This window comes from Narcine bancroftii, chromosome 10 (assembly GCF_036971445.1).
Source record: "Narcine bancroftii isolate sNarBan1 chromosome 10, sNarBan1.hap1, whole genome shotgun sequence".
NCBI classification, from domain to species: Eukaryota; Metazoa; Chordata; class Chondrichthyes; order Torpediniformes; family Narcinidae; genus Narcine; species Narcine bancroftii.
The window spans coordinates 38,787,545-38,931,723 of record NC_091478.1 but is presented as its reverse complement, the minus strand read 5'-3'; positions in this window follow the sequence as shown (position 1 = coordinate 38,931,723).

Here is a 144,179-nt window from a genome sequence, read left to right as displayed (position 1 = left end):
CATCTGTGGTTGCTCTGAGTAGGAGGCATCGAGGCGAATGGCCTGGAAGGTACAGGCATCCACCAGGTGCCTACCTTGAATGTCCACCAGAAGCCTGTGTGCAAGTAGGAAGTCTGCACCCAGGATGGCAGTCGGGAGGGATGACCAATTGAAAGTGGACTGTCTTGTCTCCATATGTCCGGATTGCCATTGTATTGGCCGCATGGAGGGGAAGTCCACAAGGTCGGTTCCTGGATTTGATGGCCTTGGCCGGGATGACACTGATCTGGGCTCCAGTGTCAACAAGGAACTGCCGCCGCTGACTGAGTACCCCAGGTAGAGAAGGCTGTGTCCTTGGCCATTAACAGCAGCCAGCCCAGTCATTTCCCTGGAATGAGCAGGGCTGATGACACTTCCGAGCCTTGGCTCCCCAGCGCTGGTGGTAGAAGCAGAGGCCTGAAGCGGATGCTGTGGCCCTGGTTATGCTCTTGGGGGCCCCTTGTAGGGCCAGGTGCTCTACTGCAGTGCTAGGGGCAGGCTTGGCGTGGTCGTGCCTGTGCCTCGTGACCTGATGGACCACTGAGCCTTCCGAGAATCGTGCGAGCCATAGCTCTTTGCCCTTCTGGACGACCTTCCTTGGGTCAGCAAAGCTCTCCTGGACTAGTAGCAGCTGGATGTCCCTGGGCATATGGTCGAAGAAGATGCGATCAAAGAGTGGGCAGTTGGTGTGCTCACCCATGATCTCGTCCATCAATTCCATCAGGGACCTGTCCCCCAGGGTGTCGTGGTGCAGCACCTGAGCGGTACGCTAGGGTCTGGATAGTCCGAGGGACCTGGTAAGCACTCGCTTGATGGTCTTGTACTTGTCCTCAGCGGGTGGGTGCTGAACAAGGTGCAGCACACGTCTGGCGGTGGCCTGGTCCAGGGCAGCGACCACATGGTAGAATTTGGTCGTGTCGGACGAAATCTGGCGGAGGTGAAACTGGGGCTCTGCGTGGATGAACCAAGTCTTCGGCTCCTGAACCCAGAATTCAGGCGGTTTCACAGCTATAGCGCTGATCCCAGGTTCGCTCATGATGGGTTCAAAGACATTTGAACTAGTCGGGGTCACCAATTGTAGCGGCGGCTACACTACTCCTGCAATAACACACGCAATCAGATAGGTTGAGTTCAGTGAGCAGACTGGTTTATTGGAGGCAGCTGGGCTGCACTTATACTCACAGCCTGGACCTGGCTGAGAACCGCACTGGACGGCGCTGATGAAATTTGGGCATCACCTGGTCCCCAAGCGAGGGTTTCTGAGCCCCGAGCTGGAAGGAAGGGAAACCCCCCGATGGCGCCATTTTGGCCGGCTGCCCCGCCGCGTGGCTTACAAGCGGGGCCGGTTCGCCTGCCTTGTGGTGAGCCGTGACAGGTGAAAGATTTTTTTAGGAAGGTGTTATATCCCTCCCTGAGATTGTATGTGATCTTTTCAAGTGGGATGCAGCTATTCATCTCCGAAGACCACCTATCCATGAGTATATGGGAGTCAGACTTCCATGTAACTGCTATGCATTTCCTGGCCACACACAAGGCAGTTTCTGTGAATTTAATTTGAGCATTAGTTAGTTATCTATCAACCATGGGAAAGTTCCCCAGGAGCCAAAGCTCTGGCCCTGATGGGAAGGTGATCTTAGCGCATCACAGAGGTAAGAAAGAGTCTTCTATCATCAAGGACACTCATCACCAAGGCCATGCCCATTACTCACTGCTACCCTCAGGAAGGAGGTACAGGAGCTTGAAGGCACACACCCAATGATACAAAAACAGCGACTTCCCCTTTGCCATCAGATTTCTGAACGAACAATGAACCTATGGACACTACCACACTAATTATCTACTTTTTTTTAAAAAACATCTTGTATTTAGGAATTGCAATTTATAGCAATTTTGCACCTGTAAATCACAATACTGCTTCCATGCAAGAACACATGTTGTGACACCTGCTCATAACAATAAACCTGATCCTGACTCTGAGGGAAGTGCAGCAGACCAATTGGAGCGATGATGGAAACAGTGAAACAGGACGTGGGTGCTCTGATCAGCGTGCTACCATTCTTACCCCACTGATAGCTATTGCAGATGGACACGTCCAGGCTCCAAGACACAATGGATGTGGCCAAGCATCCACTGGGCAACTGAGTCTACTTCCACTGAAGATACAGCATGGCATATCTTACAGGTTAGCATGTGCATTTGGGTGTACAAATGTTTTTTTTTTTACACAACGTGAGTGATGCCTTTATTGTTCAGATTTTTAGAAAACTAATTTTTCAACTACTTTCCAGTCTGTGGCTTCCTCAGAATCTCTAAAGATATCAGGAAGCATTTCCAGAGGGGTTAATGGATCATAAAAACACTCTCTTCATTGTAAATAATCAAAGTTAGCCTCATTGGCTCTTGCTCACCCGAGCTCGATTCTTCCTTCCTCAGTTCTGCTGTAATAACAATACCTGCTCCATACACTGATGGGCTGGTCACGTAGCATCCACAGGAAGTAACAAGTAACCGATGTTTTGGGCTTGGGCCCTGGATCAGCTATAAGCAGAAACAGACAGGTGTCTGAGTAAAAAGATGGAGGGAGAGGGGAGGAGGAGTGGAGAGGGTTATTTATTGCAATCTGCAGGCTTTCTTATTTAACTCTTCCACCTGCGCTGAGTTGGCAAATTTGCTGATCCCAGACAGTAATCAGCAATCCTCTGATTCCTGGTGTTCAGTGTCTGTATTAAAAACACAGAAATGCTGGAGGAACTCTGGCAGATCTCGCAGCGCCCACAGGAGGTAAATATGTTCTGTTTTACAGACGTTTCGGGCCTCTTCAGGACATGAGAATAAGTAGGGAGAACTTCAGGGTTGGCATCCTTCCAAGAGATTTTGCAGTGGATCAAATCAATGGAGTGAAGCAGAAAAGTTTGCAGACTTCAGTGTCGAGTTGAGTTTACTGCAGTGGATTGCAACAAATACCTTTCACGAATGTCCCTGTTGCCAATGTTAGCTCATGTGCATTTGTCCGTTGCTCAGCTTTCATTTTTGGCTGCGATTGAGGACTTCCTCTTTTTATTACTATTTGACAAAATGGGATCCTTTCAGACGACTGACAAAATAAAGAGATTGATCTGTAAAGTGCAACTCATTTTAAGTCTTTAAAATGAACAGTGATATATTAGTTCAGGCTTTGTCTTAATTAATTCTTCAACAGGTTCTTCATTTTTTTTTCCCTGCAATCATTCACCCCATCCTAATTTCCTGCTATTCTCCCAACCTTTGTCCCCTCTGTTTCACTGGAAAATGAGATGACATGATGAGATTCAATTTTTTGTCATTATCCAGTACAACTCAGAAACGAGACATCACAGATCTCAGTATATCATTAGAAAGCTGCGTAACAATACAGCGCGACCCAACTCGTTATGAGAGTTATATATGATTCAGCAAGTCAGGATGTAACAGATGTTAAGATGTCTGCCATTCATATGCCAAAGAACACTTCCCCTAATCTTGGAAGCCACCGCTGATTACACGCCCCTCTATTACAAGTCAGGTTCAATGACTCCCCACTGAGTTTCCCGAACTTCAGTATAGGCCACCCCAAAGCCCAGACAAAGCAACCACTGGATGTCTATAGTTACCACATGGCCCAGTGTAAAGCCAAGAGTCTTCTATCATTAAGGACATTCATCACCAAGGCCATGCCCATTACTCACTGCTACCATCAGGAAGGAGGTACAGGAGCTTGAAGGCACACACCCAATGTTACAAAAACAGCGACTTCCCCTTTGCAGCTCCCGGTCACACTGGACACCTCACCAGCTCTACTCCTCCACCTTCGGTCCTTGTCCTTCAATTCCAGGAACCCCAGCAATGACCCGAAGAAGTCAGAAATCTGCCAGATGGCCACGTCACAAGTGACCTGACCCCTTCACTAGGCTACATCCAGAGCTCCGTTTTCTCCAGTGATCGAGTCCTTCGTGAATCTGCAGCATCCACACGAATTGGCTCCTGTCTGGCATAGAACTAACGGTAAGTACGGCTGCATGGTTATGTTACATTGCAGCGACTGTAACTGCGAGAGAAGCTGCAGCAGACCTAGTCCGTACCGCTATCTACTTCCTGATCAGTCATCTACCTGAGCATTTTGAAACCCACGTGCTACATTATTGAAGATTTTTGTTAAAAATTTAAATGTTAACGAATAATACAGCCCCAGTAGAAGGCCCTTCCAGCCCAATTACACCCAATTAACCTAACAACCCTGTACATTTCTGGAAGGTGGGAGGAAACTGGAGCATCTGGAGAAAACCCAGACAGGTCACAGGGAAAGCACTGTCCATCAGACAGTGCTGGATTCAAACCAGAGTCGTTGGTATTGTGATAGCATTGTGCTACTGGTAAATGAAGATTTCTGCATAGTTAATTCAAGCTCTTGCCGTAAGTTATCAAGACAACAAACTGCAGAGAAAGTGTTGCAGTGGTCAATAAATGAGTCCATCCTCGTCGTTCCCTGGGAAATCAACAGCAGGGAAGACAGTTACAATGGGTCTGGGGAGATTGAGTATGATTTAGTACTGACAATAATGCCTCTCAGTATAATTGGTCAACATTACTCACTTTTGTTTTGAAGTCTTCAACATAATTATGTATTGTATAAGTTCAAGGGTCGGGAATATTTAATTACTCTGTCTGATTGCCACACTTTTGCCTCTGTTCATCACAACTTCAGAGTCTGCGGAGGAAACCTTTCCTTTGTACTGTATTCACTATGAAGAATTGATTTCTAATGCTGGGGACAGTAAACCATCTTCACACTCTTCACCGTCCTCAAAGAGTGGATGAAAGAGGAATCTGCTTGGGAATTTAATAGAGCAGGCCTGCAGAGCCTGCAGTAAAAGAATGGGGAACAATACTCTCATATCTTTACTAGATCCCCTGCCAAGAATGGTGAGCATGGTGCGGGGGTGGGGGGGGGGAGTAATTCCATTCAGTGCATTGGAAGTCCTCATGACCGCCTCTCTTTACCTCGCCTGTTGGTTTAGCATTAGCGCAAGCGCTGCAGGACATACACAGCAGGCCATCATAGTCTTTGACACTGACTTGTGCCACAAACTGGGCTTGTAAATCAAAACCAGTTTAACAGAAAATCTTTGGATGTGTCTTCTGTTAATTAAAATACAAAACATTTACAGGGCAAGTTTTTAATGAGGAAATAAAATGCTGAATTCTAATTACATCAACAACATTGCATATTTTAAGACCAAATTTTCTTATCAGTATATCTAATATATTTTTGTGCATTTATGTCTGTTTGTTTGTCTGTTCTCCATGCAAATCCATGGGGCACTATCCAAGGAGGTTCAGTAGGGGTAACATTTGATGCTGAATGTTATGACCACATTGAATTTTAACCTTTAAGGTCACATGAAGTTCAAAAGTGTCTTTTGACCAGCTTTCACTGACTTGCATGACTGTTTACTATAATTGTGGTAACATTTGATACTGAATGTCATGACCACATTGAATTTAACCTGAAAGATCATACGAAGGTCAAAAGTTCAAAAAAATTGTAGTCAATTAGTTACATGTACTTTCAGAGAGAAAAAAAAAACAAGTGGCCAAACCCAGTTCAATATGGGGCCAAAAAAGTGAAGCAACATTGGCGGAAGCTCTATGGGTGATGGGAAACCCATAGAGTTAGACAAAGGGGAAGGCAAGAGATTGGAGAGGAACATCAGTCTCGATGCTTCCAGACAGGCAAGGAGAAGGCACCGGGAATCAGAACAGCAACATGCCCCATGTTATTGAGGCGACAATACTTTCTGGATGTGGCAAGGGAGCAAATGTACTCATTCCAAGAATTCCCATCATTCCCACTGATATACCATTTGAGATCAATTGAGACTTCAATTTTCTGTATACATGAGCTTCACCATGTCCATTAATAAATCCCAAGGTCAGATGTTGAAGGTAGCTGGACTGCAATTGGACTGCTTTTCCCATGGGCAGCTCTATGTTGGAGGTTTATATGTTGGAAGCCTAAACAGTCTTTATGCAAATACTCCAGGTGGAAAAACTAAGAACATTGTTTATTATGAAGATCTTAGCTGACAATTGTTTGTCTATGTTTTGCCAGAAGTCAACTTTGTTTGAAACATGTTTCTGTTACAAAGAATATAATTGTTGTGTTTTAAAAAATATATATTTATGTAGAATTATCATGAAGTTGTTTGGGTATTTTGTTTCAACCATGTAGTTAACAACTGAGTGTTTTATTTCCTGGACAAGGCCAGGTATCCTGCTAGTATTTAATATTTGGCAAATTATGCTTCACTTTTTTGGTTTTTAGTTTTCCATTAGAACCACTGATAGTATGGGCGTGCCTATGCAGATGCCTATATTTGTAGTATGTCTTTCTAAGTTCATTGAATATATGTTAAAGCAATACAACACTGGTATCTTATTATTATTGCCTCTATTTTTTCCCATCACCCATCCACCTCTCTTCCTGACATTGAGATTCAAGTTTAAGTCCAAGTTTATTATCACTTGACTGGGAAATAACTTTTTCCCACAGGCTATGAGATTATATCCTATAACCTAGTAATTCATCCCAAAATATTTACTGTGTATTTGATATATTAACTGTTCTTTGTTACAAACTAACAACCCTCTTAATTTTGTTAGGGATTAAAGAGACTTTGTTAACATTAACAAAGGAACAGCAATGGCAAAGATACACCAGACAATGGTAAATTCAGTAACAGGATATTTCTTATTTACTTCTAACTTACCCTTTAATTTAAACTCTAAATTTACATCCCCTCTATGCACAAATGCAAGTATGTGTATGTGTGTGTTAAAGTCCCAAACTTAGAAAAGTCCATTTTAAAACTTCAGCATTATTTTGGTTTTGCTTGATGGTCTTAAATTTTCACTTCAGAAATAATTATAAAGTGCTTTTAAACATCATATCTTCAGGCCTCTTTAAACTCACAATTCTTTCGATGCGTTGTCTTTCCGAGAGATTTTCCTTCATATGAGTCATTTCACAAACTCCCTCTTAACTTGCCCAATAGTTCTGGAGTCTGTTTATTTCTCTTGAATTAAGACTTTTGGAATTTATGTTCCAAATGTTAATACTGCCCTATTTATCTAAAAAAGACAGTAAGAGGTGGGGTTATTTATTTCAAAGCCACTTATTCCCCTATTTCAGGAGTAACATAGGAAGCTTTCTTCCTCTTCTGCAAGAAATATTGCTGCTGGTTAGACCTGCATCTTAAGAGGATGGCAAGTTTCCTTAAACTGACCTTTGTCTCATATTTCAATAATATATTTCTGGAAAATCTTTCATATATATGATATCATTTCTGTCTTTGAAGTTCATAATATCTTTTCACACTGATGTGCTAAAAGCGTATAAGTCCACTTATTTACAGAATCAATGTAATTAACTTTGTTCGATGGTTCTTTCCTAGTTCTGAGCTGTCTGGAATTTACTAACAAAACGGCTTCTCAAGTAAACAATCCATTGTCCCACTTATCTCAAGAACTGTCATAAAAATCTTTAATCTCTTCTCCTTGCAATGCAACATCAGGCTCTTTGGCTTTCAAAATGGGGTCTGCACCCAAGATGGCGGCACCTATGTTCGGCAGCAGGCATGAAGGGTTGCAGACTTCGGGGATGCAGAGGACTGGTGCAGGACACCAGAAAACAGGGATACCAACCCCCGTTTGAGAAGAAGAAGCAGAGATGGTGATGGCAGGCCAGTGAGGGGTTCTGCAGCTGAGGAGAGGAACCCATGCAGGCTGTGGGCTACTGGAGACTGCAGGGAACTCACATCAGGTGGGGGACTGAAAGGGTAAAAGGTATCAGAGCTGGGATGTGAGAGGGTGCTGGGGGTGCTGATGGGTTCCTAATCATATTGGGGGGGTTTGAAACTGGCACTCAGGCTGTGGATGGTTTGGACTGGACTCTGCGTGGCTGTGGAGGCTGCGGAAGGACTAGAGGTGTGTGTATGGACACTCGGTGACTCGGGACGGGGGATTTCAATTTATTATCATGTGATAACAGTGCAATATTACAAAAAACTCCCTTTAGTTTGCCTTAAGGCAGACAGATTTGCCATTGGCAGAAATTGCCTGAAGAGCCTCTTGCAGTCAGAAAAAGAGAAGCAAAAGCTCAGTTTTGGACTTGCATAGATCTAGGGAGAGATGGGAGTCGGACTTAGATGGAAAAATTAATGAAGAGTGGGGGTGAGACCTAGGTATGAACAGTATGACCGGAATCATTAATACCAATGTAATGATATAACCTCCAGCCTACTGCAGGGGGCGATCACTGTACCTGCAGGAAGACCACCTAAGGGGCTGACTCCACCTGGCCAATGGCCAATCAGCGAACCTGAATATAAATCTGAGCTGGCCCCTTCTGAGCTAATCAAATGGGGAGCCACCAAGGCTTGAACTGGTGTCAGACTTTTTTAATGGAATAAAGTGTGTTGTACAGTCTTTTGAGTTTTGTGCCTACTTGCTGCTACCTCAGTGCACCACAACAAGATATAAATTGGTGCAATATCATCTTATATCAGTTATACCTCACACCACAAAAATTACATGAATCAAAATCTAATTTTTCAGAAATGTGGTGTAGAGGTTGGACCTTTCGTCCACTCCACCTGGCTATGCAGAAAGGTAAGGCCTTTTTGGCTGAATTTGGGGGACATTCTTAAGAAAATTACAAGTGTGGATTTTCCACAAAATCCAGAATGTATCTTTTGTGAGACATTGGCAACTTGAGTTTTACATTATCAAAACACTTTTGTGAAGGTCGCCTTAGATGTAGCCAGGGAGTGTATAGTGATTTCATGGAAGTCCGACTCCCAGTTAACCATCTCACGATGGAATATGGGAATGCAGAGCTGCATTTCCTGGAGGAGATCACTCACTAAATATAAGGAAGAATTATGATACATATGTTAAAATATGGAAACCTTATTTGAGTTATATTGGCACTCAGTTTGATTAATTCCCCCTACATGCAAAGAAGATGGTACAGACATCGTGGGTGTGTTTTTTTTTAATGAAGAAGGGTAGTTAATTGATTGTTTCATCATTTGTATAGGGGAGAGGGGTAGGGAAGGAAGTTTGTGGTGTGACAGAATATAGATTTTATTTGAGAGATTAATTGGGGCAAGGTTTGTTAGTGTAGATCACATACAAACACTTTAAAACAGATCTTATTTAAAATACTGGAGCTCTGATCATGCTAGACATGTCAGGGCCCCAGAGCATTTGCTGAAACTTTGGAGAGTGCCAAAGAGACTTCACTAATGGATTGTTGTTTACAAAAAGGCAGCAGATGTAAGAACTTGTCAGAGCTGCTTCTGTTTGGAGTGAAACTTGCTGTTCTAAGAGGGTCAAGTGGTTTTGCAAGCAGAGAGAGTCAAACAGGTTTTTCTCTCAGAGAGAGAGAGAGAGAGAGAGAGAGAGAGAGAGAGAGAGATCAGTTCTACAGTGATACAGTCAGAAGTGGCAACTGGAACTGGAACAGGACAAGCTGGCAAGCTTGTGCAAAACCCCTTTTGGAAGATGGGTTGTAAATGCTTAGTTCAGCCTGGTCAAAGCCCTTGTGGTTCATGCAAGAGGAGAGGAATGGCTGTCTAATGCTTCTCTTGGAATAAGAAAAACAAAAAGGCACTCTGTGGTGACCTGAAAGAAAGAGGTTATCATCTGGAGAACCCTGAGGGGGCAAGTTTCATCAGCTAGAGACTGAAGTGGCTAATGGAAGTAAATCAGTTGTGGGTGTCCAGCATACAAAAAATCTCTCTCTAAAACCAACACGAACCTTCCTGAGCGGTAACCATTTACCTTTCAAGCACCAAAGCTTGGTGAACTGTATAAATGTTAAATTCTGTGCACAGTATAAGAATTGCCTGCAACCAGTGAACTTGGAGGAATGAGAAGTGAGATTGGACTGTGAATCAAAGAACTTTTCTAAACTGACACACACATTACAAACACATGCGCTTAGAGTTAGAAGGGGGTTAAGTTAGGTTCGTTAAGTTAATAGTGATAAGTTAAAGTGTGATTCTGTTTGCATGTTTAAAGATAATCAAAAGTAACTTTTGTTTAAGTGACCATTTGTCTTGGTGAATATCTATTGCTGTTGGGTTTTGGGGACCTCTGGGCTCATAACAGTGGTTTGTTGAGTCTGTAAAAATCAAAAATAAAATATATAAAAAAAAGAGAAGCAAAAGCAAGACGCCCAGAGTCACCAAGTGCCTGCAGATTCCCATCCAGAGCTTCCTCACCCCCTGCAGGCACAATGAGTCCAGTCCAAACCATCAGCAGCCTGAGCTCCAGATCTGAACCGCCAACATACTTCAATGCCCTTGGCACCCTCTCGCATCCTAGTTCTGATACCTAGTGCCCCTTCAGCTGTGTCTTGAGCCAGTCTCTAGCTGCCTGGTGTAAATCCCCTGGCTGCTGTCACCAGCAGCTTGCAGGCTAGTGTGTTTCTTCAATCGCAGAGCTCCTCACTGGTCCGCTGATGTTGGTAACCATGGGTTGCCTCCCCTGCTTCTCCTTCTCGGTGGGGGGGTGTGGTGTTCTGCCCATTTTCTGATACCCTGCACCAGTCCTCTGCTTTCCTAGAGTCTGCAACCCCTCATGGCTGCTGCCAATCACAGACGCTGCCATCTTGCGTGCACACCCCACGGCTGGAATATTCTTAAATAAAACCACCGTCGGCTCCACTTACAGGCCATTTAAAGCCTGTGCGGAGCTGATGATAGTTGACTGGGAGGATGGGCTGTTTTTCCACATCCCCCTCTCACCAGAGGCAACGCTCTGGTGACGTCCCCATCTTGGGATGAGCTTCATATTCATATTCTCAAATAAATAAATAAATGATTTTAAAAATCAATAACTATGAGAGTCTCAGATGATTAGTCTGAGCAGTTCCTTTGGATGTTCACCATTCTCTCAGCCCTTGGGAAAAACTCTCCCCACTGTCGAGAAAAGCGACAAGGAACCCTGCCGTTGGAGAGCAGCTGCAATCATCAAGGATCCACACCACCCAGGACATGCTCTGTTCTTGCTGCTGCCATCAAGAAAGAGGTACAGGTGCCACAAGACTCGCACCTCCAGTTTCAGCAATACCTGCTACCCCTCCACTATCAGATTCCTGAACAACAGACTAACTCAGAGAATCACTCAAAGCTTCTTTATTAGAGTTTCTTTAAAGCTCTGATCATTATTTATTACTGAACACTGTACATTTTTGCGGCATTTGCTCAATCAACTTGTTTACATTTCTTTTTCTTCTTTGGCTTGGCTTCGCGGACGAAGATTTATGGAGGGGGTAAAAAGTCCACGTCAGCTGCAGGCTCGTTTGTGGCTGACCAGTCCGATGCGGGACAGGCAGACACGATTGCAGCGGTTGCAAGGGAAAATTGGTTGGTTGGGGTTGGGTGTTGGGTTTTTCCTCCTTTGCCTTTTGTCAGTGAGGTGGGCTCTGCGGTCTTCTTCAAAGGAGGCTGCTGCCCGCCAAACTGTGAGGCGCCAAGATGCACGGTTTGAGGCGTTATCAGCCCACTGGCGGTGGTCAATGTGGCAGGCACCAAGAGATTTCTTTAGGCAGTCCTTGTACCTTTTCTTTGGTGCACCTCTGTCACGGTGGCCAGTGGAGAGCTCGCCATATAATACGATCTTGGGAAGGCGATGGTCCTCCATTCTGGAGACGTGACCCATCCAGCGCAGCTGGATCTTCAGCAGCGTGGACTCGATGCTGTCGACCTCTGCCATCTCGAGTACCTCGACGTTAGGGGTGTGAGCGCTCCAATGGATGTTGAGGATGGAGCGGAGACAACGCTGGTGGAAGCGTTCTAGGAGCCGTAGGTGGTGCCGGTAGAGGACCCATGATTCGGAGCCGAACAGGAGTGTGGGTATGACAACGGCTCTGTATACGCTTATCTTTGTGAGGTTTTTCAGTTGGTTGTTTTTCCAGACTCTTTTGTGTAGTCTTCCAAAGGCGCTATTTGCCTTGGCGAGTCTGTTGTCTATCTCATTGTCGATCCTTGCATCTGATGAAATGGTGCAGCCGAGATAGGTAAACTGGTTGACCGTTTTGAGTTTTGTGTGCCCGATGGAGATGTGGGGGGGCTGGTAGTCATGGTGGGGAGCTGGCTGATGGAGGACCTCAGTTTTCTTCAGGCTGACTTCCAGGCCAAACATTTTGGCAGTTTCCGCAAAGCAGGACGTCAAGCGCTGAAGAGCTGGCTCTGAATGGGCAACTAAAGCGGCATCATCTGCAAAGAGTAGTTCACGGACAAGTTTCTCTTGTGTCTTGGTGTGAGCTTGCAGGCGCCTCAGATTGAAGAGACTGCCATCCGTGCGGTACCGGATGTAAACAGCGTCTTCATTGTTGCATTTCTTTATTTTGTATATATATATATATATATATATATATATATATAATATTTATATGTTACCTTGAGAGCCTCTACTTCCTCAGGAGTTTGCGGAGGAGCTAGTGGAATTGTTCAAGTGAACCGGTACGGACTTGAAAGGCCGACATGGCCTGTTTCCGTGCTGTAAACGGTTATATGGTTATATGGTTATGGTTAACTGTCTTTGCACTACCGATAAGTAGAAAACTTTCCTGGCCTACAGGAAAAAGAGTCTCAGGGTTGTACATGATGCCATGTATGTAGTCTGACTGTAAACCTGAATAAATCAGAAATCTGAATTATAACTTGATAACTGCTCGTTAGAGGTGTTGCATGTAGCAAAGCGATTGCTGTGTCATTTAGCCCCACTTGTCCAGCTGAACATAGAAACACAAATCATAGTGTTTGCACTCTTGCTCCTTTTGAAAGGATTTTTTAGCTGGATATTTATAGGAAACATATTAATGTTTATGCTACACTAAATTATTTAGCTAACGTACTTCAGCATAAACAAAGCCAGTCTGCTTTTTGTTAGATCGCCCATTTCAGTAAGAGGTTCATTCTTGACAATGTGCAACATTGCCTGTGCTTTGTCACCGTTATATGATAAAGCTTGGTATCAAGTATCAAGTTGATGAGATTTGGCCACATGTAACATCGGTTCCATGCAGTTCCTTCTGGCAAGGCAATCCAAATCCCTCTGGGCAATATGTGAGGCTGCTCAAGAAGTATTTGTCCTTCACATCCATTCATTCACATAACTTTTTCCAAATGATGTCTGGATCCAAACCCTGGACAGCTAGTTGTTCCAACAGAGGACCCCTCATTGGGATGCCCGCAAAGAAGAAATGACCAAGTTTAAATTCAAACACGGATTGGCAAGTCTTGGTCCATTGTTTTTCTGGCGTTCTTCTGAAGGGTTTAACCTCAAATTAATCTTTTATTTCAACCATGATTTCTGAAGTCAGACCTTCATTTTTCACCAAAATGATGGGGGGGGAACGGAAGGGTGAGGGGAGAGGGTATTGTACTCCAAGAAGATGGTCTGTATTGCAATTTTCCGTAACGTGATGCCATGACATCTGTCCATGCATCAAGAAATGCAAGTTGTAAAGAAGTACATTTTGCATTTATTTATTTAGTTTTATTCCCCACATAAGTTCTCTGAGGGGGAATCTTTATTCCAGAGATCAAGGGCAAATTTCTACTACTGGAATGGCTACAATATGAAGGTTCTGGGGAGAGTTAATTGAGGAGAGTGTCATTGAATGTAGACCTGATGTCATTTGGCACCCCAGACAGCGATTCAAGCTAAATGAACATTTTACTTCACACCACTGAATTGTATCTCTATTGACTACTTTATTAAGATTTTGTATTTCATTGCTGAACAAACCAGTCTTAATGATAAAGTAGGTAAAGAATAACTCAAGAGCTCTAAAGGATATTGATATTTAACAGAGGATATGGAATCAATAGTGTTTTTTAGACAGCAATGATGGAAAAATCTGTGAAAAACTTAACATAATTACTCACCTTGTGGTCATTTACACTGCAAGCCTTAAGTTCCTGTGTGTGCTAGTCCTGGTGCTTTTACGTGGAGCGGCGTGGCCTGAGTCATCAGCTGGGACGTCGAACTCATGAGGTGAATTTTTTAAAAAATATTTTTAATTTTTCACACTATGAACCATACTGACCAAAATACACACAAATATTTTCCTCTTGAATATACACAGTGTCATTTTCTCCCCTTTTCCCCCCTCCCTTCCTTCCCTCCTTCACCCCCCTCCCCACCCACTCAACTTTCAACATATATGATATATTAAACCCATGAAACAATGTCATCACACAATGAAAATAAACAAGAAATTTGCGTCTTCGACTTTTACCTACTGGGTCGGTTCATTTCGTCTTCTTCTCCTTCTGTCATTTTAGGGGGTAGAGGTCCGCGGTAGGGCTTCTCTGTTGTGTTCCATGTACGGTTCCCAAATTTGTTTGAATACTGTGATGCTATTTCTTAAATTATATGTTATTTTTTGTTCAATGGAATAAATTTATTCATTTCTATGTACCATTGCTGTATTCTCAGGTTATCTTCTAATTTCCAGGTTGGCATAATACATTTTTTTGCTTAGCTGAATTTTGAGATGTGATTTAGACTGCAGGCTTCCCCTGAAAAGTAGTTGGGTGGGGGGGGGGGGGGGTATGGTCCTGCAGGATAGGTCGTGGTGCAGGAATTGACTCAAAATTCCTGCACTCTTCTTTTAAGACTGCCCGTGTAGCGGCAAATTTCGTTGATTGTGCGGATACGTGCCTGCAGTCTAAAAACCCTAATAGATTGAAATTTCAGCACAGAAACAGGACATTCATCACATTAAACCAGTGATGGCTTTGCAAAAGAAATGTCAAATTATGCCAGTAATATTTTTTTCCTTATTTTGAAATACCTATCCAAATCTCTTCTGAAAATTGTTGGTGAATCTGCTTCTATCAGTGCTTCAGAAAATGTATTGCAGATCATAACAACTTGTGTAAATTCTTTGACTCATAGCACCTCTGGTTCTTTTTGCCCAATTATCTTAAATATACGACCTCTTGTTATTGCTTTGAGTTCTTTCCATTTTGTAGTAGCCTAAAGCAGAACGTTATGTTAATATTATGTGAAATGGATCAAAATGATAATGCGGGATTATCCTCGAGATGCTTCATAGTTTAATGAATAATAAGTTGACTATCATAAATGCCATCATTGATTTTTGATAATTTAACAGAAACTACACTGAGAAAGAGAGAGAGAGAGAGAGAGAGAGAGAGAGAGAGAGAGAGAGGGAGAGAGAATTGGAATGAGTCATGAAATATATCATTGGAAATTGTATTTGAAAATACATTTTGTGCAGAAAGCTTCAGTTCCCAGATTTTAGGAATTAAATTGGCTGGCAACGATAAGGTTTAAACAATCCCAATCCATATAGATTACAGAAAAAAACTCTCATCTGCCACACAGATTTTGATTGGTGTGCAATCAAATGTACTTAGCAAATCATGGACAAAAGCATCCTCAAAATGTAATCTTAAAAGATAAAATCAGAATGTTTTGCTCCCTGAGGCCTGCGAGGGGAAGAAGAACCTTTGGTTCTACTCTGGAAACACATCTGGTTGTGAGATAAGTGACTTTTTTTTCTACCTAAGGTAGGCTGTGTAATATTTTTTTTAAATATCATTTCATGTGGGAGGAAGCATTTGATACCAAGAAAGCAGTGGAAGAAAAAGATATAATTAAGATAGAAACAAAATTAATACCAATTGAGTAAAACATCTGATGTCTGCAGACATCATGACTGAAGTAAAACACAATGCCGGAGAAACTCAGCAGGTCAAATAGTGTATTTATATAGCAAAGGTAAAGATACATAACCAACCTTTCGGGCTTGAGGCTTTCATCAGGTGTCCCAGCAAAATGGTGAGGGGGATGGGCAGGAGGAGGAGCACAGGCCCACAGACAGGAGGTAAGGGAGGGAGGGCACAGGGGGAGGAGGGACGGCTTTGTGAATGGTGAGGGAAAGGGATGGAGAGCTGGACAATGGGGAAGGGAGGGAGGATGGGGTGTAGACTTGCAGAAACCAGAGAAGTCGATGTTAATGTCATCTGGTTGGAGTGTGCCCAGACTGAAAATTAGGACAATTGATATATAAGATAAGAAAGGATCCTCACTGATTGTGGTCTGGAGGTGAGGAAATCCAGGATCCAATTACACAGTAGGATATTGAGTCCCAGATTTTGGAGTTTTGTAATCACTTTTGAGGGGATGATAGTGTTGAATGTTGAACCGTAGTCGATAAAGATATATGTGTCTTTGCTGTCCAGGTGATCCAAGCCTATGTGTAGAGCCAGTGAGATGGCATCCGCCATAGACCTTTTGCTACGACAGGGTAATTGGAGTAGATCCATGTCATTGCTCAGACAGGAGCTAATATGCTTCAACACCAGCCTCTAAGAACTCATTATCACTGTGGATATGAATGGCACTCGCTGGTAAGTTACTATTATTATCTAACTACCCTCTGCGTTTCTGCAAGATAGTATTGAACATAGAAATTATTTATCACTGGGGGTGGGGGTGGGGGTGGGGGGGGGGGGAGGATGAATGAGTATTTTTACAAAAATATCTTCCAGCATTGTCATTATCCTGTGAGAGAGTGTCTTAGAATGGAAGATTTTTTTTATTGTATCAAGCTCCTAATTTGGATATCAGCTTTAGTTAATGATGAGGTTCCTTTTTATTGTTTCATCACAGAAAGCAGAAAGGATTTGGGGTGGGAAGAGAGAAAGAGGAAGGGAGAGAGAGAGAAAGTGAGCAAAGAAAGAATGAAAAAGGATGTAGGAAGGGAGGGATGTGTGGAGATAAAATAGGAGGGATTTGGAAACAGGGAAAGGAAGAGAGAAAAATACAGCAAAGCTTTTGGTTTTTCCGATGAAAACATACGCTTCATCTTGGGATTTATTACATCTGTCGCACCAGAAGTCTGCAAATGGCTTCCCACCATCAAGAGACCCCTCGTTTGCTATGTGTGGGAAGGGGTCATTTCATCATCCTACGTGTGAAATTATCAATGTGGAAGGGATGTACAGTCATAGCTCCCTCTCATTCTCTCAAGAGAAATTGTTGCTCTTTCCTGCCTGTATGGTGGCAAACTTCCCTTCTGATATCCATGGGCGCACACCAAGGACCGGCCCTTCAGCCAGCTTGGCGAGAGGTCTGGGAGCCTATCTCACTCGGTGACACATCAGTTAAATATCCTGACTGTGGGAGGAGGCTATAAAATATCAAGGAACAGATCAACATCAAGAAACTTACACTGGATAGAGAGTCTGCTGTTCTGTGTCATGAAGTCAGGCAGCATGGATGCAGGTTATTTGTTCCACTATGTCCACACCCACCTGTTTGGGTCCTCAGGAACCCTGGTGAGACAATAGCTTGCTCATTACTGTCAAGTGTTTCAACAGCGAAAAGATCTATAACTGCAAATAACGGAAGTAGCATCAGCTCAGCCACACGTGAGAAGCAGTTCAAATTCTGCAACGAAAGGTTAGTGAGTTAACTGAACCTATCGAGAGACCCGTGAGCTCACGCTGCCAAGACCATGGTTTCTGGCTCTAGCGTTTCCAGTCGGGGTAAATAGTTATTATCTACCTGTCAGTGCTCCATCATATTTTCAAAACTTTGAAATCGCCCTTAACATTCAATTTGTGTGTTGTCTCCTGTGACCTGCTAAACCCACGCTGTTCTCCCTCCAATGCCGATGTGGGTGGCAGGACTGATGTATGAAGAAAGACTGGGGAGACTCAGGTTGTACACACTAGGATTTAGAAGAATGAAAGGGGCTCTCATTGAAATATGCAACATTTTGGCAGGACGAGACAGGCTTCAAACCTTTTCTTCCCACTCACATCCCACCTTAAGCAATCCTCTACTAATCATGGAGCACCGATGACATAGGGATTACTTAAGGTGGGATGTGAGTGGGAAGAAAAAGGTTGAGAACTGGGTTAGGTGAAGAAAAAATGATCCCGATGTTAAGGAACATCAGAACAAGGGGGGAGAGGGAGATCAGATTTCAGATTTATCGTTAGAGAAGATACATGACATCACATAAAACACTGAGATTCCTTTTTTCCCGTGGGCGTGGCAGAATTACCATTAATTGGTAGTGCAAAAAATAAACTGTTTACAGAATAAACATGTAAACAAATAAAAGAAATGCAAATAGATAGTGAATGTAAACAAACTGACTGTGCAATACAGAGATAACAAAGAAAATCAGTAAAGTGCACAAGTAAGAATCCTTAAATGAGTCTCTGATTAAGTTTGTCATTGAGGGGTCTGATGGTGGAGGGGTAGCAGCTATTCCTGAACCTGATGGTGGGAGTCTTGTGGCACCCATACCTCTTTCCTGATGGCAGCAACGAGAACAGAACTTTGATGATTCCTGCTGCCCTCTGATGGCAGTGTTCCCTATAGATATACTCAATAATGGGGTGGGTTTTGCCTGGGATGTCCTGGGCTGTGTCCACTACCTTTTGGAAGGCTTTACGCTCAGGGATATTGATGTTCGCATACCAGGCTGTGATGCAGCCAGTCAGCACATTTTCCACTACATCTCTGTAGTAATGTGCCAAGGTTTTTGGTGTCATACCAAACTTCCACAAACTCCTGTGGAAGTAGAGGCGCTGATATGCTTTCTTCATGATGCCATTAGTGTGTTGGGTCCAGGAAGATCCTCCGATATAGTGATTCACAAGAACTGAAATTTGCTCACCCTCTTCACCTCTGATCCCCCAATGATCACTGCATTGTATACCTCCAGGTTTCCCTTCCTGAAGTCAACAATCAGCTCTTTAGTTTTGGTGACATTGAGTGCAAGGTTGTTGTTGGTGCACCATTCAGGCAAGTTTTCACTCTCACTCCTGTAGGTTGACTTGTCACCTTCCTGTGTGTTATTACAACATATTACATTATAGTCACTATGGTAACACTACAAACAATAGTTCTCTTCAAGACACAGGCACAAAATTAGCTAAGAATCAAAACCACAAGGTTTTATCCTTTACAAATGGGAGCCAGACCTAATTATGGTGTTCCGATGTCACAGTGGGAGAGCCTCTACCCTTTCTTTTAAACTCTCATTTATCAGCTTCAATCCATCCATTTGCATTTTGCATCCCTTTCTTTAATGGTCGAGCATCACCTCATGGAAGATGATCAGGGATCCAGAATGGAACTATGGAAGAAATGTGTCTCCCAGATTTCCTGCTTCCTCCACTGACCACTAAAGCCAGTTTTATGCCATTGCTGACCTCCTCCTTCTGGTTTCCAAAACTCACCTCCTCATTTATTTTTGTTTGAAATTCAGCTCCTCTTTAATGGACCCTAGAGTTGCCTCTGTCCCTTCTACTGTTGGTGCTGGATCTCTCAGCCTGGTTACTGCCTTGATGCTTTCAGCATTGAAAGTCTGATCAGGTCAGGTGTCGCCCTCCTTCTGTTGGTCACTGAAGACCTCCCCATCTCCCAGTGATTTAAGGGACTTTAGCGAACCTTGTTGTGAATGGTTACCCAAATGGAACTTTGCACCATCTATTTGGGTGGCATGGTTAATGAAGTGGTTAGTGCAACCCTATTACAGCACCAGTGACCCAGGTTCGAATCTGGCACTATCTCTAAGGAGTTTGTATGTTATCCCTATGTCTGTGTGGGTTTCCTCTGGGTGTTCCATTTTCATCCCTCCTTTCAAAATGTATGGGGGTTGTAGGTTATTTGTGCAGCAAGGGATTGTGGGGGCTGGAGGGGCCTGTTACCATGCTGTATATCTAAGTTTAAATATAACAGTTGTATAAAGATTGTCCCTGAATAAGCACAGACAGCATTTCTTTTTCTTTCTTTCTTGCTCTCTTTCCACATTGGACAGAAACCATTAGAGACATAGCTGGGCAGTTTTGGGGATGGGAGGATTGGCAAGAGCATGGTTAACACAGACAGACAAATGATGGGGAGTTCAGCCTTACCATGTGGTGATGTCGATAGAATGCTGATGCTTTGTTTGAAAGAGCCAGGAGTTCTGCCTTGAGGAGAAATTCCCATTTGCTCTGGGGCTTGGTATCTCTAAGTCACATGGTATTAGCCCCCAAAGTTGGCGGCAGTTTGGGATTACTGGTCAGGGCACCTATGATATGAGTGATGGCTGTGTGATGCTTCATCGTGAGAGAGGACAGCATTCCCACATCTCTATACTTCCGTAAGGTACAGGAGGCCATTCGATGCAGTGCATTCATGTTGGCTCAAAGATTAATCCTATGCCCCAACTAGTTTTCCATGTAATACATTCTCATCACACTCATATCAATTCCCATCTGAATCAATCAACTACCTACATTTTAGTCAATTTATAGCAGCTAATTGACTATTAGTCAATTAGTCAGGACTAACCCAAGGTCACTGCAAATAGTTAACAGATTGACCAACTGGACTATTGTGGTGCCCTAATTTTAGCTTGACAGACTCTCTGACATTGCCTCGGCTAAGGGACTAGACGATTATAGGAACAATTTGCTTTCTTTTAACATTTGTTTACTGGTTTTCACAAATAAGAGAGGCCAAGCAGAGAGTACAATATTTAATTGGAGTTAAAAGAATATCATCTTCTCCAGTTGCACCAAGAAGATCAACCAAAGGATTAGGCTCTAAATTTACATTAAGAATTAAAGATAAAGTTTAAAATACCTCCCTCCAAAATTTTTCAAGACTAGAATATATGAATTAAAGAAACCTCTCCTCTGTTAAATTTATCACAAGAATTTACATCTGGGAATAGATACAAGATACTTTGACTTTAGACATGTGAGCCCTTTGTACAACTGTAAATTGTAACAAGCAATGATGGGCACAGAAGGGTGTAGTATTAACCAGCTTAAGAATTAGATTCCAGACTTCGTCCATTATTGAGAGATTTAAATCCTGTTCCCAGGCATTTTTAATTTTAACTTGAGGGGCATTTCTCAAACCCACCAACTTATAAATAATGCGAGAATGGTGTAGACTGAATAATGCATCGACAGTGTTTGCATCAGGTGCTCAAGGAAAATCAGGTATCAGAGATCAAAGAAAATATCTGATTTGCAGATACCCGAATAAAATGAGTATTTGGTAAATTGAACTTTCCAGAAAGCTGTTCAAATGATGAAAAAACTGTTATCAATAAAAAGATCTTTGAAATGTTCAATACCTAATCTAATCCATTCATGAGAAAGAAGATCTTGCAAAGAAGGTTGAAAAAGACGATTGGTTAAAATAGGGCTTGAAAGAGAAAAACCATGAAATTCGAAATGTTTTCTAAACTGCACCCATAATCTCACAACAGGAGAGAAAACAGGATCATCAATTGATTTTTTTTTAACATAAAGGGAAGTGAAGATCCAAGAAGTGCTGGAATGGAAAGGTTTTTAGCAGAATTCAGCTCCAGTGATACCCATATTGGGCGGACCAATCGATTATGAAAATAACCAAAACAGAAGGGCGCATAATAATAAAATTTGAAATTAGGTCGAGCCATGCCTCCATTCCTTTTAGGTTTTTGTAGATGAACTTTGTTTAGACGACGTTGCTGACCCTTTCATATATATGAGATGATAAAATCGAATCAAGGGAATCAAAAAATGATTTGGAAATGAAAATTGGTATAGACTGATAAAGGTATAAAAATTTAGGTAAGATATTCATTTTAATAGAAATAATATGACCGACCAGAGATATAGAAAGGGGTGACCATTGTATTAAAGATTGTATCACATGCTTTAATAATGTAAGAATTTTTTCTTTTAAAATGTACTTATGATTCTTTGTATCTGTAATACTGAGATAGTTAAATTGATTTTCCACACTCTTAAAAGGGAAATTGGTCTAAAGCAATGGTTCTCAAACTTTTTATTTCCACTCACAGACCTCTTTAAGTAATCCCTATGCCATAAGTGCTCTATGATTAGTAAGGGATTGCTTAAGGTGGCTTGTGAGTGGGAAGGGAAGGTTGAGAATCACTGCTCTCGACCCAATTGTTATTGAAATATTTTGCTTGAGAAAAATTCTCATTGGCCATTTCCTTTGGAGTTATGAAACCATGCACATAACGAGTCAATTAGGGACGATTAAAACAATGGTTGAAAATCACTGGTGTACACTGATGCAGGTATATTCAAAGGGAAAAATTCACTTCTATGCAAATTTAATCTATATCCTGAAAACTTTACTAAATTGAGAACATATTGACAGCATGGATGGTAAAGAAGTATCAGAATTTGATAAGTAAAGCAGAAAATCATCCACATAAAGGGAAACTTTATATTTAATTCCCTTCCTACAATTCCCTGAAATATCCCCACATTCTCAAAATGCAATTGCTAATGGCTCTGAGGTCAAATCAGAGTAATGGACTTAGAGGACAGCCTTGACGGGCTCCCCTTTGGAGATTGAAAGGTTGTGATTTTAAAGTCGCGCTTCCTATCAAGGTACAAAATACACAGAAGAACCACAAAGTACAAAACACAGATTTTATTGAGTCACGCCAGCAAGAATGTGCAGTATTAGAGGCAGGTAGTTAAGGTCACCTCACTAATACTATTGAACTTCATTCAAAGAATCCAGTCGAGGGGTGCAATATTTAAGGACCATTCTTGCATATAAATCAGAGAGTTATCTCTTTGTAGGTATTGTTATAAGCTAAGGCATTACAGTCAGTACTTGCACATTTCTAAAGTCAGGAAAATGGTTGACATCAATTGTACATGTTATAATTAGAAGATATGAATTTGTAGCATATACAATGGAAGCAGTCTGGAAAGCTGCTTGCAATATACAGTGATTTCCATGCTCTGTGTGCCTTAGTTTCAGTCATTCATTAACATTTGCAAATGCCAGTTCCACCCTAAGCAGAAAGTCGTCGAAACTTACAATAGCAAGGAGAGTTGCTAGTTTGAAGGTCTGTGAAGCCTAGGTCTCGTTGGCGCCTTCAGTGTGACTATGCGTATCCTGCAGCATCTGGCAGCTAGTTTGCTTCTGACAAGTAATGGAGTCAATCAGCCATATTTGGGCAGGAAGCCAATTTATAAATGGGAGCCCATTTGACAAATTGTGGAATTGGTCCATATGGTGAAACACTGTATTACAGGAATGGTACTGATTGGCCAGCCCCTGATACTGTAACTCCTCCCCCTCCAGGATTCCTAATAAAGGCAGCATCGCCCAATCCCCTCCCTCAGTTTTGCCTTGGAATCGGGCCAACAGCATGTAAAATATGATTGTGTTGATAGCGATTAAAGCCTATTAATCTTGACTTCTGCTCTGTCGGGTCTAATTGATAGCGCTACAATTGGCAAGGTATTTAGTGTCTTTGTGTAAAAGACATTATGTATTCTAGACCCTGGGGTATTGTGATTACTTTGAGATGATCAGGGCAGAAGAGATAATCAATTCTAATTTTCTTGTTCCTTAACTTAAAACTTGTTTCTCCCTCCCAGCCTGTTTGCTGGAAGCCTATGGCTTTATTTCTGTTCTGGTTTTCTTATAATTGATATTTCGAGATAGCCTATAAACACAAATTTCTACAGAGATTGTTGAAAATTAATGAGGATTGAAGCCATAAGGCATGAGCACAATAATTTAATCCATGTCATAAAACCTGATCCAAAATTGAATTTTTCTAAAATCATAAATCAATACATCCATTCAACTCAATTGACCACTTACTCTGCATCAATGAAGAGAACACACTCGGGAACCGCACTAGAAGGTAAGAACAAAATAGCCAATAAGTGACGTATATTAAAATAAGAGTAGTGGTTTTCAATAAAAACCAGTCTGGTTTTCAGCGTCAATCTACTGAAGGACAAGTTACACAACTAACATCATTGCTGTCATCAGTGCCATAATGGCGCCTGCCTATTCCAGACTGGCAAAACTCTGTGGCACACTCAAGGCCAGCACACCGAGCTGGCAGCAACCTCTGCTCTCTGGCTGTAGTCTGAGCTTCCACTGTGGCTTTGAGTGTAGGATGGCCTTTGCCTGCATTGCAATGGAACGGTGACCTTAGCTGTCACCTGCTTCCTCCTAACTGGGTCCACATCCACCAACCTGGTGTCCTCCCCTCCTGTAAAGAAGGGGTCCAGGTTCCAAGCTCAAGAAAGCGAGGGATTGGATTCCATGATATTCATCGCAGGCTTTCTGTTGAGGTGGACAACAGAGCAAGCTTATTCACAAGGAAATTCAACTGTCGGCCTCATCATCTTCCCCTAGAGCAGAACCACAATGCAATCTCTCCCACTGGGGAATGGGGACATCAGCTTCCCTTTTCTCTCAGCCTGACTTCATTCTGTTCATGCCACCACATGCAGATTGAGCTTCTAAACTACCAACATTACATCTACATTTTACAAGGTACTAAAGTGGAAGAAAGTGACAAATGCAGGAAAAGTATATGACATTTCTTTTCTGCTGTTATATGTTTGAATGGACCTTTCATTTGGTTGAAGTTGAGACCCATGCACTCTACCTTTCTCTATGTACTGAACTTTGTCCAGGTTAGGGTGACCCGGTTATTGCAGTGCTTAGCTCAACACTTGACAGCACCAGCGACCTGGGTGGAAATCCAGCACTGTCTGTAAGGAGTTTGTACGTTCTCCCCGTGTCTATCTGGGTTTCCTCCGAGTGCTCCAGTTTACTCCCACCACTGTTCCCTTTAAGCTGCACCTGTGTACGGGTGCGCACACACGTTTTGTAACCAGCACACAAAGGAAATTAATGTGCGCACAAACAGTTAGTTAGCTAAAATTATGTAGTGATTAATAATTAGACTTATTGAAAATAATCTCTCAGCTAACTGTTAACTAGCTAGTCAGATTTTCAAATGCCACATTTGCACATCACTAATCCTGGAGGGGGAGGAGTTACATCACCTTACCTTTCTTGGTACGGTTTGTACAGTTTCAGCCATGTTTGGGGGACAGTGTTCATATTGTAAAGTTCAAAGTATAGAATAAAATCTTAATTAAATACACTACTTTGTAGAATGTAATCATACTTGTATTACATTAAAACATGCCAATACAGTTTTATTGACCATGAGAGGTGGGCTGTGCCAAAATGATCTTGAAACAATTTCAAGTTTACATTTGCACAAGCATTCAGTGCGCACATACTTAGGTCACAGGAGAAAAATTCCACAAGATAAGATTTTTGCGCAGACTGATGACTAAAAATTAGAGGAAACGTTGTCCCACCCTCCCAAAATGTCAAGGGTTTGTAAGTTAATTGGGGTATTTGAGTGGCACAGGCTTGTGGGCTGGAAGAGTCTGTTACTATGCTATATGTCTAAATTTATAAAAATAAAAGACCTTGCACTTTTTGACTTACTGTTACTCTTTACCCTGCTCTATTTAAGTATGGGTTGACTTTGGATTGAAGGACAGTTTCTTTCCTGCTATTATTAGACTTTTAAATGGATCTCCCATTGGCAAAAGATGATTCCCTTGTATTGCTTTATAACTATACTTTTTACTGATCCCTTGTACAATTCAATTCAATTCAGTTCATTTCATCTTCCCTGTAAAGCTGCAGGGGTTCATGATGGGTGTTGCCTTCTATGGTCTCTGCTGTATTTCACTCATTTGAATTGAATGGTTTGACCATTTTCTTACTGGTATATTGTTTTCACCCAAATAGGCTTATCCTCATCCCTGCACCTTTGGTCAGCCTATGCAGCCTCACGGCAGGACCTTCTTGTAGCTGTCAAAACTTTTGTCTAAGATTCATGATCAGCACAGCACCCTTTCCAATCCTTGAGCCAGTTCCTGCATAGCATAATGCTATGCTGTGTTGGAGATGGCATGATGCATGGTATTCACAAGCTTACCAGCATTTACTGTGCATTAATCGAGTGAACTATCTCCTCTGTAGCTCTATTGTGGATACTCCATGAATCCTTTATGGATAGGAAAGGTTGAGAGAGATATGGTCATACACAGGTAAATGGACTTGCTTAGTCAGCATGGACAAGGTGGGGGGGGGGGGGGGGTGGGTGGGGAAGAACCTGTTTCCATACTATAAAACTTGATCTCCGTGAAATTCACAATTATACCTTCAGGACCAACAACATAGTAGGATCTCATGGACTACTTTGTCACAAATGTTCAGACCTTAAGTGTACAAAATTCCATACTTACAGTGCTCCTATCTTCTGGAAGATTACATCAAATTAATCTGTGGATCCTGCTCTGAGATTGTCAGATATCAGGTATTTGCTGATGGTAGTATATCTGGTCATGGAAAATAAAAATCCCTTTTTTTCTCCAAGATATCAAATGTAGCACCAATTAAATTTACTGGCACACCTGTTATGGGAAATTCTTTCAAATATATTTGGACCATAACCAACTGTTAGATCAAGAGAAGACCATGCACTGAATTGAATCTGTTGTGTCATTTTGTTATAGGTCACAACTAATCAATGCCACATCTTCATCAATCTCCATGTCATTTTGTATCAATGCTTCAATTTGTCCATGGTGAGGTTTGCTTCTCTGTTCACAAAAGGCACCTATTGTCTTCTCTCATTTTTAATGGAGACCTCATCAGACAACGCTGAATTTTAATGATCATTGATCTTCACAAGCAGCCCTGTTTCTTTCCTAATAGCTGCTATATGGCTACAGATATTGTGAAGAGATAAAGGTAAAGGTTCCATTATTCTCATGTAATACAATATTTAAAAAGTAACAAGCCTGAAATTCTTTAACTTTGTCTACTGTAAAGAAGTCAGGGAGTCGCCACTTTGTACGGCGCCCCTCAGAAATGAAGCCCCAGTGAGGAACGAACTCACAACACCCTGGTTTATAACCCTAGTGCTCTAAGCTATCGGAGCTATCAAGAGGTTGATATTATTATGATGAGGCAATTCGATGTATTAATCGATGCAGGTGCATTGGCTGATATAATTTTCCTTTTCCACTTATTCTCCATTTCCAACCTCCCTCAGCTTCCTGTAACAATGCTTATCCCTGTCCTGATACCATCAAATATTTATCCAGGAAGCAAAGGATGGATCAAATTGAAAATGATTAAAACACGTTAATGTAAAATTGCAGGTTGTTTCAGGCTATGTATGATCTACATAATTGAAAGTGTAGTCATTAATATACATTTTCTTCTCTTGAATGTCAGTTGAAAGTCTGTATCCTGGCTCCATTTACCTGAATCTGTTTCAGTCCTTCTCCATCTCCCCTATTTTTATGTGATCAGTAAGCTTTAAAATCACCTTTACTAATTGGAAATCACATGTACATTTGAAAACTGAAAATTTTCATTTCTGATCGAGGCATGGTCAAAGAAAGCATCTCTTCTTATTTCCATCAATGACGTTGTCACTCTTAGTGTACACCTGCTTCCTGTGTCAAACTTAACAGGTGTCTTCTGGAAATACATTTTTCTTGCAAGATTTTCACCTTTGAAAAACAATCCTACTCAATCTGTCAGGCACAGCTTGAAAGATCTAAAATGGATAACCTTGATCTAGTTAAATTCTTAAATAATATAATTGAATTATAAATTTCAAAATTATGCACTCAACTAGAGTCAAACCATCTTGTGAAGTAATTTAATTTGTCTACATTGCAAATTTCTGGACAGAAGTGTTATATTGAGCCTATGAATCTCAGGCATGTCCTGGTCAATTGGAAGACGGCAAATGTCAAGACACTGCTCAGAAAAGGATCCAGGCAAAACCTGTGGTTCAGGTATGTAAATAGGTTAAGGTATTGGTAAGGAATAAATAACGAGACATAAAGATAGAAGTTGTTCCATCAGGCAAATGTGGCATGGACTTAGGTATGCTTAACCAATTTACTAGGATTTTTTGAGAATGTAACAAACACATTGGATAGAGTGGAAAACGTGGATGTTCTACACTTGGATGTCCAGAAGGCATTTGATAAGACTTTTGTATAAGATAAGTTTGGATTGAGTTGGGAGTGATGTATGAACATAGAAGACAAATAGAACAATGGAAGGCAAAGTATTGGGATAAATAGGTGCTTCTCTGTTTAGCAATCAGTGGTGAGCTGAGTGCCACAGGCATTGGGGCTAGGTTCACAACTGTTCACAATATACATAAATATACATCTTTCAACTGCTCCCAGCAGGGAAGAGATACAGGCTGAGGAACAGCTTCTTCCCATGGGCAATTAAAATGCTGAATGACCATCAAAGACTCTCATATTCAAAGAGCAATAGCTATTTATTTATTTAATTTGTACATATGAATACTTATCCTGTATATGTATTCGTCTGCAAAGAGTAGTTCACGGACAAGTTTCTCTTGTGTCTTGGTGTGAGCTTGCAGGCGCCTCAGATTGAAGAGACTGCCATTCGTGCGGTACCGGATGTAAACAGCGTCTTCATTGTTGAGGTCTTTAATGGCTTGGTTCAGCATCATGCTGAAGAAGATTGAAAAGAGGGTTGGTGCGAGAACACAGCCTTGCTTCACGCCATTGTTAATGGAGAAGGGTTCAGAGAGCTCATTTCTGTATCTGACCCGACCTTGTTGGTTTTCGTGCAGTTGGATAACCATGTTGAGGAACTTTGGGGGGCATCCGATGCGCTCTAGTATTTGCCAAAGCCCTTTCCTGCTCACGGTTTTGAAGGCTTTGGTGAGGTCAACAAAGGTGATGTAGAGTCCTTTGTTTTGTTCTCTGCACTTTTCTTGGAGCTGTCTGAGGGCAAAGACCATGTCAGTAGTTCCTCTGTTTGCGCGAAAGCCGCACTGTGATTCTGGGAGAATATTCTCGGCGACACTAGGTATTATTCTATTTGGGAGAATCCTAGCGAAGATTTTGCCTGTAATGGAGAGCTGCGTGATTCCCCTGTAGTTTGAGCAGTCTGATTTCTCGCCTTTGTTTTTGAACAGGGTGATGATGGTGGCATCACGAAGGTCCTGAGGCAGTTTTCCTTGGTCCCAACAAAGCTTGAAAAACTCATGCAGTTTGACATGCAGAGTTTTGCCGCCAGCCTTCCAGACCTCTGGGGGGATTCTCAACATTCACTGGAGCGCTTTCATCCCTAACGTTGAAGGACTCGAGATGGCAGAGGCCGACAGCATCAAGTCCACGCTGCTGAAGATCCAGCTGCGCTGGGTGGGTCACGTCTCCAGAATGGAGGACCATCGCCTTCCCAAGATCGTGTTATATGGTGAGCTCTCCACTGGCCACCGTGACAGAGGTGCACCAAAGAAAAGGTACAAGGACTGCCTAAAGAAATCTCTTGGTGCCTGCCACATTGACCACCGCCAGTGGGCTGATCTCGCCTCAAACCGTGCATCTTGGCACCTCACAGTTCGGCGGGCAGCAACCTCCTTTGAAGAAGACCGCAGAGCCCACCTCACTGACAAAAGACAAAGGAGGAAAAACCTCAACACCCAACCCCAACCAATCAATTTTCCCCTGCAACCGCTGCAACCGTATCTGCCTGTCCCGCATCGGACTTGTCAGCCACAAACGAGCCTGCAGCTGACGTGGACATTTACCCCCTCCATAAATCTTCGTCCGCGAAGCCAAGCCAAAGATATGTATTGTTGTCTGAATGTGTGTATGTCTGGTTGTGTGTCTTTGTGTTTTGCACCAAGGACCAGAGGAAGCTGTTTCATTGGGTGTACTTGTGCAATCAGATGACAATAAACTTGAACTTGACTTTACCAAATGATTTGCAGGAGAGAACTAAGTGAAGCATGTCTAAATTTTCCAATAACATTAAATTGACCAGGAGAGCAAATTGTGTAGAGGACAGAGAGAGTTTGCAGAGGGATATTAGATAGGTTAAGTGATTGGGAAGGGTCTGGTCATTAGAATATAACTTTGGAAGATAAAGCGCAAAATCAGATTATTATTTATATTGCTGAAAGATAACAGCATGCATTTATGTACAGACACATGGGAGTTGTTCCTGTGGATGAATCACAAAAAATGGGTTTACAGGTGCAACAGATAATAAGAAAACATCCCTTCATTGCTGGAGGGAATGAATTTCAGAGCAGGAAGATTCTGCTGTAATTGTATAGGGTACTGGTTAGGCTGCACCTGGAGTGCTGTGTTATGTTCTGGCCTCCTTACTTTAAAGAATAAATACTGGCCTTGGAGGTGTGCCGTTGACACCTGAAATAATGGAGGAAACATGGGATTGTACGCTGGAATTTTGAAGAATGAGGGGGAATGAGAGGGGATCTTATGGAAACATAGAATTCCAAAAGGAATAGGTAAGATAGAGGCAGGAAATTTGCTTCCACTGGTAAGTGACTAGAATTAGGGGACATAGCTTCAAGATTCAGGGGAGTAGATTTAAATCAGAGGTGAGGAAGAACTGCTTTTCCCAGAGAGTACTGAATTTGTGGAATGCTCTACCCAAGGAAGCAGTGGAACTGCCTCATTAAATATATTTAAGATACAGACATAAATATTTTTTCATAGTAGGGGATATTAAGGGTGAATGGGGAAAAAGCAGGTAAAAGGAGCTGAGTCCATACCTAGATCTGCCTTGTTGAATGGTGGGGCAGATAGCCGACTTCACTTCTATTTCTAACGTACTTATGTCCTATTCTCTAATTCCCTGTCAAAACATACACATTGAAGGAAGATGAAAGTCATGAAAAGAATTTCTATTTACCCTCTGACATTGTAAATATGAGTTGGTCATTCCATTGTGTATACAGTACAAACCCTCAGTGATGTTCTAGTAGGAGATCTCTATGTCTAGAGATGCATTGCAGGTCAGCAGCACCAAATATGCTTTTGTAATCACATGAGCACATCATCTCTGACCTCTGAAATTCATTCTGCTGACGTAATTCCTTTGAGTTTTCAGGCATTTCCAAGTGTTATTCCAATTTATCATTAAATTACAATACTGGACAGTGAAAGTTCTGAATTCCAAGGGTAACCTCATGCAAGAAAAGCCAGAGCAACCATATCAGTTTGCAAAGTTCCTTGAGCAGATGGTTTGCCCAATGAATTACCCACAGCTGCTTGATTTGGCTGTAATTGCAGTATATAATTGGGTGGTCAAATGCATGTTCTGTGTTTATTGGCTTTGGATGAATAAGTACCACTTTGATATAGAACTAAATTGTGAATAAAATGCACTTAGCTGATGTGCTTGAAAACATATCAGAGAGAAAGAAAACTGCTAAAGGTTGCATAATGATGTTGTCTTTTGAAGTTCTGGTATCTGTTAGTTGCACTTCAATGACTGAATTGAACTTTACTTTCAAGCTCAATGTGGTTTCCATGAAAATCCTAGGCACCAGCGATGGTTCAATTGGTAGTGCTCTCCTCTCAAAGTCAAAAGGTAGAGAAATTCAACCAGAACATTTTAGAGTTGTGCACCCTTTCTGAAACTAACATTGCTATTTGCTCATTTATGCTGCGCAATATCATGGTACTTGCTGAGCTTTTAAAAACAGCATTAGTGAGGCACTGAATGCTATTTCAATACTGAAGAGAAACAGCTTCATCTATTTCTCGGTCTGTGACTCTATGACACAACACCACGAGTTTTCCAGCTACCGGACAGATCTTATTTGCTCACAGACCAGTTCATCTTGAGGGCAGACCTGGAGGTCCCAGTGCAAAGCATCAGTCATGTTTCAAGCTAATGTGGTTTAAAAAGTCTGACCCGAGATGAATTCTGAGATTGGTACCAGTTCTGAAGTCAATTGGACCAGCAAGGCACAAGAAAAATGGTGCTGAATGAATTTTGCACCAAAAATTCCACACCTTAATAAAACGTTGGTATAAACCCAGTCAGAAAGTTGTGCGACGTTCATTAAAGGCATGCTAACTTGGTTATCACCAGTACAACATTGGGGCCAACATTGGTTTTGTAAGGGAATGTGTTAACAAATGTGAAGGGAGGCGCTATGGATATAATAAAGAAGACTTAGTTTGTGAGACCGGGATTTTCCTGTCAATGTCTGTCAGTGGTGTGGGGAAATTTGCTCCTCAGGGAACTAACCAAGAGAGACCGCAGATGTTGGAAAATTGGAGCAACACATAAAATGCTGAAGGAATTTAGTACATTAGGTCACATCCATTGAAGGTAAAAGATAACCAATGTTGCAGACCAAAACATTGACTCTTGATTGCTTCCAACAGATGCTGCTTGATTTGCTGAATTCCTCTAGCATTTTGTGTGTTGCTCCAAAGGGAATCCTCCCTGCCAAAGCCTTATGAGAGCCCTGGAGACATCCCCTCCTGTGGTTGGGGGAAGGGGTGGCAAGGGGGGGGGGGGGAGAAAGGGGAAAAGACAGCATTTAATAACACCAAAGGCTCAAGCTGAATGTTACAGCAGAGGGCTGCAAAGCCCACCTGACAAACACGGTCGGCGTAGCAGTTAGCCCAACGTCTTTACAATGCTGGCAATCGGGACCGGGGTTCGAATCCCGCACTGTCTGTAAGGAGTTTGCATGTTCTCCCCGTGTCTGTGTGGGTTTTCCCCGGGGGACCCAGTTTCCTCCCATCATTTGAAATGTACCGGGGGTGCAGGTTAATTGGGTGTAAATTTGGCAGCACAGACTTGTGGGCCTAAATGGCCTGTTATCGTGCTGTACATCTAAATTTAAATTTAAGTAGATAGATGTAAACTGGGATCTCATTCACATTTCACCCAGGTGCTATCAGATCGGTTTAGGACAATGGACCATAAATGCTAGAAAAGCTGCTGTGACAACAGGGGCATTCATGCATTTGACAAGAGAGGTCTGTTTATTACTTAAGGTTCATTCTGTGAACAAAAAGAAACAACTGTCTGGACTGCTCTCAAAGTCAAATTCATGGTTTAATTCTCAGAGACCTTGGCGCAAGATCCTCACAAGCTGCCTCTGCTGAGGTAAACCACAAAATTTGTGGGCCCATTACAAGTCTCCCTAAAGGCCCTTGATGGAGGAAAATAAGCAGAAAATTCAGACTGTTGTGTGCATTCATTCATTGCACACTTTCCCTCGGCAATTCAAAGAGTACTGTTTCTAAGGCATTACAATTTCTTTAAGAGCTTCTTCCTGCAGTCAGATCTATGGGAAATATGACCCACAACAGCTAATGTTCCTGAAATGATGAGCAAAGAAACCCAATCGCTCTGTTTTGGAATCTTGCTTGTTTATGTCAAGTGACATTAATAATCAGAATTGGGGCAGTTAAATCTCTAGGCCCCTCACTCTCACAGACATTCACAGTTCTCCCTATCACCCTGCAGCTTCCCTATATGCTCTCTGCCTTGTTCTCCCTCTTCCTTGCCCTGCCTGTATCTCCCTATCTCTTACCTGCTGCTTAGCCTGTTTTTTTTTTCCGTCACTTCACCTCTCCCTACTGTTCTGCTTCTTCTCCCTAACCCCGCTACTCCTTGCTCCTTGATCTGTATCTATCTTCCCTTTGTCAGTTGCTCCGCCTGTACCCTTTCTCAGCTGCTCTGCTCAGCATGTGTCTATTTCCTTAGCCTGTTGCTCTGCTTGTAGCTCTCCCCCCCTATCCTCTCTTCTTTTGCTTTCTCTCCCTTGCCCCACGATCTCTGCATCCCCCTCCCCCTCCATCTTTGTGATATAAATGACAAATGAGAACATCTACGGTCCAATAAGTAAACAAAGAGTGGAGTTGTAGATGAAGAGGATGTTTGCTTGAGGGTCAGCGGGATATGAAAATTGGACAGAGCAATGGCAGATGGAATTTAATCCAGACAAGTGTGAGGATATGCATAATGGGTTATTTAATACTTCATGAAAATAAAGTGTGAGATCTTAGAGTTGTTAACGTCAGAAGTTCCTTGGAGTGCAAGTTAAAAGCTCCCTAAAATTGGCAACCCAGAGGGAGAGTGTGTGGTGAAGTATCAGTTTGGTAGGAATATTGAAATTGGACATCATATTATAGTTGCACAAGACATTGGTTGGACCACACTTAGAAGATTGTATGCAGTTCTGATTATAAACTGGACAACAATGATTTTGCTTTCTGAACACGTTTGGGTATACTTTATGGATTTTGGACTGCTGATCACGAAAATCACCTTATAGTTATTGAGTCTACTAGTAAAAGCAAGCTAATTTGGTCAGTCCAAGAATGCCTGGTAGATTGAATGGATGTTGATGCACGTATTCTTCAGGCAATAGCATAGTGAGTGTACTTAACCCTAGCATTTATTGTCCTCAGGAAGATTCAATGCAGCAGAAATATCTCGTCAATGTCACAATACATATAAATCATCGTATATACATGTACATCCTGTGATACATTCTGTTACATTTGCGGCGAGTATATGGAGTTTAAGCAAAGGTTTAAAGATGCAGTATGATTGCACTTATTAAGAAAGCCTATGAGCTCTTCTTTGGTTGTAAAATGGGTGACCAAGACAAACCCTGGGCTCCTCACATTTGTTGTGCAAGATGCACAGTCAACCTGAGAGCTTGGCTCACAGGTACATGCTAAGTTCAATACAATGAATTTACTGTTTCTGCAACTTCATGATACTGCAAATCTGAAATTATCTTTGAGTTTAGCTTGAAGATGTCTATCGTAATCTCCATTTTTTTTTCCAGGAAGCAAACCTTTAAAAAAATTATTGTCCAGTGTTATCAAAGGATCTAGAGAGAGTCCAAAAGCGATGTACCAGGAAGTTGCTTGGAATGGAGGGCTTGAGTGTCAAGAGAGATTGGATCAGCTGGGATGGTTTTTAAGGGAAAGCAAGAGGCTGAGTGTTGACTCATCGAGGTTTATAAAATCATGATACTTTTCTCCCTGGGTATGGTAGTTTAAAACTAGAGATTTAAGGTGGAAAGGAGGAAATTTAAATTTTTTTAAAGGGAAACACGGTGGTGGGTAAATGGAACAAGTGGTCAGAAGAGGTGGAAGAGGTAGGTGAAGTATTTGGACAGGTACATGGATAGGAAATGTTTGCCCATTGCAGGAAAATATAATGAGCATAGACAGGTCCTCCATCAGCCAGCTCCCCACCATGACTACCAGCCCCCCCACATCTCCATCGGGCACACAAAACTCAAAACGGTCAACCAGTTTACCTATCTCGGCTGCACCATTTCATCAGATGCAAGGATCGACAATGAGATAGACAACAGACTCGCCAAGGCAAATAGCGCCTTTGGAAGACTACACAAAAGAGTATGGAAAAACAACCAACTGAAAAACCTCACAAAGATAAGCGTATACAGAGCCGTTGTCATACCCACACTCCTGTTCGGCTCTGAATCATGGGTCCTCTACCGGCACCACCTACGGCTCCTAGAACGCTTCCACCAGCGTTGTCTCCGCTCCATCCTCAACATCCATTGGAGCGCTTTCATCCCTAACGTCGAAGTACTCGAGATGGCAGAGGCCGACAGCATCGAGTCCACGCTGCTGAAGATCCAGCTGCGCTGGATGGGTCACGTCTCCAGAATGGAGGACCATCGCCTTCCCAGATGTTTCCATGCAACTCGATAACTCTATTTCCTCAAGTCTGAACATTCTTGTTCTCTGTCTGTCTGTCAGACTCTCTCCCCACCCCCACCCCCACACTCCCACCATGCCCCCAACCCTTTTCCTATGGCACTAGGTCAAAACACAAAGCTGGGGAAACTCAGCATGTCAGACAGATTACTGCACTATCTCACACTCACACTAACTCAGAAGCATGTTCTCCTTCACATTCCACTAATGTTACCACACCCATTGTCATGTCCACTCAAACAGCTTTGGAGATTTTTTTGTTATTGCAGGTAAAGATTTTACAATGTATATAAAAATAAAGTCATGATCATTATAGTTAAGATTGCCAGGTATGATTGGTTTGACTCACCTTGGAAATCAAGTTATTGCCTAGGGTGAAGAGAATGCAGAATAAGTCCGAGACAGGAAAGGGGTACACTGCAGATATCGGATCCATCCTGTATTATTTAAGAAACTTTTGGATGGATACATGGATAGGACCAGTTTAGAGGGAAATGGGTCAAATGCAGGCAGGTGGGACTAGAGGAGGTGAGGCATATTGGCCAGGGCAGGCAATTCGGCTAAAGGTTCTGTTTCCCTGCTGTTCAAATCTATCATTTCATAATCCACAGGTTTCTAAGGAACCATGAGGAAAGTTGTTAGATTAAAGGGACAATTTTCCTGAGGGTGTATGTCCAGAAAGACAACAATTAGTGATATGAGATACTTTTTGAAATATGGGTGGTCAGTCTAATGCAATGGTTTTCAAACTTTTTCTTTCCACTCACATATCACCTTAAGTAATCCCTATGCCATAGATGCTCTGTGATTAGTAAGGATTTACCTAAGGGTTTATCTAAGGTGGTATGTAAATGGGGGAAGAGAAGGTTGAGAATCACTGCTCTAGACCCAATTGTTATTGAAATATTTTGCCTGAGAAAATTGTCATTTCCTTTGGAGTTATGAAACCGCGCACATAACGAGTCAATTAGGTATGATTAAAACAGTGGTTTTCGAACTTTTTCTTTCCACTCACTTACCACTTTAAGTAATCCCTTTCTAAGCTGACTAGTTAAACCCTGAAGTCCTGAATGTGCTGACAGATTCAGAGCGCCTGACTTGTCAGTTTGCTCCACTGTTGGACTCTGATGGAATCTAGAGACAGAGCTCCATCCAGATGGAACTTCCATGCAATGGTTAATCTGGATTGGGATCCCTGGCCATTGTAGAGGTGATTGAGTTCAGGGTGAATCAAGTTCAAGTTCAAGTTTATTATCATCTGAACAACCAGACGAAACAGCATTTCTCCAGATTATGGTGCCCACACACAGACAGACAGACAGACAGACAGACAGACAGACACACACACACACACACACACACACACACACACACACACACACACAGACACACACACACACACACAAAATACACAGCATATAATAATCACATATATACAGTGCATAAAGATATAACGTAAAATAAATAGCTAAATATTTTGGAACAATTTACTCATTTCATTCATAAAACACCCAAGGTTAAAGAGTATAATTGATCAATCTCACAGACTGGAGGTAGAAGCGAGTGTATTTCCCAGGTTGGCAGTCCTGATTTTGATGGTGTTGTACCTCCTTCTTGATGGTATTAGGTCACAGATACTGTGTGATGGATGGTAGAGGTCGTCGGTAATTCTCCGAGCCCTATTTAAGTATAGCTCTCGGTGAATGTTGCCAATAGAGGAGAGGGAGACCCCAGTGATCTTCTCAGTCATTTTAATGATCCACGTATTGGCTTTCTGTTTGATGCTTTGCAGTTACCAAATCACACAATGATGCTGCCAGACAGGACACTCTTAGTTGTGCTCCTGTGAAATATTTTCAAGATGGGGTTTGATAGCCTCCTCAACCTCCTTTGGAAAGTTTATGCAGGTCAGCACAACATCATGGGCCAAAGGTTTGTGCTCTGCTGTAATGTTCTATATCCTGTTCTGATACAGCAGCATGGAGAAAACTAATTCTATCTCCCTGTCAGCTGGTCCTAAACATGATACAAACTGGATAGTGGTGGTGTTCCCATATTATTTCTGTCCTTGCTCCTTAAGCTGGTGGAGCTGCATCTTATTCTCTTTAACATGTCTTCTTGAAGAAACCTTGACTACTTGTGACACATTTCATAGCCACTAATGATATATTGGCAATGGGGAGATTCAACGTTTTAAAGTGTTGAACTCATTGTTCTGACAGCATTGAATGTTTTGAGTGCAGCTGGAGCCGGACTTATCCAGGCAAGTGCTGAGAATTCCATTCATTTCTGCTTTCTTTCTTATCCGTAGTTTAAATTCGGGAGCCAGGAAGTAAATTACTCACCACAGGATACCCAGATCTGCTTTTGTAGCCTTTAGTGTTTGTGTGATTCAACCATGTAAGTAGCCTTGCAGATATTAATGATGGGGAGTTTAGTTAAACTCACTCTCGTTGGTGAAAAACATTTCTGGGCATGTGGCAATAAACAAAATTTGGCATTTATTAACCACTGCCTGAACGTTGTCCATGTCTTGCTGCATGCAATTGCACAATGCTTCATTCTTTGATGGTATAACAACGGGATTTACATTTTGGTAAGGGCTGTCAATCACTTCCTTACAACCACAGAGAAGAAAGCTATTTAGCCAAAGATGACCCTGCCAGCTCCCAGCTGAGCCATCCCATTGGCCTCATTTCCCCCCCCCCCTCCCATCCATTCCCCTTTTTTTTCTTTTTGCCACTTCCCCACAGAAACTGATGCCTGTTAACTTATCAACATGTTTTTGGGATGTGAGAGGAAGAAAAAACATCTGGGGGGAAACGCACATGGTTTCAGAAAGAAAGTACATCCTCCACAAGGACAGCAGCCAAGGTCAAGATCAAACCCATGTCTCTAAAGCTGTCAGGCAGAAGTTCTTACTGCTGTGTCATCTTGCCACTGACTTCATCCCTTCTTCTTCTACTGCTCTCAAACCCACATTATTGGCTGGTTGTATAGAACTGTTCAGCAATGTGGATACGTGATATCAGTTTGTGATCCAGTGCTGAAGGACCTTGCATGCAGTGTGCCAGGATGCCTCCAAATTTCCCATGTGCTTGGCCTTTATATCAATGTGTAAAAAGAGGTCGATTGTCAGATAATCAGTCTTTGGTCTAAAAATGGGGCTCAAAAAATTGAACACACCAGGCTGTTCCAAGAGAGTCTTGCAAACTACACTATTGTATCAAGTGCGTGACTGCAGGAAAGCAGGATATTGTAGCAATGTTAACCCTTGTAGTTTCTGCTCTGAGATTTTGAAGTGGTTCCCATGAGGAGAGAAAATGGAGTCGCTTGTATCATTGGGAAGCACTCAGTTCTCAGGAATCATGAGACCCCACTCTGTCTTCTGCCCTCCAGCCACTGAGTTTGCTTCCTTACAAACCTGCAGTGAGCTAAAACATCATAGGCATGGTCAATGTCCCTATAATGAGTGGCAGTGACCTACTGTTCCTGATGAAACCGTTCTGACCCTGCTTTGTGGCCACATCTTAAAGATCCAAAGAGACTCTCCTTGGAGAAGGAAAGTCTCCAACTATTGTTCCTGTTTATCATAGATACAGGCTGTCCTGGGTTATGGAAAGAGTTTGTTTCTGAGAACTTTCAGTCAGCTTATTTCTCCATTAACCAGAAATGTTTGTCTTGTATAAAATAACTACATATCATATTGCTTGACACACACTTGATATAATCATTAATTTAATAGACTGACTAATCACCCTAACACAACCCTTAATTAAACAAATGGCAAATACAGTATATTTCAGTGTATAAGTTGACCAGCAGATAGGTTGACCTCCTTTTTTAGCCTCATTTTAATGGCTTTATGGTATATTGGGCATTTATGTTGACCTCCCCCACTTTCAGGCTAACTGGGCTGCCCAGCCACAACCCAAAATTTGTTGCAGCACCCTAATTGCCAAGTAACAAATCATTAAATTAAGCAGGTAAAAAAATTTTTTTTTAAAACCTTGGCCTACCAGGCAGGAGCAATGACTTCGCCCTCTGGTGGGAGTTGAACTTAGGGCCTACGTGGCAGGAGCAGCAACCTCGCTCTCTTGAGTAGGGGCAGCAACTTCATTCTCCCTGAAGGAGTGGGAACCTCAGCTATGTGGCAGATGCGGTGACCTCCCGGGTAGGAGCAGGGACCTTGGGCTTTACATTTGTAGAATGTCTGGGTGTTTATGGCGGTGCCTTGTGATGGGAAGGGGTGGCGCCGGTGATGGGGAGATGCTTCCAGGGTCAACTCATATGCCGAATCAACACTTCCGGAGTTGACTTATACGTCGAATTGGCGTCAAACTGGTTTTTGACCTGAATTTAAGGTCTCAAAAGAATATCTGGCATATAAGTTGACCCCCATTTCTTGAGTGATTTTTGAAGATTTCATGACTCAACTTATATACAGAAATAAACAGTATATACTGGTTGTGTACCAAAAACCCAAAATCCAAAATGATCCAAAATCTGAAACTTTCTGAGTTCCAACATGACACCAGAACAAGGCTATAATGCTGATGAAACATCACTGTTTCAGTGTTATTGCCCCAGAAAGACAGTGACTACAGCTGATGAGACAGCCCCTACAGGAATTAAGAATGCCAAGGACAGAATAACTGTGCTGGGATGTGCTAATGCAGCAGGCATGTGTAAATGTCATATCAGTTTATAAAATCAAAGAAAAACTTAAAAGACAAAAAACATTATTTATGAGGCAGATATCTCGGGAGGAAACATTTAAAAAAGACATCCAGTAGAATTTCTAGTATTATTTTCATCTGAATTTTCAACCTGTGGCATCATGTCTGTGCTCAAAAAGCCTGCCATTGTTTGTTGTTCCAAAATCTGAAAAAAATCCCAAATCCGAAACACTTCTGGTCCCAGGCATTTTGAATAAGGGATATTCTGTGTGTGTGTGTGTGTGTGTGTGTGTGTGTGTGTGTGTGTGTGTGTGTGTGCGCGCGCGCGCGCGCGTGTGTGTGTGTGTGTGTGTGTGTGTGTGTGTGTGTGTGTGTGTGCGTGAATATATAAAACTATAAAATTACAGGACATAAACAGGCCATCTCGGCCCTTCTACTCCATTCCGAACCAAGTACTCTCCTCTAGTCCCACCTACCTGCATCTTGCCCATCACCCTCCATTCCCCTCCTATCCATATACCTATCCAACTTTTCCTTAAATGACAAAATTGATCCTGCTTCTCTCAGAAGCTCATTCTATACAGCCCCCACTATATTATACAGTATATAGATATAGATAGTTTTTATATATAGATAGATAAATTCTGTATATCATATCTTGTCATTAATGAATATAATGAAACATTTTGTTATTACTAGCAAGAAAAATACTTTAAAAATGTTCAAATGAATTTGAAAATTTGTATGGTTGAAATTCCGTAACGTACTCATTTGTGACCTGGGAGCCTCTATATTGGACAACTCCTCCCCTTGGTGGAACTTGGTTCTTATTGAGACCCCCATTCATCCCCCTTTTCCTCTTTCATTTGGCATGTTAAACACCCAAAGGAACATTTAGGCTGCGGTAATATTATGTGATTCATGGGTGTTTAACACGTCGGCTTAATGGAAATTGTGCCCACTTTTGTACCATTGATAAGAAATCAGTATTGTAGAAAGTACAATGCCACAATCTGCTTCCTCTGCTCACGTCAAAGGTACACAAGAGATTTGTGCATTATCATGTATTTAAATATTGAGGGCAGTAAAATGTGTTGACCATCCTCAACCGATGGTCAGAACACTTCCAATCTCTTTTCAGTACCAACCGCTCAGTCCAAGATTCCGCCCTGCTCCAGCTCCCTCAACAGCCCCTAAGGCTAGAGCTGGATGAGGTTCCCACCCTGGATGAGACATATAAGGCAATCGAACAACTGAAAAGTGGCAAAGCAGCAGGTATGGATGGAATCCCCCCAGAAGTCTGGAAGGCTGGCGGCAAAACTCTGCATGCCAAACTGCATGAGTTTTTCAAGCTTTGTTGGGACCAAGGTAAACTGCCTCAGGATCTTCGTGATGCCACCATCATCACCCTGTACAAAAACAAAGGCGAGAAATCAGACTGCTCAAACTACAGGGGAATCACGTTGCTCTCCATTGCAGGCAAAATCTTCGCTAGGATTCTACTAAATAGAATAATACCTAGTGTCGCTGAGAATATTCTCCCAGAATCACAGTGCGGCTTTCGCGCTAACAGAGGAACCACTGACATGGTCTTTGCCCTCAGACAGCTCCAAGAAAAGTGTAGAGAACAAAACAAAGGACTCTACATCACCTTTGTTGACCTCACCAAAGCCTTCGACACCGTGAGCAGGAAAGGGCTTTGGCAAATACTAGAGCGCATCGGATGTCCCCCAAAGTTCCTCAACATGATTATTCAACTGCACGAAAACCAACAAGGTCGGGTCAGATACAGCAATGAGCTCTCTGAACCCTTCTCCATTAACAATGGCGTGAAGCAAGGCTGTGTTCTCGCACCAACCCTCTTTTCAATCTTCTTCAGCATGATGCTGAACCAAGCCATGAAAGACCCCAACAATGAAGACGCTGTTTACATCCGGTACCGCACGGATGGCAGTCTCTTCAATCTGAGGCGCCTGCAAGCTCACACCAAGACACAAGAGAAACTTGTCCGTGAACTACTCTTTGCAGATGATGCCGCTTTAGTTGCCCATTCAGAGCCAGCTCTTCAGCGCTTGACGTCCTGCTTTGCGGAAACTGCCAAAATGTTTGGCCTGGAAGTCAGCCTGAAGAAAACTGAGGTCCTCCATCAGCCAGCTCCCCACCATGACTACCAGCCCCCCCACATCTCCATCGGGCACACAAAACTCAAAACGGTCAACCAGTTTACCTATCTCGGCTGCACCATTTCATCAGATGCAAGGATCGACAATGAGATAGACAACAGACTCGCCAAGGCAAATAGCGCCTTTGGAAGACTACACAAAAGAGTCTGGAAAAACAACCAACTGAAAAACCTCACAAAGATAAGCGTATACAGAGCCGTTGTCATACCCACACTCCTGTTCGGCTCCGAATCATGGGTCCTCTACCGGCACCACCTACGGCTCCTAGAACGCTTCCACCAGCGTTGTCTCCGCTCCATCCTCAACATCCATTGGAGCGCTCACACCCCTAACGTCGAGGTACTCGAGATGGCAGAGGTCGACAGCATCGAGTCCACGCTGCTGAAGATCCAGCTGCGCTGGATGGGTCACGTCTCCAGAATGGAGGACCATCGCCTTCCCAAGATCGTATTATATGGCGAGCTCTCCACTGGCCACCGTGACAGAGGTGCACCAAAGAAAAGGTACAAGGACTGCCTAAAGAAATCTCTTGGTGCCTGCCACATTGACCACCGCCAGTGGGCTGATAACGCCTCAAACCGTGCATCTTGGCGCCTCACAGTTTGGCGGGCAGCAGCCTCCTTTGAAGAAGACCGCAGAGCCCACCTCACTGACAAAAGGCAAAGGAGGAAAAACCCAACACCCAACCCCAACCAACCAATTTTCCCTTGCAACCGCTGCAATCGTGTCTGCCTGTCCCGCATCGGACTGGTCAGCCACAAACGAGCCTGCAGCTGACGTGGACTTTTTTACCCCCTCCATAAATCTTCGTCCGCGAAGCCAACCAAAGAAAGAAGAAATATTGAGGGCAGTAAAATGTGTATATGGGTGCATCAGAGAAATTGTTTGAATCACACCAGGGCTAAAATGATGGTTACCATGAAGCCCATTTCATGCTGTAGGAGAACTATATATCCATTTTAGTGATGCTTCTATCAACACGTAAGTAAACAGGAAGCTATGTAAAATGTAGATCATAAACAAACTCAGAATTCTGTAAGTATTGAACTAAGTGGTCTTAACAAATGTGCATGAGACGCAAAAAAAAAAGGCAGTAGCTAAGCTTATATGCAATGACTGGAATCCAAATCTCATAATAGAGATTCTCTTGCAAATCAAAGATTATGGACTGTTTGGGAATGTAAAGATGTTGTAGATAAATTGCACAATTTTGCTCTTCAGCCTCCATCTGTGAGGGCTGCGGGGACAATTGTTTTCATCTGCACCAATAAATCACATGCTTTCATCCGGCAATGACAAGAAATAAATTAGTGCAGTCACAGTCGTGTATCGAACCTGAGATCTGTATTATCCTTTTCTAGTTTATTTCCAAAGCATGCGGGTTCTGATCTACAAGAGTAACACATACATCTTCTGGTGTCATGTAAGATGCAGCTATCTTGTATATTCAATTGCAATTACAATCCATTCCTCTTGTACAAAAAAAAGATTTTTAGATTTTTGTGGAACAAAGTAGTGGTGAGCAGTTGCTATCTTACCAGTTAGAGGTGGTTATGGCAGCCATTTCAGGTGCCTGGGAGACTCATCAATGAAAAGTACTGCGGGCAAAAGGTGAGATTTGATTTTCAAGCATGCACTCGCTGAGTTTGATACCCGGCTTCCCTAAGGAGAACAATGGTGTTGGTCAAAGTTTAAGCATTCCCTCAGAGACACCTGGATTACTGTTTGGGACTGTGACCCTAAGAGCCTAGAGTGTGTTTTAGGCAGTTGGTCATGATACTTTGAAGCAATTCTTTAAATATTCTTGATACTTTTGAAATTTATGTGGCCCCCATTGCACCAACTGAAAAGCCAATATCTTCTTGTCTGAAATAACCTTTGCCCTGGATTTTTAAAATAGAGTCAGTAGGTGTTTGAATCACCATCTAAGTTCTGAGTAAATTGAGTGTACAAATAACCATATAACAACTACAAAATGAAAACAGGCCATTAGGGCCCCTCTAGTCCGATTTAAGAGAACTCCACTAGTTCCACCTACCCGCTTCCTGTCCATAACCCTCCAATCCCCTCCCATCCATGCACTCATCCAACCTTCTCTTAAATGATTAAATTGACCCTGCTTCAACTACCTCTTCCAGAAGGTCATTCCACTCAGCCACCACTCTCTGAGTGATGAAGTTTCCCCTCTTGTTACTTCTAAACTTTTGTCCCCTCACCCTTAACTTATGACCCCTCGTTCCAATCTTACCTACCCTCAAGGGGAAGAGCCTATTCACATCTACTCTGTCTATCCCCTTCATAATTTTAAATACCTCTATCAAATCCCCCTTCAACCTTCTACGCTCCAGTAAATAAAGACCCAGTCTACTCAATCTTCCTTTGTATTCTAGATACTGCAATCCTGGCAACATTTTAATAAATCTTCTCTGCACCCTCTCCACCTTATTGATATCCTTCCTATAATTTGGGGACCAGAACTGCACACTGTATTTCAAATTTGGCCTCACCAATGCCTTGAACAGTCTTAACATTACCTCCCAGCTCCTATATTCTATGCTTTGATTTATAAAGGCCAGCAAACCAAAGGCCTTCTTTACCACCCTATCTACATGAGAATCCTCTTTCAAAGAACGATGAACCGTTATTCCAAGATCCCTCTGTTCCTCTGCATTCCTCAATGTCCTCCCTTTCACTGCATATGTTGTTTTGTTTATTCTTCCTCATATTTATCCACATTAAATTCCATCTGCCATCTTTCTGCTCACTCATCTAAGCAGTCCAAATCCTTCTGCCGTCTCTGAAAATCATCTTCACTATCTACAAATCTCCCTATTTTTGTATCATCCGCATATTTACTGACCCATACTTAGAACCAAAAGTCTGATGGAGCACTGCATTGTTAGAGGTGTCATTTTTCATGTTAAATCTTAAACCAAGGTCCCTACCTCATCTGGATGTAAAGGATCACAAGGTGAAGCTTGGAGAAGAAAGAATTCTCTGGGTAATATTCACATCTCTGTCGATTTCTTATCACAATCTGAGGACCCCAGTTTTAGCGTTCATTCATATAATCTCCTCTGACGGAGGAAGCAATTCAAGGCAACATTTGTTGTTGTAAAGCTCATTTCCACACACATCATGTAAATGGCTGAGAGGGCAAATTAGTTGATTGGCCTCTGAGAAAGTCTTATTTCCTCATTTCAAGGCCAGCCCTTGTGTTGATGTATGGTTGTTGCTTTTATATCTTTACACCTGATGTCTGTGATGCAGAAGAAGGATTTGCTGAGATGTTAAACCCTTTCATGCCAGGCCTCCACCTGAAGGCCGGCTATAAGTGTGGAGGGGAAACAAGAACTCACCTTTCATGGAGCTGTGACGTATTCATGTTGAGGAGCACCTTGTAGCGCCCTCTGGAGCCGATGGAGGTGGGGCAACTGGTACTGTAGCTCTGCCCACCGAGTTGATGTCATTCATACATGCTGATGCAGAAAAAGCCCTATAGTGGATCATGGCAGCCCCGGAGTAGGCAAGACAGATGCTTGTGATTGTTTTCAGCCAGTCTTAGTATCCAGGCAGAGATCCAGTGCACCCTCAGTAAACCTATGAATTCTCCGCTCCTGCATCTCAGGCAGATGTTGTCTCTGCAATGCCATCAGCCCGCCTCTAACCAGCTGCAATAGCGGCATTACATTCATGCGAGACTGCACTCTGCCGATGACCCATCTCCAAGAGGGATCGCAGTCAGCGCCTTGGAGTCGGCCACAGCGCCTTCATAGAGGTAAGTCTCCCAATGTAAGGGTGGAGAATCTCCACCTTTACAGTGGGCTTTCTCATTGCATGAAAGGGTCTATTGACAGCTTGCTAGACCATGAAATGTACATTCTTATTGTAAGCATGTTTATGTCAGTGAGTCTTCCACAGGAGGTAGGTTTGGTGAGCTTACAACCCAGAGTGAATTTGTGAAGTGGGTGAATGAATGAGTTGGCTGGGTATTGTCAACATACATGTCCCATTGTATGTCAATCTAATCAATCCAGACCTCAGAAATTGAAACCTGGTTTCTGCTTTGGCTTGCCAGACACTAAAGGAAGATCTGATAGAATTTTATACAATTATGAGAAGTATTGATAAGGTAGAATCTTTACCCTAGCTTGAAAATATCATACTACAGGACATGCATTTGAGGTGGGCGATGAGGAGGGAATTTAAATGAGGTGTGTAGGGCATGTTTTTTATATGGTGTGCAGTTGGTGTCTGGAGTGGGCTGCCAGGTACAGTGGTGAAGGCAGGTATCATAGTGGCATTAAGAGGCTTCTAGATCGATTGATAAATATGCAGGGAATAGAGGATCGTGTGCAAGCAGCAAAATTTGAGCTTAATTTGACATCATGTTTGGCAAGAACAAATGGACTGAAGTGTTGTACCTTTGCTGTCCTGTGTTCTATAAATGTCCAAACCATCTTCTCTCACTCAGTGGCATTGAGCCATCACGATGCTCATTGCTAATGTCTTGCATACATGGCATTGTCTGGTCCTGATTTTCAATTTATTTACAAAATGTTGAAGTAATCTCATTTAGCCTCATCCAGCTCCCTCTTGCTCTCCCCTCACCTTCATAATTCCTTATTTTATTGCTGTAAAATTTTAATTTACATTCCTTTGTGCATAGCTCAGGTCAATTTCAAGTTTATTGTCATCCAGTTGTACAAGTACAACCCGACAAAACTGCGTTCTCTGGTCCTCAATGCAAACACACATACAAATATGACACGCATGCAGACAAACGATACATACGCAAGCACCTTTATAAAAATAAATAAATATCGTTGAATAAATAGCAGAGAGTCAGAGGGTTTGTATGAGCAATTCATTAGTCGTTCCACAGCCACACTGCCTGTGGGAAGAAGCTGGTTCTCAGTTTCATTCCTGATCTGAATTTAACATTTGTTATACAGTATTTTGATTAGTGGAAGCCCCTTCTCACTAAGCTTGTAAAACTCAAGGTTTTAACCTTTCTTGTGCGGGAAAAGGATCTCCTCATGGGAAAGTGAACTGAATGTTATAACCTGACGTCATTTTAATATTTTCCTTTGGAACTCATTTCTTTAACCCTGACTGCCACAGTGGCTCGTCCAGTGGAGCTGGCTGCCTCACAACTCCAGGTCAGGATTCTCTGGGTGATCTTTACCTCTCTCATAACAAAGAGGTTTGTGTTGATAGGTTAATTGGTCCTTAAGAACAGTCCACATTATGTATGTGAGTGGCCAAGATGCAGGATAGAATTAGGCCCAATGAGTTCACCCCACCATTTAGAACATAGAACATAGGACATTACAGCAAAGTACTGACCCTTCAGCCCTTGACATTGTGCCGACCTATATAGACCTACTCAACAAACTAACCTTCCCTACCTCACACCCTCTACCCTCCAATTTTCCTGCATCCTTGTGCCTGTCTTCGAGTCTATTAAATGTCCCTATTGACCAGCCTCCACCACCACCCCTGGAAATGCATTCCTGGCTCCCACAACTCCCCGAATAAAAAGGAAACTGCCCCAGATGCTTAAAGTGAAAATCTTCACACATAGCACAGTTTATGTAGGTTTACAAAATATTTGACATAAAATACACAGAATAACCTACATAAACTTTCCTCCCCTCACCGTATACTGATGTCCTCTGGTATTTGCTCCTCTCATCCCAGGGAAAAGGTGCTCACTTTCCTCCACATCTCTGCCTCTAATAATTATACATGTCTATTAAGTCACCTCTTATCCTTCATTGCCCAAAGAGAGAAGCTCTTACTTTGTTAACCTTTCCTCATAAAACACATTCTCCAATCCAGACATCTTGGTGAATCTCCACTGCTCCCTCTCCATAGCTTCCATTCTTTGGCTTGGCTTCGCAGACGAAGATTTATGGAGGGGGTAAATGTCCACGTCAGCTGCAGGCTCGTTTGTGGCTGACAAGTCCGATGCGGGACAGGCAGACACGGTTGCAGCGGTTGCAAGGGAAAATTGGTGGGTTGGGGTTGGGTGTTGAGGTTTTTCCTCCATTGTCTTTTGTCAGTGAGGTGGGCTCTGCGGTCTTCTTCAAAGGAGGTTGCTGCCCGCCGAACTGTGAGGCGCCAAGATGCACGGTTTGAGGCGATATCAGCCCACTGGCGGTGGTCAATGTGGCAGGCACCAAGAGATTTCTTTAGGCAGTCCTTGTACCTCTTCTTTGGTGCACCTCTGTCACGGTGGCAAGTGGAGAGCTCGCCATATAACACGATCTTGGGAAGGCGATGGTCCTCCATTCTGGAGACGTGACCCACCCAGCGCAGCTGGATCTTCATCATACCCTTCCTGTAATGAGGCAACCAGAACTGAACATGATGTTCTGAGTCTGATCCAACCAGAGGTTTATAGAGCTACAATGTTTTCTAAGTGCAACACGGACATCTGCCGACACTGTGATTGTAGTAAAAACACAGAACTCAGCAGGTCTCATAGTGCCCCTCCGTGCAATGTTTTGGGCCTGAACCCTTCTTCAGGGTATGTAAAAAGGCAGGGGGAGGAGGGAAGAAACGGTAGAGGGAGGAGCACAGGCCAGCAGGCAAAGGTCACAGAGGTAGGTGCCAAAGTGGCGATTAGTGGGAAGGGAGTAGTGGACGAGGGAGTGGACCGTCTGGAAGGCAGATAGAGGAAGGGAGGGGAAGATGCGTCTGGTGGTGGGATTGCAGACCTGTCATGCGCGTGCGCACACATGTTTTACGACCAGCGCACAAAGGAAATTAATGTGCACACAAAAGGTGAGTCTGTGATCTTACAAAGTTGATGGACATTGGGGGAGTCTTTCTTGCATCTAGTGTGGAGTGTGAGCGATGTTTTAATCCAGTTGTTCTCAACCTTTTTTTTTTCTACTCACATACCACTAAGTATGCCCTCTGCCATTGGTGCTCTGTGATGAGTAAGGGGTTGTTTCAGGTGGTACGTGAGTGGGAAGGGAAGGTTGAGAATCACTGCTCTAGACCCAGTTGTTACTGAAATATTTTACTTGAGAAAAATTGTCATTGGCCTTTAGAGTGATGAAACCGTGCACATAACAAGTCAATGAGGTATGATTAAAAACAGTGGTTTTCAACCTTTTTCTTTCCATACACATACCACCTTAAGCAATCCCTTACTAATCACAGAGCACCTATGGCATAGTATGTGAGTGGAAAGAAAAAGGTTGAGAACCACTGTTTCAGCCTAATGAATCAACTCAAAAAGAAGCTGAGAGACCATTTAGGCCGAATGTCATTTGGAATCAATGAGAATCAAAAGCTATCAATTGGATGGAAGCTCTATTAGTCTAGATAGAGTTTACAAAGAGTGGGAAAGAACCAAAGACAGGAGAGGGAAATATGTATGTTATTCTGTGTATTCTATGTCAAATATTTTGTAAACCTACATAAACTGTGCTATGTGTGAAGATTTTCACTTTAAGCATCTGGAAACTTTGTCAACTACCTTTGTAATTGAATGAGCTTTGATTTAACCATTTCCAGTAAATTTAATAATAATAATCCGTGAATCGATGGGTGTTATTTTAATAATTTAATTCAAAATTGCATAAGAAATACTCATTGATGTTTTATTTAATGGAACAACAAACTGAACAAAGTAGTTCAGAATAAAATCTTAACTATCTAAATATGTTACTTCGTAGAATGCAAATCATACTTGTATCATATTAAAACATGCCAATACAGTTTTATTGGCCATGAGAGATAGCCTGTGCCAAAATTATCTGGAAACAATTTCAAGTTTACATTTGCACAAACATTCAATGCGCACATACTTTGGTCATATGAAAAAAAATTGCACAACATAAGATTTTTGCGCACACCGACCACTCAAACTTATAAGGAACATTGGTAATAGGTGGTGGATATGTAACATTAACTCAATCCCCTGACTAATGAAGCAAAAGCTTTCCATAAGCCATCTTAATAACTTTGAGCGATCCCAAGGTCCCTCTGTTCTTCCACACTGTTAACAATCCTGCCATTAACCATGTACTCAGCTTTCAAGTTTGACTTTCCAAAATCCACCACTTCACACTAAACTGGATTGAACTCCATCTGTCACTTTTCCACCCAACTGTGCATCCTTTCTATTACAAAATAGATCCTTTTGACAATCCAATGAAGTAATTACTTGACATGGGTCATCTATAAATGAGAGAGTGGACAATGAATGTATGAATAGTTTAGGAAGAAATAAGGAAAATTGGTTCAGAAAATGTTCAACATGCATTTTATTATGTTATTTGCTGAAAAATTGGGCACATGCTGCATGCTGGAATCTAAATAATACATAACCAATGTTATGCTCACTCTCAAATATTTTATAAATTTAGAAATACAGCACCGTAACAGGCCTTTTCGGCTAATGAGACATGCCACCCAATTAACCGACAACGCCTGGTATGTTTTTGAAGGGTGGGAGGAAACTGAAGCAGCCGGAGAAAACCCAGGCATACATGGGGAGAAGGTACAAACTCTTTACATACAGCGCAAGATTCAATCCCCGGCCCCGGCGTAGCAAAGTTGGGCTAACTGCTAAGCTAACCATGCTGCCCTTGGCCGAGAAGTTCCCTGCAGCACTCACAACTAACCAAAAATGATCAAAGACCCAGAGAGATGGATGGATTTCAATCTGATTTTCATAAACATGGGAGTCTATAGATGTTGCAGAATGGAACAGCTTCTACAGATGCTGGCTGACCCACTTCAATCATGTTGGAAGCTGAAGTTGGATCCAGGAATCAAGAAATGAGTTTCTCTGTATTTTATATTAAATAAACTATAAGACTTCCATTCGAGCCACATCAGTGGGAGACCAAAAATAGTCACCATGTTGGGTATCAGCGAGGGGAAAAGAATGGTTAATGCTTTGGATTTTCAGTCTCCACTGCTCCCTTGAACAAATTCACAGTTGGAAAGAAAAGGACTTGTGGTAAACCACTGTGTGGCATATAATTGTCTGGCCAGCCACACCTATTGGCCGATTGTACCTGTGGCCCCTCCCCACAGGCTCTTGTATAAAGGTGACGGTTCCACAGCTCCCTCCTCAGTGCAGGGCAGTCGAGCAGCATGGACGTGCCTTTGTTCTTAAGTGGATAAAAGCCTATTGGTTTCTCAACAACTTTATGACAAAAATAGAGTATCATTTAGAACACAGAACACTACAGCAGAGGAAGATTTGGTTGGAACATGAGTGAATCTGAATAATATTAAGACTGTTGTGAAGCATTCTCATCAAAGTGACCCAGATTCTAGGACTCATCTACACAATAGGGACGATTTTCAGTGTCCAATTAACATATCAACTCCAAACCTCTTTGGGATGTGAAATGAAAAAAAAAGCACCTGGAGAAAACCCACTCAGGGTTGTGAAACGGTAACTCTACTAGATGTGCTTTTGCTCCACTCATTAAATAAAGCAAAAAAAAAAAAAAATCATTAATATGCTTCCAATTAGTTGTCGCATTTTGTGAGATCAGTATTTGGCTATGGTGATTTGCTTCAATGCCATTGTAGGTCGGATGAATAATTCAAATAATTAGGTGTAGGCCTATCAGGATAAGGTGAATAAATGACTTCATATGTGGGTGGACAGATGATAGTTGCTTATATTTTCAGTCATCCACAGCCATTCTATGCCAGCACGCAAGCAAGAGTAGCAAATGCTCAAGGAGTCCCAGCTTAATAGCCTTTCCTTTAGCTCAACATTTTGGATGAGAAAGAAAGAAGATTAAGATAACAAATTTAACAGGCCAGTCTGGCGCACGAGTCCATGCCGCCCGGTTTACACCCTATTAACCTACACCCCTGGTATTTTTTGAACGGTGGGAGGAAACCGGAGCCTCCAGGGAAAACCCACGCAGACACGGGGAGAACGTACAAGATCCTTACAGACCGCCAGTCCTAATCGCTGGCGGTGTTACAGTGTTGCGCTAAACTGCTAACTGTGCCGCCCAAATGTGGAGAAAATTTGCAAGGAGTAAACTCACATTAATTATGAATGGGCACCAAACTAAAACACACAGGAACTGAAGGGCTGCAGATTGGAGGCACCAACCCTAACACTAATCCCAACCCTGACCCTAACCCTAATTGTATAATTACAAAGAAAACAGATAATAACAGAAGTGTAAAGAGAGGGCAAATCCTGAAATTTAAGACATAGAAATAAAAAGCTGTAGAACTCAGTCACCAGGCAGCATCAGTGGAGGCAAAAAATGTAGGTTGTTGCTGCAGGTAGAATTCTGATACCGCATCTCAGCTTGAAACATTGTCTCACGTCCTTTGCTTCTACAGATGCTGGCTGACCCACTTCAATCATGTTGGAAGCTGAAGTTGGATCCAGGAATCAAGAAATGAGTTTCTCTGTATTTTATATTAAATAAACTATAAGACTTCCACTTAGAATGAGCATGTTAAATGTGCCAGGTAGAGATTAAAGCACACCTACTCTCACTGGAGCACCAAGGATTTATTCAGAAAAACTGAATGGATCATCTTGAAAAGCATGACTCCAAGAATAATTCTGGGCTTAGAGGGTTCTTTTCCACTGGAAGAGTACAGTGGGTCAACATGTTTCATGGAAACACCCACTGCTTTAAAATTCTCAGCTGTGCAAGGAACGAGGCCATTCTGTCAGATGGAGGAAGCTTTGCCATTTAGGTAAGGTCACTCCACTTCATTCTTCTGGAGAAAGCTGGGAATTGGCACATTGGTTGCCAGTTTACAGACTGTAGATCCTGGGATTGATAGTCACAGGTTGCAGGTGATTTATTGAAGGGATAAAAAACACACAGAAATGCTGGAGGAACTCAGCCAGTTTTGTCATGCCCTTAGGAGGTAAAAATATATTACCAATGTTTCAGCCCCTGTGCCACTCATCAAGGCATAAGCAAAGAACAGGAAGGCAGTTTCTGTTTGGCATTAACATTGACTTCCCATTGACCACCACCCGCTTTCTTCTTCTGTCATCTTTCCCCCAGCTCTATCTTTCTCTCGCTCTTCCCTTTTCCCCGTCTCCTTTCACAGAGCCAAAATCAATTCTCACCTCTCCTCTTCTCATATCCAATTAACACCTTTTATTGGTCTGGATTCCTTCCCCTGCCATTTTTGTGTCATTATTCTGATGCCTTCCTGTTCTTTGTTTATGCCTTGAGGAGGGGCTCGGGCCTGAAATGTCTGTAATGTATTTTTACCTCCTATGGACGCTGTGAGATTGGTTGAGTTCCTTCCGGAACAGGTGTTTACAGTAGGGTCAATTTTGTTATTTAAGAGGAGGTTGGATGAGTACATGGATGTGAGGGGGTTGGAGGGTTATGGGCAGGGAGCAGATAGGTGGTACAAGTGGAGTTCACTTAAATCGGTGCGGACTAGAAAGGCCGATATGGCCTGTTTCTGTACTGTAATTGTTATATGGTTATATGGTCACATACATCACATACAACCCTGAGATTCTTTTCTCTGTGGGCGCGCAAGAATGCCCACTAATTGGTAGTGCAAAAATAAACTGTACACAGCGTAAATGTATAAACAAACAAAAAACTATAAATGGATAACAAATGTAAACAAACAGACTGTGCAATACAGAGAGAACAAAGAAAATCAATAAAGTGCACAAGTAAGAGTCCTTAAATGAGTCCCTGATTTAGTTTGTCATTGAGGAGTCTGATGCCGGAGGGGTAGCAGCTGTTCTTGAACCTGATGGAGGGAGTCTTTTGGCACCTATACCTCTTTCCTGATGGCAGCAGCGAGAACGGAGTGTGTACTGGGTGGTGTGTGTTTTTGATAATTGCTGCTGCTCTCTGATGGCAGTGTTCCCTATAGTGGGGAGGGTTTTGCCTGCAATGTCCTGCGATGTGTCCACTTTTGGAGGGATTTATGCTCAGGGGTATTGGAGTTTCCATACCAGACTGTGATGCAATCAGTCAACCCACCTCTGTAGAAATTTGCCAGGGTTTCTGGTGTCGTATGAAACCTCCGCAAATTCCAGAAGTAAAGGTGCTGACGTGCTTTCTTCACTATGCCATTGGTGTGTTGGGTCCAGGAAGATCCTCTGATATAATGATTCCCAAGAACTCAAATTTGCTCACCCTCTCCACCTCTGATTCCCCCAATGATCACTGGATCATACACCTTTGGCTTTCCTTTCCAGAAGTCAACAATTAGCTCCTTAGTTTTAGTGACATTGAGTACAAGGCTGTTGTTGGTGCCCCATTCAGCCAAGTTTTCACTCTCACCCCTGTAGGTTGACTTGTCGCCTTCCTGTGTGTTTTTACTATAATCACAGCATCTACGGACTTTTGTAGTTCTCTCTCTCTTCAGTGGATGGACAATCTGCAGGAAGTAGGTCTGTGCCTCATTGTTACAGGGGAGGGAGGGCAAGGTGGGAGGGAGTTAAGATCACCTGAATGGGTGAAGATGACTTGAAGTTGAGATGAGGTGGTGGTGGGTGTTGGTTTTGCAAATGGTGAACACAGGTTTCAAAATGGAATGAAATGAGAAATAATATTTTTAATATGAAGAACTTAAAATTATAAAAAAGATGCCAAAGAAAAAAATTATTTTGCTTTGGTGCCACTAGCCAGGGGGTCCAGATTAATTGGGTGTAAATTGCAAGACAGGGACTCGATGGCCTGTAACTGTGCTGTTTGTCTAAATTTAAATTTTAAAAGATTAAATAGATGTATTCAGGATAGAGTTCAGATGGGCGATGACCAGCACTGGGAAGTTGGGCTGAGGAGCTGTCTAGGTCTTTCACTCTCTAATGACTAATATAAAATTAAAGAGTAGCAAGCATGACTTGAAACACCCGACTGAGCCTGTCTATGCCTGTCGAAGGGTAGCACTTGGACTGAACCTGGACCCCCGGAGCAGGGATTTGAATCAGAATTTATTGTCATGAACAAATCACAAAATTCGGTGTGTTACAGCAGAATCATATGGCAAACATTCATATTATGAACCTTGTTACAACAATAATATATATAAAAATATAAAAATAATAGTGCATGAAAAGTAAGGCAGTGTCTTTGCTTCATTGATTATTCAGGAATCTGATGGCAGCGTGGAAGAAGCTGTCCTTGTGCTCGTCTTCAGCCGCTCCTGTACCTTTTCCCAGATGGTAGCAGGGGTCTTTGAGGATAGAAGCTGCTTTTTTAAGACACCGCCTCATGTAGATCTCCTCGATGGAGTGAAGTCTGGTGCCTGTGATGTCGCAAGCCGAGTTAACAAACCTCTGGAGTTTATTCTTGTCTTGAGACAGTGATGCAACCAGCCAGTATGCTCGCCATGGTACATCTGTAGAAGTTTACAAGAGTCTTCGGTGACCTACCAAATCTCCTCAGGCATCTCACGAAGTATAGCCGCTGGTGGTGAGCCTTCTCCATGGTTGCATCATCATGGAGGCTCCAGGACAGATCTTCGGAGACGTTGACACCCAAGAATTTGAAGATCTTGACCCTCTTCACTACTGACCCCTCGATGAGGACTCCCTCCTGAAATTCACAATCATCTCCTTGGTTTTGCTGACATTGAGCACAAGGTTGTTGGGATGACACAATTCAAAGAGCTGACCTATATACCTCCTGAACGTTTCTTCATTGCCATTTGTGATTCTGCTGACAACTGTGGTGTCATTGGCAAACTTATAGATAGCATTGGAAATGTGCATGGCCACAGAGCCAAGGGTGTAAAATAAGTAGAACAGTGGGCCAAGCAGGCATCCTTGGGGTGCGCCCATGTAGATAGACACTGAGGAGGAGAGGTTGTTTCCAATTCGTACTGACTGTTGACTTTTGATGACAAAGTCAAGGATCCATTTGCAGAGGGGTGTACAGAGGCCCAGAGTTTGTAGCTTCTTGACCAGCACTGAGGGAATAATCATATAGAAGGCTGCACTGTAGACGATGATGAGCAATGGTATGAATGCATTGCTGTTTGAGGTGATCCGGAGCTGAGTGGAGAGCCAGCAATATTGCATCTGCATTGGAGTGATTATGACGATAGGCGAATTGCAGTGGGTCCAGATCTCTGCTTAGGTACGTATTAATTCTGGCCATGTCCAACCTCTCAAAGCTCTTTATCACAGTAGAAAGTAGTCTTTCTGGGCGATAGTCATTAAGGCAGCTCACACTACTACTTTTCTTGGGCAGCGGGGCAATTGATGCCCTTTTGAAGCAAAAGGGAACCTCTGACTGCAGCAATAGGAGGTTAAAAATGTCCATGAATGCTCCGAATAGTTGGTTGGTGCAGATTTTCAGTACCCTGCCAGATACACCATCAGGCCCTGATGCCTTGTGAGAGTTTCACCCTCTTGAATGATGTTCTAATATCATCCTCAGAGACAGATATCACAGGATCTTCAGCCTTTGCAGGCATGCTCCCTAAGGTGGGAGGCACATTTTGAGAAACTTTCTAAGTCTGTGAATAAGAATTGATCTGCATTTATTGACATCATAATTCTACGTTAGCAGCCAATCTGAGTTGAAGTCATCCAATAATGCAGGAAGAACTCAGCCGGTCTTGCAACCTCCATAGGAGTAAAGATATATCACTGATATTTCGGGCCTGATACCTTGAGGAAGGGTTCAGACCTGAACCGTCAGTAACATACCTTTACCTCCTATGGAGGCTGCAAGACCGGCTGAGTTCCTCTAGCATTTTAGTGTTTTGACTACAATCGCAGTATTTGCTGACTTTCGTGTGTAACTCTACTGTGGTGCTTCTCATGTACCTCTGTTACTTGACTTGATATATAGTTTGGTATAGGCATTTACTTGTAGTTAACCCATCTCTACTTGATCCACCTAATGCTTGCAGCAATTGCCCCTTACTGCTTTACACTAGCTTTCTCCCTTCTTAAAAATGTAAACTCTTCTCAATTTCTTTTTATTGTCTTGTACCTATCTCTTGTTCCTTTGCACATTTTTTCTCCCCACAGATTATAAGAGCAAACCAGTTGTTCACTTTTGGTTAGCATGCTCTGATAGAATTTATTTTATTGGGAATCACTTGGCATCCAAGAAAAGTGCCATATAATTGAAAGTTTTTTGTAGATCTACGTGTTCATTTGGAAAGTAAATCTAAAATATTGGCTGAATTGTGTTGAAGGAACAAAATGCAGAAGTTAATGGTTCAATTTTCACTCTTTCAAGGGTCTGCTGTCAATTTCCACGTGAATTTAATTCCAGGAAATCAATATTGCTAAATTGCTCGTGTAAGCCAATAAGTAAAGCATTATATTCAATGTTTTCATTATAAATAAATTCAATGTGCACCCTTATAGATTGACTATATGGCACACTGTACACAGGATTTGCAATTGTTTTCATAAGATGACTAAGATTATCCTGATAAATTTCAACTGCTACTGATTTCTGTGTTTGAAGCATTATGTTAGCACTTCGGTTACAGCTGTGCTGAGGATTTTCTTTTTTTTGCCATGGATCAAACTCTATCGGACATTTGTACAGATGGCAGAACACTCAGCGCTTTTTGTCATCAGGTGTAATAATAAAAGCCATTTTGTTGGGGCTTCCACGAATTTAAATAAAAGGGTCTTATTAATGGCACAATATTTGGGGCGGCACGGTTGGCGCAGCGGTTAGCGCAACGCCTTTACAGCGCCAGCAATCAGGCCCGGGGTTTGAATCTTGCGCTGTCTGTAACAAGTTTGTACATTCTCCCCACGTCTGCATGGGTTTCCATGGAGGCTCCTGTTTCCTCCCACCCTTCAAAGCGTACCGGGGGTGTAGGATAATAGTTGTAAATTGGGCGGCACAGATTCATGGGCCGAAATGGGCTGTCTGTCTAAATAATTTTAAAAATAATATTACATGACTGGAAAGGATGAGAAAATATAATTCTTTTCTGAGTTATACTTGAACATAAACGCACGATCTCCTAATCAATAAACATTTTTGATCCTTTGTCAATATTACTGCTTTGGTAAGTGACCGCCACAATATCTAACCTATTTTTTTTAACCTGCTATTTAATTTCCCTCCCAATTTTCATCTGACATACTCAAGTTCAATCTCAAGTCCAAGTTCAAGTTTATTATCATCTGACTTTACATATATAGGTAGTCGCCGACTTATGACCTACGCGACTTATGGCTATCTGTAAATATGACCAAAAGAAATCAAAACATATAAAGTTCCAGCAGCTGTGGAAGATCCAAAGTTAACATATGTCTGACATTTGTCCATTTCACGGTCCATCAGAACACGGACGCATGTCGGGGACTACCTGCACAACCAAACCAAATAGCGTTTCTCCAGACCATGGTACACACGTATAAACACATAATGCATTTCTCATACGACATACCATATACAGTAATAATTACATAAATACAGAAAATAATCACATAAATACAGAAAATGTTATTACAAATACACATGTATAAATATTCTGGAATAATTTACTCATTTCTTTCATAAAAGACACAACATTCCAAGAATTCATTCATCAATCTCAAAGCCCGTTGGAAAAAGATTATCAGTGCTGATTTTGACGTTTGTGGTAGAGGTGATGTTGATGTTTTCCAGCACTAAAAGCGATAAGACAGCAACGGAAAATCCAACTGGGAGATCTTGGAATGTAAAATTCACTGCTACAAAGAATAACTCAGGTGAGAGAAATGTAATAACATGAGAACATGTGAATTTGGAGCAGAAGAAGGCCTTTGAGTCTTCTTTGCTATGAGAAAGCTCAAAGAAGCTGGGGTCATGGCTGATCATCTACCTCAATAATATATTCTTGCAATTTTCACGTCCCTTGATTCCCTAATAAAGTAAATCCCCCAGCATCCAGCTCCGATGGGGGAATTGGTAGATACCGGATAAGTGTATTTGCCGGTTGGTTGAGACTGTGTGTTGCGTGATTGGCAAAGTGACGGCTGGGGATGCCAATTTTAAACTCCCATATTATTTACCTATTTACTTTCTGCATTTTGTTTTTCCAGTTGCTTGAGACTGCTGATTGCTTGAATTCTGGATAACAGGGATTTTACTGTATCTAGGATTTTATCCATTTGCTCTTTGTGTAACCTTAATGACCTAATTCCCCAGAGCACTCTACAACAGAGAGGTATAACAATAGACCTATAGAACATTACAGCCCCAAAAATAGGCCCTTCACCCTTTCTAGTCTGTGCTGAACTATTATCCTCCCAGTCTATAATCCCTCCATATCCCTCCCATCCATATACCTGTTCAAATTGTTCTTAAATGTTAACATTGAGCCCACATTCACCACTTCAACTGGAAGCTCATTCCATACTCTCTGTTTGAAGAGAATCTACCTGAACATCTCCCCTTTCATCCATAACCCATGTTATCTGGTCTGTATCTTACAAATCAATGGAAAAGGCCTACTTGCATTTACTCTCCTTACCCATCATAATTATGTATACCTCCATCAAATCTCCCCTCATTCTTCTGTAAACCAGTTCAAGACCAGGCAACATTCTAGTAAGTATTCTCTGCACTCTTTCAATCTTATTGATATCTTTCCTGTAGTTAGGTGACCAAAACTGCACATAATGCTGCAAATTTGGCCTCACCAAAGTCTTATACCATTACGTTCCAACTCCTATACTCAATACATTGATTTATGAAGGCCAATGTGCCAAAAGCTCTCTTTACGGCCCTTTCGACCTTTGACACAATGCTCCACCATGGGGTCCTACTGCCTGGTTGTTTAGCCGATGGACCTATACAGGTTTTAAATGGCCCGTTAACGGGGGTGGGGGTATTTTCTTTTAACATAATTGAACCGACAGAGGTCCATACCTAAGATGCTTGGCAGCAGACCACTAGGGTTGTGGGCTCTGATGGAATCAGTGGACCTGTGCAGGGCTACAGAGTGAGAGAACAACCCCCCTCTCCCCACTCACCCCCCCCCCCCATGCTGTGGAGAAGCTTGTGAGGACCTGCTGTGACTATCTTCCTTTATAAACACTTAGAAAGAGTACAGCGTTATTGTTAATGACTCTTTCAAAAATAATCCATACCAAAGTTGTGTTGAGCTTTTCAGTTTATTAAAAACTTGTATCTCAGTAGAGTATTTTCTTATATGATTAAAATTATGATAAAACATTAAAACGATACTTAAGCAATGATTACAAATTCTGATTAAAATGGTCAATAAAATTATTCAGACCATCTCCATTCTTTCTATTCTCACAGAACAAAGAAAAATTCAAAACTGATTGTTTTTCTTAAAAACGCAGAAAGCTAGCCACAACTTTGAAGTTGGCTGTTACTAAGAGACACTCATGGAATACATAAACAATATCTGCTGGCATCTTGCAGAATGTGCTTGCAAGTCATTTTAACCCCTACAGGACCCTGCAAGGAAGGAGACCAGATCAGCAAAGGGCTCGGAGGCCGAAAGTCTCACACCAGACTGCGGGATGCTGGAGACTGGCTGGTGGGAACCAGGTATCGGGCCCGGGTTTGGTGAGGGTGCTGATGGCGACCAGGACTGCCAGGTGCCCTGGGTGCTGACAGGTTCCTAATGATATTGGAGGTTTAGAAGTAGGAAATTTGACTTGCCACAGGAATGAACAGGAGGCCGAGCAGCTGCTGAGGTTATGGAGGATTTTGCATCTCTTTCACTCACTGGTGGGGGCGCCAGGCCTCTTTGGCCACTTTCAGGTGGCCAGAATACCCTGATGTAAAGCCGTCTATTCTACCCGAATGCGGCTGTCGGGAGGCCACCTGAAAGCAGAAAACCCAGCCCCGAGTAGTACTTACCCAACCCTCCTCAGGTATATTCTCTGCTGCCGGCCAGTCCCCCGAGGCACCTGAAAGCAACAGCGGCTGCTAGGGGGTGGGCTGTTGACGTCGCGGTGACGTCGTCAGCCTGAGACGCTTTGGCACGATTTTTGAAAAACCGGAGTGTGTGCAGGTTCAGCATTACCGGTACAGTCACGTTTTTCAGTACATTAGAGGCATTTCTCTTCTTTGCTCCGGGCCCACCGTGAACCTGTGTTCCTTTCTGCTTCAGCCTTGACGTGCTGCAAATGATGTCACGACAGCAGGCGGGACTACAGCCACAGTCAACAGGAGCCAGCGTTCACTCCGAGGCGCCTCTCCTGCAGCCGGTGCTTTCAGGTGCCAGAACAGCGCATTCAGCGTTGCCACCTGAATGCCAATTCGAACACACCCGCAACCGCTTCTGCAGGCGCATTCTCGGAGTGATTGCACCTGAAAGCGGCTTTTGTGTGTCTTTATGGCAAACAAAATGAACAGGTTTTGTGTATTTATGTTCATGACAATAAACGAATCGATGCATTGGTCCTTGAGTAATTATTTGGCCTCATCCTGCAAATGAAAGAGGCTAAGGACAAACATAGCAGTGCAGAACTCATGACGACGATTGAAATGGTTGGCAGCTGGGAGTTCAAGCTCAGATCCATAGACAATGTGGAAGTATTGGTTCTGTAAATGCTGAGCAATTATACATCACAGAATTGGCATTCTTTTGCCTAGTATTTTAGTATTTATTGTTGCTCTTGATTGAAATTCAATGGTTTCCTGATACTTTTGAAGCATGGCCTTTACATTACCCATGGATGAGAAATATAATTAATAATTTGTAACCTACCTGTATCAAGAGATCGAATACTTCTTTTATTTTTTAACTCGACTGCAAGAATCAAAAATGATCCGAAATCAAATTGTTTCTATTTGCAGCTGAATCATTTATTGACAGAGAATTGCATTTTCACTGAAGTTTTTTTTAAAAACAGCTTCCATTTCTATAATAGACCGTGGAAGTTTCACAACTTTGGCATCCTCTTTAATAAAATCAGTAACTCTCTTTTCTCTCCAATGGAAGTAGATTAGTTGATTTCCCCACAACCACCTCAGATCTGCATAATTATACCAAGTTCCTACGTTTCACCTCTATTTCCAATTCTTATACTTGTCAAAATCATTGGTTTGTTGAATTTAACTATTTTGATTCATTTCCACAATTATTTAGTGAAATGACCTACGGTTATAAATAGTGTGTTTTCTGCTCTTTGAGGTCAGTGGTGCAGGGATTGATAATAGACGGAAGAGATCTAAAGCATTCAACTTGCATCCAGATACATCAAGGTTGCCACACAAGTTGATAGAGTGGTTAAGAAGGCATATGGAATGTTGGCCTTCATTAGTCAATGGATTGAGTTGAAGAGCTGTGCGGTAATGTTGCAGCTCTACAAAACTCTGTTTAGACCACACGGAATATTGGATTCAGTTCTGGTCACCTCATTGCGGGAAGGATGTTGATAGTTTGGGAAGGGTGTGGAGGAGATTTATCAGGATGATTGGAGAACATATCATATGAAGCCAGCTCGACAGAGCAAGAATTTTTTCTTTAGATGGATGAAGCTTCAAGGTAATTATGGAAAAGGATAGGTCTGGGCCCAGAGTTGAGTTTTTTGAGTGGTGAAAAGTTAGGTTTGAGGAGATGCGGAAGGATTTACAAGGGGGGGATTGGGACGATTTGTTTTCTGGGAAGGATGTAATAGAGAAATGGAGGTCTTTTAAAGGAGAGATTTTAAGTGTACAAAATCTTTATATACCTGTTAGGTTGAAAGGTAAAGTCAAAAGTTTGAGAGAGCCATGGTTCTCAAGGGATATTAGAAACTTGGTTTGAAAAAAGAGGGAGTACTACAATAAATATAAGAAACAGGGAAAAAAAGGGGATGTTTGGGAACTATATTGAATGTAAAAAGAATCTTAAGAAAGAAATTAGAATTAAGAAAGAAATTAGAAAAGCTAAAAGAAGGTATGAGGTGGCTATAGCAAGCAGGGTGAAAATAAATCCAAAGGGTTTCTACAAATATGTAAGTAGCAAAAGGAAAGTGAGAGATAAAATTGGTCCAATAGAGAATCAGAAAGGACAAATGTGTGTGGAGCTAAAAAAGATGGGGGAGGTCTTGAACAATTTCTTTTCCTCAGTATTTACTGAGGAGAAGGATATTGAACTGTGCAGAGTTAAGAAAGTAGAGGGGGTTATATATGGAGACTATAGTGATTAAGAAGGAGGTAGTACTGGAGCTTTTGAAACATATAAAGGTGGATAAGTCTCCGGGTCCTGACAGGATTTTCCCCAGGACCTTGAGAGAAGTTAGTGAGGAAATAGCGGAGGCCCTGGCAGTGATTCTTCAAATGTCATTAGAGATGGGTATAGTGCCGGAGGATTGGCGCATGTGGTTCCTTTGTTTAAAAAGGTTTCAAGGAGCAAGCCTAACAATTATTGGCCTGTAGGTTTGACGTCTGTGGTAGGTAAATTGATGGAAAGCGTTCTTAGAGATAGTATATATAAGTATATGGAGGGACAGGGTCTGATCAGGGACACTCAACACGGATTTGTGTGTGGAAGGTTGTGTTTGACCAATCTTGTTGAATTTTTTTGAAGAGGTGACTAGGAATGTTGATGAGGGTAGAGCAGTGTATGTTCTCTATATGGATTTCAGTAAGGCTTTTGATAAGGTTCTGCATGGGAGGTTAGTTAGGAAGGCTAAGTCCTGGGTATTAATTTGGAGATAGTCAAATGGATTCCACAGTGGCTGGAAGGAAAGTGCCAGAGAGTAGTAGTAGATAATTGTTTGTCAGGATGGAGGCCGGTGACAAGCAGTGTACCTCAGGGTTGAGTATTGGGACCGTTGTTGTTTGTCATATATATTAATGATCTGGAGGATGGGGCAGTAAACTGGATTAGTAAATATGCAGATGGTACTAAAATAAGGGGAATTGTGGATGATGAAGAGGGTTTTCAAAGATTGCAGAGGGATTTAAACTGCTCAGAGGAGTGGGCAGAAAGATGGCAGATGGAGTTTAATGCTGATAAGTGCGAGATGCTTCATTTTGGAAAGAATAATCAAAGCAAGACATATGTGGTAAATGGGATGGCATTGAAGAATGCAGTGGAGCAGAAAGATCTAGGAATAATGGTGCATTGTTCCCTGAAGGGAGGAGTGCATGTGGATAGGGAGGTGAAGAAGGCCTTTAGTATGCTTGCCTATATAAATCAGTGCATAGAATATAGGAGTTGGGAAGTAATGATGAAACTGTTCAAGGCATCGGTGAGGCCAAATTTAGAGTACTGTGTGCAGTTCTGGTCACCGATTTATAGGAAGGATATTAACAAGATAGAGAGAGTGCAGAGAAAATTTACAAAAATGTTGCCTGGGTTTCAACATCTGGAATACAAGAAAATATTGAGCAAATTAGGTCTTTATTCCTTGGAATAGAGAAGGCTAAGAGGGGATTTGATAGAGGTGTTTAAGATATTGAGAGGGATAGATAGAGTTGATGTGGAAAGGCTTTTCCCATTGAGAGTAGGAGACATGGATACAAGAGGTCATGGGTTGAGAGGTGAAGGGCAAAGGTTTAGGAGAAACATGAAGGGGATCTTCTTTACTCAGAGAGTGGTTACTGTGTGGAATAGGCTTCCGGGAAAGGTGGTGGAGCAGAGTCAATTTTTCCATTTAAGAAAGAGTTGGATAAGTATATGGATGGGAGGGGGATGGAGGAATATGGGCAGAGTGCTGGTAAGTAGGATTAGAGGAGGGTACTTGGATCAGTGAGGTCTAGAAGGGCAAAAGTGGCCTGTTTCCATGCTGTAATTGTTATGTGTTATATGGTTATAAGGATGAGAGGTGATGAAGTAGAGGTATATAAGATTATGAGGGGCTCCAATAGCAATTAACAGAGGATATAAGTTTAAGGTGAGAGGAGGAATTTTAGAAGAGATGTCAGAGATATGTTTTTTTACTCAGAGAGAGGTATGTGACTGAAATGCATTGTCAGAAGTGGTGGTGGAGACTGGTGCAATAAGCACATCCAAATTGATGTAAGAAAAATAGAGGGCTAATGGATATGAGGTAGTTAAAAATTAAATTGTTGAGGAGTAGGTTTACATAGGTTGGCATAACAACGGTGGCTGAAGGCTCTGTACTGCGTTGTAATGCTCTGTGTTCTTTTTACTGTCAGGTGCATGGACATGTATCTAACTGGCCTTAGAAAGTTATGGATGTGCCCATGTTTGTGACATTCCAGCAATCTTGTTAGGCCCAGAACAGTGCCAAAAGCATTATATACCCAAATATGGAGGGTGTGTCGCAAAGATGTAGCATTCCTCCAAATAGGATTGTTCTTGATCTTGCGTAGAGCACTACCAGTATCCACGAGGCAGAAGGAATGATAGGCTTTAATGTACAGAAGAACTTTGCTGGCCTGGGTCCAGGTATAGGAATGGCGGGAAGGGAGAGGTGGCTTGACCTTTATGGCCCAGGACCATGGGACAAGAATATTAACTGACCTGCTTTATAATAATTTTTAAAACTTGGTAATCTTATTTCTCCTTGCTCAAATTTCCAAGTCAATTTTTCCAAGGCTACTCTTGGCATTTTAACTCTCCAATTAAATTTCTTTATATTTTTATTTAGTTCTTGGAAAAACATCTCTGGAATAGGAATGGGTAATGATTGAAAGAATTACTGTATTCTTGGAAAAATATTCATTGTAATACAATTTACCTATCCTATTAAAGTTATTGGCAGATCTTTCCATTAAAAAAAATCATCCTCAATTTTTTAAATAATGGTAAATAATTCAATTTGAATACATTATTTAAATTTCTATCTATTTTATTCCTAAACACTTAATTTAAAAAATTATTATAAAGCAGTGCAGTTAAATATTCTTGTCTTCCTGTTATCAGATTGGGAAAAAAAAAACCAGTGTGGGTCAGATTGAAATGAATAAAATAGGGGAAGTTAATTCAGAATATATTTTGTATAAATGGAACAATGAGCTATTGAAAAATAAGACAGAAGTAACGATTTCAAAGCATCTGTTTAAGGTATGGAATGGAATGGAATCCATATCAAATACCTAAGATGATGTTAAAACAAAATCAACTCATTCCTTTTGCTTTCAATAATTCTTTATTTGATAATTGGTTCAGTAAAGTTATACATAAGATAAAAGATTTTTTTAGATTCATTTTTTATGACTTTTGAACAAATGAAAGAGAAATATGAAATACAAGATAATACATTTTTTTCATATTATCAACTTAAATCATATTTAAAAGGGAGATTAGATGTGAATTTGAGACTCCTGGAACCAAGTCAATTTGAGTATTTAATTACAGATACATTTATTGAGAAATTTATTACTAATATGCTTATAACATTACAAAATACTTTGGGGAAAAAAGACATAAATCGAAACAAAGATGGGAAAAAGATTTAAATATACAAATTCAAGAGGAACTTTGGTCAAGGTTGTGCCAAGAGAGTGTAACAAATATAATTAATGTTAGATACCAAATGGTACAATATAATTTTTTTACACCAATTTTACTATTCTGCATATAACTTAAATGGACTTAAATTATTCTGATAAATGTTTTAGATGTAACAAGGAAGTAGGGACCTTTCTACATTCAGTTTGGTCCTGTGTTAAAGTGGAAAAACTCTGGAAAGATTGAGTTTATTATTAGGGCAGACAGACCTTTTTGTGGCATTGGAGTAGTTTATGATCACTGTAGTAAGGGGATGGAAGGCATGTAGTGATGAGAAAACAGAAAGGTTGCAGGGAGGCTTACATAGTTTAGAAAGGACAAGGAAGTGGCAAATGAAATATAATGTTGCAAAGGGTATGGTTGTGCACTTTGGAAGAATGAATGAAAGGACAGACTATTATTTGGATGGAGAGAAATTTAAAATTCAGAGGTGACTTGGGAGTCCAAAAGGTTAACCTTCAGGTTAAATCAGTGGTGAAGAAGGCAAATGCAACGTTTGCATTCATATCTAAAGGAATAGTATATAAGAGCAGGGATGCGATGTTTAGAGTTTAAAAGGCACTGGTGGGGCCACTCTTGGGAGTGCACATTACAGTTTTAGGCTTATTATTTATGAAAGGATCCACTCACATTGGAGAGTGTTCAGAGAAGATTCATAAGAATGATTCCTGGCAGGAAGGAATTAACATATGAGTTTAATTTCGAATTCAAGTTTATTGTCATCTGATTGTACAAGTACAACCCAATTAAAGTGTTCTCTGGTCCTTGGTAGAAAAATATGCAAACATAACACACACTCAGACAAATCATACACTTGTAGTACGTAGATACAAATATAAAAATAAATAAATATTGCAGGAGGAGATAGATATTAACTCTTTACAGTCCAGTAAAAGCCCTGACACAGATAGTTTCCCAGCTGAGTTTTAGAAATCCTTTTCTTATTTATTGACACTTTATTTGGATTTGGTTTTCACAAAATCTTTAAATTGTGGACAATTGCCGCAAAACTTTTATGAAGCTACTATTTTTTACATTCATAAAAAGAATAATGATCTGATAGACTGGTCCTCTTATAGGCCAATTTCTCTCTTAAATTTTGGTGATAAGATAGTATCTAAGGTCTTAGCTTCTAGGCTATAAAATATAATGCCTCTCACTATCTCTGAGGCCCAGACTGGATTTATCAAAGGATGTTATTCACAATTCAATGTTCGTCGACTTTTAGATATTATTTATTCCCCTGGTATCTTGTCTTCTGAATTAATTCACTCTCTAGATGCCGAGAAAGCCTTTGATAGGATCGAGTGGAGATATCTTTTTTGTGTATTGGAGTAATTCATCCTAGGTTCCTAATTTATTAATTGGATTAAATTAATATATTCATCCCCTACAGCTTCAATTTTTTTCTAATTTGATTAAATCTAAACCTCTTAAACTATTTCAGGAAACCAGATAGGGTTGTTCTTTAAGTCCACTCTTATTTAATTTGGCCTAGGTGCCACTAGCTTTGGCTTTTCGGCAATCAGCTAATATTTCAGGAATCTCTAGAGCTGGAATTATCCAGCTGATGATCTTCTGCTATAAATATCCAATCTCGACCGTTCAATTCCAAGGATCTTTTCACTTCTCAATCAATTTGGTCAGTTCTCAGGTTATCTTTTGGTTTTTGCCGCAACCACTCCACTTGGAGGGTATTTCAAGAACTTAACATTTAACAGGCATTTAATTTTCTGTTGAATCCCGTCTAGGATTCATTTGTAATGATCATATTTATGACTGGTGATTTTCACTTAATTCATGTGGAAACATTTTCTCTCTTTCATTCTCATCAGGCTTACATAATCATGAAGGTCTCCATCAGGTCAACACAGTCACAGGCCCTTTTGGCCCACAAGCCTATACTGCCCAATTACACCCAATTAACATAACCTTGGTATATTTTGAAGGGCGGGAGAAAGGTAGAGCACCCTGAGGAAACTCACCCAGATATACAAACTCCTTACGGACAGCGCCAGATTTGAACCCCATTCGCTGGCACGTTAATAGCGTTGTGCTAACCACTAATGCTAAACGTGCTGCCCGTAAATGTTGGTAAATCTTTATCATTTTGGATATTAATCATCTTTCTTTTATTTAGATGCTAGAATAATTCATATAGCCTCAAATCCAGCGTTCTCAGCCGGGGGTAGGGGGGGGGGGGAATCACTCTTTTTTAAAATTTAAATAAAAAAAAATATTTTATTGACAATTTAAAATCATATGTCATTAGCTATAATGTATCAATATGAACATTATATAATTAAATGAACCCCCCCCCAACATCCCTCACCCACCCCACTCACACCCTCCCTCCTCCTCTACCCTCCTACAAAGAAAGAAGGAAGGAGACCATCACTAAAAACAATTATAATCAACTTTTCATCTGTGGAAACGGAGACGTCCACCGGAGAAGATTGGGAGATCAAATTTTAATACCAAGAGATTTTTTACTTTTACAAAAGAATGATATTTATCCCTCAAATTATACGTGATCTTTTCTAAAGGAATACAGGATTTCATTTCAATATGCCATCTTTACATTCCTAAAACCAAATCAGATTTCCATGTAAGAGGCAAACATTTTTTAGAAACAGCCAAAGCCAAACGTTTATCAAGACAGCAGGTATGTTTGTAACAAGGCAAAAATAAATGTAAGCTATTTTCAATGACCAAATATCATTAAAATATTTAAAAAATAGTAATTTTAAATATCCACACAATATCACGTTATTTACAGCTCAGTTTGGCTAATTATATTTCCAGTTATGTTTCCAGTTTGACTAATTATGTTTCCAGTATTATGGCAAGCATCTATAAAATGGGTACATGTCCGTTAGGAGGATGGTATAAATCTGCTTTGTTTTCATTTTGGACCAAGATGTCTTCCAGGAAAGATTCTACCAATTCAGTGGAGTTTCTGCTTTACTTGCACCAGAACAGATGGACAGAAGAGTGACACAAGATACAGGCTGGTGCATTTTCTCAGAGTAAATAAACTTTCAGAGCTATTGTCCTTGGCTGAAGTGTGGCATTATCTATCTGTCCTCAGGTGAAGCCTTTACAGGTTCACTTGTCTTTGCTGGGATGATTTATGAAGCAACCCTTCATCTGCAGGTAAACTAGAGTCCTTGGTTAAAAATACGAGAGCCATTTGTCTATTCTTGGAAGGTGAATTGGGGAACCAGATTCTGTTATTAATGTAGCTTGAAGGTGAAAATCAACTTCAGAGATTATAGAAATACTAAGGAACCTTTTTGTTGCTGTGAACTTTGTTTCTGGGGGAAGCCAGGTACTGTTAAATATTATACTAGGTTCAGCATTTGGTTCAGCAGTTGTGTTAGCACAGGATTAAGGTTGAGATCAAAGAAAATTGAAGCATTATAAGCCATTATAGTTCTTCCTCTTCACTAAAGCCTTCTTCATAAATAAAACTTCAGGCCATTTCGACATAGCAGTTTGTAGTTCACCACAGACTAATAGAATATAGCTTTAAACTTCTCCTGACTTCTCAACCTCAGTAATACTACTCGGCTATTGAGCAGGAGCCAATTCCCTTCCAACAGGAAAACATTGCTTATTTTCCATTTTTCACATGTGATCAAAACACCATGCCAACACGGTTTCTCCCACTTTCGTTACATAGGGAGTTCCTGCTCTCAGGTAGTAATTGAGTCAGTGAAAAAGAAAATTCAAAATATTGCCCTGTCCATCACTAGCTTGAGGTTCATAATTGGCTCAAATAGATCAGTGCTGAGGGCGCATCTCTAGAATCCTCGAAACCTGTGGAACATGAGCTCCATGCAGCTACATAACTCAATGGTTGGTTGAACCATTCACTGACAATCAGCCCATTTACTGACATCCCTGGTTGATGGGATGCAGTGCTGGTTTAAGGTATTGTGGGGCCTGGAGCAATCATTTTAAAGGGGCCCTAAACTGTGCCAGCTGATGCATGCGTGTTCCTAAATAGTGCCAACTGGTGCATGATGGTGAGGGGGGGGGGGGGGATGCACCTTCACTGAAATTACACGTACAGAAATTGCACCCCTCCCCTTGTCAGGGGATGGGCACTCCTCCCTGCTCATCAGGATGAGGGCTGGGGACGGGGGCGCGACCTCTCCCTGCCCAGCGGGACAGGAGATGGGGTTTAGATCCTCTCCCTGCCTAGCAGGATGGGTTTGGGCCCTCTCCCTGACCACAGGACTGGGAATGGGGCCAGGGAGGGGTGGGTTGGGGGGGGTGGGGGACATGACCTGACCCTGTTAAAACAAAATTTACGGCGGTGCCTGCAGCTGGCGGCTTGCAGGATCACTGGCTGTCTTTGTTCCCATAATCCCCCACATAGCTGGAACCGCTCTGCCCACATCAGCACCAGGGAAATGCAGAGCGGTTCCAGCTATGTGGAGGATTATGAGTAACCAAGATGACCGCATTGAGCTGTCGCGCGAGCTGCTGGGGATACTTTATGTTAATAACCCTGATTAAATTTTAGCCAAATGATCACCTTTAAATGGCGTTAATAACACAGACTCTCAGCGGAATCTGATAGCTGCTACAGAAAGATAAAAATTAAAATGTTTCTCATAATTCATAATACATAAATGGAGGGGCCCTTGAAATTACAGGGCCCGTAGCATTTGCTACTCTCGCTATACATTAATCCGGCTCTGTTTCCAATGGTACAGAAAATAACCTGACAACCCCCATAGATGGAGGCTTCAACCTGCTGGGAATAAAACACTGCAGATGCAGGAAAACTGAAATTAAACAGAAAAGGCTGCAAATAATCTGCAGGTCAGGCAGCATCCGCATGGAGGAAAGCAGTCCATATCTCAGGTCACCTTTTTTTTCACTAAGCAGATCTAGAGACTACAACACCTCATCAGTTTGTTATTGGCTTCAGGTAAGGAAATTTCCCGAAGTTTTAACCTTTTGGGGTCTGCTGAGCAATATATAAAGTTCTTTGTTGTAAATTCATAGAAATATATGGCATAGATGATTGGCTAGTGTAAAAGTTAGTGCAACACTATATTACAGTGCCAGCAACCCAGGTTCAAATCTGGTGCTGTGTGTGAAGAGTTTGTACATCTCCCCATGTCCATGAGGGTTTCCATGGGAGCTCCAGTTTCCTCCCAAGTTCCAAAAATATACGGGGCTAATTGACACATTTGGGTGGCATGGGCATGTGGGCCACAAGGGACTGTCACCATGGTCTATGTCTAATATATGCAAGCTAGACAAGATGTTTAGGCTATTCAAACTGATAAGTCTTGTAGTAAAACATGAAAGTCCAGGGTTGAAGTATTTATTTTTACAATATCTTTGTCGATTACAGCTGATCAAATTCAGGTCCTGAACATTTCCACTTACACCATAGTTACAGGCAATGAATTCAATGCTTCAACACCCCTCACACACATTTAAAGTGAGCTTTTCCTCTACCATCCTCTAATTCTTTCTGACACCTGTTCCCAAGCCTTTTGTGCAGGAGTTCAGCTGTGCAATTTACAACCAGATCAACAACTAGTATTGTTTAACTAAATAGCTGATCTGATATTGTTCGTTAAACTTTCTGCAGATGCAGTTAGTGCTTCTTCAATAACTACAAGTCACTTCCTCAGAATCAACTCACAGCTCCCAGGTTTGTTGATAGCAAGTCGCTAGTGTGCATTGAATGAGCTGTTAGTAGGACCACTGCCACATGAGAGCAGAGAGCCAGGTTCACTCCTGACTTCAGGTGTCATCTGCATGGAGTTTGCAGGTTACCCCTGTGACCTGGTGGGTTGTATCTACATGCTCAAGTTTCCTTCACATCCCAAAGATGTGTGGTTTGTTAGAGTAATTATCCACCGTTAGCTGCCCCTAGTGTGTTGGTGAGAGATAGTAGCTGGGGGAATTGATGAGAAAGTGGGAACAATTTTTTAAAAATGGGATTAATGTAGGATGAACATAAAGGAGTGTTGGATAGACTCAGATAGTGCATCTTTAAATCTAACGAGTATAATCATTGATTTTTTTCCCCCCAGATTTTAGGTAACCCCCTACCTCCATCTGGTTCTACTGTTTCCCCCTCTTCTTTACGTAATTTTTTTTCTCTACTTTTTCCTTCCCTTCCCAGTGATCTCTCCCTCTACCTGTCTCTCCACCTCTCCCTTTGACCCATCCCCAGCTTCTTTCCTCATTCATATCTGGAATAGCAGCCCTTTTTGCTTTAGTCTCAATAAAGAGGCCTGAAACTTTGACTGAACATTCCTACCTGTGTACATTGACTGACCACTCCTACCCATGGACTCCTCCACGTGAATGTTGACTGACCACTCCTACCCATGGATATTGACTGACCACTCCTCCCCGTGGATGTTGACTGACCACTCCTCCCTGTGAACATTGAATGACCACTCCTACACATGAACTCCTCCACGTGGATGCTGACTGACCACTCCTACCCTTGGATGTTGACTGATCATTCCTCCCCGTGGATATTGACTGCCACTCCTTCCCATGGATGTTGACTGACTACTCCTACCCGTCGATGTTGACTGACAACTCCTACCCATGCAGAAAACTGGCACAGAGTCGTGGGAAGTAAGAAAAACAAGCATTGAGGTCATGGAACCTGCACAGAATAAAGAGGAGAGGGGGTCCTGCCTTAAAACAATAGGAGTGGATAAATCCCCAGGCCCTGACAAGATATTCCCTTGAGGGACACGATGTAGAAATTGCTGGGGCTCTGGCAGAAATATTCAAAATGTTCTTAGTCACAGGTGAGGTGTCAGAGGATTGGAGGGTAGCTCATACTATTCCATTGTTTAAAAAAGGCTCCAAAAGAAAATTCTGGAAATTGTATGGTGATGAGCCTGATGTCAGTAGTAGGTAAATTATTGGAAGGTGTTCTAAGAGATCAGATATACTACAAGTGATTGGATAATTAACATGGTTTTGTGCATGGTAGGTCGTATTTAACCAATATTTTAATGTTTTGTTGAAGAGGTTGCCAAGAGAGTTGATGAAGGAAAGTCTATTGGTATTGCCTACATGGACTTTATTAAGGCCTTTGACAAGGTTCCACATGGGAGGTTAGTCAGGAAAATTCAGAGGCTTGATATTCATGGTGAAGTAGTGAACTGGATTTGACAATGGCTGGACAGGAGAAGCCAGAGAGTAATAGTGGATGATTGCTTCTCAGACTGGAGGCCTGTGACTAATGGTGTGCTGAGACCATTGTTGTTTGTCATCTATAATCGATGATCATGTGGTAAATTGGATCAGCAAGTTTGCAGATGACACATAGATTGAAGGTGTTGTGGACAGTGAAGAAGGATTTCAAAGCTTGCAGAGAGATTTGGATCAGCTGGAAAAATATGCTGAAAAATAGCAGATGGAATTTAATGCATTTTGGAAGGACAAGAAAGGATATTCATGGTAAATGGTATGAACTGAGGAGTTCGGTAGAACAGAGAGGTCTGGGAATACAGATATATAATTCCCTAAAAGTGGCATCACAGGTTGATAGGGTTGGAAAGAGATCTTTTGGCACATTGGCCTTCACAAATCGAAGTACTGAGTATAGGAGTTAGGATGTTATGGTAAAGTTGTATGAGGCAGTGGTGAGGCCAAATCTGGAGCATTGCGTGCAGTTTTGGTCACTTAACTACAGAAAAGATATCAATGAGATAGAAAAGGCACAGAAAATATTTATTAGGATGTTGCCCAGACTTCAGGAACTGAGATACAGGGAATAAATAAGTTAGGACTTGATTCCCTGGCATGCAGAAGAATGAGAGGATAGAGGTATTTAAAATGATGAGGTGGATAGACCAAGTAAACATAGATAGGCTTTTTCCACCGAGGGTAGGTGAGATACAAACCAGAGGACATAAGTTAAGGGTGAAAGAGGAAAAGTTTAGGGGAACGTGAAGGGGATCTTCTTCACACAGGGTGTGAAATGAGCTGCCAGCTGAAGTGGTGAATGCAGGCTCACTTTTAACATTTAAGAATTTGGACAGGTAGATGGATAGGGGTGGTAGGAAGGGAATATGGACTGGGTGCATGTCAGTAGGACTAGGCAGAACAATGATTCGGATAGAATCAAAGGGTTGAAGCGGCCTGTTTCTGTGGTTTAGTGTTCTGTGATTCGATGGTTCTAAAGAAATCTAAATAAAATGACTTCTTCAGATGCAGAAAGATAAATATTCAGTAATAAATCGTGAGAAAACTGCAAGTCCTAAAATGAGTCTCTGAATGTGCCTGTTGTTTAGTTGTCTGATGGTGGAGGGGTAGCAACTCTTTCTGAACCTGGTGGTACGAGTCTTGTGGCACCTCTACCCCTTTCCTGATGGGAGCAGCAAGAACAGAGCATGTCCTGGAAAATATGAATCCTTGATGATTACTGATGCTCTCTGGCGGCAACATTCAGTGTAGTTTTTCTCGATGGGAGGGAGAATTTTACCTGTGATGTTCTTTCTGCTCAAAGGTATTGGTGTTCCCATCCCAGGCTGTGATGCAGAGTCACCCTACTTTCTGTGAGAGATAATAGATTATAGGAAGTAAAGTTAGTATGAATGAAATAAAGAATACTAGACTAGACTAGAGGAAGTTAAGTAAGTGCTGAGTAGGGATGAATTCCGATAAGAGTGTGAGGAAGGGTTACGCAAGTATAATAGAATAAAGGTCTTATAGTGATAGAAAGAATTAGCAAGTTCTGCATATAGAATTTAGTAAGTCCTGGGGGTTGAGATGGGTGAATAAGGACAAAGGCAGATTCATGAATAAGGACAATGACATGATGGGACCCAGACAGGATACCCCATGGTCTTTCAAGTTTTTATGCACGTAGGCAGACAGAATTACCAAATGCCAAACCAATCCAGGAGGCAGAAGAATGTTAAGGGGGGGAGGGTACCTCTACACTGAAATGAACTGTATAAAAGTTGGGTGAGCCCCAGTATGTGTGTGTATTCCCAGGTTAAGGGGTTCTTTGTTCTCAATTTTTGTCTCGAGCGAAATCTGTGAAGGTACTTCTGTTTCTCACAAATGGGGGCTCGTCCGGGATCGCACTCCCTCCACTGACAGAGTGCCCGACAACGAGGGTAGGTGCACCCCGGCTGATTCAGCTGGACTCACAGATGACTGGTGACTGGTCAGTGGATGAAACGAGTGATACCTGAGAAGAGGCATTGAGAACAAACGACGGGAGCACGTTAAGGAAGCGCACTAGGAATAGCTACTGGATCCCGGTAAGAGGAATTTTATTTACCTGCTAGTATGGGAGGTGTGAGTAACAAAGGAAATAGTCCTAAGGAAGGACGAGACAATCAGATAACTAAGCAAAGTCCATTAGGATTAATGCTATCTGATTGGGGTGCGGGGAGAACCCGTGGGAAAGACAAACAGACCATGGTCAGGTATTGCTGTCAGGAATGGGTTAAGAATCCGATAAAAGGGAGTTCGGTATATTGGCCAAAGTTCGGATCCGACAAGGACTGGATGTGTCAGGCATTGAACATCTGGCTCTACCAAAATCAAGGAGGTAATACCGAGAGCAGAGAATATGCAGCCTGTTGGCTTTGATTATGAGGGTCATTCAGAACAGTGTGAGACCCTTCGGGAGGGAAGGGCAGAACCCTTGGCAGTCAAGGAAGTTGTGCAGGATAGCAGGGAAATGTTAGGAGCTGTGTGCCAGCTCCTGGATGTTGGGAAGAGTGGGGAAGTAGAAGCAGGGGTAGAGGAGAATTCCGGGGACGATGACCATTACCGGGACCCTGTGGAGACCCTGGTAGAAATTGGGAAGCAGGCGCATTAGTTTGCTATTATTGTAAAAAGGAGATACACTTTAAGAGGGAATGCCCAATGCAAGTCAGGGAGACGCGATCTTATGCATTGATGGAGGCAGATTATGAATAGGGGGGTCACGGTTCTCAGTCAATACACACCGTGGGGCTGCACGGAGAACCATTGGTAAATTTGACGAGATGACTTTTTTAGTAGATTCTGGGGCAGCCTGGTCTAGTATTTTACGACGGCCTGAGGGTGTTAAAACAGAAGCGACAGTGCTGGTTTCGGGAGTGGGAGGACGAGATTTTACGGTCCCTATACTAAAGAATGTAAGGATACAAATGGGAGAAAAGACAATAACAGACGATATTTTACTAGTTCCCCAAGCTGGAGATTGCTTGTTGGGACGGGATTTACAGGACCAATTGGCTATCGGTACCAGACCACAGGGATCAGGTATCGGGGTTCAATTTTATTTACTAACAGAGGAGGATCGGGAACTAATAAATCCTAGAGTATGGGCAAAAAGAGGCAATAGAGGAGGGTTAGATGTTCCTCCCCTGCAAGTTACTTTAAAAGACCCTGACCAAGTAATTAGACGAAAACAGTATCCAATTCCTATGGCTGGCCCAAAGTGGCTGCAGCCAGTAATTGACCAATTGGTGAAAGATGGTACACTCGAACCTTGTATGATACCCCAATTTTAACGTGCTGGAAGGTGGCTTACTGATTCTAGAATTTTGAAGTATGAAGCAATTCGCATGGATAGGGATGATTTGACACTGATTATATACAAAGAACAGAATCCAGCCTCCTTCTTGGTTTCTCCAGATTCTGATACTGTCCTCAATGATTTAGAGCAAGTATGTTTAGAAGTGATAGATTTACGGACAAAAATTAGAGATGATTTAAGTGATGAACCTTTACGCGAGGGTGAAAGATGGTTTATTGATGGATCTTCCCGCTGCATTGACGGCATTCGGTATAGCGGGTATAGTGTAGTGGATGGGAATGAAGGAGTTGTGATTGAAGCTGGTCGTCTTCCCGGTCATTGGTCAGCACAATCATGTGAATTATATGCCCTCTGTAGAGCTCTCCAGGGTTTAGAGGGAAAGGTGGGCACAATCTATATCAACTCAAAGTATGCTTTTGGTGTAGTGCACACCTTTGGAAAGAACAGGGAATGATAACTGGAAAAGGACAAAAGTTGATCCATGAAAACTTAGTTGTTCAATCCTTAGATGCTCTTATGTTACCTGAGGAGATAACTGTAGTTCATGTATGGGGCCATCAAATTATTGACAGTCCTGAAGCACAGGGGAACAGACGGGCAGATGAAGCTGCCAAACAGGCTGCACTCACAAAAAAAATAGACATGCAGCTGTTACTCCCCACCCCACATGAGGTTCAAAAGACTCCCATCTTTTCACGCGAAGAGGAGGTTTATATGAAAGACCAGGGAATATGTCAAACTGCCGATGGGTTGTGGTGGACGGCAGAGGGACACCAAGTACTGAACAAAGCCCTGGCTCATCAGATTATTGATCAGCTCCACCAGCAGACACATTGGAGAACAGAGGCACTTGTTGATGCTTTTGTACGGTCCTTTAATTGCTCGGGAATATACACCATAGCCAAGCAAAGTACCCGGGGGTGCCCAATCTGTCAGCGAGTGAATAAGAAAGTCATGCGCCAGGTAATGCCTGGCGGTCACGATATAGCCGTACGCCCGTTTCAACGACTACAGATTGACTTCACGGAATTACCTAAGACAGGGGCTTATAAATACCTCCTGGTGATGGTGGATCATTTTACTCGATGTGTTGAGGCTTTCTCGACCCCTAATGATCATGCTAGCACCGTTATCCGGATATTACTAGAGTATGTTATTCCGCGTTATGACATTATACAAACCATTGACTCAGATGGAGGTACTCATTTTACCTCTCAGGTACTCCAGGGTGTGTGTATAATTCTGGGAATAGATTGGCAGTTACATACCCCATGGCACCCCCAGAGTTCAGGCCGTGTTGAACGGATGAATCAGACCCTGAAAAATCAACTCAGTTGACTTCATGAGGAAACTGGCCTCTCCTGGATGAAATGCTTACCCTTAGCTTTAATTAGGACTCGCACAGCTCCTCGTAAGGACCTTGCTGTCTCACCATATGAAATGATGTTTGGTCTTCCTTACATGGGATTCCACACTGATACCCCTATCCCTGAGGCTAATGACCAGTACATATCTAAATATTTACAGGGACTTTCTGCTTCTCTGTATGACTTAAGACAGAAGGGTTTAATAGCTCAAAACCCACCCCTGGACTATCCTATTCATTCTGTTAAACCTGGTGATTGGGTATATGTAAAAGCGTGGCAAGACCATAAACTAAAACTGATATGGGACGGCCCTTATTGTGTACTTCTGATTACAGACACTGCAGTGCGAACAAAAGAAAAGGGGTGGACTCACATACAACGCATTAAACAAGCTAATCCACGAACTAAAGACGTTGATAATACACCCTCCACCTGGCGTGCAGTCTCACATCCTTCTGGTCTGAAAGTTACGCTTCGCCGGGAAAAAGTGCTGTAATGTTATTTTTATTATTTTCTGTATTATTTTTCTGCTGGTTCCCAATTTTTGGGAAACCACCCAATTGTACACAATGTATTAAGTCCTCCTGGAATAGGGGCAGCAGAGGTGATAATTACTTTGAGGAATGGACAAGTTTATCTTTAGAATGCAGACTGGTCACAGGTATAGACTCTATTCATAGTGGGGTACCTTATTTAGTATGGTTTAATTTAGGATCCCAACATGGACCAGGGAAACAGAACTGCACTAGGGGAGTGGATTGGGTTGATATCCTGGCCTCTACAGATATTAAAGAGATGAGTGCTAACAATATGGTACAAAGAAGATGGTGGGAAAATGATGGGCAGAACATTAGTCAGGGCTATACCTGGAGTAGGGATGAAGGGGGTGTATATGCTAATGCTCGCAGACAAGCTGCTACTCACAGGTTAGGTACAATAAACGACCCCCAACTTGGCATCTTGTAAATCATCCTTTGGGTCACGAATACATTCGGAAAGCTAAAGGTAATCACTATAAGGGGGATTCGAGTTGTAAACGGCTCAAGCTGCTCCAGAATACCACAGCTGTTTGGCATTTAAACCGTTTAACCAGACTCCAGGCAGTTTTGAAGATTGAAACCAAACAGACACCGACGGCCTTGGATTTATTGGCTGAAGAACAACGACAGATACGAGCTACAGCTTAATAAAACCGCCTGGCTCTCGATTACTTGTTAGCTGCTGAGGGCAGCATTTGTGGAAGATCGATTGATGTCAACGGTCACAATGGTCAGGCAGTTGAACTTTTTACTGGTGACTGGAGGTGGATACACACAGCCCTTATAGCAGTTGGACTCATTACTTTAGCCATCATGATACTTCCCTGCCTAATGACTTGTGTGCAGTGTTTAATTCAACGGACCCTTCGTCAGATCACTACAACCCAAAGGATGTATGTTTCCCAAACTCCGTCTGATGATGCTGAGATTACAGTTCGTTTACTGACTCGCTGGGAAAAAGACCAAGTTTCCAGTTGAGAATTTACTAAGTGTAGCTAAAGAAAAAGTGAGGATTGTGAGAGATAATAGATTATAGGAAGTAAAGTTAGTATGAATGAAATAAAGAATAATAGACTAGACTAGAGAAGTTAAGTAAGTGGTCGGGAAAGCCTCAACCCATCGAGTAAAATGATCCACCATCACCAGGAGGTATTTATAAACCCCTATCTTAGGTAATTCCGTGAAGTCAATCTGTTGTCGTTGAAACGGGCGTACGGCTATATCGTGACCGCCAGGCATTACCTGGCGCATGACTTTCTTATTCACTCGCTGACAGATTGGGCACCCCCGAATACTTTGCTTGGCAGAGAAGGTGCCTGTGACAGAATGCATTTTTTCCATTGCTTAATATTTTACCTCACATTTTTATATTGGTAAAATAAATATGTAAACGGCTCAAACAGATCAACAATTTATATTTATTGACAGGCAACTTAGATCATTGACGGAGATTCACTATACGTGTGGCAGTTAGCACGACCCTTACAGCAACAGGGACCTGGTTCCAATTTCTGCACTGCCTGCAAGGAGTTTGTACCTTCTCTTGTGTCTGTGTGCGTTTCCTCTGCGTGCTTCGGTTTCCTCCTACTGTTCAAAACGTTATGGAGGTTGTACGCCAATTGGGTGTAATTGGGCAGCTTGGGTTTGTGGGATGAAAGGGCCTGTTACCGTGCTCTATGCCTAAATTTATATTCAGTACTGAAGAATAGATAAACAAAATTACAGGTGCATGGACTGCTCTGCTTATTTCAAGGCATATTTCGGTTCTGTTATAAGCCCAAAAGGACCCCAAAAACCAGCAGCAATAGATATTCACCAAGACAAGTGACTTTCAAAACATGTTATTTTTAATCAACTTCAAACATGAAAATAGAATCAAACATTAACTTAACTCTATACTTAACTATCTCAAATAACCCTCTTCTAATTCTAAGCGCACGTGTATGTATTGTGTGTATAAATTTAAGAAAAGTTCTTTGGTTGAGAGTTCAATCTCACTTCTCCTTCTTCTTTGGTTGTAGGCAATCACCATACTGTGCACAGAATTTAACATGTATAAAGTTTACCAGGCATGGTGCTTGAAAGGTAAATGTTTACCGCTCAAGAAGGTTCTTGTAGAGTTTGCAGAGAGAATTATTTGTTGCTCCAGGATTTCCACAACTGAGGTATGTGAGAAACAGAAGGACCTTCACAGATTTCGCTCGAGACAAAAATTGAGAACAAAGAACATTTATTGTACAACTGTGCAAAGTTGGGTGCTTCCCCTTACCCTGGGAATACACAGACATACTGGGGCTCACCCAAATTTATACAGTTCATTTCAGTGTAGAGATACCACCCCCCCCTAACATTCTTCTGCCTCCTGGAATGGTTTGGGATTTGGTAATTCTTTCTGCCTGCGGGTGCAGTTTCTGTAAACTTGAAAGACCATGGTGTCTGGGTCCCATCATGTCATTGTCCTTATTCATGAATCTGCCTTTGTTCTTATTCAAACATCTCAACCCCCAGGAGTTACTATAGCAGAATTTGCTAATTCTATCACTATAAGACCTTTCTTCTATTATACTTGAGTAACCCTTCCTCACACTCTTATTGGAATTCATCCCTACTCAGCACTTACTTAACTTCTTCTAGTCTAGTCTATTATTCTTTATTTCATTCATACTAACTTTACTTCCTATATTCTAATATCTCTCACAATCCCCACTTTTTCTTTAGCTACGCTTAGTAAATTCTCAACTGGAAACTTGGTCTTTTTCCCAGCGAGTCAGTAAACAAACTGTCATCTCAGCATCATCAGACGGAGTTTGGGAAACATACATCCTTTGGGTTGTAGTGATCTGACGAAGGGTCCGTTAAATTAAACACTGCACACAAGTCATTAGGAAGGGAAGTTTCATGATGGCTAAAGTAATGAGTCCAACTGCTATAAGGGCTGTGTGTGTCCACCTCCAGTCACCAGTAAAAAGCTCAACCGCCTGACCATTGTGACCGTTGACATCAATCGATCTTCCACAAACGCTGCCCTCAGCAGCTAACAAGTAATCGAAAGCCAGGCGGTTTTGATAAGCTGTAGCTTGTATCTGTCGTTGTTCTTCAGCCAATAAATCCAAGGCCATCGCTGTCTGTTTGGTGATAATCTTCAAAACAGCCTGGAGTCTGGTTAAACGGTTTAAATGCCAAACAGCTGTGGTATTCTGGAGCAGCTTGAGCCGTTTACAACTCGAATCCCCCTTATAGTGATTGCCTTTAGCTTTCCGAATGTATTCGTGACCCAAAGGATGATTTACATGATGCCAAGTTGGGGGTCGTTTATTGTTACCTAACCTGTGAGTAGCAGCTTGTCTGCGAGCATTAGCATATACACCCCCTTCATCCCTACTCCAGGTATAGCCCTGACTAATGTTCTGCCCATCATTTTCCCACCATCTTCTTTGTACCATATTTTTAGCACTCATCTCTTTAATATCTGTAGAGGCCAGGACGTCAACCCAATCCACTCCCCTAGGGCAGTTCTGTTTCCCTGGTCCATGTTGGGATCCTAAATTAAACCATACTAAATAAGGTACCCCACTATGAATGCACTCTATACCTGTGCCCTGTCTGCATTCTAAAGATAAACTTGTCCATTCCTCAAAGTAATTATCACCTCTGCTGCCCCTATTCCAGGAGGACTTAATACATTGTGTACAATTGGGTGGTTTCCCAAAAATTGGGATCCAGCAGAAAAACAATACAGTAAATAATAAAAATAACATTACAGCACTTTTTCCCGGCGTAGCATAACTTTCAGACCAGAAGGATGCGAGACTGCACGCCAGGTGGTGGGTATATTATCAACGTCTTTAGTTCGTGGATTAGCTTGTTTCATGCGTTGTATGTGAGTCCACCCCTTTTCTTTTGTTTGCACTGCAGTGTCTGTAATCAGAAGTACACAATAAGGGCCGTCCCATATCGGTTTTAGTTTATGGTCTTGCCACGCTTTTACATATACCCAATCACCAGGTTTAACAGAATGAATAGGATAGTCCAGGGGTGGGTTTTGAGCTATTAAACCCTTCTGTCTTAAGTCATACAGAGAAGTAGAAAGTCCCTGTAAATATTTAGATATGTACTGGTCATTAGCCTCAGGGATAGGGGTATCAGTGTGGAATCCCATGTAAGGAAGACCAACCATCATTTCATATGGTGAGACAGCAAGGTCCTTACGTGGAGCTGTGCGAGTCCTAATTAAAGCTAAGGGTAAGCATTTCATCCAGGAGAGGCCAGTTTCCTCATGAAGTCAACTGAGTTGATTTTTCAGGGTCTGATTCATCCGTTCAACACGGCCTGAACTCTGGGGGTGCCATTGGGTATGTAACTGCCAATCTATTCCCAGAATTATACACACACCCTGGAGTACCTGAGAGGTAAAATGTGTACCTCCATCTGAGTCAATGGTTTGAATAATACCATAACGCGGAATAACAGACTCTAGTAATATCTGGATAACGGTGCTAGCATGATCATTTGGGGTCGGGAAAGCCTCAACCCATCGAGTAAAATGATCCACCATCACCAGGAGGTATTTATAAACCCCTATCTTAGGTAATTCCGTGAAGTCAATCTGTTGTCGTTGAAACGGGCGTACGGCTATATCGTGACCGCCAGGCATTACCTAGCGCATGACTTTCTTATTCACTCACTGACAGATTGGGCACCCCCGAGTACTTTGCTTGGCTATGGTGTATATTCCCGAGCAATTAAAGGACCGTACAAAAGCATCAACAAGTGCCTGTGTTCCCCAATGTGTCTGCTGGGGAGCTGATCAATAATCTGATGAGCCAAGGCTTTGTTCAGTACTTGGAGTCCCTCTGCCGTCCACCACAAACCATCGGCAGTTTGACATTTCATATAAATCTCCTCTTCCCGTGAAAAGATGGGAGTCTTTTGAACCTCATGTGGGGTGGGGAGTAACAGCTGCATGTCTATTTTTTTCTGTGAGTGCAGCCTGTTTGGCAGCTTCATCTGCCCGTCTGTTTCCCTGTGCTTCAGGACTGTCAATAATTTGATGGCCCCATACATGAACTACAGTTATCTCCTCAGGTAACATAAGAGCATCTAAGGATTGAACAACTAAGTTTTCATCGATCAACTTTTGTCCTTTCCCAATTATCACTCCCTGCTCTTTCCAAATCTTTCCAAAGGTGTGCACTACACCAAAAGCATACTTTGAGTCGGTATAGATTGTGCCCACCTTTCCCTCTAAACCCTGGAGAGCTCTACAGAGGGTATATAATTCACAGGATTGTGCCAACCAATGACCGGGAAGACGACCGGCTTCAATCACAACTCTTTCATTCCCATTCACTATACTATACCCGCTATAACGAATGCCGTCAATGCAGCGGGAAGATCCATCAATAAACCATCTTTCACTCTCCCGTAAAGGTTCATCACTTAAATCATCTCTAATTTTTGTCTGTAAATCTATCACTTCTAAACATACATGCTCTAAATCATTGGGGACAGTATCAGAATCTGGAGAAACCAAGAAGGCGGCTGGATTCTGTTCTTTGTTTATAATCAGTGTCAAATCATCCCTATCCATGAGAATCGCTTCATACTTTAAAATTCTAGAATCAGTAAGCCACCTTCCGGCACGTTGTAAGAGAATGGTGCGGACTGTGTGAGGGGTATGAACAAACATCGGGGCACCAAACGTAACCTTTCGTCCTTCTTCGACTAAAATAGCAGTGGCTGCAATTGCTTGCACACATTCTGGCCAACCAGAACAAACAGGATCTAAAATTTTTGACAGAAAGGCAACTGGTTGTCTAAAGCCTGCCCTCTCTTGCGTTAATTCTCCCATGGCCACACCGTCTTTCGCATTCATATACAGATCAAATGGCTTATTTAGGTCTGGTAAAGCCAAACTGGGGCACTTATAAGACGCTGTTTTACCAAGGTAAAATCTTTAATCTCCTCCTCCGTCCAGACAACAGTTTCGCCCCCTAGAGTCACAAGTTTATCATAAAGAAATTTGACCAGGCTAGAATAGTTCTCAATCCAAATTCTACAGTATCCCACTAAACGAAGGAATTTTCTAAGTTCTCAAGCACTCTTTGGAAGCGGGATGTGCAGAATACCGTGTGTTCTCTCTGGACTTATCTTCCTAATCCCTTGACTAACCATATTTAACTTCAGATTGAACAAATTGTAACTTTGATTCGCTCACTCTAAGACCCTTATTCCCTAGGAAATTCAGAAATTTAACAGTGTATTGTTAAACCACATCATACGTTTTTCCCGTGATTAATAAATCATCAACATATTGTATTAATTGACAATTCTCTCTCCGAGGGGCCTTATCTAGTACCTGTTCTAAAATTTGGCCAAACAAATTTGGAGATTCTGTAAAACCCTAGGGAAGGACCGTCCACCGGTATTGATTTTTCCGTCCTGTAAAAGGATTTTCCCACTCAAATGCAAACATGTCCCTACTGTCTATTGCCAACGGACATGTCCAGAAAGCACCTTTGAGGTCAATTACACTAAACCACTTACTATGGGGATCAATTTTACCTATTATCGTATAGGGGTTAGGTACGACCAGATAATGGGTGAGAATGATTTTATTTAACTCCCTTAAATTCTGCACTAATCGATAGGTACCGTCTGGTTTTTGGACAGGTAAAATTGGGGTATTAAAAGGTGACATACAAGGTTCAAGTATACCATCTTTCACCAATTGATCAATTACTGGCTGCAGCCCCTTTCGGCCAGCCATAGGAATTGGGTACAGTTTTTGTCTAATTACTTGGTCAGGGTCTTTTAAAGTAACTTGCAGGGGAGGAACATCTAACCCTCCTCTATTGCCTCTTTTTGCCCATACTCCAGGATTTATTAGTTCCCGATCCTCCTCTGTTAGCACATAAAACTGAACCCCGATACCTGATCCCAGTGGTCTGGTACCGATAGCCAAATGGTGTTGTAAATCTCGTCCCAACAGGCAAACTCCAGCTTGGGGAACTAGTAAAATATCCTCTGTTATTATCTTTTCTCCTATTTGTATCCTTATATTCTTTAGTATAGGGACCGTAAAATCCCGTCCTCCCACTCCCGAAACCAGCACTGTCCCTTCTGTTTTAACACCCTCGGGCCATTGTAAAATACTAGACTGGGCTGCCCCAGAATCTACTAGAAAAGTCATCTCGTCACTGTGGGGTCCTATGCTTAAATTTACCAATGGTTCTCCGTGCAGCCCCACGGTGTGTATTGACTGAGAACCGTGACCCCCCTATTCATAATCTGCCTCCATCAATGCATAAGTCGCGTCTCCCTGGCTCACATTGGGCATTCCTTCTTAAAGTGTCCCTCCTTTTTACAATAATAGCAAACTAATGCTCCTGTTTCCCAATTTCTACCAGGGTCTCCACAGGGTCCCAGGGATGCTTATCGTCCCCGGAATTCTCCTCTACCTCTGCCTCTGCTCTGGTCTCTACTTCCCCACCCCTGGCGCTCCTCCCAACATCCAGGAGCTGGCACACAGCTCCTAACATTTCTCTGCTGTCCCGCCACAACTTCCTTGACTGCCTGCATCCAAATCTTAGCCTTTCCTCTCTGTTGATCTTCAGACCTCTGGACGTATGCCCTTTGTGTGATCTGTAAAAGCTGTGTTATTCCCTGTTCATACCAATTCTCTGTCTTTTGTAATTTCTTCCTGATATCTGGGGCTGAATTAGTAACAAAGCCCGTCAATACCAACTGTTCACCTGCTGGGGATCCTATATCCATCCCCCCATATTGCTGTATGGTCACACGTAATCTATTCAGAAATGCAGAGGGGGTCTCCTCGGGACCTTGGGGAACCTCAAATGCCTTCTTAAAGTTCTGTCCTTTTGGAACAGACTCCTTCATTCCTTTTATTAGATTTACCCTGTACTCATCCATTCGCGTGCGATCATCATTAGTAGTCTTATCCCAATTTGGGTTCGTGTTGGAATCTAGGGGTTAAAACAGTACGAAATAAATGATTAATTAATAAGTGTATATTTACTGCATGGTTCAGGGAAAAAGGAATGTGATTAAGTGGCAATCACAGCATGGAGCAAAGTTGGCTGAGCAAAATTGTCTGCTCCAAAATACAGGGAGAGGAAATGCATAAAACGATTTAGGAGGAATGCTCAAACTAAAGGAGGTGGTGAGTAGCACAGGAGACACAGGCCAGATCAGAACAAAGAATGGCCTGCAAGAAACAAAGGGAATGGAAAACCAGTCTAGGAGGAAGATTAAGGCAGGAGGAGGTGTTAAAGAGAACAGCAGAAATTGGCCAGACAAGAACAGAATGGTGATTAGAAATATCTGGGGATGAATTAATTTCTGATCAACACAACAGGATAGTCTGGCCTGGAGGATTAAGATGGGAGTGCTACACCCCAGATATCTGCAAAACAGGAGATGACTTGTGATAACCCTTATGCAAAAAGATCTAGCAAAGGAAGACAACTTTTGTTCTGTATGATAATGAAATCTAGCAAAGGAAGCCAACTTTTGTTCTGTATGATAAGGTTGACCTATATAAACTGAGCCAACTGGACAATAGGGGTCAGTCTTGGGGAGTAGCTCACTGTGCAGGTGACCTATGAACTAATTAGTGACCCAGAGCTCTGTTAAGTTTTATTCTTGTGCTGTGTAATAAATTGACTGTTGAACCGAATACCTTCTCCTATCACTTCATTCAAAGAACACGCTGGACTCAGACTACACATAGACTAAATTAAGAGTAAGGTAAAGCCAGAGTCCGACATTCGCCAGGGGAAATTTAGCTTCTCCAGGTATCGCCTCTGGTTCCCTTTGGTGGTCCCTATCCCAGACTTTAATCCCTGCCTGGCGAATCATTCCACACTCATCCAAAGTAAACAGAGTCTTAAAGATAGACATTAATTCATCCCAGGTATATATATATTAGGTCCCAAAAATTGATCTAATTGTTCTGGACATCCCTTTTTTTAAAAAATTTTTTATTTTTCACACCATAAATCACATTAGCCATGATATACACTTTTTCTTTTTCACACATATACAGTGACTTTTTCTCCCCCCCCCCCACTCCTCCCAAGCCACCCCCCCACCCCCCCCCCTCTCATCCATTTTAGGTATACAATCTAGGTTGCATTAAACCAGTCAGACAATGTTGTTATTCAACAAAAATACACCAGAAATTCTACTGAGTCCATTCTTTTCTTTCCTTCTCCTTCCATCAACTTAGGTAATGTTTGTCCCCGGTAGGTTTTCGCTATTGTATTTAATGTAAGGCTCCCATACTTGTTCGAATATTTCAATATTATTTCTTAAACTATATGTTATTTTTTCTAATGGAATACATTTATTCATTTCTATATACCATTGTTGTATTTTCAAATTATCTTCCAATTTCCAGGTTGACATAATACATTTTTTTGCTACGGCTAGGGCTATCTTAACAAATCTTTTTTGTGCATCTTCCAAATCAATTCCAAATTCTTTGTTTTTTATGTTACTTAGGAGAAAGATCTCTGGATTCTTTGGTATATTGTTTTCTGTTATTTTATTTAATATCTGATTGAGATCATCCCAAAATTTTTCTACTCTCTCACATGTCCATATTGCATGAATTGTTGTTCCCATTTCTTTTTTACATCGAAAACATCTATCAGATACTGTTGGGTCCCATTTATTTAACTTTTGCGGTGTAATGTATAGTCTGTGTAACCAATTATATTGTATCATACGTAGCCTCGTATATTGTATTTCTCATCGTTCCAGAACATAATTTCTCCCATGCTTCCTTTTTTATCTTTATATTTAAATCTTGTTCCCATTTTTGTTTAGTTTTACCATTTGTTTCCTCATTCTCCTTTTCTTGCAGTTTAATATGCATATTTGTTATAAATCTTTTGATTAACATTGTATCTGTAATCACATATTCAAGGTTACTTCCCTCTGGTAAACTCAAATTGCTTCCTAATTTATCTTTCAAGTAGGATCTCAGTTGGTAATATGCCAGCGCTGTAGCTCCAGTTATATTGTACTTATCTCTCATTTGTTCAAAGGATAAGAATTTACTTCCTGAAAAACAATTTTCTATTCTTTTAATCCCTTTTTTTTCCCATTCTCTGAAGGAAAGGTTATCTATTGTAAAAGGGAGTAGCTTATTTTGCGTCAATATTAGTTTTGGTAATTGATAATTTGTTTTATTTCTTTCTACATGAATCTTCTTCTAAATATTGAGGAGATGATGTAATACTGGAGAAGTTCTATGTTGTACCAATTTTTCGTCCCATTTATATAATATGTGTTCAGGTATCTTTTCCCCTATTTTATATAATTCTAATCTCGTCCAGTCTGGTTTTTCCCTTGTTTGATAAAAATCTGATAGGTATCTTAATTGTGCGGCTCTATAATAATTATTGAAGTTTGGCAATTGTAAGCCTCCTTGTTTATACCATTCTGTTAATTTATCTAGTGCTATCCTCGGTTTCCCCCCTCTCCATAAAAATTTCCTTATTATTTTCTTTAACTCTTTGAAGAATTTTTCTGTCAGTTGTATTGGCAATGCCTGAAATAAGTATAATATCCTTGGAAAAATGTTCATTTTAATACAGTTTATCCTTCCTATCAGTGTTAGTGGTAGATCTTTCCAATGCTCTAAATTGTCCTGTAATTTTTTCATTAGTGGATTGTAATTGAGTTTATATAATTTGCCTAGATTTTTGTTTATTTGTACACCTAGGTATCTTATTGCCTGCATTTGCCATCTGAATGGAGATTCCTTTTTAAATTTTGAGAAATCCGCATTATTCATAGGCATTGCTTCACTTTTATTTACGTTTATCTTGTAACCCGACACTTCTCCATATTCCTTCAATTTCTTATATAATTCTTTTATTGATAGTTCTGGTTCTGTTAAGTACACTATAAAATCATCCGCAAATAGACTGATTTTATATTCCCTGTCTTTTATTTTTATTCCTTTTATATTATTATCTATTCTTATCAATTCTGCTAGTGATTCTATAGCTAGCGCAAACAATAAAGGTGATAGTGGGCATCCCTGCCGCGTTGACCTGCTTAAGTTAAATTGCTTTGATACATGTCCATTTACTGTCACTTTTGCTAACGGTCCCTTATATAATGCTTTAATCCAATTAATATACTTCTCCGGTAAACTGAATTTTTGCAATACTTTGAACAAATAATTCCATTCTACTCTGTCGAAGGCCTTCTCTGCGTCTAAAGCAACTGCTACTGTAGGTGCTTTATTTCCTTCTACTGCATGAATTAAGTTAATAAATTTACAACTATTGTCTGTTGTGTGTCTTTTTTTGATAAATCCAGTTTGGTCTAAATTTACCATTTTCGGTACCTGTTCTGCTAATCTGTTTGCTAATAGTTTAGCTATTATCTTATAATCTGTGTTTAGCAAAGATATTGGTCTATATGACGCTGGTGAGAGTGGATCTTTCCCTTGTTTTAGTATTACTGTAATTATTGCTGTTTTACATGAATATGGTAAGTTTTGTGTCTCATCAATCTGGTTGATTACATCCAGGAGGGGCGGTATTAATAAGTCTTTAAATGTTTTGTAGAATTCTATTGGAAATCCATCCTCTCCTGGTGTCTTATTATTTGGTAATTTTTATATTATCTCTTGTATTTCTACTGTTCCAAATGGTTCTGTTAATTTATTTTGTTCCTCTATTTGTAGTTTTGGTAGTTCAATTTTAGTCAAAAATTCATCTATTTTCCCTTCTTTCCCTTCGTTTTCAGTTCGGTATAATTGTTCATAGAATTTTCTAAAGTTTTCCTTAATTTCTTTTGGATTATATGTAATTTGTTTGTCTTTTTTCCTTGATGCCAATACCATTTTCTTAGCTTGCTCTGTCTTAAGCTGCCATGCTAGGATTTTGTGCGTTTTTTCACCTAGTTCATAATATTTCTGTTTTGTCTTCATTATATTCTTCTCTACCTTATATGTTTGTAATGTTTCATATTTTATTTTTTTATCCGCCAATTCTCTTCTTTTAGTTGTATCTTCCTTCATTGCTAATTTTTTTTCTATGTTTACTATTTCCCTTTCCAACTGCTCTGTTTCCTGATTATAGTCCTTCTTCATCTTGGTTACATAACTTATTATTTGCCCTCTAATGAATGCTTTCATTGCGTCCCATAGTATAAACTTATCTTCCACTGATTCCGTATTTACTTCAAAATACATTTTTAATTGTTTTTCAATAAATTCTCTAAAATCCTGTCTTTTAAGTAGCATGGGGTTTAATCTCCATCTATACATTCTGAACCAAGCCATGAAAGACCCCAACAATGAAGACGCTGTTTACATCCGGTACCGCACGGATGGCAGTCTCTTCAATCTGAGGCGCCTGCAAGCTCACACCAAGACACAAGAGAAACTTGTCCGTGAACTACTCTTTGCAGATGATGCCGCTTTAGTTGCCCATTCAGAGCCAGCTCTTCAGCACTTGACGTCCTGCTTTGCGGAAACTGCCAAAATGTTTGGCCTGGAAGTCAGCCTGAAGAAAACTGAGGTCCTCCATCAGCCAGCTCCCCACCATGACTACCAGCCCCCCCACATCTCCATCGGGCACACAAAACTCAAAACGGTCAACCAGTTTACCTATCTTGGCTGCACCATTTCATCAGATGCAAGAATCGACAATGAGATAGACAACAGACTCGCCAAGGCAAATAGCGCCTTTGGAAGACTACACAAAAGAGTCTGGAAAAACAACCAACTGAAAAACCTCACAAAGATATGCGTATACAGAGCCGTTGTCATACCCACACTCCTGTTCGGCTCCGAATCATGGGTCCTCTACCGGCACCACCTACGGCTCCTAGAACGCTTCCACCAGCGTTGTCTCCGCTCCATCCTCAACATCCATTGGAGCGCTCACACCCCTAACGTCGAGGTACTCGAGATGGCAGAGGTCGACAGCATCGAGTCCACGCTGCTGAAGATCCAGCTGCGCTGGATGGGTCACGTCTCCAGAATGGAGGACCATCGCCTTCCCAAGATCGTATTATATGGCGAGCTCTCCACTGGCCACCGTGACAGAGGTGCACCAAAGGAAACGTACAAGGACTGCCTAAAGAAATCTCTTGGTGCCTGCCACATTGACCACCGCCAGTGGGCTGATAACGCCTCAAACCGTGCATCTTGGCGCCTCACAGTTTGGCGGGCAGCAGCCTCCTTTGAAGAAGACCGCAGAGCCCACCTCACTGACAAAAGGCAAAGGAGGAAAAACCCAACACCCAACCCCAACCAACCAATTTTCCCTTGCAACCGCTGCAATCGTGTCTGCCTGTCCCGCATCGGACTGGTCAGCCACAAACGAGCCTGCAGCTGACGTGGACTTTTTTACCCCCTCCATAAATCTTCGTCCGCGAAGCCAAGCCAAAGAAGATACATTCTTGGAGGGATGTCCTCTAGCTTTACTGTCAATATTAAGGGTGAATGGTCCGATAGCATTCTCGCTTTATATTCTGTTTTTCTTACTCTATCCTGCATACTAGCTGATAACAAAAATAGGTCTATTCTTGAGTATGTTTTATGTCTAGTCGAGTAGTATGAGTATTCCTTTTCTTTTGGGTTTTGTTCCCTCCATATATCCAAAAGTTTCATTTCTTGCATTGATTTAATTATAAATTTGGTTACTTTGTTCTTCCTGTTAATTTTTTTCCCTGTTTTATCCATATTTGGATCCAAATTCAGGTTGAAATCCCCTCCTATTAGTATGTTCCCTTGCGTATTAGCTACCTTCAAAAAGATATCTTGCATAAACTTTTGATCTTCTTCGTTAGGTGAATATACATTAAGTAGATTCCAAAACTCCGAATATATCTGACATTTTATCATAACATATCTCCCTGCTGGATCTATTATTTCCTCTTCTATTTTAAATGGCACATTTTTACTAATTAATATAGCCACTCCTCTTGCTTTTGAATTATACGATGCTGCTGTTACATGTCCTACCCAATCTCTCTTTAATTTCTTGTGCTCCAATTCAGTTAAGTGTGTTTCTTGGACAAATGCTATATCAATTTTTTCCTTTTTCAGTAAATTTAGTAGTTTCTTCCTTTTAATTTGGTTATGTATTCCATTAATATTTAAAGTCATATAGTTCAGCGTAGCCATTTTATATTTTGTTTATCTTCTCTTTCCGTTTTTCCATCATTACCTTTCCTCCTTTTCCATTTCTGTTTTCTTATTTTCAACTCTTTATAAGACAACATTCCTACAACATCCAACATTTTCCTTATTCTCCTATTTATATCTTCTTTATCCCCAATCTCCCCTTCCCCTCCTGAGTTGTCCTTTATCCCTTGTCGGACAACCACATCTCCCCTCTCCATTTGGGTTTGCGAATCCACTCGCAAGCGTCAACTGATTTTGCAGTGACCGCTATTTCCCCCCACCCAGCCCCCCCCAGAAAAGATTTCACTTTTCATGTCACAAAGGTCACTCTTTTAATTCCCTCCTTATTCTCTCTATTCCATTACCTTCCCTTATTAATTCTTGTCTATACTATCTATATTTTCCTCTAAGTACAGATACATTCACGTATGCACATTGTCTCTATTCACTCTTATACCTCTTTACCCGCATACATATAAATCGTGATCATTTTTACTCTCATTACCCGTCTTCATCCCTCAGTCTATTTTTGTCTTTACCCACATACATATCAATCGTGATCATTTTTACTCTCATTACCCGTCTTCCTCCCTCAGTCTATTTTTGTAATTGTTCTGCAAATTTTCGTGCTTCTTCTGGATCCGAGAATAGTCTGTTTTGTTGTCCTGGAATAAATATTTTCAATACCGCTGGATGCTTTAATATAAATTTATACCCTTTCTTCCATAAAATCGCCTTTGCTGTATTGAACTCTTTTCTCTTCTTTAGGAGTTCAAAACTTATATCTGGATAAATGAAGATTTTTTGCCCTTTATACTCCAGTGGTTTGTTGCCCTCTCTTACTTTTTCCATTGTCTTCTCCAGTACCTTTTCTCTTGTAGTATATCTTAGGAATTTTACTAAAATAGATCTTGGTTTTTGTTGTGGTTGTGGTTTAGAGGCCAATGCTCTATGTGCCCTTTCTATTTCCATTTCTTGCTGTAGTTCTGGACATCCTAGGGTCTTAGGGATCCAATCTTTTATAAACTCCCTCATATTCTTGCCTTCTTCATCTTCCTTAAGGCCCACTATCTTTATGTTATTTCTTCTGTTATAATTTTCCATTATATCTATTTTTTGAGCTAGTAGTTCTTGTGTCTCGTTAGTTTTTTTATTAGATTCCTCCAATTTCTTTTTTAAGTCTTCTACCTCCATTTCTGCTGCTACTGCCCGCTCTTCCATCTTGTCCATTTTCTTTCCCATTTCTGTTAAGGTCATATCTATTTTATTCACTTTCTCTTCTGTGTTGTTTATTCTTCTTCTTAAATCGTTAAATTCCTGTGTTTGCCATTCTTTAAATGACTCCATGTATCCTCTAACAAGAGAAAGTATATTCTTTACCTTGTCTTTCCCTTCTTCTATTTCACTGTACTCTTCCTCTTCTTCTTCCTCTGGGTTGGCCATCTGTTGTTTCTTTGTTGCCCTTTTCTTCTCTTCTTTCTTTTTTTCATTGTCTTCTGTGGTCTCTTCTTGCTGCAGGTGTTCTGCAGCTGTCGTTGCCGGCTGTGGAGATCGACTCCCCAGCTGGTCCCCCCTCCCGTCGGTGTGTTTTTTTTCATGCGCGGTTGCGCACTTTTACTCGGCTCTGCGAGCCATTTTTGTAGTCCTATTTCTACCGACCTGAGGAAGCGGGCTTCTCTCTCCACAGCGGGCCTCTTCGGACAGGTAAGGCCTTCTCTTTCTTCCTCCGTTGTCTTCTCTTCCTCTCTTCTTACCGTTGATTTTGATTTTTCTTTTTTTGTCGCCATCTTCTTTCCACCTTTATTCTCACTTTTCTTTAACTTTTATTTCTGTGCCTTTGTATTTTCTCTTGTTTTCCCTGACTTTTCTGGAGAGGGCTGGAGTTCACCGTCCGGCCACTACTCCATCACGTGACTCCTTCCTGTTCTGCACATCCCTGAGGGTCTTCTATCAGAGAGGTAATCTCCTTCTTAAAATTGCACACCTCCATACTGGTCAGAGGCACATTTACGAACCCGAGACATCCCCTCCCAAGGGAACCTCTCGTAAAGGTCTCATCCAGTTAATTTCTGGCTTATCCCCTCCTCTATGATGTTCTGAATGACCCTCATAATCAAAGTCTCCTCCCTCTCGTGTCAATTGAGGCGGTAATCTTGTACTCTGTGAGCGGGTCACCATACCACCCCTACTTTCCTTTTCTTTCTCTAACTGTAGAGGAAGAGGGGAAGGTAAAAAAGGGTAAAGTGTAGGTGAGAGGGGGAAGATAGGAGCCGGCACATGGGGAACATAAGGTGGAGGAAGGGAATGTAACACATCCCATCCTTGTATTTCAGGGGCAGAAGGTTCCTCATCCTTCTTGTTCTTACAATCTTTTCGCTCAAAATCATTTGATCAAACAATCCACTGAGCCAATAGGCTGCATATTCTCTGCTCTCGGTATTACCTCCTTGATTTTGGTAGAGACAGATGTTCAATGTCTGACACATCCAGTCCTCGTCGGATCCGAACTTTGGCCAATATACCAAACTCCCTTTTATCGGATTCTTAACCCATTCCTGATAGCAATACCTGACCAAGGTCTGTTTATCTTTCCCACGGGTTTTCCCCGCATCCCAGTCAGATAACATTAATCCTAACGGACTATGTTTAGGTATCTGAACTTCCCGCCCTTCTCCAGGACTGTTTCCCTTGCTACTTACTCCTCTCATACTAACAGGTAAATAAATTTCTCTTACCGGGATCCAGTAGCTATTCCTAGCACGCTTCCTTAATGTCCTCCCATCTTTTGTTCTCAGTGCCTCTTCTCGGATATCACTCGCTTCGTCCACTGACCAGTCACCATTCGTCCGGGAGTCCAGCTGAATCAGCCAGGGTGCACCTACCCCCGTCGTCGGGCACTCTGTCAGTGGAGGGAGTGCGATCCCGGACGAGCCCCCATTTGTGAGAAACAGAAGTACCTTCACAGATTTCGCTCGAGACAAAAATTAAGAACAAAGAACATTTATTGTACAACAGTGCAAAGTTGGGTGCTTCCCCTTACCCTGGGAATACACAAACACACACTGGGGCTCACCCAAATTTTATACAGTTCATTTCAGTGTATAGATACCCCCCCCCCTAACATTCTTCTGCCTCCTGGAATGGTTTGGGATTTGGTAATTCTTTCTGCCTGCGGGTGCAGTTTCTGTAAACTTGAAAGACCATGGTGTCTGGGTCCCATCATGTCATTGTCCTTATTCATGAATCTGCCTTTGTTCTTATTCAAACATCTCAACCCCCCAGGAGTTACTAATTCTATATGCAGAATTTGCTAATTCTTTCTATCACTATAAGACCAAGACCTTTCTTCTATTATACTTGAGTAACCCTTCTTCACACTCTTATCGGAATTCATCCCCATTCAGCACTTACTTAACTTCCTCTAGTCTAGTCTATTATTCTTTATTTTATTCATACTAACTTTACTTCCTATAATCTATTGTCTCTCACATTATGACATCCTGTGCCGGTTTGCTAGACATCTGGGAATTGCAGTCTATCTATATTTCTGCTACATCCACCATTCTAGAATGTCTTCCTTAAATCTCAATGTCTCTTGTCCTATAAAGGTTGAAGTCACTGTTGTGAGTGAGGAAACAGGTTTGGTAGGTCTCCAAGGCAAGGGCTCTGAACACACTTTTAGTAGGGAAGGATTTTATTTACAGAAGGCAAGTGTGGAAAGTGGTAGCTGATGCCACCCACCCACACACAGACATATCAAGGAAAAATTACTATGATGCCCCACCACCCCTTGACTCAGTTTAAAACATCTGTTGACTTCAAAACTATCTAACATTATAAGACTCTCAATCCAATTGCTCCAATCTTGTGCAATGCAATCTGGCATAATTTCATCCCATTCAAATGCTCTTCTGCAGAATTCTCTTGGCTATTAATACTACTGGTGCCAATATTTCCAAGGGATTGTATATTGAGCTTACGATCGAAAGAATATCTCTTCTTGTTAAAGGCCATTCTTTCAAAACAATCTTAAATTTGAAAACATCAGATTGAACTCTCCATTGCACTCCTAGAATTCTTTCGACAGGAAGAATGTCATAATCCAAATCAAGATATTTTATCTCCTTTGCTCTTTCTGCCTCAGGATTAATAGCCAACACATCTCAACTGTTGCTAATCCATTTCGTAAGGAAGAAACCTCCTTTATTAATTAAACACTCCCAACCCTTTTAACAGTGCGCATCTTATCAGCAGTTTCTCCAGCACCCTTCCACATTCCTAGGCCTGGAGTGAAGCAGGGTGGTCCCAAACTGGCAAAGGAAGAGAACCAAGAGCACATGGCACCTTTATAGTGCTGGTGGGTCCAGCCTAGATCATTAGCCGGGACCAATGGATTGGTGCCAGGAGGGTTAATCCAATAACAACAGCCAAGGCCAAATATAGGCAGGCTGGAGAATCCAGGCCAGGTAATTTAATTTACATAATGCACAAGATGTGCACTAATGGGTGGGGAGGAACCAAACATTGATTGGTAGCTGGTGTGTCCTCTGACTAAGTAGGGGGGCAGTGCTGTCACATGACAGCTACAACCCTTTCCAATACAGTCACCCACCCTTATAACGTATCACATGGATTGTACCAAATTGATAATCATCTTGGAACACACTTTAGCCTGCTACGAGTGGCACAGGTTTCAATGGCCGGAATTGCTTCCGCTCGATGCAAATAAATTTAAAGGCATGAGGTGTGCTCAAGTTGTTGTCATACTGCTCAGTGACTTTAAATTTGCAAAATTTTGGTACTTGACAGAATTCTTTGCGTGCTATGCAACCTTATGGGCAGAATTTATTTGCTCATCACTGCTAACCTTACTGGAGCACGACATTCAATCTCTACTGTGCTCACAACTTGATGTTTCTGCTGTAATATTCAGCAGCTTACTGTAGGTCACAGCTCTGAAGTCCTTCATAAGGACTTCCAGCACATTTCAGATACAGCATGTTACCACTGAATTGTGGCTCATTCAGCTGTGAACAAGTCATTTTCCCAGTAGTAATAAGCTTAGTCACTGTTCAGCTTGCACAGGAGGGTGTAGCTCTGAGACCTTGACTTTCACAATGCAATCATTTGTAGAGGATGTAAAACCTGCATGAGCACTAATTGGCATTGGTTAAAATGAAAAAGGTCATTAATGCTGGAATTGAGACCGAGAGTTATTTATACACTGCTCCTTGACATGTCCCAGCAGCAGAATCAAGAGACACAGAGGTGATAACGTAAGAAGGAGATAACAATTCATCCTTTTCTCTGTCGTTCATAAGCGATGTCACTTTCAAATCTGAAATACCTTTAAATATGCACGCCAGTGCAGGCAGGTTCAGATTTCACATTTATCGTCAGAGTACGTACATGATATTCACATGCAACTCAGATTCCTTTTCCCTGTGGGCGTGGCAGAATTATCACTAATTGGTAGTGCAGAAAGTAAACTCTACACAGTGTAAAACATGTAAACAAACAAAAGAAATGTAAATAGATAACAAATGTAAACAAACTGACTGTGCTGTACAGGGAGAACAAAGAAAATCAGTAAAGTCCACAAGTAAGAGTCCTTAAATGAGTCCCTGATTGAGTTTATTGTTGAGGAGTCTGATGGTGGAGGGTGGTAGCTGTTCCTGAACCTGGTGGTGTGAGTCTTCCTGATGACAGAAGAGAGAACAGAGCATGTGCTGGGTGGTGTGGATCTTTGATGATTGCTGCTCTCCTCCCTGCAGATGTGCTCAATAATGGGGGAGGGGGGCTTTGGTTGCCTTGGCTGTGTCCACTACCTTTTGGAGGGCTTTTCACTCAGGGGAAATGGTGTATTCATACCAGACCATGATGCAGCCGGTCAGCACACTTTCCACCATACATTTGTAGAAGTTTGCCAGGATTTCTGATGTCGTACCAAACCAAACCTCTGCAAACTCCTGAGGAAGTAGAGTTGCTGACGTGCTTTCTTCACGATGCCATTGGTGTGTTGGGTCCAGGAAAGATTCCCCCGAGATTGTGACTCCCAAGGATTTGAATTTGCTCACCCTCTCCACTTCTGATTCCCCAATGATCATGAATTGTATATCTCTGGTTTTCCTTTCCTGAAATCAACAATCATATCCTTAGTTTTGGTGTCAATGAATGTGAGGTTGTTGTTGGTGCACCATTCAGCCAAGTTTTCAATCTCCCTCCTGAATGCTGACCCATCACCTTTCTTCATACAACCAACTTCCGTGGTATCGTCAGCAAATTTGTAGCTGGTGTTATTGTCATACCGAGCCACATAGTCATAGGATAAAGTGAGTAGAGCAGGGGGCTAAGAACACAGCCCTGTGGTGCTCCATTACTGATGGAGATAGTGGAGAAGTTCTTATCAATCCTCACTGACTGTGGTCTGGAAGTGTGGAAATCCATGATCCAATTATATAATGGATGTTAACTCCTAGGTCTTGGAGTTTGCTTATCAGTTTTGACGGAATGATAGTGTAGTCAAAGGCAGGCCAGTGTCCCCAAACTTTGCTGACTGCACCCCACTTCAGACCCAACCATTCTCTCCTTTAATTGTCAACAAAGCATATCTCTTCACTTTGATCAGTAAAAGTCCCCTCCCATTATGTCTCTCAGTCTGAATACCTGGGGAGCCAGGCAATTGCCACAGTTAATTTACAGTTGACACAAGGTGGGTTGATGAAAGCAACTATGAATTGTTGAAGAAGAGCTGAAAAGCCTACCCTTTGCTGCACTAATTGAGCTCTGCCAAGAGATCTTGGTGAAAATTTCTGGCAAGAGCATTTGTGTTACATGGTTTACATGGCAAAATTTCTAAGCACAGTTGGGAGAGCATATCAAGGCTTCCAGTTCAAGCTCAATGAATAAGCATCATAATAATGATGTCATCTACTGATGACATTGATAAATATTTCCCCAAATATAATGTTCTGTGGCAGCACACAGCCTAATGGCGAACCGGGCCCGCTTGTATCACTACGTGGAGGGGCAGCCATTAGGAGATGGCGTCATCAGAGGTTTCTCTCTGACTCCAACATCCCTTCCAGCGCGCACCCTGGGCAGCGATTATGGCATCACAATGCACCAGGTGACTGAGCTCCTGCTGCCCTTAAAGGGGCGTGCTGAATTGGAATAAAAGCAGTCGTTAACGACCTTCAACGTGGTGGTTGTGATTTACTTCAGCTCCTCAGAGCACCACAGTTCCTTATAAACTGCTACATGAAATTCTCCAGTGATCTGAATTGCCTTCTACAGGTGATCCAGGTCTCCAAAGCATACAGGGAGTAGGGGTCACTGTTACTTGGTTTGTGTGTTGGTGGACTGCCTTGTGTCTGATCCACATGATCCAGGGTCTTGTGAACTTCTATTGCCAGAGTGCGGCAAGGTGCAGTGGGAAGAGAATGGTAAAGGACATTAGGCCTGTGGATATTACCAGGCCATTCTTCTTGCAAAGTTCAAGGAATGAGTTGAATATTTAGACAGCCTTGCACCATGGTTTTTCTGCTCGATGATTGAGCCTTGGGCAACAGTAGTTCTGGACCGTAGTCATGATCATTTCAACAGTAAGCTTTTAGTCTTGAAAACTACCTCCACTTCCATGGGAAGTTTGTTAAAGATGAGAGGAAATATTGTGGCAAAAGTATTCCAGAAAAGTCTCTCTCTGCAAAATCCTCAAAATTCACTATAAGAATAGAAAAATACATTTTCTCCCAGGCTGACAACCCCAGGACTGAGGCCCTCATTGCTCTTAGTCAACTCTACTGGGCAGACAACATTGTTTGCATGACTAACAACAGATACCAAAAATAAAGTAGTGGGCGCAGAGAGAAAGTAATTCAAAGACGTGCTCAAAGCTTCCTTGAGCAAGTGCACCATTCCCACTCGGAACTTCTGGCTGCTACTTTCTCAAAGTGGAGTAGGGGCAGTCAAGATGGTATGGAAACTTTGAGTCCATGCATTGGGAGCACACAGAATCACAGGATAAATGGTGGAAAGTGCATATCACCTGGCAAAGTATCCATCCACCTGCTCCGTTAACTTCTGACCACCTGTGGGAGAGTCTGCAACTCCCACATTGACCTCATTATCGTACAAAACGGAAGCAAGCTCTCCTCAGTCCCGAGGCAGTGCATTAATAATAAGAGAAAGATAAAGACACAAAGTTGCAAATCAGAATCAGGATTTATTGTCATGTACAAGTCAAGAAATTCGGTGTTTTGCAGCAGCGCCATTAATAGCAATCACTCCCACCTTCTCTGCGCTCTACTTACCACACTCTTGCTCCCTATTTTGCCTTATTCTCCTGTCCTCTCTCCTGTTATTGTCATTTCTTTTGCTTATTGCATTGGGCATAGTAAATTGATCAGAGGGAAATAGTGAATGTGAATTTGCTAATATAATCAGCAAATAGGACATAAGACATCTAAAAGCTAATTATCTGTAAAAGAGTTTCTGAATCTACTTGTTGGATGAGCTGGTTTTCCCCGTCTGTCAATTTTCTATGTTAGCCTGATGATACTAATTAATGTTTTTCAAGTTATAGTTCTACATGTTAAAAATTACACAACTAAAGAAAAAGTTTTTTAAGTATAACTAAAAACCACAAAGAAAACTAGTAACTCCCTAATTAACTGGATGTGGAAAGAGATAAAATCCCCACTCCACAGATGGCAGATGACTTCCAAAAGCTTCAGTGTCATCCACCCTCCCCTTGCTGGGTCCGATGAGGGTGGGTGGGGAGGGGGGAGGAGGGAGGGGTAGTTGTAGTTTGTTTTTGCTTTTTATATTAAGTACTTTGTATAAGTTATTTTTGGAAATCTTTAAATAAAGTTGGGGAGAAAAAAATCATAGTTCTATACGTTAATGTACTGACGTAGAATTTAAGGTACAACACGTGACATTTCTGCTACAAGACCAGGAATTTCTGCATTCATCAATTGGGGGATTAAATTACATTCTATGAGAATTTTGTAAATTAGAACCCATAAAGTGATCATTAAAATAAACACGGGTGTTACAGTGGAGGTGAAAATGTTCCTTTGTATTGCAGGGATGTTTTAACAGAGATGTTTTGCTGTGAAAGTTTTTAGCAGGAGTAAATAAGAGAAATTGCTTCCATTGGCAGAAGGTTTGGGACTAGAGATATAGGACAATTGACCAAAATTTTCTTATTGCTCAGTAAATTATGATTTCAACAGAACTGCCTGAAAGGGAAATGGAGGAACACTTGTTACTGATTTTCAAAAGGGAATTATATAAGGAATGCGAAGGAACAAGGGAAGGGCGGAAAGATCTTCCATCAGTACAGTGGCCAACTGTTCTGATGAATGGAAGCAGATTATAATAAAAATGGAAATGCCTCATGAAATCTTTCAGAGTAGGGAATCTACCACCCCCCCACCCCCACTTTGGAGATTCATTAATTTGAAAACGTAGCTTTGTCATGTTAGCGTAGCAGTTAGGGCAATGCTGTTACAGCGCCAGCGATCAGGACCGGGGAATTTGTACATTCTCCTCGTGTTTGCACGGGTTTTCCCCGGGGGCTCTGGTTTCCTTCCGCCCTCCAAAATGTACCAGGTCTTCGGGCAGCATCGGCTCGTGAGCTGAAAGAGCCTGTTACCATACTGTATGCATGTCTGTATCATGCCATTATTATCAACGCCCTAACTAAAGGTATTCAAAAGCAAACTCATAATAACACACTGAACCAAAATCTGTCTGAGGTGCATTTCCGATTGCAGATCTCCTCAATATCTTGGAATTTTTTAGTAGTTTTATTCCTGCTGTTCATCAATGGGCACGCCAATGTAGTAGCGATTTAAGAATTCTCTCGTGACAATTTATCCCCCAAAAGAGATGGAGTTTTGCATGATTAATTCTTCTTAACCAATATGAAAAAGCTATGAACTCATGGGCAAAAATCAGTAAGAAAGAACGTTAATGGCACTTTGTTGGAATTGAGGAGAGAGACCTTGATTAAATGATGACAACGATGGTCCTTCCATCAGTCTGCCGTTCTTGATTACAGCCCACTGGACTCGGAGTGACCTATTATCCCCTCGCTCAGTCACACTTGGAGGACTGGAAGAGAAACTGACTTTCAATTTTTGGATGATTATCATTAAATGAGGTAGAACATGTTTGTGATTGAATTCTGTGGGTCTCATTGATTAAAATGGGGGAAAAATACACTTCCTCGCTGTTGAAGAATAAATAGATTGGCCTGATGTCCGTGGGTTTGCACATTAAAAAAAATTACAAATACGTAATAGGAGCCCCAGGGGTGAACTACGTATACAGACTTCCCTGCCAGTGTCAAGTTCAAAGATGGCATCCTATTGCTTAAGTAATGAGTCAATACACTATTTTAATGCTATTATCAGTTCCATGTTTTAAACATTGTAATTAACGCACATTATGATTTACTTGGAAATTTCATTTTCTCCACTGATGGTTTAATTTTAAATTCTGACGGTATTTGGGTTCAGGTCGTAAATATTCTTTCCAACCTGCTTGTAAAAAGGCTGAATGAACCATGGTTAAAAGTGATTTGCCACCTCTTGTTTCCGTTGCCTGTCCCCACCCATCTCTTCCCTTCCCTTTTCCTCGAGCTTTGTTTCGCTCTTTGTCTTTCCCTTTTCCTCGCTCCTTCCTTCCAGCTCTGCGTTCCCAGTGCCAACCCCTTCCCCCGATCAATTCTCACCTCTCTTCTCCTGTCATAACCAATGATGGACTTTTGCATGTTGGCCTGTCCTCCTCCCCCTGCCCTTTCGTCCTTCTTCACCAAGCCTCTCTATACAGGCACCTGCCTGCTTTTTGCTCACCTCTTGAAGAAGGGGTTAAGTCCAAAATGTTGGTTAAATATCTTCACATCCTACGGTCGCTGCATTTCCAGCCGAGTTCCTTCAGTGTTTTTGGGCTTTTACAGAAGAGGGTTACAGTGAGAGATCTGTTCAAACAGAGGCAGGCAAACATTATTGGACCAGCGTGAGGTTTGTTAGTTGTCTGATGGTATTTGGCGATGGGCGATTTCATTCTCTTGAATCATTTTCCTGATGGGAGGAGGGAGATGAGAATGTGGACAGGATGGGATGAATCCTTTAGAATGTTGGTTGCTTTTCCAAGGCCTCAGGAGGCATAGATGGAGTTGATGGAGGAAATGGGGGTTTGTAGGATGGTCTGATGGCCCAATCTACCTGTTGCAGATGCACCTGGACCTTGAAAAGACTTCTGATAAGGTCCCACACAAGTGATTGGAGTGCAAAATATGAGGACATGTTATAGGATGTACTGGTATGGATAGAAAAAAAATAGATGGCAGGCAGAAAACAGAGAGTGATAATAAATGGGCCTTTTTCAGATGGACAGGCAGTTACTTGTGAAATACCACAAGGTTCAGTGCTGGACACCCAGCCTTCTTATAGTATCTATTAATGATCTGAATATTGAATGCAAGTTTGAATCTGTAAATTTTCAGATGATAATAAACTTGCTGGCACTGAGAGCTGTGAGGAAGATTCCAAGAGGCTGCAGGGAAGCTTGGACTTGATTTGAATCAGTTGTTTCAAAAGGGATGGTAGGAATGATGTTAATTTAACATCCCTTGTCCACATAAAGGACAAATGAAGGCTTAATGGAATTTTGAAGAATGAGAGGTGAACCAAAATAACATGAGATGCAGGAAAAACGATCGCAATGCTGAGGGAGTAAAAAACAAGGTCACATTTTGAGGATAAAGGGGTAAGGCATTTCGGACCGAAATGAGGAGGAACTTCTTCACTCAGGGAGTTATGAACATGCGGAATTCCCTGCCACAGAAAGTTGTTAAATGTACTTAAAGGGCATTGGCTGTGGCCCTGCTGCAGGTTTGAAGGGCTGAATGGCCGACTCCTGCACCTATTTTCTGTGATTCTATGAAACAGTATCCGCATGAGTGACCTCTCCACAGTCCTTATGGAGACAAAATCGTTTCTTCATCATGTAGTGTGGCACCACTGGTACGCCAAATGGGGTAGTCTTCAAGGAAATCTAGCAGCTCCATCCTGGATATTGACGAGTCATTGTAGCTGTCAACAGTAGCAGCATTTTACTGAAACACAATCTGCAACCTTATCACTCGACATATCCCCAACTCTACCATCACCATGAATCCAAGGGATCAATGAGTAGGTGGGCATGACAGCAGTAGTGCCAGGCCACCTTAGAGTAAGGGATCAACCAGGAGAATCAAGTGAACAGGATTAATTTTAATTTTAATTCAGAGATATGTACAGCACGGTAACAGGCCCTCCCAGCCCACGGGACTGCGCTGCTTTAATACACCCAATTAACTTACCAACCTATATGGAATGTGGGAGGAGACTGAAGCACCTGGACAAAACCCATGCACACACAGGGAAAATGTTTAGACTCGTTACAGACAACATCAGATCCGAACCCGGGTTGCTGTAATTGCATTGCGCTAACCCGCTATGCTAACCTTGCCTCGCTACATACATGTCAAGACAACATAAACACCATGCAATTGTTGGAGCTAATTAATCCCACAATCCTAAGCTCTGCCATCCTTCCAAACAGAGTCAAGAATGGTGGTTCAGAATTAAACAACTCACTGGAGGAGCGGGGCCACAGTACCCCCATTCACATTGACTCTGATGAAGCATTCTGACCTAAAACATTGACCATCCTTTTACTCCCACTGATGCTGCTTGACCTGCTAGTTTCCCCCAAGAGATAGGTTTTGAAATTGGAATCAGTGTCCTGCAAAGAGAGGTAAATGCCAAACCAAGCTTGTGATTCCAATGTAAACCCTTCGGTGATATCTGCTTAAAATGTTAACCTGGGTACATCACACCTACTCTTTTTGATGTTATTCTGTATACCTCATGTGAAGCTTTCAGAGTTTGATAACTTGGTATACTAGAAGATTGCTGTCAACTGGGTCAATAGAAATGTTGCCAGGATCAATTTCATAAGTGAGTCACAGCCACTGAGATATGATCAAAAGGTGCTCAAAGTTCCCTGTTAGAATAAATCCCAAACTGAGACATAAAGGGCCAATGACAAGCCTATCATTTGTAAAATATTACCTCAATAACTACATAGGATTCTCTCAATATGAGATCAGTTCCCAAGACATTGATATTATCCTTCCTTTTCAATATATTGATCTGATACATGCATCAGGAAGACACCGGAGAGAGAAGGATTTCCAAGGTGTGGTGCACACAATAATCACATTGACCTGATGGAGTGATTAAATGGCTTTAATTACCAACTACCTGAGCATTACTGATACACTACTTGGCCAGGTTCCAGGAGCAAGAGGGGGGAAAGTCCGGGCACACCAGCCCCATTGGGAAATCCGGGTAGGAGTTAAGGGAGGGGTTAGGGAAGGTCAGGTAGGTTTGGACTGGCTAGTCCATATATCTATACAAATGCCTTTCACCATACAAGGCAAGCCAAGAAATTGAAATGTACCGTTTGTTCATCAAGGGCTTTAAAGGTGATTACACAATGGGTGGAAGTGCTGTCAACATGGGGACCCTCACTGACTGCAAGGAGGACAGAATTTTTAATGGGGCTCAGCCATTGCTTTGATTTTTGAACTTTTGAGGTCTTCTCTGCAACTATATTGTTCCAACGTGCAGGTGAATGTGAGATGCTCTAATTTTATGCCAAGTTCTGAAGTTCTAAGTATCTCTTCCTTCTTCATTAATGAGGCATTAAAGTGAGGTGTAATTGTTCCAGCTGTAATCAACCATTCCTTAAGAATACCTCTGTGCATTGCAAGCAGGTCATTGCATTACAAGCAGGTCCTTTGGATTGCAATAAAACTGTTCAACTTGTAAATCTGACTCTTTCCACCATAAATCTGAAGCCTACAAGTGAATAGGCAAAAATTAAAAAAAAGAGATGAAAATTAACAATTGTTAAAAATGAAAGACAAGCCATTTAGAAAAAAAATATTTGTGGAAAAATAATCTTGAAAAATTTGCTGAATGATCTGCAACCCATTTGATGAGGACTGGTCTATTCTGCCAGACCTCTGTGACAATGGCTTGACTACACTGTGGTGACGCTCCCCAGCTTTACCATCTGCGTATTGGAAAGATGCCCACATTTACTGCAAAGGAAGCAACTGATTCCAGATTCCTTTATTGTCAAGTCATAGTACAAAATATCTAATATTACACAAAATTGTCTTCTGCATGCCGTAACACAGGCAAAGAGTCACCATTAGTGTCACCCGGCAGACCACACAGTACGAGAGAAAGAAAAGCACCTTCAGAAGCACTGAGTGTCATTAATAAGTAATAACAGGCAATGGCCACCTCATTTTTGGTAATATTTTATTTATCATTTTAAATATTTTTAACAATCGACAACCATGCAAAATACAAAATGTCAAGAAAACTCATCCCTTCACCCCTCTCCTCTGTGTAAGTCTAAGTCTGTGTAGCACACAGACAAGTGGCATGTCAGAAATCAACCTTTATACCACACCTCAAGTACATGCCTGATGATTCGCCGAGAATTTGTGATAGGGTTAAATATTCTTCTTTGGCTTGGCTTCACGGACGAAGATTTATGGAGGGGTATGTCCACATCTGCTGCAGGCTCGTTGGTGACTGACAAGTCCGATGCGGGACAGGCAGGCACGATTGCAGCAGTTGCAAGGGAAAATTGGTTGGTTGGGGTTGGGTGTTGGGTTTTTCCTCCTTTGTCTTTTGTCAGTGAAGTGGGATCTGCAGTCTTCTTCAAAGGAGGTTGCTGCCCATTGAACTGTGAGGTGCCAAGATGCATGGTTTGAGGCGATATCAGCCCACTGGTGGCGGTCAATGTGGCAGGCACCAATAGATTTCTTTAAGCACTCTTTGTATCTCTTCTTTGGTGCACCTCTCTCTCGGTGGCCAGTGGAGAGCTCGCCATAGAACATGATCTGGGGAAGGTGATGGTCCTCCATTCTGGAGACGTGACCCACCCAGCGCAGTTGGGTCTTCAGCAGCGTGGTTTCGATGCTGTCGGCCTCTGCCAGCTTGAGTACTTCGATGTTGGTGATGAAGTCACTCCAATGAATGTTGAGGATGGAGCGGAGACAGCGCTGATGGAAGCGTTCTAGGAGCCGTAGGTGATGCCGGTAGAGGACCCATGATTCGGAGCCGAACAGGAGCGTGGGTATAACAACGGCTCTGTACACGCTGATCTTTGTGTGTTTCTTCAGGTGATTGTTTTTCCAGACTCTCTTGTGTAGTCTTTCAAAGGCGCTATTTGCCTTGGCGAGTCTGTTGTCCATCTCGTGGTCGATCCTTGCATCAGATGAAATGGTGCTGTCGAGGTAGGTAAACTGGTTGACCGTTTTGAGTTCTGTGTGCCCGATGGAGATGTGGGGGGGGTGCTGGTAGTCATGGTGGGGAGCTGGCTGATGGAGGACCTCAGTTTTCTTCAGGCTGACTTCCAGGCCAAACATTTTGGCAGTTTCTGCAAAACAGGACGTCATGCGCTGGAGAGCTGGCTCTGAATGGGCAACTAAAGCGGCATCGTCTGCAAAGAGTAGTTCACGAACAAGTTGCTCTGGGTCTTGGTGTTAGCTTGCAGGCGCCTCAGATTGAAGAGACTGCCATCCGTGCGATACCAGATATAAACAGCGTCTTCATTGTTGAGGTCTTTCATGGCTTGTTTCAGCATCATGCTGAAGAAGATTGAAAAGAGGGTTGGAGCGAGGACGCAGCCTCAGCCTTGCTTCACGACGTTGTCAATGGAAAAGGGTTCGGAGAGCTCATTGCTGTATCTGACCCGACCTTGTTGGTTTTCGTGCAGTTGGATAACCATGTTGAGGAACTTGGGGAAGCATCCGAGGCGCTCTAGTATTTGCCAAAGCCCTTTCCTGCCTACGGAGTCGCAGGCTTTGGTGAGGTCAACAAAGGTGATGTAGAGTCCTTTGTTTTGTTCTCTGTGCTTTTCTTGGAGTTGTCTGAGGGCAAAGACCATGTCAGTAGTTCCTCTGTTTGCGCGAAAGCCACACTGTGATTCTGGGAGGACATTTTCGGCGACACTAGGTATTAGTCTATTAAGGAGAATCCTAGCAAAGATTTTGCCTGCAATGGAGAGCAGCGTGATTCCCCTGTAGTTTGAGCAGTCTGATTTCTCGCCTTTGTTTTTGTACAGAGTGATGATGATGGCATCACGAAGGTCCTGAGGCAGCTTTCCTTGGTCCCAGCAGAGCATGAAAAACTCATGCAGTTTGGTATGCAGAGTTTTGCCACCAGCCTTCCAAACCTCTGGGGGGATTCTATCCATACCTGCTGCTTTGCCACTTTTCAGTTGTTCTATTGCCCTATATGTCTCTTCCCAGGTAAGGACCTCATCCAATTCTAGACTCAAGGGCTGTTGAGGGAGCTGGTACAGGGCGGATTATTGGACTGAGCGGTTGGCACTAAAAAGAGATTGGAAGTGTTCTGACCATCGATTGAGGATGGAGATCTTGTCGCTGAGGAGGACTTCGCTGTCTGAGCTGCGCAGAGGGCTTTGGACTTGGGGTGAGGGGCCGTACACAGCCTTTAGAGCCTCGTAAAAACCCCTGAAGTCGCCAATGTCGGCACTAAGCTGGGTTCATTTGGCGAGGCTAGTCCACCACTCATTTTGGATCTCCCGGAGTTTGCACTGAAGATGGCTGCATGCGAGACGGAAGGCTTGTTTTTTCTCTGGCCAGGAAGGCTTTGCAAGGTGAGCCTGGTGGGCAGATTGCTTCTTTGCCAGCAGCTCCTGGATTTCCTGGTTGTTTTTGTCAAACCAGTCTTTGTTTTTCCTGGAGGAGAAGCCCAGTACCTCTTCAGTGGATTGCAGTATGGCCATTTTCAGCTGATCCCAGAGGGTTTTAGGAGATGTGTCCATGAGGCAGTTTGCATCCTCGAGCTTTGCTTGGAGGTTTGCCTGGAAGTTTCCTCTCACTTCGTCTGACTGCAAGTTTCCAACATTGAACATCTTCCTGGGGGCTCCACTGTTCTTGAACTTTGGTTTGAAGTGAAGGTTGAGCTTGCAGCGAACCAGCCGGTGGTCAGTGTGGCATTCCGCACTGGGCATGACCCTGATGTGGAGCACATCTCGTTCGTTTCTTCCTCGCACCAGAACGTAGTCCAGGAGGTGTCAGTGTTTGGATCGGGGATGCATCCAGGTAGTCTTTAGGCTGTCTCTCTGCTGGAAAAAGGTGTTAGTAATGACAAGCCGCTGTTCTGCACAGAGCTCCAACAGGATGCGCCCGTTGTCATTGCACTTGCCGACACCATGCTTGCCAAGGATTCCTGGCCAGGTTTCTGAGTCTTTGCCGACGCGAGCATTGAAGTCGCCAAGGATGACAACCTTGTCGGCTGTAGGGGTGCATTGGATGAGGTTGTGCAGATCAGTGTAGAACTTGTCCTTTTCTGCTGGTTCCGCCTGAAGGGTTGGAGCATAGACACTGATGAGGGTGATGCGTCGCTTGTTTTGAAAGGGGAGTCGCACGGACATGATCCGGTCCGAGTGGCCTGTCGGGAGGTTTTCGAGTTTGGAGGCAATGGAGTTCTTGACCATGAAGCCAACACCAGATAGGCGTTGTTCAGCCTGAGGCTTGCCAGACCAGTAGAGTGTGTAGCCCGTGCCGTGTTCTTGGAGGCTGCCTACATCTGCAAGGCAGACTTCGCTGAGAGTGGCTATGTTGATGTCGAGTCTGAGGAGTTCATGTGCGATGAGGGCAGACCGATGTTCAGGTCGGTGACTGTCAGCCTTGTCTAGCATGGTTCTGATGTTCCAGCATGCGAGCTTGAGTTTGTGTGCATCGTTTGAGGGGGAGGACGTGGACATGTCCTTGGGCCTGCGCAAAGGAGCTTTTAGGTGGAGTGCAGTGGGCGCAGTACTGGCCCCACCCTTTACACCCATGGTTCGTGTGCTGTGGCCAAGCAAGCTGGGATGTGGCAGCGAGGTCCTTGGGTCGTAGGTTTTATATCGGTGTGTCCTTCTGCTATGCAGGTTGCTTAACCGGGCTGAAGAGACCTGCCTCCCCTTTTAGGTCGAACCATATCTGGAGATCTACGACCGCTGTCCACAGTTATGGAGTGGTGCGCCCTGGAATCGGCCTGCGTGCGTTTACTCCTTCCGTGGCCGAGTGCTGGCGGTGCAGGGGAGCTTTCTTCTGCCCCTCCTGCTGGGCCCTGGAGCCCCCGGCAGGCGGCTCGATTACTTCCATGCCTGGCTGTACCACACAGGGTCGAGTGGGCAGGAACACACAGGACCACAAACTTTCCCACGCCTTGCAAAACACCCTGGAGGTTCCCCAGGCAAGGCTGCTCTGGTGGGGCGCAGACTTGGGGCTCGCCCCTGGCCCAGCCTGTCCGTGTTTGGTGGGGGCCCGCTGACCAGCTGGGGCTCTGGGTGCAGGGTGCAAGAGCCGCAGGCCAGCCTGCGGGTTCCGAACCCGTTAAATATTGCACTATAATGTGAACACCTTCACTTTTCACCTTATGATGAAAGGAAGTTCATTGGTGAAGCATTAGGCCAAATATGGTTGGGACAGACATGGTGAGATGAAGGGCCTATTTCTGTTCCAAACAACTCTTCGAGTCCTCGAGAAAGGGTCAGGCAAAGAGATTTCCATGCAAATCTCCTAGTGAGTCCTGGAGTGGCTGAGGGGAGACCCGATAGAAGTTTATAAAACTATGAGAGGCATAGATAGGGTAGGCAGTCTGCATATTTGTTTACCTAAGTAAAAGACAAGAGGACAGACATTTAAGGTGAGGAAAGAAAACTTCATAGGAGAGATGCAGGACATGATTTTTATATGGGTGGCAGGAACAAGCTGCCAGGGTTAGTGGTGAAGTAGATACAATATGGAGTTAAAGAAGAAAGACCAAGGATGCCGGGGTCAAATGCCATTTGAACTGCATGACCCCAGCATCTGCAGACTTTCTTGTTCAACTCCATTCACCTGCTCCACTGTGGTCTCTTTGAGGGATGCCTACTCTGAAGTTCTACTCTTCTCTTTGAAGGGAGTTCAGAGAGTCTCTCTCTCATTGCTCCCGCTCATCCCTGCTGCTCCCAGGCTCTACGACCTTGTTAGCAGACAAAGGGCCCAGACCCTCCTCTTCCTCTGGATACTTTGCGACCTTCTGAGTTTCTTCAGCATGCTTGTGTATTGCAGGATCATTTAAGAAGCTCTTGGATAGACACATGAATGGAGGGATATGGATCATATGCAGGTAGGGAGATTTAGTTTAATTTAGCATCACGTTGGGTGCAGGCATCAGCATCCTGTGCTGTATTGTTCTATGTTTTATGTACAACCATCTCTCTTTATATGAAACATGACATTAACTCTCCTTTATTTCTCTCTTTTTAAGATAGCCTTTCTTTTGATTGAAGACCAGTATTAACTTCTCTTGTAGAACCACTTTTGCTGTTCAATTTTTGTGCTTTGAAGGGATGTGTACATTTTTATATACTTCAATTCAATTCCCTACAAGTTAGCTAGGATGGTTCAGTTGTGTCTGTGTGTGTGTTCATCTCTTTAGGGTTTAGAGCTCAAAGCTACATTGTTAAATGAGAGCAGGTGTGTGGAAACACAGCAGATGTTCGCAAAAGGGTGTAGCAGCTGTCATTCAGATTGCATTTGGAAGAAAAATGTCTCTGCGTGGCCACAGAAGGATTTCAAATGAAGACTGAAAATCATGATTCTTTGGTTCTTTTTCAAACCAACACCAGCTCTGCAAAAAAAAACACTCTCTCTCCCTCTCTTTCTCACTATCCCTCTCTATCTAGCTCTCTACCTCTTCCCCTATACCTCTGTCTCTATCTTCTAATTCTCCTCCCTCTCCTTTCCATCTTTCTCTCTCCACCTCATCCTCTCTCTCTCTCTCCTCCTCCTCTCTCCCTCTCTCCCTCTCAATTTAGAGCAAATGATTTTCTCAGTTTAATGTTTTTCAATGTACTAAAACATACCAAGAAACGTCAGAAGTATCGTAAAGCAAAGATTTACAAAAGACCAAAGAAGGAGTTACTAGGAGAACCGATTAATAGCGGCCAATTCGGGGACTAGGAGAACATCAGAGATGTTCAACGGAATGACTTGTGAGTTTAGGGACCTATCAGATGAGTGTAAAGTTTAGGGAACACATACAGATGATAGTTAAGTTGTTTCTGCATTCCATCGGATCTGAAAATGAACTTGAGACATAGAATCAGAGAGATGTAGCACAAAGACTTTGTGCCGATCATCAACTCTCTCCCCCTTACACTCATCCTACATTAATTCCACATTTTATTCTTCCCACCTTCTCAACAGCACCCCCACCCCCACCCATTCTACTACTCAGCTTTGCACAAGGTACAATTTATTGTGTCCAATTAACCTACCAACCTGGACCTTTGGGACCTGTGAGGAATCTGGAGCAGATAGAGGAAAGGCACACAGTCACAGGGGGAACTTGCTAAGACCATGCTGACAGCACCTGAGGTCAGGATTGAACCCAGCAATACTACTAATTGTAAGTGGCAACCTTAATACCTAAAGGTTGAGATCTGAACTACTGATCACAAAAGCAAGCATGAATCTCATTTTTGGCATATAGGACATCGCAGAAAAGAGCAATGCTGGACTATTGCCAATTGGGGAGGTAAAGAAATTGGACAACTGCTGCAAAAATAACCACAGCCTGTTAATCCTGGAAGGAGTCAGTCTCGATGTCTGAGGTACATCCAGCAGGCCTCTCGGTTGATTTGCAACGGTTGTAATCCATTCTGCTTTACTCCTACGGGGTCACACTTGAGGCAGGAAAGCAAAATGGCAGCAGTAGAAGAAGAAATAACTCCACAGTACTGACCTTGCCATGAAAGTGGTATTCCACCAAAGAACATCAATTCCAGTGGTTTTCCTCTATTCCATACAATAATGGAGGTCCAGCATAAGGTTTGTTATCAATTTTTCTCCTGTAGAAAATCAAATAGCATAAATTTTAAATGATGGTCCTGTGCACATATTACCCAATTTCTGAAAATGCAACAATAATGACGTGTGAAAATTGCTCAGTAATTGTAGAGTGCTGTGAATATTAATAGTTTCTTAGTAACTCTGGAAAATCTAGCTGTGGCGGCCATAAAAGACAATTTGCATTTTTATGTAATCATTGGATTCAGAATGAAAACAATTTCTGTACAGCAATGCTATTATAGTCATGTAAGTATTAAATAAATCCACAGGTGTATTTTCACAGCTAATATGGAATTAGTTTGAAGAAATTTGATGATGATGAGTTTATTGTCATACACATTGTACAATGAACAAATGTGCTTTGCATTGGCAGTAAACTGGCAGCGTATGCCTGAAGTGAAGGCACAGCTTAAATCTCGGGAGAGAGCAGTCTTGCCCTGCTTGCATCTGTCAGTCAATGTTCTCCGGTCCTCAGTGCAAAACACGCAGACACACAACAAGACATAATACACATACAGATAATACACATGCAGGACAAGTATTCATAATATACAAATAAATAAATAGCAGTTCCTTTGGTCATTCAGCAGTCTCACTGCCCGTGGGAAGAAGCTGTTCCTCAACCTGGTGGTGCTGGCTCTGATACTCCTGTATCTCTTTCCCGACGGGAGCATCTGAAAGATGCTGTATGTGGGATGGAAAGGGTCCTCAATGGCTTTCGCTCCCTCTTCAGACAATGATCCAGGTAGATCAATGGGGGATGGGTAGGGATGTACAGACTGTGCTCACCTTTGTATCAAACCGGCTTTACAAAAACCAACAGGATTTACTTGCATATCCTACGAACATTTTAAACTGATATAATTTTAATTTAGTTTTAATTTAGACATACAGTCAGTAAAAGGCCATTTCAGCCCACGAATCTGTGCCACCCAATTTACACCCAAATAACCTACAGTCCTCGTACGTTTGGAATGAAGGGAGGAAACTGGAATCCCCAGAGAAAACCCACACAGACACGGGGGAGAACATACAAACTCCTTACTCTCAGGTTAAAAGTTTTAAAATTATGATCTGCTATTCCAAATATCCCATAGGATTAATTTACGTTTTGGGACCAAGGTTTCTCCAGATATGAATGGAACAGAGCAGGAAAGAATTCATGGAATTCCGATAGACTGGGACCCAAACTGCAGCCAAATAGTCCAGGAAAACAGCTGTGCTATAAATGTCACTTGAGTAACGCTTCCCTCATGGTAATTGCTGAAGGATTTATAAACATTTGTTTAATTTGGAGCTGTCGGTAGCATTGTAGCACACTACTGCTCTGCTTTTAACTGCACAGATGTGCTAGGGGGAGAAGGAAGAAAGGTTGATTCACATGGGAAACATGAAAGTAAATGCAGTCTGACTATCAATAGCTTTCAACGTGGCGACTTGCCCAACTCCATGAGCTCCATCAAAATTGATGATAGAGAAGTACAGGTAGTCTTGACTACGCAAGTTATGTCCACCACACACATGACCAAATTAAAAAAAAAAATCTTGATTAAAACAGCTCTACTAGTATGTATCTTGTATTAAAAGTTTCTGTACATTGGTCCCCACTCCTGACGGCAGCCCCAAGTCCCCGCTCCCCGTGGCAGCCCGAAGTCCCCGTTCCCTGCGGCAGCCCGAGGTCCCCCTTTGTTGAATGTTCACGACCTAGGGCATGGGCGGTGGAGCGAATCCGACTTATGACCAACCCGAGTTACAACCAATCCTTTGGTCCCCATCGTAAGTTGGGGACTACCTGTAATTTCGATATTAGCATTCAGAGACTCAATTGCTGATTACATTCGAAGCAGAGACTGAGAGATATTGGATATTAAGGAATCAGGGGAAATAGGGTTGGTACAGGAGGGTGGAATGGAGGTGAAAATGGTCTTAGTGAATGGTGCACTGAGGGGCTGAATGCTTCTGTCTCTTATGTCCATTCGACAGCCTGATTGGTAAGCTGCTACATCATCATGAAGGTGCGTTGGACACACGATCAACCCTTATATGCTACTTTTATCTGAGGGGCTTTTCTTCATCAGGTCACTACCATTTCAAACAGGAGGGGACTGATGATGGTGAGAGAATGAGCAAGATGCAAGATGTCACCTCAGAAACTGTCACTGGAAAAGGTAGTGAAAATAGGTTATAGAACCAGAGAACACTATAGCACAGAAACAGACCCTTCTAGTCTGTGCCGAACTATTAATTTCATCTCGTCCCATTAACCTGCAGCTGGACTATACGACCCTCCACCCTCCACTCCCACAATCAATGTAACTTTCTAACCCTCTCTTAAATGTCAAAATCGAACTGCATCCACATCTCCACTGGCAGCTCGTTCCACATTCGCACCACCCTCTAAGTGGAGAAGTTCCGTCTAAACCGTTCACCTTTTACCCTCAAACCACGTTCTCTAGTTTTTGTCTCACACAATCTCCGCGACAAAAGCCTGCTTGCCTTTACCCTAGTTATGCCCCACATAATTTTGAATACCTCCATTAAATCACCCCTCATTTTCCCACACTTCAAGGAATAAAGTCCAAACCCATTTATCCGTTCTGGGTAACTCATTCCCGGCAACATCCTGGTAAATAGGGACACATATCACAGAAAGATAGTCCAGGCATAAGTTGGTGACAGAGAATCTGGTTCCGGGGTTTGCTGAAATGGTCCATGCATTCATGCATATGAGGGCATTAGCAGGGATGTTTTGAGGCATGGCTGATGTTCTTGTTTGCATGCCATCCATCCTGCTCGGTGCGATGCTTGAGATAACAAAGAACGTGGAGGAGTTTGTTACTCAGTTCTCGCAGGGGTGTCTATGGCAGCAGTAGCCCGTGATTTCTGCTCTGGAGGCTGGGCAACTTTGCCATGAGAATGAGTGCCTACTGGTCAGATGCAGTCATCCGTCTATGCAGTCTAAATCTGGTCCAGCTGGAGGTCTGGTCTCCGCCAAAAAGGAGCAACATGGAGCACTAGTTCAATTCTTCAAGTGAGCAGAGAGGTACAGTATCATTCATGAGCAATTTTCAGCTGTTATGTACACGACAGCAGCAATAAAGATTAGCTCAGACGGTTTTATATCCAAAATAATATTATTAATTAACAATTATATAACACCTACTCTAATTTAAGTAACTTATGTAAACTTAACTAATTTTATATTCAATTATCTAACTTAAACTTGTGGTGATATGTATGCATGACCGTGCATGGGTAGCTGGCCTGCCCACCGCTCTCTCGTAACCCCTCCCCTTGTGACCCAGTCATAAAGGACGACCTCCCTCCCCGTGCCCTTCATTCGAGCACATTGGAATCGGGCCAGCTGCAATCTAAAGTGTATTGAAGCCTAACGCTTCTCACTCATTGTCTTTTGAGTCATTAATAGAGCACATCAATTTAATACACTTTAATTTCCACGCAGAATGTACAAACAGGTGCGACCAGACAGGCGAAACGTCGATCCACAGATGCCTGGAGCTGCTGAACAGTACGAGCAGTGGATCGAGGCTTCATGAGCTTTCTGGAAGTCGCAGTGGACCTTGTGAACTTGGATGAGAAGAGGCTCAAGGTCCTGCGAGCGAGAGTCAGCCACCGAGCGTACCAGGTGATCAGGAGCTGCACGACCTACCCAGCTGCAAAGACTGAACTCCACAACCTCTAGCGACCCCGGGTGAAGAAGGTTACTCATGATACCTACTGGCCTCAAGGAAATAGCTGCCCGGTGAGACCATGGACAAGTTCTGTCGATCCCTGCACAACCTGGGAAGAGACTGCAGGGGGAATATCTCGATCCTGGTCCCTGCAGACCAGTGTGTGGAGGAGTTATTTGGGATGCCTGCGTGTCTGGGGTGAGGTCTGACTACACCTGTCAGTGACTGCTTGAGGAGGACAGGCTGCCTCAGAAGAGAGCCCTCCAGCTTGCTAAAACACTCGATGCAGCCCAATGCCACGCTGAGTCGATTGCTGCTGGTAAAATAGAGTTCCTTCAAGTGTGGGCCGCGGGCGCTGCTGTCATGATAATGAATATGCAAGAGATGTATGCAGATAGAGGTTGAGCTATTAACCTGACCGGAGGTCAGAGGGCATGCGCGCGATGTATGCAGGCGTTGACTGGTGGAATAATGGAAGCAGAGAAATAAATACACGCCGATGTTCAACAGGTAAATCATGTGTTGATGGTGCTATCAATTTCACATTTCGGGCCACAAATGTGACATTGGCGACGAGGAGAAACATTTTGGATTTTGAATCCGTGGCTTTGAGCTGGAACGTTTCATCATGGCAGTCACTGGAGCTGAATTTCTAGCACTTTGCGGTGTTCCTCATTTTGACCCGACGGGTGATGCAAGCACTGTGAGCGTGAAGTGGAAGGCATGGCTTGAAGAGTTCGAAGCTTATGCCGACAATAGTGGCCTATATCTCGATGGGAGTATGGCGGAGCAGAAAGCGCAGCGGAGGGCATTACTTCTCTTCACCGCAGGACCTGCAGTTCGGGAAACTTTTAAGACGCTTTCGAATACTGGAAGGAGAAAGCTGTTGACACTGAATGCCACATTTCAATGCCATTTGTTTCGCAAAACAAAACAGGAAGATGGGGAAACAGTCGCCCAGTACGTGACGAGATGCAACAACTGGCTGTTGGATGCAATTACGTGGCAGCTGATTTGGACAACCAGTTATTGGATCAAGTTGTGCAGCACTGCAGATCAGACAAACTCAGAAGGTGACTGCTGGAAAAAGGGGGTGAGTTGAAACTTACCAATGCTTTTAACAATGGCTGCTGCATTAGAGGCTATTGAGGGGCAATTTCATACCATGAAACTGAAAGACAACTCAAGCCAGCCCAGTGAAGACAAAGTTGGTCAACAAGTAAATAGGCTATCACATAGCCATAGCCAGCCAAGAAATATGCCGATACGTGACTTGGAGTTTTAAAGATGTGGAGACAGAGGTCATTTTGGAAAAGACCCATGCTGCCCAGCAAAAGGTAAAGTTTATAGAAAGTGTGGAGGTAAATATCACTTTGCAAAGAAGTGCAAAAGCAAGTCAAATGCAAACCAGAATGGGAAGAGTACAGCTTCTAAGGGCAAAGCTTGGGGGACAAGAAAGTCTCCTGGAAAGAAAGGCACTATTCGCCATATAGAAGGTGACCCAAAAAGTGACGATGATGACGACAACCAGGATGGGCAGAAATACTATCAGTTTACATTGAATGATGACCATCATGAGAAGGTCCCAGTGATAATTGGTGGTGTGACAGTTCCGGTCATTGTAGACTCAGGGAGTGACAGTAATGTAATTGACCGACACTTATGGGAGAAATTAAAAAAAAAAATATAATTTGTACGTCAAAGAAGTGTTCAAAGAAACTGTATCCATACTCAGCAACTAAGCCATTGCAGACCATTGGATGTTTCACTGCAATTATTGAAGCTGGTGACAAGCACACCGAAGCAGAGTTTGTTGTCATAGACGAGAGGGGAGAACAATTGCTGAGTAGACGCATGGCGCAAGATCTGGCAATATTTCATATTGGAGCTCGTGTCAATTCAGTTCAGTCATACGAGGATATGAAGCAAGAATTCCCCGCAGTTTTCCAGAGAGTAGGAAAGCTGAAAGGTCGACAACTAAAGCTAGCAGTGGACAAAACGGTCAAACCCAAGGCGCAACCAGTGCGCAGAACCCCATTTGGACTTTGTGGGAAAGTCGAGGCCAAAATCAAAGAGTTGATCGAGCAAGACATTATTGAACCTGTAGAACATTCAACGCAATGGGTCAGCCCAATAGTGATCATGCCCAAACCAAATGGTGACATGAGACTGTGTGTTGATATGAGGATGGCCAATGAAGCTATAATTCGAGAACGACACCCCATACCAACAATAGAAGAAGTACTCCAGGAGTTAACAACCAGTCAGGTGTTCTCAAAAATCGATTTAAAATGGGGCTATCATCAACTAGAGATGGACCCAGAATCCAGGGATGTGACAACATTTGTGACTCACTGTGGATTGTAGCGGTACAGGAGGCTATCGTTCAGCATCAATGCAGCTCCTGAGATCTACCAGTACGAAATCCATCGAGTGATTCAAGGCATTCCTGGAGTCGCCAACATTTCTGATGACATCATAGTCCATGCGGCTGCACAGGAAGAGCATGACAGATGGTTGAGGCTTGTGCTATCCAGACTACAGGGGGCAGGCCTTACTGAGAATGGAGACAAGTGCCAGTTCGGTGTCTCAGAGATGGACTTCATGGGACACAGGCTTACACGGGAAGGACTGAACCCAGCTGATGCCAAGGTGAAAGCTGTTGTCGATGCACGTGAACCCCAGAATGCAATGGAGATGAGGAGTTTCTTGGGATTGGTCAATTATTGCGCAAAGTTCATCCCTAACTTTGCTACACTGGCAGAACCACTGAGGAAACGAACCAGGAAAGGTGTATCATTCCATTTTGGCCCTGAGCAGAAGGAAGCATTCACAGCTCTGAAACAAAGTCTGACGAATGCCGATACTCTTGGGTATTACGATCCGGATGCACCAACCAAAGTCATAGCAGATGCTAGCCCTGTTGGTTTAGGAGCCGTGTTGGTCCAGATGCATGATGAGGGACCAAGAATCATTGCCTATGCCAGCAGATCTTTGACAGACGTTGAAAGGAGATATTCTCAGACATAGGAAGAAGCACTCGGACTTGTATGGGCCTGCGAGAGATTCCATGCATATTTGTATGGCATTGAATTTGAACTCATCACGGACCATAAACCATTGGAGGTGATCTACGCCGCCAGGTCCAAATCGTGTGCCAGGATAGAATGATGGGTGCTCAGACTCCAACTGTACAAGTACAGAGTAGTCCACATTGCTGGGAAAGCAAACATTGCTGATCCGCTGTCCAGATTGTTGAAAGATGGATGCCCACAATCCAAGTCAGAACTGGGGACAGAAGCAGAGAGCTTTGTACGCTTCATAGCTATCCAGTTGACACCAGGAGTTGTGACAATGAGGGAAGTCGAGAGAGAGTCCGAACATGACCCAAAACTCATGGAAGTTAGAGAATGTATCCAAAGTGGACAATGGGACAAGTGCACTCACAAGGCATATGTTCCCATTAGAGACGAATTTTGTTGCATTGGGCAGTGTGTGTTGAGGGGTTGTAAATTGGTGATACCACAGAGGTTGAGACCGAAGATCGTATCATTAGCTCATGAAGGACACCTAGGTATTGTTGGTACCAAGCAAAACCTCAGGAGTAAAGTATGGTGGCCAGGTTGTGATAAAGATGCAGAGAAATTCATCAAAACCTGCCATGGGTGTCAACTCACAAGTAGGAGTAATCCCCCAGAGCCGATCCGGAGTACACAACTCCCGACAGGACCGTGGATCGATGTAGCTGTTGACTTTCTCGGACCTCTACTACAGCAGATACTATGAGTACTTTGTGATGAGGTTAACGACCACTGAAAAAACGATACAAGCATTGGCAAGATTTTCGCGAGACATGGATTGCCTGTTACGCTATACTCTGACAATGGTCCACAGTTTATCTCAGAGACATTTGCTGAATATATGAGGACCACAGACATCCATCATCACAAAGTAACTCCTAAATGGCCGCAAGCCAATGGAGAAGTAGAGAGACAAAATCAGTCCATCAAAAAATGACTACGGATCACTCATGCAGAAGGATAGAACTGGAGAGAAGCATTGCTATCCTATGTAGCTGTCTATCGGGCAACCCCTCATGCAACCACAGGAAAAAGTCCAGCAGAAGTACTCTTCGGGAGGAAAATCCGCACAAAAATGCCCGAACTGAAGGAAATCAGGGACGACCAGGAGATGAGGGACCACGATGCTGAAAAGAAGGGGGCAGCAAAGTTGGATGCAGGCTCGAGGCATGAGGCCAGGTACTCAGACATCATGCCTGTATATAATGTTCTTGTGAGGCAAGAGAGTGGTGGTAAGCTAGACACACCTTATTACCATCAACCCTATACTGTTGTATCCAGAAGCGGCAGTATGGTGACAGTTAGTTCTCCAGCTGGAGTCCTCTACAAAAGAAACGTGTCTGGTGTCAAAAAGTACCAATCCAGAGTGGCATCGAGTGAAGTGGTTGGAAATCCAGTACGAGTTTCTCAACCTGAGGGACCAGACGACGTTCCAGAGGTAGTTACCAGTTTTCCCGATGAAGTGGCCAGAGAACCAGAAACACCAGAGGCCGTAGTGAGCAGTGTTTCCGGTGCTGAGGGTGAGCAACCAAGTCGCGACAGTAGCATTGCAGGAAGGCTGAGACGGGACAGGAAACCACCTAAGCGATATGAAGATTTTGTGCCATATTTCTAATTGTGCCCACATTATCATGAAAGTGAAAGTTTGTGATAGTTGGAATGAGTTTCAATGAAGAAAAAAAAAGTGCATTGAATCAGTGGAAGCTCAGTAATGTTACGTGCCAAGGAAAAGTGGAAATGTGTGGTGATTGTGAAAAAGAAATAATGTAAAGGGTGTACACCAAACGCTGCCCTTGTGAAACACGCAGTGAATGCATATATGTGGATGTCAGGAAGAAAACCATCGCGAACTCTGAGAAAGAGACCTTTGCGAAGTTGTGCTATGATTACCTGGATCATCGCTGTTTGTTGTGTTTAGCTTTATTAGAAAAAGAAAACTGTGCGCCAAACATTTATTTTATACTTGACGTGGTTTGACTTTGGACCATCAGTAGCAGTAACCAACAATCAGAAGTATTTTGATGCAGGAAGAGGAATGATAATGGGAACATTTGGACAGTGATTTTGATAAATACATCATAAAGTACATGTATGAGTGCTGTAAGAATTGCATTTTTGTTTTGGTCGACTATTTGCTATTAAATGAAAAAAAACAAAAGTATTGGAATTTAAATATGTGGTTTTATAGAATGGAAAAAAAAAGTCATGAAAAATAAAGGGGAAGGAAATAAGTGGGGCATATAATTTTAAACGTTTACATTTTGCATATGATGTGACCATTGTATTAATATAACTACAGAAGAAATGTTGAGCCATTATATTACATTTGGTTATAACATGGTTACGTTACATTTTGTGAAGAGGGAATTTGATGTTGCTTTTGTTGGTTTGGAGGCTGAAAAATGCTATTGATAGTGTTAAAACAGAAAGAAATACAGCAATGTATTATGTTCAGTGATATTCATACAAGATCTTCACTTGGATTGAAAGATTAAGACACATAAAGATATAAAGTTTATTTCTGGTGAAAGGAAGGATGTCATGATAATGAATATGCATGAGATGTATGCAGATAGAGGTTGAGCTATTAACCTGACCGGAGGTCAGAGGGCATGCGCGCGATGTATGCAGGCGTGGACTGGTGGAATAATGGAAGCAGAGAAATAAATACACGCCGATGTTCAACGGGTAAATCATGTGTTGATGGTGCTATCAATTTCACATTTCGGGCCACAAATGTGTTAGCTGCCACTTTGGGATTCAGCATCACAGACTGCCTCAGTGGAAGGAGGCCCCAACCCTATCACTATCAGGATTGAGCACCCGAAGTGCTACTTCTGCGGCCAGCTGAAGCACCCCCGATGACTGCCCGGTGAAGGAAACGACCTGCTTGGGGTATGGGAAGAGAAGACATTATCAGCGAGTTTGTAAGTCAAAACCCTCTTGATCAAGCAGTGTCGCATGCACATCCAGGGGTGGGCCATCGACCCCATCACTTCCAGTCCCGAACGGCTCGACCGGGTGCATGTCCTGAGAGTTGCCATCTTTCTGGACGTCACTTCGGCCTTCCTGGACAACATCTCTGCCACCTTCCTCCTCCTCCTCCTCCTCGCCCGGTACGGCTGCATAGTCAACATGGGGACTGCCATCTTACTGATTGGGCCCCACCTCCGACAGCCACGATAATCCAGTTCTGGCATCTGTCATACTGAACCAAGGCAGCCTTCATCCATTCACCCACTTGAAGATGGAGATTGAGGTAAACAGGAAAAGAACAAACTGCCTGTTTGACAATGGAGCACAGAGAGCTTCATCCATCCGGATACTGCCAACAAACTCTCTCTCTCTGTTAGACCAACGATCTCCATGGCCACAAAAGACCAATCTGCTGGGACCTGCGGATATTATATTGTGTCGTTAACAGTGGGGGGTGGGTGAGGGGGGGGGTCAAACATTATGATAACTTCCATTTACTTGTAATGCCACACCTCTGCACACCGATCCTCCTGGCTTCGACTTCCAAAGCAGGTTCTGGAGTGTGACGATGGCTTTCGGAGGACCATAACCACCCATAACAGTATACAACCCCAAGCTTAAGGGCAACCCCCCCCACCCTCCCCAGTAGCCAGCGTCTGCCTGTAGCTTCTCCATCCTCCGCATACCCCCTCCATCATTATTTGAGAACCTGACACCAGACTGCAGGCCCATTGTGACAAACAGCAGCCACTACAGTACTGAGGACAGGGGATTTATAAAGTCTGAGGTGCAGCAACTCCTGGCAGAGGGGATCATAGCCCAGAGTTCCAGCCCAGGGAGAGCCCAAGTCATGGTGGTCAGGGGCAGGAGTAAACCCCATATGGTGATGGCGATCAACTGCTTCATGCAGCTGGATGCTTACCTCCTCCCCCGGATCGCCGACATGGGCAATAAGATTACCCAGTACTGGGTGTTCTCCACCAATGATCTGAAGTTGGTGTACCACCAACTCCACCTTCGCCCAAGAGACTGCCAGTATACCGCATTGAAGTAGATGGCAGGCTTTACCACTTCCTCCGGGTACCCTTCGGAGTTATTAACAGCATCTCCGTGTTCCAAAGAGAAATGGATCGGATGGTAGACAAACACAAAGTGACGGCCACGTTCCCCTACCTAGACAATGTCACCATCTGCGGCCATGATCAGCAGGACCATGAACCTTGCGATTTCCTCCACGCTACTAAGTCCCTCAATTTGACCTACAATAAGGGCAAGTGTGTGTTTAGCACAGCTTGCCTGGCCCTCCTCGGATGCGTCATGGCCCATGGTGTCATTGCCCCTGATCCCAACCGCATTCATCCCCTCATGGAGCTCCTGACCCCGCACAACCTCAAAGCGCTAAAAAGGTGCCTGGGGTTCTTTTCCTACTATGCCCAATGGGTGCCCAACTATGGCGATAAAGCCTACCCCCTGCAGAAACCCGGACTGCATTTGCCCAAATTAAAGGAAACATCGCCAAAGCCATGATGCATGTCGTGGACGAATTCACCCCATTCCAGGTGTGCGAATATATTAGTGTATGTGTGGAAAACCCAAGCTACTACAGGTCAAGGCTCAAATCTGGGAAGGCAATTCCAAGTTCAAAGTTCAGAAATTCGATGATGATGCATAGGGTTGAGATCGATGCGACATGCAGGCTTCAGATGGATGAGGCACGCAGGTCTTAAGTGAATGGTGAGACACTCAGGCCTTAAATGGTTGAGGCACACAGGCCTTAGATGAATAGTGAAACGTACCAGCTTTAAGATGAGTGAGACATGCAGGCCTTGGATGAAGTTAGCAGTTCCTGAAGTAGGTGACAGAGACTAAGGGTGACATAAGGTTGAGTACTCATAATGCGCTTGTTGAGGTGCTTCAGAAAAATGTCCATTTTAGACGAGTGCCTTCTTCAGCAATTAGAACCTTTTTCATGGGTCAGTCGAGTAGAGAGCAGTTTTTCCTCTGCAAACTTTAAAACCACTTTTGCGGGTCAGTAGAAATGGTCTCTTATTCCTCGGTAAGCAAAAGGAGGAACACTGATAGTGTTGACTATGGCCACACAATGAGGCCGTGGGTTTCTCAATCCCACAAAAGAGATAGCTCTCTCTTTTGCTGCTTCCTTTCAAATGGCCTCCAGCCACTCCTGTGTATTCAGTCTTAATCTGTTTGTCATATGTTCTCTGCACCTGGATGCTCCCCCTTCACTCTGCAAATGTGTCAACTTTTGGGAACCTGCTGTCTTTGAAGCCTACTGCTAGTTCACAGTCACTTTCTCAAAAGCAGGCTTTTGCTAAATCTGGCCTCTTAAAGGGACAGTCCCACACAATAAAATGAAATGAAAAATGGGAGGCACGTCACAGCAGCTTTCACTAAACTAGTGGTTCTCAACCTTTTTCTTTCCACTCACATACCACTTTAAGTATTCCCTATGCCATAGCTGCTCTGTGATGAGTAAGGGACTGCTTAAGGTGGTCTGTGGGTGGGAAGGGAAGGTTGAGAATCACTGTTTTAGTCGTCCCTCATTGACTCGTTATGTGCACGGTTTCATCACTCCAAAGGAAATGGGCCAATGACCATTTTTCTCAAGCGAAATATTTCAGACACAATTGGGTCTAGAGCAGTGCTTCTCAACCTTCCCTTCCCACTCACATCCCACCTGAAGCAATCCCTTACTCAGCTCAGAGCACTGCTAGGATAGGGATTACTTAAAGTGGCATGTGAGTGGAAAGAATAAGGATGAGAACCTCTGTAATAGACCTAAGGATGGAATGGTTTTTACAGAGCAGAGAGAACAGCCAGCAGTTCTGTTCATACACAGAGATCTTCGTAATTTGTTAATTCATGGAGTTGTAGTATCATACACTCCCTTTGGCCCAATGAGTCTTAAGTCTGCCATTAAGCACCCGTTGAAACCAATCCTACCCCAATTCCATTTTATTCTCCCCATCCTCACACCCTTGCACAGTTTACAGTGGCCAATTAACCTATCAACACATGGCTGTGGGATGTAGGATGAAAGCAGAGCACCTGGAGGAAAGACATGGGGTCACGGGAAGAATGCCCAAACTTCATGGACAAGGGATGAGAATTGAGCTCATGTCTCTGGAGCTGTGTGAGACTCCATCTCCAATTAGCTGTCCCTCTGTGCCGCAGAAGTAGGTCGCTCCCCAGCTAGATGGCACATGGAAATTTGTCTCTCCGCTGCAGGGGGAGAAACACCCTTTCCCCAACCACATTTGCAAACCTCTTCATCATGAACAGAACTCAAACTGCTGAGTGAGAAGTGTCTGAAGTGAAGTATGGTAATAGAGGGCACCAGGCCCCTGTGATTTGGGGGTGACAGCCAGATCAATTTCCAGTCTGAACGTTGGAACAACTTTACTTGTGGTTTTCAACTAGGTAGAAGAATAGTCACCAGATCAGTGCTCCAGATCGTCAAAGCTCATGTGCAGGAGTATTAAACTGAAAAACAATATTAAACGTACTTCTTTTAATTAAAATATGTCATTAACACCATTTGTGCCTCTTATTATAACATATTTTTAGGGCATCCACTCCTGAAATGTGTTCTCCATTAATGTAATTAGCAAACCTAATTGTACAGAGCTAACATAAAGGTTGATGGTTTGGTTGGCTCCAATGAACTGGTCGATGAGTGGTAGTATCTGGGAGGAGTCATGTGAGTACGGGGAGAATAAAGAAGGGGTCAATCTGCTCGCCTATTGCCGTGGACCACAAGATTGTGAAATAAGTACACGGATGTCATGGCTGCAATGTTATTCTGGCAATGATTACGTATCGCCTCAAGCCTGTGTGAAGTGAATTCTGCGTAATGATCCTAAGCCTCTGCTTGTTCGACTTTCACTCATGGACACTTGTGAGGAAGGGAGATCAGCAAAAGGCTGCGACACTCGAGGGAGATTGTTTGCCGATGTGGTAGTGACAACACAACTGAGAGGAGAGGTTGTAACAATAACTATTTGCAAGTAAGTTGGAGCTCTGCACATGGTGCCTGGACTGTGCCTGGACTCCAGCCTGCCAATCCGGAGCTCGCACATGCGCAGACCACTACCGTGAGTATGGAGGCAACCACGCGATTGCAGTGGCTGCCAAGAGACTGGTCTACATCCCCTTTCTTTAGTAACCCCCGATGTAACAAAGTTCATGGTTAACATTACACAATGAATACAACCGACGTGGATCAGTCTTTATACGTAGGGTTTGGTTTACAGATGTGTCCGGAGCGTGTCCTGTAATGGCCCTCTGTGGAGGTAGAGGCCTGTCCGTTATCTCAGGTGTGACTACTGAGGGAGTACCACCGTCTTTAGGCTCAAGTCCCACATTCTGGTACACAGTTGTGTAAGGATTGGACCCCTTCAAGTGGCGCCCAGGGCTGCCATACCCTAGATATGACTATGCCTCTTCAGACACTTTGCTGTTCTTCCTCCACTCTGTTTCGTGTGCAATCACGCATGAAGAAGACTCCATACTTACTGTGTTCAACACCAGACTGTTGCAAGCAGCAACACCAAATTGTCATCACTGAGAGACCCATTAAATGTCCATCTCAGCAGCGAAATGACATTCACGGTGGACTTTGGAATGCATTTAAGCAGGCTGCAGCTGTACATTCTGATCTCTGAATGCTACCTAAGAATTTCTGACCATCATAAGGGCTGGATATTCTGGACAACAGAAGGACATACAGAAAAAGGGTCACGGTGTTAAGTTTCAGGGAAGATATTTAAGGCTGATTGGAGAAATAATATTCCCTCAGAGGTGAACTTGTGGAACTGGGGTCACAAGGGGTTGTTATGGCAACATTTGTCAATATTTTTTAGCAGGGCATAATAAATTCCTGGAAGCAAAAGGCATCAATGGGCCTTCTATTTTGTCAACTTCCCCGGTATGTGGCACATTATCAAACATCTTTTAAAGTCCATACGTTCAACATGAAATCTATAGTCATGATTTGTCTGATCTTTACTTTTATTATAAACCAATTTTCTCCCAATAATTGTCCGTAATCACACAAGTGGTTATTGACCTTTCCCACCCCCCCCCCCCACCTATAATTTCTAAAAGCCTTCCCACTTTTGATGTTAATCTGACTAGGCTGAATCCCCTGTCCTTTTCAATAACATTTGGAAGTAACAGTCCGAATCCTTCGCTCTTTTCCTCGTGTATATTCTACTTCACTTCCTTCGTATCCCAAGGTGAATTCCATCAGGAACAAATGACTCATCCACTTTTGAATACGGCTAATCTGTCTTTGCCATTCTTTAACTCGACTAACTTAAAAGAAACCAGGATTATTATTGAAGCTTTGCCAAAGGTTTCTTCTTTGCGAAATACCAATTAAGTGTTCTTCAATCTTGCCCTTTGTTTTGAATAATTGATCTCCATTTTAGTCCCTAATTAGCATCATTCTCTTCTAAATGGTTTTATTGTTTTCTGCACCCTTAAGACTGTTGGATTTCCCTTCATATCTTCTCTTGATCTTTTCTCACAGTCTTCTTTCATCTCCATTTTCTTTTTCATGTCTTTCCTGTATTCGTGATATTTAGTCTGATTCTTGATTGCACAGCCTCTTTCATATTTCTTTACAACTTAGAAGTAGGTCATTTGATCCATTAAGTCCAGGTGATTCTCAGAATGATCCCATCCCTCCTCTATTTTCCTAAAAAATATGCTGACTCAGAACCATCTTTATCCTCCAATCTCTCACCTACACTTGGGGTAATCTAGGCCTAAGTGGCAACAGAATATCTTTAGGAAATAACTAATCAAACTGATACCTGATGATTTTCTGTCCTATCCCACACTCTACGTCATCAAAAGAGTAACAATATTGGTTTCCCTCCCTTTGGAGCAAATGGTAGGGACGTATTTGTATTGTACCTCAGCCATCTGCTCTCTTATAGCTTCTCATTGCTTCATTACAATAATCTAATGATGTAACTGAGAGATTGATGGCACTAGTTTGTCAGGCTAAAAGAACTATTGTTATAATTTAATTTAGAGACGCATGATGGAAACAGGCCTATCTGTCCTGCATCTCCTGGCATCCAAATACACCAATCAATCTACAAACCCCGTACAAAGGGTGGAAGGGAACCAGAGGACCAGGAGGAGGAAACCCATGCAGGTCATGAGGAGAACATACAAATTCCTCACAGACAGCATCAGATTCAAACATGGGTCGCTGGTGCTGTAATACCATGGCGCTAACCGTTACACGTACTGTGCTGCCATTATGTTGCAGTTCATTGAAAATACAAGAGAAAATGTAAACAATTCAAGAAAACCTCCTTCCTACTCCTCTCCTCAATAGGACATATTGAAGAGCAATGTGACTATTGTTGAACATAATGAGTAATGAGAGTCTATTGTCATATACAAAAGTACAATGTTGAGATGCACTGAAATTCTTACTTGCTGCAGCCAAACTGGTACAAAAGATACACCAACTACAATAGTACACTCAATTAACACAATGTGCCTCGACAGAAAAATAAATAATAAATATAAAAGGATAAATATTCAGGTTTCTGCCTGAAGGTAGCAGCAATAAGAGATTGTGACCAATGTGACAGAATTGTGCTATTATTAATCTTTAATTATAAAATTATATATATATTTTAGTGAAGGGAATTTGTGGGCTGGACACAGGGAAAGACACACAGAGGACAGAGGCTATGTTGAGAAACCATTTTGAGAGATGAAACGTCTGTTAATTCATTGTTCAGTTGAAGCTGTATGAACAACCATAAAAATCAGAAGTGATTCTTCATGAAACTAAAGACAATGGTGTTTGCTGAGAGATGGCACCTGTTCAAATAAGCTGGCTTTTGCTTCAATGATCTGTGTACACAGACTGGAGGAGCCAAATCGGAACCATCAACTCATACTTTTGGAAGAGATGAGACTTCAAACAGAACCAGGAATGATGTTAAGTCACGTGATTACACCTTCAAGAAGGCATCTTCAATATTGCACCAGTCATCAACTGAAATCAGAAATGCAGTAGCTTTCAGTGAGAGAGGTACTGTTGTGTTGTGTTTTCCTTGTCATGGGAGGCACACAGAATCAGTGGTTTCAAAGAGAAAAGGCCACTTCACTGTCTCTGATTCAAAAGAGGGCAGTTCTATCGTATCCATTTTTAATTGATCACTTCATGTAACCCTTGCCCGGGAGGGAAATCAACATGCAAAACAAGTTCAGAAACCTCCATGCAAAAGAGGGAAATCATTCGTATGAAGAAACAATTCTCTTTAAACAACTCCACAAGAAGTCATGAGTTTTGAGAATAACAGTAAAAATTCTGAGTTTCATCACAAAAGATTTCAGAGAATAATTAAAAAAAATGACTTTTCACAATTTGTGCCTAAAATGTAATGGTTTGGGACCTGCCCCCTCCCCTCCCACCCAACCCCCCCCCCCCACACACACACACATTTATGCATAGTGGGGTTAAGTTAGAGTTAAGTAAGAAGTGTTATGTTATTAATAGTTAATAATAAAACTTCTTATTGTTTTTAAAATACAGTGCCATTGTCTTGGTGAATTTCTATTGCTGCTGGTCTATGTTGTAACAACCAGAATGAAAGGGTCTTCTATGATATTGGTTGCCTTCTTGAGGCTGCATCTCACATAAATGTCTTTATAGATGAGAGTTTAGAGCAGGGGTGTCAAACTCAAATTCACGGAGGGCCAAAATTAAAAACTTGGACTAAGTCGAGGGCCGAACTAAATATTTATTGAAAATTTTCAACAACATCTGCATGTTTTCTCTTCTTTCAACATATGTAATGTTAAACTTTAGGATATAACTTTAGGAGGATAATGTTACAGGTCAGGAGTAGGTAGCTCAAGTTCACCCTTTGCTTGACCTGAGGGAAACATATTTGGTCCCTGTGGAGATGTAGTCAGCATTCACAGGCTGTGTCCATTTTGGCCTGCATCAGGACTCAGCATTTCCTGCTCACTCCTCAGGCTCTAGGCCTCTATTCACCCTCGACCCACCATCCCTCTACCTGACCAGTCCTTTACCCAACCTCTACTCACCCCTCACTCCACTCGCTCTGCCTCTACCCACCCCATCCTATACACGCCCCTCTACTGCCTCTCCCCTCAACCTGTTCCTCCCTCTAATCACCCCTCCCCTACTCACCCTGCCCCTTCCCTTTTACCTCTTCCCTATCCACCCCTCCTTCTACTCATCCCTCCCTCTAACTGCCCCTCGCACCACCATAACTTCCCCTGCCCATTACTCCTCACCTACACCCTCTGCCCACCCCTGCTTACCCACCCACTCAGGCCCAGCGCGCTGCCGATCAGCCTTTGTGGACAGCCACCATCTCTCTCTTCACGTGCAGGGCCGAACCAGCCGTCTCTGGGGTCCGCGTGGGTGCAAGTGCTGAAGGCCGTGGCGACCGGGAGAAGTGCGCTCGCGCTGTGGAAGGGCCGACCGGTGCCAGTCGCATGGGGCTCGCGCTGCCCGGGGGCCGTGCGCAGCCTGCCATGCCCGTCGCGCCGACAGGAAATCACAGGCGCTCGCCCATCCGCCACACCGCTCGACAGGTGGGAGAAGTGACTGGATGTGCGGGGAGCCTTCCAACTGGCTTGCCGGCTGATGACATCGACAGACTTGACAATTTCTCGTGTTACAATGGGGAAGGATGTGCAATGAAGGGGGAGGATGGTGGGGGTGACATTACCAAAAAACAGCATCGGCTCTCGCTGCAGGGCGGGCCACCTCTAATACATTTTTGAAATGATATCGCGGGCCAAATTTGGCCTGCAGGCCAGAGTTTGACATATGTGGTTTAGAGCCTTAGATGGACTTGGTTTCTGTAGCCTTCTGTATTCCTGGGCACTCAAGTTCCCAAACCAGGCTGTGATGTAACCAGCCAGAATGGTTGCCACAATAAACATGTAGACATTTAATGGAAAATTTGAAGACATGCCAGATCTCCCCAGACTTCTTTCAAATGCCTTTTTATAACTGATGTCTACCAAATACAAATGGCTGCTATGGGAGATTTTAACCACCTGCCATTGGTGACAAGAAACTTCTTTGTGCAGTTAATTAAGGAAAATAAACAGTACTCAACTGAACTAAATTGCAGATTTAATGCACATTGATTTTATTGACAGGAAAAGGAGGAAAATAATGATTTAAAATATTGGCATTAAAATGTTCCCCTTAATTTGGAATGGTCCCCTGAAAATCAATCCATCCCAATTACCATTCCTCCTAATGGTAAGGTTTACTGTGCTCAAATGGGACTGAATTAATGTGAACAACCAATGTGAGTTTTCAATTTAAATATGCTCTTATTTTGTATGGCTGCAAACAGCAAGCAGCAGTGGGACATGATTCACATTCTATAGCTGTGCTGGCCAGATAATGTGAGTTATGGTTGGCTTCATGAGAGGGATCAGGCATTCCATTCATAACACTGACTGATAAGTAATTAAAATGCTAAAAGTTCACTGTAAATTTTAACTGGAGGTAAATTGATGCACTGATTATAGATGGGCATAGCATGTAAAATGGCATCACATGTGGTATGAAGTACTGGCTATTCCAATTTGGACTAAATTCTCACCATGTGTGTGCCAGCCTTAACAGCAAGCAACATTTTTGCTTCCTCAGCCACAGATGTTATGTTTTGAGCTGCTATGTCTGAATTCAATGAGTTGAATTCAATGATCTGGTTGCTTTTTTTTGTGTCGTCATTAATCAATTTATTTCAAAATGATGATCAATATATGGAAAGTTTTGGAAGAGAAAAAGGAATATAGCAAAATCACAGAAAAGCTGGCAAATCTCAGCAGGTCTTTAAGTAATCTCTTACCAACCCACAATCTCCACCAGTACCGGAGCACCACAGGGCTGTGTTCTTAGCCCCCTGCTCCACTCACTATGACTGTGTGGCTCAGTACGACAATAACACCAGCTACAAATTTGCCGACAATACCACAGTTGTAGGTTGTATAAAGGAAGCCGATGAGTCAGCATGCAGTAGGGAGATTGACCAACAATAACCTCACATTCAATGTCAATAAAACCAGGAAGGGAAATCCAGAGGTGTGCGATCCTATGCCAGAGGTGCTCTGTGGTTAGTAAGGGATTACTTAAGGTGGCACGTGAGTGAAAAAAAAGGTTGAGAATCACTGCTTTAGCATTTCTGTGCTCTTCTTAATATCTGCAGACTATTGCGTTTCATTGCACAGAACATAGAAATTTTTTGAAAGTGAGAAGATAAATGAAGCATTTAACAGGACTGAAAAAGAGAGGCAGTAGAGTGCAGCAGGTGAGTCCAAGGGTTTGGAATGAGAACTGCTGTTAACAAGTGAAACAGAAACATTTCCTTCTCAATAGTCCCAACTCAGATGTCTGAGCAATTTCATACAGAGCCCCCCCACCCCCCCACCCCGGAAAGAGCCAGACTGTTTGCCCAGGACAAGTTATAGGGATTTAGCTCAACATTTGGTGGGGTTTTTGCTTTTACCTCTTTGATCATGGTATGGCATTCTATCCTATTTGATTCTTTATAGAAGGCAGTCAATATTTACACGAGAATTTTTATTGCCTGTGGTTGACAGTTGAAAGTCTATCTGCTGCGCATGTAAATTCAAAGAGAAGTGTCTTGTCATTCAATCATATTATCATCCCTGAGACTCCATCATCACTATTCTGGGTAGACCGTTGACTAGAAATTTAGCTGGATCAGCTGTGTAAGCGATTTGGCCATCAGTTGAGGTCAGAAGCTGGATCTGCTTTGATGAGTGACTCATCTTTTGGGGCATTTCTGCTATCTACAATAACAGACCAGAAATATGATGAAATACTTCAAGATTATTGTCACATGTATAAAGATAGAGTGATAGAGGCTTGGCGAGCAGACCACTTAGACAGCTCAAACATAGTACCACAAGTTAAGACACAGTGCAAAAGTGCAAAGTTGCAGAGGGAGATGAGTCAGTTTGGAGCAAAGGCAGCTTCATTTTACCACTTTGAGGTTCATTCAGGAGTCTGATATCAGTGGAAAAGAAGCCGCCCTTGAATTTGTTGGCCTGTGATCCCACACTTGTTAATGTCCTTCCTAATAGGAGGGGGTGAAGAGAATGTGGCTGGGATGGGATGAGTCTTTTAATTAATATTTTCCATTATAGAATATTTAAGATGCTCAACACCATTCAGGATGAAGTAGTCCATGATAAGTTACTCCATCTGTCAATTCAATGGTTCAAGAAGACATCTCACCAACATCTTATGGATGGACAATAAATGGTGCTTTGTTGGTGACCCGACACATATCGTCCAGGATTCACCAGCAAGTCGGAGCTCACAGAATCAAGAGGCAAGGCCCTGTCTTCCTAGAATTCTTCAGCATTATTATAATGAGGAATGACCATTTAAATCAACACCATCATATTTCACAGGGTTCAAGACTATATTGATTTCAATGTGGTAATATTGCAGAGAAAGCAATGTGATTTTTATAAGAATACTTTGCTTCAATTTATTTTGTTATTATTTGCAGATATGTTGGTATTTTTAATTTTAAATTTTGCTGCCGTCAATTTTTTAATGATACACTTCTACTTTCATAGGTTTTGAAGTAAAACAATTCAAATCAATTCAAAACTAAACCCTTTGAGGGGAAGACACTACACCCGCTGAATCCAGTCTCCTTCTGGACATTGTCAGGGTACTTGATGGTAGGGATGGACAAGAGCCCCCTAGGATAAGCTTAGGTGAATGTCAACAAATGCAGGTGATAGTTCTGACAGCAGCAAGGTTTGCCTGAATGTTTTTTTAAAATATTTATCTTGGCAATTAATCTGGTCCATTGTTCACAATATTCTTTCTCATCCACTTGACTTTGGTTGACAGTATAAAAAGGTTAACATTTATCATTTCCCTTACTTTATGTTTTTTAAAGTAAATTATAATAAAAAAAAATTTAGACATACAGCACGGTAACAGACCCCCGAGTCCATGCTGCCCAAATGACACCCAATTTACCTACATCCCCCGGTACGTTTTGAAAGGTGGGGGGTAACCAGAGCTCCCAGGGAAAACCCATGCAGGCCTGGGGAGAACGTACAAACTCCTTACAGACAGGGTGGGATTCGAACCCCGGTCCTAATCGCTGTCGCTTTAACAGCACTGAGCTAAAGACTAACCTAGCCTTTCCACTCTTACGGCTTCAATAGCTACAGAAATGCGTTGTTTTATCCTCGCCCATTTACGTGATCCATGAAAGTTCTTAAAAATGCTTATCTTGTAAAAAAATCAGAGTGATTTGATAGAAGCCATAAAAGGCTTGATAGTTTACAGAGTTTAGAGCATTTCAAAATGTCATGTCATCATAATTTTATGCCATTATTTTTCCACACTAGATAACCTGTACTCAGTATTTTGTGAAAATAAACTTTAGCTCAAGCAATGTGCCCTGAGACTTGCCAATCTGTCTTCAAGTCAGCAATTTTGTCATATCATCTGTTGAAATTTTGGTTTAGATAAACAACCAAACATTGAGAAAACTTGAAGGCAAAGCATGCTCACATGGCACTGTTATACCACCAAGATAAAGCTAGCAATTAACCTCAAACACAAGAGACAGGCCCTGACAAAAATCAGAGCTAAAAATACATAATAACAACAGTGTTCTGTCAAAATAAGGAGGATTTTTGAGTCAACAATTGTGCCTTAATAAATCAGTGAAGTTGTGAGATTGGAAGTAAAGCTAACAGCGCACTTAAAACAAATTAAAAATTTACACCATGGCATCATGAAATTTCAGGGCATCTCTTTAAAGTTCAAGAAATTTGAAAGGAAAATTATGAGCTACAAGGCACAAATTAACCTGCTTCATCCCATGAGACCATGGGTCATAGTCAAAAACTCATTCTTTTGTGCAATCTATGCAGTAAAATAGCAGAACTAGATGTAGGAAACATGCCAAGTAGGAACAAAAGGGAGCTTGAAAGGAGATCAATTTGTGGAGGTGTTAATTCTCATCAGCAGAAGACTATGATGGGGTCAAATAATTTCCAGAGAAGGGCCACACATTGTAAATAAATAGTTATTTTTATATTTTAATGCTTTTTAGTTTGGTACCTTGCTTGAGTTAGGCATTTGTGGGTTCATAACCCATTCTGGTAGCACAATGCATAATTCTAGCCCATACTTAGAATCAAGAACTCACAGGCACTTTGACGTACCTATCTATACTACTTCTATTTACCTAAATTGGTCCATTGTTTTCAATGCGCTGGCAGTTCAAGGGTGAGAATTTGTAAAGGTTGTGGGAGTACCCATCTCCAGCACAACCTCAGGAAGTGTGTTGCCAATTAATTTGGCTCTTCAATTCTAATTTTCCATTTTTGCTGGAGATTGAAAGAAAGTAATGGAGATCAAAGAAATAGTCGGGATTCCCACCTGATCTTTGTCCTACCACAAACTTCAGTAAACCATTTTATCAACCAGTGGTCTCATTTGCTGTTTGTGAGTCCACGTTGATCTCAAGTTGTACCTGGCCCAGGGTGAAACAGTGGCATGGCTGCCATGCTCCCACCATTCCTGGGTCATCCCAGGCCTCTGGTGTTGTCTGTGTGAAACTTGCACATTTTCCCAAGGGCATGTCGATTGACAGATTAATTGGCAGCTCGAAGTGGCTCCTGGTGTGTAGGTGAGTGGTTCAATATTGGAACGTGGGGAGATTAAAAACTGTAGTCGTGTAAGTGGTCAGCATGGATTATGTGAGGGGCTATTTCCTGTATGACCCTACAACTTCTATATTCCTGAATTGAAATAGTATGAAAAAGCATTAAGTGGACTTTAATTGTCATCTGTACAAATGAGGGCAAAGCAGTTTCACAGAATGTGAAAGTGGAATTCAATGTGGTTTGATGCACAAAAATGGTAGGATATTTGAAGACAAAGAGTAGTGATGTTGGTACAATAAAAATGCTTGCAAGCAGAAGGGAAAGACATAGCTCATGTTTTAACTGCTGTGTTAAAGTGATATAAATAATTCCCCCCAAAATAGAACTGATACTGAACCAAAGCTCCACTTGGTGAACCAAAGGAAATATTGTTCAGATATTAAAAAGTCACAAGGCAGGAAAGGATCAAAGAGTTTGTAACCATTAAAAGTGATCATCACTAAACATTTTTAAGCTTCTGTTCAGATTTTTGGAAACCATGTCATGTCCACATCAATAAGAGTTCTCCTAAACCCGGTGTTGGAGGTTGGGAAATACTTTTTCTCAGATGGTTAGCATAGGGGTTAGTTCAACCCTATTACAACACCAGCAACCTGAATTCGAATCTAAAGTTGTCTGCAAGGGGTTTGCACATTCTCCTCGTGCTCCAGTTACCTCCCATATTCCAAAGACGTATGGGGTTTGTAGGTTAATTGGTTACTTTTTTACTGTATTTCTAAAATAACCCCCCCCCCCAAAATACAAAATAATTAAACACCCCTCCCCCCACCCCCCAGGAGAGGCTGAAACTGGGGACATTTGGCCTGAAAGAATAGGAATGTACTTGAAGAAAGCTATAAACCTGCTTTGTCTGACCATGTCCCTCGTTTGCCCAATGTGGAACATTGCATTATGAATTGACATCGGAATTGAATGATTTTATAAATTTTTTCTCTTGATTAGTTCCATATATTTCATAAATGAAGATCACTTATTATTCATGTAAGTGATTTCAAAGTCTAATTTATTCCATGACACACACAAAGGGTTGAAGTGCTTTGCACCTTGATTTCCTGCATTTACTTGAATAGTGACTGCAGATAGTAAATGCACATGATAAGTCAGGTTACTCAGTATAACAGCTCAATTATATAAACCTTTTTGGGACCGTAGCTACAAGCTCCAAGAGTGCTCTGGTTGGGAGGCCAGGTATATCAATAGCTTCATTGACCTTGAAGTCTGAGCGAATCCATATTTATCCAGAACTTCATTCCTCTCTACTGGACCACCCTTGTAACAGCTGCTATGTAACAGATCTGGAGGATTACGAGCTCCAAATGGGGAAGAAATATCCGTCTGTCTCATCCATCTCATTCGAAAAGCTATCTGAAGATAGGGGTGTTCACTCTCATCATCAGTTCTACTTTCTAGCAACTGCCAAAGGATTGCGAAGACAAAGAATTGCTGGAGGAACTGAGCAGATCAGAGAGATTCTGGGGTAGGAATGGTCGGTTGACATTTCAGGTCTGGACCTCTATCTTGATAAAGACGAGAGAGAAAGGGATGATATTACATATATAAAGTGGGAAAGAATTTGGGCGAGGGTCCCAGAGGCGATAAGATAGAAGGTAAAAGGTGTGACAGATGGAGAGACAGGAAGAGGGAGAAACTATTAGAAAGCTGGGGGTGGGGAGAAGGGCAGATGAAGGAAAGTTTGAGAGAGTGGAGATGCAAGAGAAAAGATTACAAGGAAAAGATTACTGATGGAATTACTGTGAGATTTGGGCATTGACTCAATGGGCCAAAGGGACACCATTTAAATGGAATATAATTCCTGAAATTATATCCAATGAATGTGCATTGAAGTGACAAACACTCTGTGCAGTGTTAGCTGATTGGGCAGCCGGGACCTGGAGGGGTTTATGAGATGAACATCTTGTGTGTCTTCCTGAGGATACCAGGTTCTCAGAACCACCCTGAGTGCACATTCCCCATTTTGAGGTATCATGGATCAGGAATTCCCAAGATTTCATGGGAACATTGCAGTTTTTCATAAAGCTCTTTCCTTCTGTCCGCCTGTTAATATCTTTCCATGACAGAACTCAGAGTAAAGTCCCTGTTTTGGGTTTCTGGTGTTGGGTAAGTGATGGTGAAGTAGTAAACCAGATTTAACAATGGCTGGATGAAAGTGGTGGATGATTGCTTCTCACACTGGAGGCCTGTGTCTCGTAGCTTCAGGGATCAGAGCTGGCATCATTGTTGTTTGTCATCTATATTAATGATCTGGATGATAATGTTGGGGTAAATTAGATCAGCAAGTTTGCAGATGACCTGAAAATTGGAGATGTCGTGGACAGTGAAGATGGTTTTCAAAGCTTGCCGAGGGATCTGGTCCAGCTGGAAAAATGAGCTGAATAATGGCAGACGGAATTTAATGCAGACAAGTGTGAGGTGTTACATTTTGGAAGGACTAAAAAAAGAGGACATACACGGTAAATAGTAGGACACTGAGGAGTACGATAGAACAGTGGGATCAGGGAATACAGATACATAATTCCCTGAAAGTGACATCACAGGTGGATATGGTTATAAGGAGAGCTTTTGGAATATTGGCTTTCATAAATTAAAGTATTGAACATAGGAGTTGCAATATTATGGTAAAGTTGTATAAAATAATTTGCGAGGCCAAATTGGAGTATTGTGTGCAGATTTGGACACCTAACTACAGGAAAGATATTAATAAGATAGAAAGAGTACAGAGAAGATTTACTAACATGTTGCCCATACTTCAGAAACTGAGTTACAGGGAAAGGTTAAACAGGTTAGGACTTGATTCCCTGGAGTGTATAAGAATGAAGGGATATTTTATAGCAGTGTTTAAAATTGTAAGGGGTAGACAGTAGGTAGGCTTTTTCCACTGAGGTAGGTGAGGACATGGGTTAAGGGTGAAAAGGGAAAGATTTAGACTAGCGAAGATTGGGGGGGGGGGGGAACCTCTGCACACAGAAACTGCTGGGTTGGAACAAGCTGCAAGCTTAAGTGGTGAATGTGGGCTCAATTTTCCCATTTAAGAAGAATTTGGACAGGCACATGGATGGGGGAGGTATGGAGGGCTATGGACTGGGTGCAGGTCAGTGGAACTAGGCAGAACATTAGTTCGGCGCTAACTAGAAGGGCCAAGGGGGCTTGTTTTTGTGCTGTAATGTTCCGTGGAGAATTTTACACCAGTAGGTTTCACTCAACATAGCATAGGATTGAAAAGAATAGTTGAACTGGTTTGGACACTGACATACATTTTCTTCTCACCTTTTCTTGAAGTCACTGCCAAATTGTCCTACAGCTTCTAATTTCGACAGGGATGGGGAACAATAGTTCTCTCTTTTCTGTATTTTCAATTATTTTCCATGTATTGAGTTTCTAACAATTATATTTATTTTCTTTTGATGCTAAGAGCCAGCAATGTAATTTAGAAATACATGTAAAGGAAATGTAAGCCACTTCCCTATCAATAATGCTTATGTATAATATAGTTTTATATGCTATTTCAAAGATCAATGCTGGTGTCAAAAGAATAATTGCATGCATTGTCATGTGTCTGAAAGAAAATGTTTTTTTTGAAATATTTGATCACATTCTCTGGCAAGTTCTGTTCAAGTGTTATAATAAAGATTTTATAGAACTGTTAAGTGTTTTCAATAGAATGATATTTTACATGTCATTTATTAATTTGGGTGAAATTTTTAGCACACTTAAATCTGCTGAGCATAAAAGAAGAAAAAGAGGTGGTAAAATATGGTACTAGATTATCTTGAGAGCTTTATGTCAACCACCTGGCCTCAGAAAAAAAAGAAATTTGGGTGGAATTTCCTTGTGGAATTTTTTGTACTAACTGGATTGCAATGTTCATGATTTGATGAGTTTAAAGGAAGAAGTGTCCATAGAATTTATATTGGGTGAAAAATAAATGAAAAGCTCGTGTTCAAACCAATAAACTTTTGTGGCAGTAGCCATAAATAACATTTAGAGTTTGCTTTTGAAAATTAATTGCTGAATATGTAAATTAAAAGAACTTTAACAAGACTACTTTTTTCTCTGTAAGATAGGATGGAAATTGAATGGTTACAATTTTTGTTTGTGAGGTGTTGCACTCTGGGAGAAGAGAAACCAGGGTAGGATTTGCATAGTGAATGGTAGGGCACTGTGGTTGCAACAGAGAAGGGAGATCTGGGAATTGTAAGGTAAAACATCATGAGATGGGAATGTGTAGGGAGTTACCCTGTACAGGGCAGTAACAAGAAGGGGAGGTGTCCTTGTACTCCTGTTAGGTAAAACATCATGAGATGGGAATGTGTAAGGAGTTACCCTGTACAGGGCAGTAACAAGAAGGGGAGGTGTCCTTGTACTCCTGTTAGGTAAAACATCATGAGATGGGAATGTACAGGGCTGTAACAAGATGTGAATGCATCCTTGTACTTACAAGATAAGAGAGACATTGATGGATTGAGAGGCAGGAAGCTAGCAGGGAAAGGATAGCAACAGTTTTAGTCATTGGACAAGTAATGATATGATGATGTTCTAAGCACGTATCCAAGGGTATAAAAAATCACCATTTTGCTGATAACGGCAGAATGCATTCTCCGACTAACATGGTTAGTCGCAAGTGTTACAATCCGGTAATAAAGAACAAAGAACCCTGATTTCGACTCAGCCTGGTGTTTGTCTCACTCATTCATGAACAAAGCAGACCTAACAGAATACAGATACATAATTCCTAAAAAGTAGAATCTCAGGCACATTAGATTATGAAGAGAGCCATAGGCACTTTGGCCTTCATGAATACAGGGTTTTAATGATTTATTTGAACCTGTCTAAGATATTGGTGAGGCCAAATTCAGAGTGGTGTATGCAGTTTTGGACATCTACCCAGAGGCCAGATAGCAACATGATTGAAAGAGTGCTGAGAAAAATTACAAAGCTGTTGCCAGGTCTTGAGGAACTGAGTTACAGGGAAAGATGAAATAGGTTAGGAGTTTATTTTCTGAAGTGTCAGAGAGTGAGGGGTGATTTGATAGAGGTATACAAAATTAAGAGGGGCATAGATAGGGTAAATGCAAGCAGGCTTCACCTGAGGTTGAATGAGATAAGAGTTAGAGAACATGGCTTAAGGGTGAAATGTGAATTGCTTAAGGGGAATGCTAGGGGGTCTTCTGCACTTAGAGGTTGGTAAGAGGAGGAGAGAACAAGTTGCCAGCGAAAGTGGTGGATGTGAGTTTATTTTCAACGTCTTAGAGAAGTTTGATGGGAGGGTTATGTTCAATTGGACGAGAGGAGTGATAGGCCAGGTGCCCTGTTTCTTTGCTGTTATGTTCTCTGGTTCCAAAAGAAGGATTTGACATTTTGAATGCAAAACCAACAATATCTATAGAGGAATGAAAATGAACATTTAAAATTGCTTCTTTTCCAGTCCAGCATGCTTTAATGGCATTGCTTTAATAATTATGACATTGCTATGGAAGGCACTTGCTCTCTTAATTATGAGAATTGGATTTGAACGGCAAGTTTACTGGGTAATTAAGGTGCAAATTCATTAATTTATTTAAAAGGATAAAATTAAATTTGCAAGATATAAGCATGCATGGTGTTAGTCATGGAGGGTGGGGGTAACATTGGCCAGTAAATTCCTGCCCCTCAATTCCCTAAAGATGTGCACATTAATAGCAGTGAGTATTGTGAAAACACCTTCATCTGGCCAACAAGATTCAGCCCATTACCTTCAATAATTGGGTTCCAACATCAACTGTACCACTCTCAACCTTACTTACATCATTAGATTTCCTCATCCTATGCCATCCAGCTTCCTGGCCTCCTTGCTTGAGACTGTAAAATTTATTCCGGTTACCTTGAGCAAGAGATGGCATTGCATGATTGAGTTATGTGGAGGATTATAGAGAGAAAAAAACATCAGAAGAGAAGATGGTTTATTTCTCACAAGGTATGACTTGAACTGAGACTGTGGAAGGGAAAACAAGGTGTTCTTGTTCTCTCTCTCGGTCAACTGAAAAACAATATGTAGGATGTAATGAATAATTTACAATTTAAAGCAAACTCAACTATTTAATATCCATGAAGGTGACACATGCGGAACCGAAATATCAGGTGGTTATCTATGCTCACAGCTCAATGATTCACAAAATAATGTGTTTTCGTCCATACAGACAAACATTATTTTTATTTCAGCTGCCTCGTTGGAAATAATTCATCAAGATTACCGAC